The following is a 121,896-nucleotide window of genomic DNA, read 5'->3' as shown; positions in this document are numbered from 1 at the left end:
TTGGCAGACCGACCAGCAAGGAGGAAACTTACGATCACGCTGAGTTAGTTGTATAACATGAAGAACTGAAAGTGGAAAGAATCTCTTGCTGCTGCATAGATTTTATATTTCTTCCTGTAATCTTGACACATGACCTCTTGAAGAGACTCCATGCTCCTTCCTCGTCCTTCCTGGATGGGACCTCAATGTAGCACAGCAGGACCCAAAGAGGAAGACACTTTCTATGACCAGTGCACTGGGCAGTGGGGCTGTCCTTCAACTGCTGCTGCCAAAATCTGGTCTTCTAAAAATCTTCCAGTAGAGACTAAAAGGATATGATTCCTTTAACCCAAGACTGGGTCTTAGGGTTCCAGTCTACCCAGTTGGTTTCTTGTCTTTTGCTGCCTGCCTGGGGTAGCCTGGAAGCCTGTTCAGAACAGCACAATGTGGAGCCCACGATGTCCCATGCCCCTAGGACAATGAGATGAGTGTGTGTGTGTGTGTGTGTGTGTGTGTGTGTGTGTATGCACAATCGCCATGTATTCAGAGGGCAGGACCTCCTGCAACTTAGGAGCTGGGCTTCTGCTATAAGCACTTGAAAAGAATGTGGGTTTTTTTTGTTTTTTGTTTTTTTTAATTTTAAAAGACTCAACAATCTGATACCTGATGTCGTTTTGTTTTTGTTTTACCTGGGCTCACAGTGAAGCTCCAGTGTTCCCTCCCTTCCTCCTGGTTTTCCTACAGAGGTAAGCTTGGAAGAAGGTTAGGGTTCTGTTTCCTTAGGAGTGTATCAGTGCTCATGTGTCTGTTAGGAGCCCTTTCCTTTTATGAGTGTGAAGCAGTGCTGGGGAGCCTGAATCATGATGGTGTCAGTGAATTCTTGAGTGGGCCCTGCTGGCTCCAAAGGATGCCAACCACATTCTGCCAGTAGAGATCATAGACCATTTCTCATCATCTGCTGCTTTGTAGTGGCGTTCCTGACCTATTTCAACCCTCTGGTGTAGATGTTACACTGCTGCCCGTGAGGTCAGTGCTTCCATAAAAGATGGAACCAGTGCTTGAGTGAACACCAATGTTTTCACATGCTCCCCAGGAGGCTCCTCAGTTTGACAGCTAATGGCTGGCGTGGCTCCTTGGTGTTGAAATCTTCCCAGGTGCACCATGAAAAGAGAAGCATCACCCATGGATATGGTGGGAAAGATCCACTCAGGAGGCAAGACAGACATTTTCCTCCATGGGTGTTGGGGGGCTAGCTCAGCTCTGAGCAGAGGACCGTGTTAGTCATTGTCCTTTGAGCAACTCATCTTCCTGAATCAGGTCTGAAACCTCCCCTGAATCCATCTGCAATCTGCAGTAAGATGGCAACTGAAGACCAGCCTGTTGACTTGGCCACATTAAATATGACTAGGTAGGAATTCTCTCCACACATACTCCCAATTTGGTATTTCCCAGAAAATCCTATTTATAGAAGGCATGTTTTTTGTGTTAAACCAAAGAGAAATAAAAAGAACACTCCTAACAGCTCTTGTCTTTATTGATTTTTTTTAATATTGAAAGTGTTATTTTTCTTATGGTTCAGTGAATAATATATTGGACAGAGTAGAAATACTACTGTTAAAATAAGGGACAGTCCCCTTAACCCCCTACCACAGACACATCTCCCTCACTCCTCCTCCCCTTCCTTACCTTCCTCATCCCTACCAGAGGCCCACATGGGTCTGCAGTCCCCATCCCCAATTTTTATTACAAAGTCAGATATACAGAGAGGAAGATCTTCCGCCCAATGTTTCACTCCCCAAGTGATCACAACGACCGGTGCTGCGCCCATCCGAAACCGGGAACCAGGAACCTCTTACAGGTCTCCCACATGGGTGCAGGGTCCCAAGACTTTGGGCTGTTCTCAACTGCTTTCCCAGGCCACAAGCAGGGAGATGGATGGGAAGTGGAGCTGCGGGGATTAGAACCAGCGCCCATATGGGATCCCGGTACGTTCAAGGCGAGGACTTTAGCCGCTAGGCCGCGCCGCAGGGCCCAGAATAAATCTTTAAAAAAATTATGATAAAGGGAAAGCCAACTGTCCAGCAAAAATTTTAAAATATATGTATTTTGTAAGAATTCTGATGAAAAATATGCAGAGACTTGACTGGCATCCTGCTCCCTCACAGTTGCTCCTGCCCAGATGTCCAGTGCCCTCAGATTTCCCCTCATCCTCTGCTGTAATGCTTTCACAGATTCCCAGCAAATGTTTCTGCTTTGTTGACTGGGCCCAACACCTTGGCGCCTCTTTAATGCTTTACACCAGAAGTGCTTTAACTTTGGTACACATGAAAGGCTAAGGAAAGTTTTTAAGCCACAGATTCATTCTTTATTCCTTCCCCAGGGATGGATTTCCCAGCTCAGCACTCGTGTGGGCCAGGTTCTCTGGTGGTTTGTATGCTCATCAATGTGTGAGAAGTGAATTCCTGTCTTTAGTTTCCATTTCCTCAAATATAGACATGTTCCAGATCTGCCTTGCTAAGATTACATCCTGGTTACTGTGGGTTGTAGCTGTTGGGAAACACTTCAGTCACATTTTTTTCCAAAAGTCAGCTTGTGGTCATTTTCATCCATTGATGGTTATACTCCTGGAGAGCGGCTTTATTTTTATATGTTTGGAAGCCCTGTCACTCCCACACATTCCCTACCAGCACTTGTTTCACACAGAAACACTCTATCTGTTGAATCCCCATTAATCCCCACTGAGCAGGTAGCATATAGCTCATTTTAGCCTACAGAATCTGCTTTAGGCCAAGTAACCAGCTGACTCCTCCATTAACCAAGATCTTCACACTCAAGTCCAGCTCCCCTAAAAGGAGCTGACCCATGACACAGCCAACCTGTCCACTTTCCATGCCCAGTGTGGGAGGACTGCTGCTGCTCAGTACTACCATGGACCCTGGAGAAACAGGGTCACAAAGGTGGGAACCTCCCTGGCCTGTGCAGCATTAGGGAAAGATCCCATGCTTATGCTTATCGTAAGGAAGGGCCCCTGCAGTGTAACCTGCACCCTGCTGATAACCAAAGACCCCCTGGTGGGTGCATGGACTGGGGAACTTAAGCTAAACTGAGCTGCTTGATCGGTTTGTTTCCTCCTGTCTGCTGTTCCTCCCTTCCCTCTTGTTCTTTGAACTCCATTCCTGTCCTGACCGGCAGCATAATCCTTTCCTCTTCACCCCAGAGTCCGGCCCTACCTGTTTTTATTGCTCCTCACAATATGCTGTTACACAGGCAAGAAATTTATATGGGAATGGGACAGTTCTCATTGGAATTATTCCAGGTCTCCTGACCCCAGTGCATTTCTTACAGTTCGTGTGTTTTTCTCTTTAAGGCGGCCCCCCCCATTGATTTCTTTTTGTCTATTTTTGCAGCTTATGATAAAAACTCCCCTCTTCCCTACTTTCTCTCCCTCCCCGCTACCATAGACACATTTCTCTTCACCCTTCCTTCCCTCCCTGGCCCTCTCCATTCCTACCAGAGGCCCACAGGGGTCTGCAGTCCCCATCCCTTCACCTCAGTCAGGGTCGTTTAAAAATAATGAACAGGGGCCCGGCGCCCTGGCCTAGCGGCTGAAGTCCTCACCTTGAACGCCCCGGGATCCCATATGGGCGCCAGTTCTAATCCCGGCAGCTCCACTTCCCATCCAGCTCCCTGCTTGTGGCCTGGGAAAGCAGTCGAGGACGGCCCAATGCCTTGGGACCCTGCACCTGCATAAGAAACCCGGAGAGATATTCCTGGTTCCGGCCGTTGCGGTCACTTGGGGAGTGAATCATCGGATGGAAGATCTTCCTCTCTGTCTCTCCTCCTCTCTGTATATCTGACTTTGTAATAAAAATATATAAATCTTAAAAAAAAAAAAAAGAATAGAAGCTTTGTGGCAGGACATGGTAGCCTAATGGCTAAAGTCCTCACCTTGCACATGCCAGGATCCAATATGAGCGCCAGTTCTAATCCTGGCAGACCCACTCCCCATCCATCTCCCTGCTTGTGGCTTGGGAAAGTAGTGGAGGACAGCCCAAAGTCTTAGGACCCTGCACCCGCATGGGAGACCTGGAGGAGGCTCCTGGCTCCTGGCTTCAGATTGGCTCAGCTCTTGTCTTTGACACTACTTGGGGAGTGAACCAGTGGACGAAAGATCTTTCCGTCTCTCCTCGTCTCTGTGTATCTCACTTTCCAATAAAATAAAATAAATCTTGAAAAAAAAAAAAGCAGCAGCAGCTTAGGCTCAGCACTGTAGCCTGGTAGCTAAAGTCTTCCCCTTGCATGCACTGGGGTCCCGTTTGGGTTCTAGTTAGTGTCTCAGCTCCACTTTTCTTCCAGCTCCTGCTTGTAGCCAGGGAAAGCAGTGTAGGACGGTCCAAAGCCTTTGGACCCTGAACCCACATGGGAGACCCAGAAGAAGCTCCTGGCTTCTATCTTCAGATCTGTTCAGCTCTTGCCATTTGGGGTCAGAGTGAATCAATGGACGGAAGCAGCTAAAGTCCTTGCCTGAATGCGCTGGGATCCCATATGGGCACTGGTTCTAATCCTGGCAGCCTCACTTCCCATCCAGCTCCCTGCTTGCAGCCTAGGAAAGCAGTCAAAGGTGGCCCAGGGCCTTGGGACCCAGGGCCACGTGGGAGACCCAGAAGAAGCTCCTGGCTCCTGGCTTCGTATCTGCTCAGCTCTGACCCTGGCAGCCACTGGGGGAGTGAATCAGCAGACAAAAGATCTTTTCTCTCCCATAGTGACATTCTTGGCTTATCAGCAGAGCTAGTGATTCCCAAAGTTAGCTTGTCTGCATCCTTTACAAGCCCCTCACTTTCTGTCTCTTCTATTTTCAGGGCTGCTTGCTGCTCCTGTCTGAAAGATCATCCCTGTTCCTGACTCTCCCCTTCTATCTGACTTTCATATGAGGTTTTGGAGCTTAGTCCTGGGTTCTCATTTACCCTTACACACCCTCCCTAGCTGGTCCATGAGGACAGGTCTAGAGTTTGGATGGACCAGGCCTTCCCCCCATGGCGGGTTCCTCCACCTTGTTGCAGTATTACACGTCAAGTCAGGTCATGATCCTTTCATTGCAAGCATGTGCCATGCATAGAGTCCAGCATCTTATTGTCCAGATAAATTCAACAATTTCTTGGGGAGACCATCTCTGGTCTGAAAGCAGAGCTGACAGAATATCATCCTGTCCAATGAAAAGCCACAACTTAACATCAACAACAATTTACCAAAAAATATGGAACACTTCACGAATTTGCGTGTCATCCTTGCACAGGGGCCATGCTAATCTGTATCGTTCTAATTTTAGTATATGTGCTGCTGAAGCAACCACAGCAGGTGGCAAATTGTAATGCATCCATACTCAGCAATGAACTCTTGGTTAGAAAAATGTGGCCAAATTTCTTTATATATATATATATATATATTTATTATTTTTTTAAAAATTATATTGTTGAGAATCTTTACATAGTTAATTATGGTAAAAAGGTTCAGGGGCTATAGGGAAGTGAGTAAGACTATTATGTCCATATTGTTTCCTTCTTGTATCTGAGGTAAAGGGGGATATTGAGGGAGAAGCCCCACCCAGTTTCCTACCCTCCCCAAGTCCTGGATGTGGGGCATGCTCTGAGATCCTTGCTCAAGTGGTTTTAATAGTTCAAATGTGGCCAAATTTCAAAATAATGACACTTCTAGAAAGAAGCCAGATGAAAAGAGTACATGCTGTATAATTCCATTCATATGAAGTTCTAGGAAATGTACAAACTACAGTCACAACCAACTAGCAGTTGCCTGAAGACCCGATTGGGGGTGGGAGGGCATGGGAGGTAGGAGGCTGCTGGACAAAGGCAAATCTCCTCATCTCTTCATGAGGAGGCTTGGAGTTGGTGGATAGGCTCACTGTCTCAATTGTGATTGTTTTATAGGTGTCTGCCACAAATGTGTGAAGCTTACCAAAGTATATACTGAATATGTGCAAGGCACCAGATATCAGAGCTCAGGATAGCTGGACATTGATTGTTCTCAGTGCCCAGTGTGTGCTGTCTCCTTTCCCAAGGTAGGAGTAAGGGGGACTTGGTGACCACCTGGCGCTCCAGAAAACCTGGGTGTGGGGTCAGGATTAGAAGGGGATCTGTGGATTCCTGGGGTGTTGTGGTCTCCATCTGGTGGCTGAGCTTCCGTGCTGGGGGTCAGGGAGCATGTGGGTCAACCTCAGCACCCTGCTTTGAGCATTGGCACATTTTCCCTGACATTGCAATGTATTCAAAATCATCACCATTCTGCAGTTTTTAATTCCTTTATGTGCATGTCCTCATCATACTGACCTCTTTATACATCACAAATGCAGAAGTATGCCTCAGTTCTCTTCACTAAAGTGAAGTCCACCCCCCATAAACACCAACGTTTCCTTTTTATATTTTACTAACTTCACCTTGATTCTCCCAATGACTAGATCGGTAGACCCACAAGTCAGGTTTACCTAATAACCCTGTTAACACATGTAGTCATTTTTTCTCTATACTCATTAAAGCCATCCATTATACATAAACTGGCTATGTATGCATTTATGCTTGGACCATTCTCCGTCACACCCAGGCCATTAGCTAGGGGTGTGGATTGGAAATAGAGCAGCTAAGACTTGACCATCATCATTTATATAGGATAATAGCACCACAGGTGGAGGCTTAACTGGCTGTGCCACATTGCCAGCCATGCTCTAATTCAATTCTTCTTTTAAACTATATATGCTTAAAAAAAGACTTATTTATTGTTGGAGAGACAAATTTATAGAGAAGGAGAGACAGAAATCTTCCATCTGCTTGTTCACTTCCCAAATGGCTGCAACGGAAGAGCTGAGCTGAGCTGAAGCCAAATGGGTGCAAGTTCCCGAGGCTTTGAGCCATCTTCCACTGGACCCTTTTGTGTGTATTTTTAAATTAACTTAGTCTCTTCAAAAAATTCACTTACTAGAAGCAAAGCTCCAACAGTTGTTTCCCCACAGAGACTCACATCTGATCAACGGAAGTCATGAGAAGCCTCAGTGTCTGGTTTTAGTGTAACAATAAGTCATGTGTCATCCCTCTCCTAGCTCCAAAAAACAGATCAGAGGTTCTATGCTTTACCATTAGCGGAGAGGAAGTGAATTAACTCCAGAACGTAGACTTGCAACCCAGTTTTAGACCTGCCAGTATAAAACCCAGTGCCAGTCAGAACCCCCATGGCCTCTCCCCATGCCAGTACCTATAGACATGAGCCTTTGAATCCTTAGCCAACCAAAAGGAATGCCTCCACCACTCCTCCCCTAGTGCAACAAGACTCCAGCTGCTGGGTCATAGGATGGAAAAGTCAGGGTGAGACTTCACTTTGGAGCTGAGACCTGGGCCTGCCATAGTGTGACCCAGTACCAAGTAAAGCCCCAAGGCCTCTGTTCACATGGAGCCTATACATCTTTGGCATCATGCAGAGCCCTGTGACCTGGTAGGGTAGACTCATTTTACCCCGTGTCACCACTAACTGCACAGAACCTGGTGTGAGCCTGCAAAATGCATAGGGCTCTGTGGTTGTTCGACTCAGGTGCACCCTGGCTTGGTATTAGCCTGGGTGGTGAAGGGACTTTTGCCAATCCTCATAAGCCTTGGGCATGTAGAAGGGCCAAGATCCCAGCAGCTGGGGAACAGGACACACACCTGACCACAGAATTGTGTCTTAGATCTTGGTGCTTGGCAGGTAAAATTTAGTTCTGGATGGTTCCTAATGAACTTGTCCCAAGGCCAGTGCTTGGGAATGGAGCTTTTGGAACCACTGTCCTGCTCAGTGAGACTTCCATCCCAGCAAGCATCACCTGTGGCCTCTGGCCATGAGTACACCTCAGCAGCAGGCACCTGCAACTCAGTCCTGCCCCTTTTCTGTGCTGGTGTTCTTGGTGGGCTGTGGGCTGTGGGCTCCAGGTGAGGTTGGGCATTGTAGTATTCATGGTCACAGGACTGCTTACCACATTCCTCCCTTGACTCTAAGCTGCATGACACAGAGTCACTTTCTATTCATGAGAGAACAAGAGAAGACCTTGCCTAAGAGCCTGGGCTGGTCCCTGTACATTGAGGCCCAGAGCACAGAAGAGTTCCACATTGCTTGGATACAGGCCACCAATTAGAGGTGAGCTGTTTTGGCCTACCCAGCCAGGAAAAGGCTTGTTGGTTGCAGACTGCCTTTGCAGATAACTTGCTCAGTCTCAACACACCAACTGAACTTGGAGCAAAGCTGGAACAGGGGCACCCTCTAGTGCTGGACCAGTGACAATACACCAATATCCATCTTTGGTAAGACTTGCTGCTGAGATAATGGGAGTGTTTGCAGGCTCAGATAAAAACATTAAATGCTCTTCCTTCTCTCTGTAAATCTGCCTTTCCAATAATAATTAATGAATCCTTAAAACATTTATTATATATTTTTACACTTGATCTTAGCCAAAAGGCCGAGAAGCAATTAGAAAGGCAGATTTTGGGCCCGGCTCAGTGGCCTAGCAGCAAAAATCCTCACCTTGAACTCACCGGGGTCCCATATGGGCACCGGTTCTAATCCCGGCAGCTCCAATTTCCATCCCAACTTCCTGCCTGTGGCCTGGGAAGGCAGTCAAGGTTGGCCCCAAGCCTTGGGACCCTGCACCCATGTGGAAGACCTGGAGGAAGAGGCTCCAGGCTCCTGGCTTCAAAACGGCACAGTTGTGGTCACTTGGAGTGAATCATTGGACAGAAGATCTTCCTCTCTGTCTCCTCCTCTCTGTATATCTGACTTTGTGATAAAAATATTTAAAAAAATAAAAGGCAGATTTTTACAGGGAGAAGGAGAGGCAGAGAGAAAAGTCACTCCAAATGACCACAGTGGCCAGAGTGGAGCTGGTCTGAAGCTGGGAGACAGGAGCTTCTTCCTAGACTCCCATGTGAATGCAGGGGCCCAAGGCTTGTCTTTGCTGTTTTCCCAGGCCATAAGCAGAGAGCTGAATAGCAAGTGGACACAAACTACAGCACATGTGGGAAGCTGGCTTGCAGGAGGAGAGTTAGCATACAACACCACCACGCCAGCTCTACCATACATACATTTTAAATAAGATGTTTTTGTTTTAAATTTTATTTTTAAGATTTATTTGTTTTTTTTGGGCCTGGCGGCGTGGCCTAGCGGCTAAAGTCCTCGCCTTGAACGCACCGGGATCCCATATGAGCGCCGGTTCTGATCCCCGCAGCTCCACTTCCCATCCAGCTCCCTGCTTGTGGCCTGGGAAAGCAGTCAAGGACGGCCCAAAGCTTTGGGACCCTGCACCCGCGTGGGAGACCTGGAAAGAGTTCCTGGTTCCCGCCTTTGGATTGCTTCAGCTCTGGACATTTAGCCACTTGGGGAGTGAACCAGTAGACAGAAAATCTTTCTCTCTAGCTCTCTTTCTCTCTGTAAATCTGATATTTGGAATAAAAACAAATACATCTTTTTTTTTTTTTTTAAGATTTATTCAGTTTATTACAAAGTCAGATATACAGAGAGGAGGAGAGACAGAGAGGAAGATCTTCCGTCCGATGTTTCACTCCCCAAGTGAGCCGCAATGGCCAGTGCGCGCCGATCCAAAGCCGGGAACCAGGAACCTCTTCCGGGTCTCCCACGCGGGTGCAGGGTCCCAAAGCTTTGGGCCGTCCTCGACTGCTTTCCCAGGCCACAAACAGGCAACTGAAATGGGAAGTAGGGCAGCCAGGACAGGAACTGGCACCCATATGGTATCCCAGCACAGGTAAGGCGAGGATCTTAGCCACTGGGCTAATGTACCAGACTCCCCCCCTTTTTTTTTCTTTTTGAAAGCATTAAGGCCTCGTCTCGCCTCGCCTCACAGAAAGATCTAACACCGCTCCCAAATGCCTCAGTGCCTGGAGCTGGGCCCATTTAAAGCCAGGTGCCAGGAATTCCCTCCAGGTCTTTCACATGGGTGTAGAGGCCCAAGCAGTTGAACTCTCTTCCCTTCCACTGCTTTTCCCAGACCAGCAGCAGGGCGCCGGCTCAGAAGTGGAGCAGCTTTGAATTGAACCAGTGCCTCTATGGGATGCTGGCATTGCAGGCGACCGCTAAACCAGCTCTGCCACAAGGCTCGTCCCAAAGTTGACAGTTTTAGTCGATTTCACGTGTACAGTTCAGTGGCACTGGTACATTCACCCTGTGTGACCATCGCCTTCATCCATCTAAAGAACTTTGATCTTTCCAAACCCTGTGTCCGCTACGAGCCAAAGCCACCTGTCTTTCGGCCACTCCAGCTGACCATCCTCACTCCCCCCACCCCCAGCGGCTCTCCAGTCACATTCTTTCCCTCGTAGCACCTGCCCAAAGCCCTTCACCGCCTTCGACAAGGGGAGGGCAGGACAAGTCCACACCAGTCAGCTTCTAAATTAGTCTTTTCCCCCGTGGGGTACAGGAGGAGGCGACGAGCCAGCACCGGCCCTCTCAGAATGGTTGAGGAAGACTGCAATTCGCGTGTTCCTGTCCTCCATCTTCACGCCAGGCGTGTCACGCCTGCGCATCAGCGATCGTGCGCCCACGCTAGACGGCACGGGCGAAGACTACATCTCCCGGCAGGCCTTGCGACGCCCTCCAGCTGCACCTCTTTACCGTTCCCCGCGCCTCGTGACGCGCGACTTCCGGCGTGGAGGGGCGGGGCCGTGCGCGCGGCTGAGGCAGCAGCTGAGGCGGCCCGGGAAGCGGCGGGGCTGCCGGCGGGCAGGAGTCGCCATGGAGGCCGTGCCCCGCATGCCCATGATCTGGCTGGACCTCAAAGAGGCCGGCGACTTCCAGTTCCAGCCGGCGGTGAAGAAGGTGAGCAGCGCCCCTCTGTCCTCCCGGCTTTCCTCACCATCCGCCACGTCCGTCCGTCGGTCGTCGGCCCGCGCGTGACGCTCCCCCTCGCGCGTCCATCTCCTCCGCAGGCCGCGCCGCAGGGTCGGTCCTCCGCTGGCCTTGCTCCGCCCCGGGCCTGCCTGCCGCCGCCTGCTCGGCACTGGGGCATCCCCGTCGGCCGCTTCCCGACTTCGGCCCCCGCCGAGGCACCCCTTCCTCCCGAGGGACGCTCGGGCCCGCTCTCCCCGCCAGGCCCCCGGGAGGGTGGGCGCGCCGGTGGGTGTGCGCCCGAGAGTGGACCCTCTGCCGTTGGGAGGGTGTGCCTCACGCCGGGCGAGATTCGGAATGCTCTAGAGCCCGAAGACAGCCACGCCCCATGGGTCGCTTGTTGAGGACGCCAGCATGGCTCTCGGAGGGACACCTGTGGTCGCTTTGCTTGGCGTGGCCTGGGCAGGTGCCCTCGGTGGCTCTGGGAAGGCCCACCTACTTGCGTTCAGGGTCAGCGCCGGCAGGAGGAGGAGGAGGCCGCCGCGGGTGAGGGGCCTTGGGGTCCCGGCACAGCGGCTGTCAGAGCGAGCGCCAGACCCCAGAAGATGGTGGTGCAGGGTGAGACTCGGACCAGCCTGCCAAACAGTCGCATCCTTTCTCTTCGCGGCTTCGGCTGCATTCCTTGGAGTTCCTTCTGCAGCCTCTTTGAGTCAACTGGGAAATTAGACCAGCTCGGCTAACTGTATCCTAAATTGCCAACTTTTGAACTTTTCTGCATCAGCTCTTTCACAGCCTTATGATTTAATGCCCCACTTTTTTTTGTTTTGTTTTTTTTAGTTCAGAGTTCCTGTTTTCTGGCCTTGCTGAGTCAAGTCCGTATCTAAAGTTTCCCTGTGGAAGTTACCTTGACCCAGCCCAGTGCTCCCAGCGCTTACTCAGCCTGACGGGGGGCTGATCCAGGCATCGCCTCTGCGTCCACTGCAGTGTCCCTGCTCGGGTCCTAGTTGGTGGGTCTCTCCCATTGGCTCTGTCCATCGTTAAGGTCCTGGTGAAGCTCTCTCTTTCTCCAAACGTTTTTACTTCTTGTATCTGGGTTAATCTTTTCTGTCTCTGGATTCCTTTGTGCCCTTCACCTTTCCCCAGTGGCAGTTTGGATTTTTTTTTTAAGGTTTTTTTTTTTTTTTTTTTTGGAAAGTCAGACATACAGAGAGGAAGATCTGTCCAACGATTCACTTCCCAAGTGGCTGCAAAGGCCAAAACTGTGCCGATCTGAAGCCAGCAGCCAAGAGCTTCTTCTGGGTCTCCCACGTGGGTACAGGGTCCCAAGACTTTGGGCCGTCCTCGACTGCTTTCCCAGGCCACAAGCAGGGAGCTGGATGGGAAGCGGGGCTGCCAGGATTAGAACCGGCGCCTATATGGAATTCTGGTGCGTGCAAGGCGAGGACCTTAGCCACTAGGCTACTGTGCTCTGCCCAGGTGTGTTGTGTTTTAGCACCCCGCCCCCCTTCTCGCGGCATCATCTGCCTCACAGGATACCCTGGACATGATGGCAGTCAGCAGAGCATTTCTGAAGTAACTGAATCTTGGTTGCAAGGGAATTTAGAGATAGTTGGCCATAGGTGTTTGGAAATCTACATCACATCGTAGTCCAGAAACTTCTAGGAGATGCTTCTGTTTGAACTTAGCCTTTGCTGTTGTGGTCATTCATGGGTAGCTAACAGTTTTGAAAGAGAGAACTTCCATCCACTGGTTTGCTCACTAGATGGCACCATGGCACTAGGAGCTTGGAGCTTCATCCAAGTCTCTCGCATCAGTTGCGGGAGGCCAGAGACTTGGGCCATCTTTGGCTACTTTTCCCAGGCCATTATCTGGAGGTATGTCCAAAGTGGAGCAGTTAGGACACCAGCCAGTGCCATATGGGATGCCAGCGTCACTATGGCGAATTTACACACTCTGCCGTGACACCAGGCCTAAATCAGGGAAGTAGTGTGTGAGCCACGAGGCTTGGGGAGAACCTGGGCCTCTGTGAGGTGGTGTCCAGTACTCCCGAGGAGTCGTCCTACACTGGAGGCGGCTTCAGGAGCCACTGCTGCCTCAGCGCTGCCTGACCCAGACCCCCAGCCAGCCCTGGAGACCCTCCCTGCTCCACCATTGGTGCCTTTGTGCTTTTCAGACCTTGCTCTTAGCTGTGGGCGTGGTCACTGTCATCACTAGGAGCGGAGGGGTGGGATTTAATTGCAGCTAGTTAAGTAGGAATTGGTTTTGCTGACCTGTCAGGCACTTTGTTGAGCCTTGGTAACTCAAAGAAGTAGGAAGCAGTTCTTTTTCTTCAAAGAATTCATAGTCTAGTAGAGGAAATTTAAAAATTAGCGTGATGGGGCTCGGCGGCGTGGCCTGTGGCTGAGGTCCTCGCCTTGATCCCGTGTGGCCGCTGGTTCTAGCCCCGGCAGCTCCACTTCCTCTCTGTCTCTCCTCCTCTCAGTGTATCTGACTTTGTAATAAAAATAAAATAAATCTTTAAAAAAAAATTAGTGTGATGATGTGAATGTAAGCTGTGTGGCAGAATATCAGCTTGAGGAGGGACCATCAGGGAAGACCTGCTGGAGGTGAGTTAGAATGGATGAATGGGAGTTTTCTGGACAGTTACAAGGTTTGTTTGTGAGGGCTGGGCTTTTGATAAGACCTTTCGTGGTGGTATCGATTTGCTCTCATGATAGCCATGGCTGCCATTATGATATAATATGAGCTAGGAGGCAGCAGAACAAGCTGGCGTTGAACTGCCGTGGCCAGCTTGAGGTTAAGGCCCTTAGGCTCAGTGTTGGTGGGGAAGTGCTGCCAGCCCTGTAGCTTACCCTTTTTTTTTTTTTAAGATTTATTTTTATTATAAAAGCAGATATCCAGAGAGAAGGAAAGATAGAAGATCTTTCATCCACTGATTCACTTCCCAAATGGCTACTACACTGGTGCTGAGTGGATCTGAACTGAAGCCAGGGGCTTCTTCCAGGTACCCCATATGGGTGCAGGGTCCCAAGGTTTTGAACCGTCCTCGGCTGCTTCCCCAGGGCATAAGCAGGCAGCTGGAAGGGAAATGGAGCAGCTAGGACACAAACCAGTGCCCACATGGGCTGCTGGCGCTTACAGGTAGAGGACTAGTTGAACCATCATGCGGGGTTGGTGCTGTAATTTCTTCACTGTGGACAGGTCAGAGTGCTAATGTGCTGGAAATTTGGGCTGTTGATGAGTAAGCAGTTCAGCCCTAGGGTTAGGCATGAATGTCCTTTCTTCCTGCTGTCCCCAGTGCCTGCCGTTCAGTAGCTGCACCCGGGCATCAGTGTGGTGTTCACGCTGGTGTTCCATTGTTTTGGAATGTCTGTCATGTGCCAGCCCTGCGAGTGCAGTGGTGACGGAAATCCTGTCTGTCTGACGCTTGATGCTGGTGCTCCGTGTCCTGGTCCAGCCTCAGGTGCAGGTGGACCGTCTAGTTGGTATCCTCCCTGCCCATCAGTTGTCTCCTCTCCCCTTCTCCCAGCTGATCTCTGAATCTTGACTTTCTCATCAGCTCTTGCAGGGAAGCTGGCCTCAGCCAACTTCTCCTGATTCCACTGTCCCACTCTCCACCTTCTCACTCTGGTTCTCTTGCTGTTGCCTCTGGCGGTTGGCCTTGGGGTTCCTGCCTCCTGTTTGTCACTGCTGTCTGGCAGGCTTTCGCATCTCACCCTTGGTTGGCCTGCACCCAAAGGTGCCCACCCCTGTTGCCGCCTCTTGTGCTTTGTCTTCACCTCTGGGTGGTTCCTGTTTTTTTCAGGCTTGTAGAGATTTTTTCCCCCCTTTTGAGAGTTCTGTGAAACAGCCAACTCTTTGGAAAAAGCAGCATATATGCACAAAGCTAAATGAGAGACCTAGAGGCCTAAAAGGCCCCTGCTGCCCAGCGGTGATGGGCAGGGACATTGCCAGATACCTGTGGCAGTTACCTGTCACAGGCTTGGAGTCACTCAGCTGGTGTGTCAGAGCCCCTTGGCCCACGTGTTTTACAGCTGGGCTGTGCTGATGACCTCGAATGCCCATTTCATGCTTCTCTGGTGTAGATCCAGTTCACTCAGGGTCTAGACCTGATTCTGTGCTTTCCTTGGAAAGTGATGCATATTCGGGTGTGGGGGATGAAAGAAGGAATCTAATTCTGGCAGCCTTCGGGGTGTAACTGGAGCCCCCCTCGGTTGTGTTGTTCAGACAGGGCGTTCAGAAGAAACGTGAGAGTCCTCCTCAGACTCTGGGACGACGTTGGTCTTTTCTGTCGTCGAGACTCTTGCTTGGCTTGTGGTTGTCTAAAACATGCTGATGTCGACCAAGGGGCCAGAGATTTTCCTTGGCAACATTTGTTCTTCTGAATAGTTAGTCTCTCTCTCTCTTTTTTTAAAGATTTATTTATTTTTATTGGAAAATCAGATATACAGAGAGGAGGAGAGACAGAGGAAGATCTTTCGTCCAATGATTCACTCCCCAAGTGGCCGCAACTGTTGGAGCTGAGCTAATCTGAAGCCATGATTCAAGAACTTCTTCCGGGTTTCCCACACGGGTGCAGGGTCCTAAGGCTTTGGGCCGTCCTCGACTCCTGTCCCAGGCCACAAGCAGGGAGCTGGATGGGAAATGGAGCTGCTGGGATTAGAACCGGCGACCAGATGGGATCCCGGCATGTGCAAGGCGAGTACTTTAATCATTACACTATTGCGCCGGGCCCAGTCTCTTGCAATTTGGTGACTGAGCATGTATTGTACCAATGGGCAATACTGTGTAGGGGACTCAACTGTGCGCGTGTGTAAAACAGCCTGTGATTGAGTCAGTCAGGAAGTGGGGGGAAAAGAAACATTGTGGTGAACAAAGGTAACACAGATGTGATTCCTTTTATTTCTTTCTTGGTTTAGTGCTTTCATTAATGTTGTGAAAAAAACATAAATGAGAACATGCTAGTACCAGGAGAAGGTGACCAGAGGGACTGTCTCGGGGGTGAGGGTCAGGACATCTGGCTTGGGGTCCCAGCACTGCCTCTGTTTTCCCGTGACGTCGTCTAGCTGTGGATTCTGTGCTTTGTTGCTCAGTGAAAGCACGGTTGTGTTGTGAAACTGGAACAGCTGCTGGGATCTTGCTCGTTTAGATCCCTGAGAGCTGAGTGGCCTTCGGCAGCTGCAGGCAGTGACCTGGCTGAGCTGGTCCTCATCCTGCTCACCTGTTGTGTGGATTGACTCTTGTGGCACCTCACTAGCTAAGAACGAAGTCCCTAATGCAGACCTTGACATACTGGAAATAATATTTTCAGCTGAGCATCCTCTTTCCCTGTTAGGAAAATAGCCCCAGTCCTTCAGACAACTGTGTGATTTAGATGTAACTGTTGACATTAACCCCGTTTTACACAGTACCTGAATTTGAGTCGCAGGTCTGACTCCTGACTGCCAGCACCTCCAGTCCCTTGAAATGCTCTCAGTTAGCATGGGCCTCTTCCCTCAGAAAAAGATCTTGCACGGCTGCAAGGCCCAGCTGTCGAGGTTCTCTGGCCTTCCACCTGTGAGCCATGGTGGCTGTAGGTACACTGGGGTTCTGTCAGTGCCCCTGCCTTTTTTTTTTTTTTTTTTTCTTTTTTTGAAAGGCGAGGTTACAGAGACAGGGTGGATTGTAATCTCCCATCCACTGGTTCACTTCCAGAATAGCTCCAACAGCCTAAACTGGGACAGGAAGAAGCAGCCAGAGCTTCTTCCATGTCGCCCACCTGGGTTGCAGGGACCCTGCCCCTGGGCCATCCTCTGGTGCTTTCCCAGGTGCATTAGCACAGAGCTGGAGCAGAGGTGAAGGTGCTGGGCTGGAACTTGCATGCATGGAATCCCAGCGGTGGCTGAGCCTGCTGCATCACCACTCCGTCTCCATCTGCTGCTTCTTGATCTGCTGCTTCTTGATCTGCTGCTGGGCTGCCTGCTTAGGCTGCAGCAGAGCTGCTGACTTGTGGCCACATTTAAGAGACTGTCCCAGGATCTCTTCCTTCCTCAAGGACTTAACATCAGCCTTCCTGTTTTTTGACTGGGGAGAGGTCAGCAGTTCTAGAGGACTTTTTTTCTGGGTTAAAAAAATAGCTTTATTGCTCTGAGGATTTACTGTGTGGCTAGGGATTTGTCTTTGTCTGATTTTCAGAGTTGCTTATAAGAAGCACATTGCAAAAGTCAAATGGGCTGACCTAATACGTGCTTAGGACACAGACTGTGGGGCCACAATGTCTGGGTTGTAGTTACTGCTCCATCAGTTACTTGCACTGGCAAAGACCCTTACGTCATTGCCTCAGTTTCTCATCTGCAAAGTGGTCATGATCAGGACAGTACCTGCATGTAGGTGGCTCAAGGATTGAGTTACTTTTGGGTGTCCACCACAGTGCCTGGCTGTGAGCTCAGTCCCTTTGTGTAGGGGAAATGAGATACAGATAGAAGGGGACCCGTGGGGTTCATTGGCTGCAGGTGTGGGCAGCCCATCCCTTCACCATTGTGTGAACAACAGGACAAGTGTTGTTAGTATGTCACGTGAAGCCTTGTTACTGGGGCTCAGATGGCCTGCTCAGTCCTTTGCCCTCTGTCCCAGGGGACCTCTAGACTGTCCCTTTGGTCATTTCCTGTAACCTAGGGCTGGGTAGATAACGTAAAACCTTTTACCAATGCGCTCTTATTTAGATAAATTTTTACTTTATAGCTTAGTACATTTTTTTTTTTTGTGTTCCTGGGGTTTCTTTTTTGGGGAGGAAAGGGGAGTGAAGAGGAGTTGAGTGGAACAGAGGGGGACTGTTTAATCAGCAGGTTTGTAGACGGGCTTCAGGGTGTTTGCGAACTCCTTAACATTACTGGGAACTTTTTTTTTTTTAATTATTTATTATTTAACTTCATTAATTACATTGTATTATATGACACAGTTACATAGATACTTGGGTTCTCCCAACCCTCCCCAAACCCTCCCACCATGGTGGATTCCTCCACCTTGTTGCATAACCACAGCTCAAGTTCAGTTGAGATTCCCCCATTGCAAGCGTATACCAAAAATAGAGTCCAGCATCTTATTGTCCAGTCAAGTTCAACGGCTTCTTAGGTATACCCTCTCTGGTCTGAAGACAGAGCCAGCAGAGTATCATCCCAGTCAATTGAAAGCTCCAACATACCATCAGCAAAAATTTACATCATTATGGAATTAATTGACATAGTAATGAGTAACCAATATGTTAAAAGTAAATGCGAGTTCCCAGCCACCTTCTGTGACTACCTTACTGGGAACTTTTTATCTGTACTTTTTGGTTTTAGTTTTACTTGTTTTTATTTGTTGTTTGTATTTGTAGAATCATTTCTTTTTTGAATTTTTAAATTTTATTTTTAATATTATTTACATAGTTGAAGGATGGGGTGGGGAGAATCCAGGTATGGAGAAGGTGGGTGAGACAAATGTTTCAGTTGTTTTTATTCTCATGATCTGCTGACGGTGGGAGGTGGGACTGCCCCTTGCTGTCTAACTGCATCAGCACCTGGGGGAGAGGGGGTAGTCACTTGATGCCGCTTAGAGACTCCAATGTGAGGAAGATTGTCCCAAAGGTGTCAACTTGAGTGTTCTTGATTGTTCTGACACACTGTTGGCTTTGTTGCTCCAGTGTTGAGAAAATCTTTCCAAAGTCTATTCACTGACGAAGTCCACTCAGTGTGCATCCATAGACCCAGTCACTTGCTGCAAAGCTTGACCAGGAGAATTGTCCATCCTATTCTGCTTTCCATCCTCTGACAAGACACTTGCCTGGCTGGCCTGGATGAACTGATTGTCATGTCCCCTGTGTGCATCTGGCCATGCTGTTCCCTGAACAGGCATCAGCAACTGAGGAGGCCCAGTCCTGATACATATCTTGGACCACATATGTTGTAGTTTTCCCTGTGCCTGCAGCTTTAGTCCAGTGTTCTAGTTGGGGAGATGCCAAGAAACCTCTCCTGGGATAACTTTAGACTTGACTCTTGCGTGTGCCATCCAGTGCAGGATCAGGTTTGGTCTGTGGACCAAACACATACCAGTGGATGTAGCTGCCTGGTCAATTGCACCCCATGCTAATCTCTCACATGAACCAATGGGTCTGCAGCCCAGCCCAGCCCGCTACGTGCCGTCTTCACACGCCATCAAGTGTCATGGCCTAGTTGAGGCAATTCCCAGTAACCCCACTAGTTCCACCCCCAGCCTGGGTGTTTGCATGTGCTAATATGTAGTGCAGCCTAGCCTGGTCCAACCCACACAGGATGCTCTCTGTCTGTCTCTCTTTCTCCATCTCCCTTACTCCCTCTCCCTCTTTTTAAGATTTATTTGTTTTTATTGGAAAGGCAGATTTACAGAAGGAAGGAGATACAGAGAGAAAGAGCTTCCATTCACTGGTTTACTCTCCAAAGGACCTCAGTGGCCGGAGCTGAGCTGATCCGAAGCCAGGAACTTCGTGCAGGTCTCCCATGTGGGTGCAGGGTCCTGAGGCTTTGGCTTGTCCTCCACTGCTTTTCCCAGGGAGCTGGAAGGGAAGTAGAGGAGCCTGGACGTTGAACTGGTGCTGATATGGGATCCTAGCACTTGGAAGGATTAGCTCATTGAGCCATTGTGGTGGGCGCTAGGATGACTTCTTTTTAAAAATCATCTTTTTAATTGCATTTAATGTTTTTGGGTTGATTTTTTTTTTGATGGCTTTTATCATACTCTTAAAGGACCTGCAAAAATCTACAGACAGCTGACGAAGGGGGAAAATGCTTTTCATTCACCAGTTAGCTGTTCAGAAATCCTCAAAGCTAATTAGTATTTCCAAATTCTAAGCATCCTGAAAAGTTGAAAGTGCTTACTCAAATCCTCACTGCCTAGGTCTGATGGTTTGTTTTAGCATACTGATAGCTTGCTGTGCCTGCCCCTGCCCCCAGCTTCTCTCTTGAGCCCACGAGTCTTTGGGAAGTAGATTTTAGACATTGTAACACTTCTGCAAGACACATCCTGTAGTTCCTAAGGGTAAGAATATTTGGCTAGGGCCCTGCGGTGTGGCCTAGCGGCTAAAGTCCTCACCTTGAACGCCCCGGGATCCCATATGGGCGCCGGTTCTGATCCCGGCAGCTCCACTTCCCATCCAGCTCCCTGCTTGTGGCCTGGGAAAGCAGTCGAGGACGGCCCAATGCTTTGGGACCCTGCACCCGTGTGGGAGACCTGGAAGAGGTTCCAGGTTCCTGGCTTCGGATCGGCGCGCACCGGCCGTTGTGGTCACTTGGGTAGTGAATCATCGGACGGAAGATCTTCCTCTCTGTCTCTCCTCTTCTCTGTATATCTGACTTTGTAATAAAAATAAATAAATCTTTAAAAAAAAATAAAAAATAAAGCAATCCTTCCCATTCCTTGTGATCACTGGCCTCATATTTGAAAAAAAAAAAGAAAAGAAAAGAATATTTGGCTAGGTAATTGTATTATCACGTATAAGAAAATCTACCACAATTCTCTACTACTATCATTTATGTTTAAATTCACTTATTATCCTCTAAGTGTATTTTAAGACTTTGAAAAATAAACTGAGTTCCAGGACTGACAGTGGATTGGGCTACCACTTGGAATGCTGACATCCCATTCTGGAGTGCCAGTATGAGTCCTGAGTTGGGTATCCAATGCAGCTCCCTGCTAATGCACCACCCATATGGGACACCAAGATGGAGTTATTGGCTCCTGCTTTTCTAGCTTTGGCCTGGCCTTGGCCTGGCTGTTCAGACTGTTTTGGGGTCAATAAATCAGCAGATGGAAGGGTTGTCTCTTTCTTTGTTTTTATGTTTTGTTTTGTTTTTAGATTTATTATTATTGAAAGGCAGAGCGCAAGAGGTTTCATTCACTGACTTGCTCCCCAAATGGCTGCAGTGGTAGAGCTGAGCAAATGTGGAGCCAATGTGGAGCCAGAAGGCAGAAGCTTCTTCCATGTGGGTGCAGGGGCCCAGGGGCTGAGGCCATCCTCTGCTGCTTTCCCAGGCCACAGGCAGAGAGCTGGAAGGGAATTGGAGAGCCAGGACACAAAGCAGGGCCCATATGGTATGCCAGTGCTGCAGGCAGAGGCTTAGCGTGCTCAGCCAGGGTATCAGCTTCTGTCTCACTCACTCTCTCCCTGTTTCTGTTGCTCTGCCTTTCAAATAAATAAATCACTTAAAAAAAACCCCTCAGATTCAATCAGCTCTTACCACATTTAGTTATTTTATCTGTTCAGTTTCAAATAAATGAATTTTTTTAAAAGGCTAAGTCACTGGAGAGATTAGAGATAGAACTGTCTTCTGTTAGCTAATTCACGCTACAAAAGCCTGTAACAACTGCTGCTGGGCTGGGCTGTAGTCAGGAGCCACCAGCTCCTCCTTTGTCTCCCACAGGGGTGACAAACAAGGACCCACACCCTGGAGCCATCATTTCCTGCCTCCCAGGATGCATTAGCAGGAAATAGCTAGACTTGATCTGATACTCCGATAGGGCGCATGTGCCGTAATCAGCAGCTTAACCCACTGTACCACAATGTCTGCAGTCACTTAATTTAGAATAGTCTGCCCACCCTCTCCCTTTTTGAATGACATGGGGTTTTCAAAATTAAAAAACTGTGTTATTTTTCTTTTTTTTTTTAAAGATTTATTCATTTTATTACAGCCAGATATACACAGAGGAGGAGAGACAGAGAGGAAGATCTTCCGTCCGATGATTCACTCCCCAAGTGAGCCGCAACAGGCCAGTGCTGCGCCAATCCGAAGCTGGGAACCTGGAACCTCTTCCGGGTCTCCCATGCACGTGCAGTGTCCCAATGCATTGGGCTGTCCTCAACTGCTTTCCCAAGCCACAAGCAGGGAGCTGGATGGGAAGTGGAGCTGCCGGGATTAGAACTGGCGCCCATATGGGATCCCGGGGCTTTCAAGGTGAGGACTTTAGCCGCTAGGCCACGCCACCGGGCCCAAAACTGTGTTATTTTTCAGATAAAATGCCACATTTTAAATTTTTTTTTAAAAAATTTTATTTTTATTACAGCCAGATTACAGAGAGGAGGAGAGACAGAGAGGAAGATCTTCCATCCGATGATTCACTCCCCAAGTGAGCTGCAACGGCCAGTGCGTGCCAATCCGATGCCGGGAACCAGGAACCTCTTCTGGGTCTCCCACACAGGTGCAGGATCCCAAATCTTTGGGCCGTCCTCGACTGCTTTCCCAAGCCACAAGCAGGGAGCTGGATGGGAAGTGGAGCTGCAGGGATTAGAACCGGCACCCATATGGGATCCCGGGGCGTTCAAGGCGAGGACTTTAGCTGCTAGGCCACGCCGCCGGGCCCCACATTTTGAATTTATTCTGAGTTTCTTCATTTAGTGTTGTCTGCATTTTCTGAAAAGTATACACACCTAATAAGGCCACTCGTTCCTTCTGTTAAGATTCATTTTTGTCAAAAAGGCAGATTTATAGAGAGGAGGAGAGAAAAGTCTTTCGTCCACTGGTCCATAACCCACGTGGCCGCAACGGCCAGAGCTGAGCCCAGGAGCCAGGAGCTGCTTCTGGGTCTCCCACACACATACAGAGTTCCAAGGCATTTGGCCGTTCTCTGCTGCTTTCCCAGTCACAGCAGGGAGCTGGATGGGAAGTGGAGCAATTGGGGCACAAAGCAGCACCCTGTATGGGATCCCAGTGCGTGCAAGGCGAGGATTTAGCTGCTAGGCTTACATGCCGGGGCCTCCCCTCTCGTTCCTTGATGTTTGTTGCAGGTGAGGAGTCACGTGCAGGAGCGCCGTGAGCATGTTGTGACAGAGGCATGTTCAGCGCTTGGGGAGAGCTGAGGCTTAGGTGCAGGGAAGTGGCATTTCAGCTGAGTTACAGAATTAGGGACCACCAGGTGACAGGTCTTGTTTCCTGAGGATAGTAATTCCAAGTAAGTCCTCTTGGCGGGGTGCTCCTGGGAGGAGCCAGAGGATGGCCCTTATCACTATTGGGAGCAGGCTGTGGCGAAGTTAGATTTGGTCCTAAGAAACAAGTACATTGAAGCCTGCGGAGGACGTGGAGGGCAGAGCAGATTGGACAGTTCTCCTGGCCAGCTTTGACAGCTAGCATCTGGGCATGTGGAGAGTAACATGGACTACGTTAGCCAGTGGACCTTGGAAGGATTTCCTCAACCTTAGAGTGATGAAATCACAACATCTCAGAACTATCAGAGCCACCTAAACAGTGCTGTCCAAACATGGTCCACATCAGGGACCCTGGGATGACTTTGGGTGACCATCCCCAGGTACTGATGGCGGTGGGGCTGCTGGGGGCAGCCCTGTTCCTTTCTCTTCCTCTTTCCCCAGATACAGAAAAAAAAAAAAAAAAAATGAAAGATTTGTTCCTAAAGCTTTGAGAAGCTTCTCTGGCATGTTGTTTTAGACTTCTTGCCTGTGGAGCTTGCTTTCCTTCTTTTTTTGTTTGTTTCATTCTCCCTCACTTCTCATGCTCTCACTATGCTGAGATATGAGAGATTTTTAAAAAAAATTTTTAGAAGTTTTATTTTCATTTTTGTTGGAAAGGCAGAGAGAGAGGAGAGACAGAGAAGGTGATCTTCCGTCTACTGATTCACTCCCCCAGGGGCCACAATGGCTAGAGCTGTGCTGATCTGAAGCCAGGAACCAGAGCCTTTTCTGGGTCTCCCACGTGGGTGCAGGTCCCAATGCTTTGGGCCGTCCTCGACTGCTTTCCCAGTCTACAAGCAGGGAGCTGGATGGGAAGCAGGGCTGCCGGGATTAGAACCGGCACCTATATGGGATCCTGGCGTGTGCAAGGCAAGGACTTTAGCCGCTGGGCTACTGTGCTGGACCCAAGATACACATAGTTTGCTTTACTGTCTCCCATAAGATGTAGTTATGTTTCAGAGGACTAGAAGCTGGAAGCAGCATCACAGTTGTTTCAGAAAGACAATTCTGGCTGCTGGTGTAGGGGCAGGTGGTCCAGTGTAGAGGGGTTAGGGCACAGAGAAAGCTTGTGGCCCAGGACTTTGAGGCGGTAGCACCACCAGAAGAGGGTGGTCAGAGTCTGAGTGGGAGAGCCCAGCCGCTCCCTCCCTTCTGTCTGTCCTTTCTCTCTCCTTGTCCATTAAAGAAGACGGAAGGTATCATGGAACCTTCCAGATTCCCACATGGCTGATTCCTTAGCTAAGTGTCACTGGACCTGTGAAAGCATGTCAGCTGAGCTGGGTGGGCCCCTGACAGTGTGGGAGTGAGTAGGGCCTCTGGGCAGAGCAGGCCCTGTCAGCCTTGACCAGCTTTCCTTCTCTCTCTGCCTCGCAAACCCTGCCTGGGTCCTTAGAGTTGATCATCAGAGCCCTTACTGTTGTGGGCTAAGTGGGTCTGGCTTCCCATATTGCTTTACCAAAGTACCAAGCTGTAGGTATTGCAGAGAGAGCTTCTGTTTCCTTAGTCTGTCCAGAAGAACAGAAGACCCCTGGAGGTCCAAGCCTCCAGGCTAGGTGGATTCTCCTTGGTCAAGACAGGCAGCTGTTGTGGTAGAGTGCTGTTGGGGCAGGCATGCCAGCCATACCATGATGTGTGCAGGGGCGCCTCCCCCGCGGGATTCTTCTTGTCACGCATCCCAGGCCTTTCCCCACTGATAGGGCGCTGCAGATCCCGTGTGTGGCGCCCATCCACAACCAGGAGGATGGCTTTAAACTAGTGTCTGATGCCTCTTCCCTGCGTCTGCTGTCAGCTTAGGGTTTGCTTGTGACTCCAGACAGAGGGTCCTTAGGGACTGTCTTAGCATCCTCACTATTGTTAGGATCCCATTTAGAACTGGCAGAATCCTGGACTTTGTGGAGAGGATGCAGGTGTCACCCAGGCTTGCCAGTCCTTTTTTTTTTTTTAAGATTTATTTGAAGGGCTGAATTAGAGAGGGAGAGTGAGAAGTCGTTCATCTGCTGGTTCACTCCGCAAATGGCCACAATGACGGGCTGGCCAGGCTGAAGCCAGGAGCATCTTCCAGGTCACGTATGCGTAAATAGGGGCCCATATATGATGATTCATGTTTGGATCACCTGCTGCTGCCTTCTTAGGAGCTTTTAATTAGGAAGCTGGGCCAGAAGTGGTGTGTCCCTTGTGGGCTGCCAAAGTGCTAGCTCCTCCGCAATCTTCCTGTTTAATTTTGATAGTGGAAAGCTGATCCTGTGGTCAGCATCTTGGTGCTGCTCATTATTGGGATTGAGTTCCTTGGCAGTCAAGGAAATGAGTGGGTGGTTGTAGGTGTGGACTTGATCCTGAGGCCTGGCTCGTGATTGCTCAGGACTTGGGGAGGAATGGGGCTGGTCTTTAATCACTCTCCTCTCTCTCTCTAGTTTGTTCTGAAGAATTATGGAGAGAATCCAGAAGCCTACAATGAGGAGCTGAAGAAGCTGGAGTTGCTCAGACAGGTAGGAGAATAGTGTCTGTATGTCGGCATGAATGGGCTTGGTTTGAGGTTCAAAACCAAAACCTAGAACTGTGGTTTGATCTAAACTTAGCATTTTTTTCCCTTTGCAAAGGCAACATAAGTTAGTAGTAAAAAAAAAAAGTTAAAATACTGAAAAGCTAAATCTTTAGAATTTTTTTCAAAAAATTTTAAAATTTTTTTCTTTGAAAAGCAGAGTTACAGGACCTAGTGTGATGGCTCAATTGGCTAATCCTCCCCTTGCCCATATGGGCACCAGTTCATGTTCTAACTGCTCCACTCCCCATCCAGCTCCCTGCTTGTGGCCTGGGAAAGCATTCGAGTCGGCCCAAAGCCTTGGGACCCTGCACCTGCATGGGAGACCCAGAAGAAGCTCCTGACTGCTGGCTTCAGATTGGTTCAGCTCTGGTCATTGCGGCCACTTGAGGAGTGGATGAGCAGATGAAAGATCTCTGTCTCTGCTTCTCTGTAAATCTGCCTTTCCAGTGAAAATAAATAAATCTTTATTTTTATTTATTTATTTTTAATCTTAAAAAGAAAGCCACAGTTACAGCGAGACAGACGGGGGGACAGAGATGTTCCATCCATTGATTCACTCCCCAGCTGACTGCAGTGGCGGGGGCTGGGCCTGGCTGGAGTCTGTCATGTGGTACTTGGGGTGTCTTTTGCTCTCAGGAGCATTAGCAGGTAGCTGGATCAGAAGTGGAACAGCCAGGACTTGAACAAGCGTTCATATGGGATGCCAGAGTCACAGGCAAACTTAACCCACTGCGCCACAATGTCAGCCCCCTTATCACAAATGTACTTTTGGCACTTCTTGTCCACAAAAGCCACATCCACATGTTCAGCCAACCTTGGGCCAACTATATGATTAAGCCTGTGGAAATTGCATCTTTGCACACAATTGTACAAACCCCCTCCCCTGCTTATTCTCAGTAGAATATAGTATACTTGCATTGTGTATAGTGTAATTGTGTTAGGTATTTAAGGCAGGAGGACATGCATAGGCTATATGTAAATTCTACACCATGTTTTATGTAAGGAACTTTCATCGTGTTGGGATTTGTTATCGATTGGGGTTGTAGAGTCAGTCCCTCATGGATAGTCAAGAGATGACCGAACAAGCAAGTATATAAAACCACTGTAGAACCGTGTAGCACCTATACTAGTGGCAGCCTACTTTACTTAATTTAGTAATGTCCTGTGTATGTGTGTGTGTATCTTTCTGTGCATGAACATGTAACAGTGATATTGTTAATGATCTGTCACCACTGCATGTCACTGTGATTGGGGAACGCAGGGTTGTTTCTGTTTCCCACTGTTGTATGCCGTTATACCCACATCTGTGCGTGTGTGGGATTTGCAGAGTTGGGCTGAAAGGGGGCTGTGGTTCCAGCTTACATACCAGGAGAGTGTACACCCGCTCCTGCTATTCCTTCTCAACCGTGATGGACAGATGAAAAGGGTGCTTACTTTCATTTTTCAGTTATTTGGTTAATAGTAAAGTTGCATATTCACTAATTGGCTTGTTGCATCTCTTTTAGTAATTGTCCATTTTTTGTTGGGATATTGTAACTTCTATTGATTTATAAGACTCAGAATAATGATCTTACATGATGTATCTATTTTCTCAGTTTTGCTTATTGGGTTTTTAGTGCAAACTTTTCACATTTTAACTGTTTTTTTGTTTTTTGTTTTGTTTTGTTTGTTTAACTGTTTATGTCATGCCTGGCTCTTTGAAATGCACAGGCAACTATGATCTGAAAATATGAAATGGGACATTCCAGAAAAGAACAATTCCTAAGCTTTGTTTTTTTTAAAGATCTATTTATTATTTTTTATTAAAAAGTCAGATATACAGAGAGGAGGAGAGACAGAGAGGAAGATCTTCCGTCTGATGATTCACTCCCCAAGTGAGCTGCAACGGCTGGTGCTGCGCCGATCTGAAACCGGGAACCAGGAACCCCTTCTGGGTTTCCCATGCGGGTGCAGGGTCCCAAAGCTTTGGGCCGTCCTTGACTGCTTTCCCAGGCCACAAGCAGGGAGCTGGATGGGAAGTGGAGCTGCTGGGATCAGAACCGGCGCCCATATGGGATCCCGGTGCGTTCAAGGCGAGGACTTTAGCTGCTAGGCCACGCCGCCGGGCCCAGTTCCTAAGTTTTAAACTGCGTGCAGTTCTGAGTAGCGTGATACAATCTCTTTTTTTTTTTTTTTTTTTTTAAGATTTTTTTATTGTTATTGGAAAGCCGATATATAGAGAGGAGGAGAGACAGAGAGGAAGATCTTCTGTTCGATGATTCACTCCCCAAGTGAGCCGCAATGGGCCGGTGCTGTGCCGATCCGAAGCCGGGAACCAGGAACCTCTTCCGGGTTTCCCACACGGGTGCAGGGTCCCAAAGCTTTGGGCCATCCTCGACTGCTTTCCCAGGCCACAAGCAGGGAGCTGGATGGGAAGTGGAGCTGCGGGGATTAGAACCGGCGCCCATATGGGATCCTGGAGTGTTCAAGGCGAGGACTTCAGCCGCTAGGCCACCCGGGCCCGCGTGATACAATCTTACGTCATTCTGTTTGGGGTGTGATCTGTCTGGCTTGTCCATGTGGTACGTGCAGCAGCCTTGCTGTTTGTCACTTAGCAGTCATCTTGGCTATCAAGTTGGCAGTGGCAGTATTGGTATCGTAGAGCTTGTGTTCAAATCCTCTTTGTTTAACTTAATGGTAGCTCCAAAGTACAGGGGCAATGATAGTGGCAACTGATATGCCAAAGTGAAATGTTTGCTCTGCATGAAAAAGAGAAAACACAGAATTATTTGAAGACAGTGTTCATACAACTTTTATTACAGTGCATTGTTACAGTTTTCTGTTATTCATTTTTATAGGGTCTAGTTGATAAATTTAATTTTGTCATAAATATGATGTGTAAGGAAAACCATGGTAAGATCTATAAGGTTCAGTGCTAACAGTACTACCTGCTTGTTAGTGTCTGTAGAGAAAAGCACTCAAGTGATATATGTTGTTCATTCTTTTGTACTTTTTGATGGTATTTCAGTGTATTCTCTTGGTTTTCTGAGTACATAGTCCTGTCATATAGATAGGATAACTTTTCCGTCTTCTTCCCAGTAGCTCTCTTGCTGTTAGGTGCTTTCAGACCACGTTCGTGACCATGAGAATGTCCACCTGTCTTGTTTCTGGGCTCCAGGGTGCCAGCCTTGAGCACAGGCTGGCTGCTGCACGTGTTTGAGCTGATCTCTCTGCGTTTGGGGGATGTGGCGGATGTCACCATAGCCCTCCGAGCAGTCAGTCCTCCCCTCCCAGGGAGCAGGGCTGGGTCTGCATACTCACTCACTCTGCATGCCTATTAATTAATGAGAACTTGTTTGTTTAGATTTATTTATTTTAATTGGTGACACGAATTTACAGAGAGAAGGAGAGGTAGAGAGAAAGGTCTTCCAGTAACTGATTCACTCCCCAAATGAACGCAATGGCCAGAGCTGAGCCGATCTGTAGCCAGGAGCTGGGAGCTTCTTCTGGGTCTCCTATGTGGGTGATGGGTCCCAAGGCTTTGGGCCATCTTCCACGTCTTTTCTACGCCATAAGATGGGCACTGGATAGGAGGTGGAGCAGCTGGGACACGGACCAGCGCCCATATGAGATCCTGTTGCGTGCAAGGGGAGGATTTTAGCCACTAGGCTATCTTGCTGGGCCCAACAAAGTTTTTCTTTATAAGTGCCAATATATGTGCCTTTACCAAGCTTTGAGTTACCGTTTAGCATCTTTTCATTTAATCCTGCAAGCTTCTTTGGAATATTATTTAGGGTCTACTGGTTCATAATTCCTCAGCTTTAAAAAGTATTCATGTTTAAAAGAAAGAGAATATCTATTGTTCTCAGATTCCTCATAACAGCCAGGCTGGGTTAGGCTGGAGCTTGGAGCTCAAGCCAGGTCTCCCCTGTGGGGGCAGGGACCTTACCGCCTGGCCATCTGCTGCTGCCTCCTGGGGTGAAGTTAGCAGGAAGCTGGCATTGGGGTTGGCGTGGAATCCCAAACCTAAGGCACGCCAGCACAGTATTAACACTGTCTTACTGCTAGGCTAAACACTCCTCCGATGCTTCTTTCTTGAATGTCTTCCTTGAATCCTCTTCATTTAAAAAAATTTTATCTTTATTCAATTTTCATTTATGTTATTGTTTATTTATTGTTTTTTCTATAATATACTTTTGTAGGTGAATTCATCCCTCCCACTGCCCTTCCCTCTGCCCATTTTTCTCTCCTGCCATTTTTTTCCTTGTATTATCACATTATAGTCCCTTGGTACAAGCAAGTTACAGGTTTAACTGTCATTTAACTGTATTGTGACATGATAAGTGCAAAGGTATAAAACTTTTTTTAAAAGATTTTATTTATTTTATTACAAAGGCAGATATACAGAGAGGAGGAGAGACAGAGAGGAAGATCTTCCGTCCGATGATTCACTCCCCAAGTGAGCCACAACGGGCCGGTGCACGCCGATCTGAAGCCGGGAACCTGGAACCTCTTCCGGGTCTCCCACACGGGTGCAGTGTCCCAATGCATTGGACCATCCTTGACTGCTTTCCCAGGCCACAAGCAGGGAGCTGGATGGGAAGTGGAGCTGCAGGGATTAGAACCGGTGCCCATATGGGATCCTGGGGTATTCAAGGCGAGGACTTTTGCCGCTAGGCCACGCCACCGGGCCAGGTATAAAACTTAGTATCACATTTTAGAGGTCTATTTAGGAATTTAGTTTCATTGAGAGTGCTACTTTTATTTGGAAGTAGAGGTACACACCTTTCCTTCCCGGTACGCTGGTCTGCTTTGTACACTGTGTGTGCGTGCAGTGTACTTTACATTATTAGTAGAAAATATATCTGTTCTTTTGGGACTAGCTTAGTATAATGGTTTCCAGCTGGGACCATTTTGTTGCAGAATTAAATACATTCTGCTTTATGTCTGAAGAGTATTCTAAAATCATCTTCATAAACAGAATTTTAGGAAAGAGTTTCACAAAAGTTGAAACCTGGTGATCTAAAGGTCACTGCCTGGGTTTGCAAGGATTTTGCATGCCCTATAGTGCACTGCAAGGCGGCCTGGGAGGAGACCGTCAGTGGAGGATACTAGGCCGCTCGGCTGCTGAGAGCCAGTCCTCAGAGGGCTGTGCCCCGCTAGCCTGCAGCGTTCCAGCGTGGACCTGGCTGAGGTGGCGCTGGGGTAGCCACTGTCCTCCTGGGATACATCATTGTTCCCCAAACTTCGGAAATACCAGAGCAAGTTTTTAGGAAAGATATTGGTAATTCAGTAAAAAAATTAGCAAAATTTCCTAGGCTCAGCTAAGTAAGTGAACTGTTGCATTAGTTTTAGCACTAACACTCACTGGTCTGGTTTCTAGCTTCTGAGACGGTGTCAGAATGCAGAGACGTAACACAGTTGAGGTCCCCTTTCACCTTAAGCCAATGATGAGTGCTGGGGTGAAGGAAGGAGGTGCCGTTGGGAAGTTTAGGTCATCCTCTTCTGATTCTGGCCCTTTGGTTTCTTACCTGTGTCTAAGAACGTCATGTTGTCCTAATTGTAGAGGAACTTTTTTTTTTTTTTTTTTTTTTTTTAAGATTTGTTTTATTTGAAAAAGGGAGAGACAAGAGAGGTCTTCCATCCACTGATTCCCTAGATGACCACAACAGCCAGAACTGAGCCCGTCCAAAGCTGGGAGCTAGGAGCTCTGTCAGGGTCTCACACATGGGTGCAGCAGCCCAAGGCCTTAGACCATTGTCTGCTGCTTTCCCAGTCGATAAGCACGGAGCTGATTTGAAGTGGAGCAGCCAGGACTTAAGCTGATGCCGCAGACAGAGAATTAGGATACTGTGCCACTACACCAGTCCCAAATATATTTTTGGCTGTGTGTTGACAGGGCATGAAACTGACAGATGCAGGGGCAGTGTAGGTGGCGAGGTCAGGGCTTCTTTGAGTCTCTCTGACAAGCCTGGGGGGAGACATTCTGTGCCCATGAATGGTGCTGAATGGACTAGGTGATTCTGCTTCAGTGAACGCAGTCCCTGGGTTTGCCCTTCCTGAAAGAGCCGGTACTTGGAGTGCATGGTGCTGGACGATTCGTTAGGCAGGGCAGCTGACCGTGTTGATCAGCCCATGGCAGTTGGCATTGTGGTGAGCAAGGCGAGGGTGTGTGCCGTGCTCCCAGCACAACTCTGCATGGTGCACCTGCTGCCTGTGGTGCCCATTTCCCATCTGAGCAAGGGTTCCATTGATTCGAGCTTTTTTTATTATAACAATTGAAAATGTTCAATATAAAAAATATGTAACATGAAAATTGAACTGCGGGATACATATATGTATCCAGCTTAATTTGGTTTATAATTCTTCTGTGAACTGTCTTTGATCTGTACCTGTTGGGACCTCAGTGTCTAAATGATTTCACACAAATGAGATCAAACCATTCGTGTTCCACACTGTTTTGTGTCTAACAGCACGTTGAGAACATCTCACCATATCTGTAGGGATCCTTGTCTTTAGCTTTCATGGCTACAGAGTCACCTTTGTGGCTCAGCCTGACACAGGTTATTTAAACAATCCTTACTGGAAATGTTGGTGGCATCCAGTCTTGCACCCTGGCAGTAATGATGTAGCTAAGTATCCTTGTGTGCGTTTGTTTTCCTGTAGTCTATTCTCTTTTTAAAGATTTTATTTCAGGGCCTGGCGGTGTGGCCTAGCGGCTAAAGTCCTAGCCTTGAATGCACCGGGATCCCATATGGGCGCCGGTTCTGATCCCGGCAGCTCCACTTCCCATCCAGCTCCCTGCTTGTGGCCTGGGAAAGCAGTCGAGGACGGCCCAATGCATTGGGACACTGCACCCGCGTGGGAGACCCAGAAGAGGTTCCTGGTTACTGGCTTCAGATTGGCACAGCACCAGCCGTTGCGGCTCACTTGGGGAGTGAATCATCGGATGGAAGATCTTCCTCTCTGTCTCTCCTCCTCTCTGTATATCTGACTTTGTAATAAAAATAAAATAAATCTTAAAAAAAAAAAAGATTTTATTTCAAAGGCATACTTAGAGTTAGTGATCTTCCTTCTGTGGACTCACTCTACACATGCCTGTGACAGCCAGGGTTAGGCTAGACTGAAGCCAGAGCTGCTTCTGGGTCCCTCATGTGGATGCGGGGTTTGGGCCATCGTCCGCTACTTTCCGAGGCACATTAGCAGGGTCAGGAGTGGAGTAGTACCCGTGGGATGCCGGTGTCACAGGCAGCCACTGGATGGCTATACTGAGACACTAGTCCCTGAAGACTCTTAATATGAATTTTGAGATGCAGAGCTGTGGGCCAGAGTTAAGTCAGTGCCATTTTTAAAAAAGGTTTATTTATTTTTATTGGAAAGGCAGATTTATAGAGGAGAAAGATCTTCCATCCATTAATTCACTGGTGGCTGGTCTGTGGCTAAAACAGCAAGAGCTGAGCCCATCTAAAGCCAGGACCTTTTTCCTGGTCTCCCTTGCAGATGTAGAGTTCCAAAGATTTGGGCCCTCCTCCACTGCTTTCCCAGGGAGCTGGATGGGACACGGAGCAGCTGGGACACGAACTGGTGCCCATATGGAATCCTGGCACTTGCAAGGGAAGATTAACCAATTGAGCCATCATGCTGGGCACTACATTGGCATTTTTTTTTAAGATTTTATTTTTATTACAAAGTCAGATATACAGAGAGAGGAGGAGAGACAGAAAGGAAGCTCTTCCGTCCGATGATTCACTCCCCAAGTGAGCCGCAATGGGCCGATGCGCGCCGATCCGATGCCGGGAACCAGGAACCTTTTACAGGTCTCCCACGTGGGTGCAGGGTCCCAATGCATTGGGCCGTCCTCGACTGCTTTCCCAGGCCACAAGCAGGGAGCTGGATGGGAAGTGGAGCTGCCGGGATCAGAACCGGCGCCCATATGGGATCCCGGCGTGTTCAAGGCTAGGACTTTAGCCGCTAGGCTACGCTGCCGGGCCCCTACATTGGCATTTTTAAAACATGTTGTAAACTGCCTTCTAGAAATGTGGGAGTGATTCAGTCCATCAGTCCCAACTTAGGGAAGGGGGATGTTGCATAGCTTTAGGTGTAGCCAGGAACTTTTTCGGATCCTTTGGGATGTGTGGTGTCAGCTCTTATACCTGTTGTCTTGCATTTGCGGGTGTGTCTGCCTTCAAGGTCTTATACCCCAAACTATGGCAAGTCTGTCTTTCCCCCAGAATGCTGTCCGTGTCCCACGGGACTTTGAGGGTTGCAGTGTCCTCCGCAAGTACCTGGGTCAGCTCCACTACTTGCACAGTCGGGTTCCCATGGGCTCAGGCCAGGAGGCCTCTGTCCCGGTCACCTGGTGAGTCAGCAGGCAGGGCTGGGGGGTGAGGAGCCCTGAGGACCCCTAGGAGGTGGGGGGTTTCCCCCAGCTCCCCTTCCCCACCAGCCTGTTCCCTTGCCTGGCCTCAGGGCCCTAGGCAGATCCCACTCCCCCTAGATAACGGGCATGCATGTCCGCAGGACCGAGATCTTCTCCGGCAAGTCTGTGGCCCATGAGGACATCAAGTATGAGCAGGCCTGCATTCTCTATAACCTTGGTGAGTGGCCTGACCCCTTCCTCGCCTCTTCCCATGACCATATGGCAGCAGGCTAACCCAGGGACGACAGCTGGGTGTGGAGCCCTTCACTGCATTGCCACAGCCCTATTGCACCTCTGTTGGGTGCAGGGCCCACTGGGAGCCATGTGCCGGGACAGGGCTGAGATTGCCTTTCTTCTTGGACTGGAGTAGCCCTTTTCATACCTTGTGGTGTTGAGCTGCTTCAGGCAGGAGAACAAAGCTGGTCTGCTAGTCAGCCTCGCAGAGCCTGAGTCCTGTGGATATGGCCCTGAAGCTTCAAGCTGGGCCCCTGGGCTCTGGACAGGAGTGACCCCTCAATCCCCAGCCTGCCTGACACTGAGCTGAAGGGCCGGACCAGATCCTGGGGTTCTCCTGTTTGCTTCTGCACCCAGTTCTCTCAGACCTGCTGCTTTCTGGATGCCAGCAGTACCCGCTTTATCTGCTCCTCCACACAGCTCCACGCTCCATAACATTGTGTGCTCTCTTCCCAGGGGCCTTGCACTCTATGCTGGGGGCCATGGATAAGAGAGTGTCCGAGGAGGTGAGGAGAGGACGGGAGAGGACAACAGGGTGTCTCTGCCTCCTGGGTGCTGTGGGCAGGGACCCAGGCTGTCCTCTGCCTCCCTCCTAGGGCATGAAGGTCTCCTGTACCCATTTCCAGTGCGCAGCAGGCGCCTTTGCCTACCTGCGGGAGCACTTCCCTCAGGCCTACAGCGTCGACATGAGCCGCCAGATCCTCACACTCAACGTCAATCTCATGCTGGTGCGAGTGTGCCCTGGTTGGAGCGGAGCTGGATCGAGGGGTTCAGGTGGCCAAGAGTAGGGCTGCTGAGCCTACGTTGCACCAGCAACGTGCAGGCAGCAGTGAGGGACACAACGGGCCTTGGCTTTACAATTCTGATCTTGGGGTTCATCAGATGCAGAGTGGGGGAGGCAGAGCAGATGGGGCAGCTGCAGGTTCCCCCGTTTCACCCCTGTGAAAGGGAGAGGCTTCTGGGTGAACAGGGAATGACAGTGACCTGCTCCTGTCGCTGCCCAGGGCCAGGCGCAGGAATGCCTGCTGGAGAAGTCCATGCTGGACAACAGGAAGAGCTTCCTTGTGGCCCGCATCAGTGCTCAGGTAGGCACGGGCTGAGGGCGAGCCTTTGCTTTGCTCCTGATGCCCGCTGACTGGCCTGCCTCACCCAGGTGGTAGATTACTACAAGGAGGCATGCCGGGCTCTAGAAAACCCTGATACGGCCTCGCTGCTGGGCCGGATCCAGAAGGACTGGAAGAAACTCGTGCAGATGAAGATCTACTACTTTGCAGCTGTGGCTCATGTGAGGGCATGGCCACCCTGGGTCTGGGCAGGGAGGGTGGCTGCAGCATGGGAAAGCCGACCTGACCCCTCTCCTCCCTCTCCCAGCTGCACATGGGCAAGCAGGCCGAGGAGCAGCAGAAGTTTGGGGAGCGGGTGAGTGAGCTGAGACGAGGAGGGAATCCAGGACTGGTGCTGGCCTGGTCAGCGAGATCGTGTAGGATGGGGAGGAGGCTCTCGATGTGTCCCATCCTGGACACCACCCTGCTGTGGGCCAGTGTGTCCTTCTCTCCCTGGGCATCTGAAGCAGTGTGGCAAGCTCCCCACAGAGGCTGGGGCGGTTCTCCCTTGGTGTTGGCTGGGCTTTCTGACAGGAGCTTCTAAGGGGCCAGGCAGGCCGAGGAGCAGGGGTCCAAGAGGGAGGCAGAGAGCAGGCTTTGCCCACTGCTTTCCTCCCTCAGGTCGCGTATTTCCAGAGTGCCCTGGACAAGCTCAATGAAGCCATCAAGTTGGCCAAGGTAAGGCTGAGGAAGACCTGACTGGAGAAGCCACAGGGTCTGGGGCCAAGCCCACTGGTGCTAAGGTCCCGCCCCACCTCTACCCCACAGGGCCAGCCTGACACTGTGCAAGATGCACTTCGCTTCACCATGGATGTCATCGGAGGAAAGTGAGTTTGTGGCTGGGGTGACTTGGGCCTTCTGCCTATATCCTTGAGAAAGTTACTAGAGCTGTGGCCCACATGGGAGGTTGAGTTCTGGATGCCTACTGACCTCCCTCCCACAACCCCAGGTACAATTCTGCAAAGAAGGACAACGACTTCATCTACCATGAGGCTGTTCCAGCTCTGGACACCCTTCAGCCTGTGAAAGGTCTGGGGGCAGCAGAGAGGCCGGAGAGGGACTAAGGCTGCCCTAAGGTCTCTGCGTGAGGCTGAAGGCCAGTTGTTTTTCCTTCGTCTCAGGAGCCCCCTTAGTGAAGCCCTTGCCAGTGAACCCCACAGACCCAGCTGTTACTGGCCCTGACATCTTTGCCAAACTAGTCCCCATGGCTGCCCACGAGGCTTCCTCTCTGTACAGGTGAGTGGGAGGGGCTGGCTCTGTCCTTGGCAGGAGGGAGGTAGGGGGTCAAAATACATGGGCTCCAGCAGCTTCTGTGTCCTTTTGCAGTGAGGAGAAGGCCAAGCTGCTGCGGGAGATGATGGCCAAGATTGAGGACAAGAATGAGGTCCTGGAGTGAGTATGGGACCAGGGGATGAGTAGGGCCCAGTGTCCGCTGGCTAGAGTTGGCAGGGGGGGAGCCCCGTGTTGGGGGCATGCATCCCATCTCCAGTGTCTAGTTGTTCCTGGCATATTGTGTGGGTTCAGGCTTTGGGGAGAGATCGAGATCAGAGGGTGGTGAAGACCAACCACACTCTGCTGAGCTCAGATCTAGCGCTAGTGGATGGGGGAGGGGTGATCCTAGCGTAGCAGAGAGCAGTCATTGAGCTCCTGTCCACTGTTTACTCTAAATGCCCACACTGGGTGGAAACCCTAGCCAGTTCTCCCACATGGTAGGCAGGACAATTGGAGCCATCACCCCCAGCAGGCTTTCCATACCTGGATGTCAGTCTACCAGCGTGTGTCTGGCCCTGTTCTTACACAGCCAGTTCATGGATTCAATGCAGCTGGATCCTGAGACAGTGGACAACCTTGATGCCTACAGTCACATCCCGCCCCAGCTCATGGAAAAGTGTGCAGCTCTCAGTGTGCGGCCTGACACTGTAAAGAACCTCGTTCAGTCCATGCAAGGTGAGTGAGGGACAGAGCAAACAAGTGGAGTGGGGGCACAGCCTTAGCCGCCTGGCCATCCCCTCTCCTGTTCACCGAGGACAGAGGCTGCACCTCTCTAAGCTGTGCTACAGGCCTCTACCCCCAGGGCTCTATAGGCCCCTCACACCTCGTGGGCCCTGCCCCTGTGGCACTCAGTGAGCGCTTAAGTCCTCACTTGACTGGGGCAGTTTGGTCATCGGGGGTCAGGCTTGAGCAGCTGCCTCAGGCTGCCCCTCTATCCCCAGTGCTGTCGGGTGTGTTCACGGACGTGGAGGCCTCCCTGAAGGACATCAAGGATCTGCTGGAGGAGGATGAGCTGCAAGAGCAGAAGTTCCAGGAGGCAGTGGGCCCGGCTGGGGCCAGCCTGGCTGTCTCTAAGGCCGAGCTGGTAGAAGTGAAGCGAGAATGGACCAAGTACATGGAAGTCCATGAGAAGGCCTCCTTCACCAACAGTGAACTGCACCGTGCCATGAATCTGCATGTTGGCAACCTGCGCCTTCTCAGTGGCCCACTCGACCTAGTCCGGGCAGCCTTGCCCTCTCCGGCCCTCACTGCAGGTGAGCACTGCCTTTCCCTGGGGGAGGGGGTCACTCAAGGCTCGGTGTTTCTCTGGCCTCACTGACCTCTGCTGCCCCCAGAGGACAAGGCTGTGCTACAGAACCTGAAGCGCATCCTGGCCAAGGTGCAGGAGATGCGGGAGCAGCGCTTGTCCCTGGAGCAGCAGCTGCGCGAGCTCATCCAGAAGGATGACATCACTGCCTCGCTGGTCACAACGGAGCACTCGGAGATACAGGTGGTGGGGGTGGAGGGTTGCTTGTCTGGTCTCCCTACCTCGTGTGGCAGGGTCCTGAGTGTCTGTTCCTCATCCCTTATCCTCCCTCAGAAATTGTTTGAGGAGCAGCTTAAGAAGTATGACCAGCTGCGGGTGTACCTGGAACAGAACCTGGCTGCCCAGGACAATGTCCTCCGTGCACTGACGGAGGCCAATGTGCAGTATGCAGCAGTGCGGCGAGTGCTCAGTGAGCTGGACCAAAAGTTAGTGCCTGCCCTAGGCTGTTGCTGCCAGTCCCTCCCTGCTAGCGCAGCTTACACCAGCCCCTCTGCCTGCCAGGTGGAACTCCACACTTCAGACTCTGGTAGCCTCGTATGAAGCCTATGAAGACCTGATGAAGAAGTCTCAGGAGGGCAAGGACTTCTATGCAGACCTGGAGAGCAAGGTGGCTGCCCTGCTGGAACGGGCACGCACAACCTGCCAGGCCCGTGAGGCTGCCCGCCAGCAACTCCTGGACAGGTAGGGGTGGCCCTCAGGCTGTTCAGCTCCTGCCCAGCGGGGGCTGGGCTCCCCTCACTCCTTGTCTGTTCCTCAGGGAGCTGAAGAAGAAGCCACCACCACGGCCCACGGCACCCAAACCACTGCTACCCCGCAGGGAGGAGGGTGAGGCAGTGGAGACAGGAGATGCCCCAGAGGAACTGCGCAGTCTGCCCCCCGACATGGTGGCCGGCGCACGGCCACCAGACACTTTTCTGGGAGCTGCTGCCCCATTTCACTTTGCTCCCAGCCCTTTCCCCAATGCCACAGGCCCAGGACCCCATTACTTCCCAGGCCCCTTACCCCCTGGCACCTACTCAGGTCCCACCCAGCTGATGCAGCCCAGGACTACAGGACCTCCTACAGTGCCTATAGCACCAGGGCCTGCCCTTTACCCAGCCCCTGCCTATACAGCAGAGCTGGGTGTGGTGCCCCAGTCCTCTCCCCAGCATGGTGTGGTGAGCAGTCCCTACGTTGCAGGTCTGCCCTCGGCCCCACCACCCCAATTCTCAGGCCCTGAGTTGGCCATGGGAGTTCGGCCAGCCACTACTACTGTGGATAGTGTCCAGGCACCTATCCCCAGCCACACCACACCCCGGTCAAACCCTACTCCTGCCCCCCCTTCTCAGCCCTGTTTCCCAGTGCCACCACCCTACCCCTACCCTGTGGGGGCCCAGCAGGCCCTTACAGCACCCCCAGCCCACCCCTTTCCCCCCAGGATCCCCACAGGGTTTCCTGCACCGCGGATGGGACCCCAGCCCCATCCTTCACGATCAGCATTTGGCCCTCAGCCTGCCCAGCAGCCCCTTCCACTCCAGCACCCGCCCCTCTTCCCATCCCAGGTCCCAAGACTCCAGCCTCCACAGGCCCCTTACCCTTTTGTCCCCCAGCCTGGTGTCCTGGGGCAGCCACCACCCCCCTTGCATCCCCAGCTCTACCCAGGTCCTGCCCAAGAGCCTGTGACCCCCCACTCACGGGCTCTGCCTTTTCCTAGCCCCGGGCCCCCTCAGACTCCCCATCCCCCCCTGGCCTATGGTCCCAGCCCTTCACCCAGGCAGCTAGGCCCCCAGGCCACCCCTCTCTCTATCCGAGGCCCTTCTCCTGCTGGCCAGCCCAGCCCTGCTCCCCACCTGGTGCCTTCACCTGCCCCGTCACCAGGGCCTGGTCCAGGACCCTCTCGGCCCCCAGCAGCAGAACCGCCCCCCTGCCTGCGCCGAGGCACCGCTGCTGCAGACCTGCTCTCCTCTAGCCCAGAGAGCCAGCATGGTGGTCCACAGCCTCCTGGGGGCGGGCAGCCTTTGCTGCAGCCCACCAAGGTGGATGCTGCTGAGGGCCGTCGGCCTCAGGCCCTACGACTTATCGAGCGGGACCCCTATGAGCATCCCGAGAAGCTGCGGCGCTTGCAGCAGGAGCTGGAGGCCTTTCGGAGTCAGCTGGGGGATGCAGGCACTTTAGATGCCACCTGGAGGGAGCTGCAGGAAGCACAGGAACAGGACGCCCGAGGCCGTTCCATAGCCATTGCCCGCTGCTATTCACTCAAGAACCGGCACCAGGATGTCATGCCCTATGATAGCAACCGTGTGGTGCTGCGCTCCGGCAAGGACGACTACATCAATGCCAGCTGTGTGGAAGGGCTCTCGCCATACTGTCCACCCTTAATAGCCACTCAGGCCCCACTACCTGGTACAGCTGCTGACTTCTGGCTTATGGTGCATGAGCAGAAAGTGTCTGTCATCGTCATGCTGGTGTCGGAAGCCGAGATGGAGAAGGTGGGGAGAAACTGGTCAGGTGCACCAGGGTAGAGGATTCCTGGAAAACCAGCTCTAACCGCTGTTTCTGTCTGGTCCTCAGCAAAAGGTGGCACGCTACTTCCCCACAGAAAGGGGCCAGCCCATGGTGCATGGCGCCCTGAGCCTGGCACTGAGCAGCGTCCGCACCACTGAGACCCACGTGGAACGTGTCTTGAGCCTACAGTTCCGGGACCAAAGCCTCAAGCGTTCTCTAGTGCATCTCCACTTCCCCACTTGGCCTGAGCTGTGAGTCCCCCTTGCCCTGATCTCTTGGTGGGGAGGGGGTGAGAGTCGCTGGTCAGATCTGGCTCACAGACCCTACCCCACCTGCAGAGGCTTACCTGACAGCCCCAGCAACCTGCTGCGCTTCATCCAGGAGGTGCACGCACATTACCTGCATCAGCGGCCCCTGCACACGCCCATCATTGTGCACTGCAGGTAGGGGGGCAGGCAGCAGCCTGTGGGCTCCTCCTCTGGGCTGCTGGCCCGGCCTTATACCTGCTTCTTGCCTCAGCTCTGGCGTGGGCCGCACAGGGGCCTTTGCACTGCTCTACGCAGCTGTGCAGGAGGTGGAGGCCGGGAGCAGCATCCCTGAGCTGCCCCAGCTGGTGCGGCGCATGAGGCAGCAGAGGAAGCACATGCTGCAGGAGAAGGTGAGCTTCTATGCAATGGGCTGGGCCAAGAGCCCCTGTCCACCCAGATGACCAGGCCCATGCCTCTCTGCAGCTGCACCTTCGGTTCTGCCACGAAGCCGTGGTGAGGCACGTGGAACAGGTCTTGCAGCGCCATGGAGTGCCTCCTCCCTGTAAACCTGCAGCCAGCACAAGCCTCAACCACAAGGTGAGGAAGGGTCTCAGGGGCCACTGCAGCGTGGCTTGTGACTCTCTCTCATGGCCTCTGTCTCCTCAGAATCCCTTTCCTCAGGATTCCCAGGATCTGGTCCTCGGTGGAGATGTGCCCATCAGCTCCATCCAGGCCACCATCGCCAAGCTCAGCATCCGGCCTTCTGGGGAGTCCTCGGCCGCCAGCCTGCCAGGTCCTGTAGAGCCCCCAGGCCTGCCCCCAGCCAGTCTCCCAGAGCCCACCCCAGTCCCTTCCTCCTCACCACCCCCCCTCTCTTCACCCCTGCCTGAGACCCCCCAGCCTGAGGAAGAGCAGCCTGTGCCTGAAGCCCCCAGCTCGGGGCCCCCTTCCTCCTCTCTGGAGCTGCTGGCCTCTCTCACCCCAGAGGCCTTCTCCTTGGACAGCTCCCTGCGGGGAAAGCAGCGGATGAGCAAGCAGAACTTTCTGCAGGCCCATAACGGGCAGGGCCTGCGGGCTGCCCGGCCCACTGATGATCCCCTCAGCCTTCTGGATCCCCTCTGGACACTCAACAAGACCTGACCAGGCTTTGCCTGGGTGGTATACACTACATCTCACATACCCACCTGCCCCCATCCAGCCAGGCCTCTCTGGGTGGTGGCACAGCCTCTTACTCCCATTCCTACTGCCTCCATCCTTCCCTGGCCCAGCCTGTGCACTTGCAGTGCAGACATGGGTCAGGTTCTACTCAGTTCTTTGCTACTGAAATAAACCAACCAGCCTGTTATGTGGCCGGTGTCTGAATCTGCTGCCTTGGGGAGGTGCCTCAGCTTGAGCTCTGCTGAACACTTAAGCTTCAGTGGCAGTGGAGGCACCTTGCTCTAAGCCCTGCAAAATGGTTAACTAGGGACCACGCCCCCGCTCAACCAAGCCACCACAAGTTGCCCTTTCTGGGGCAGCTGCAAGAAATCTGGGCACAGGAAACCATGCAGAAATTCTTCCAGGGGATAATATAAGTGGTCCACAAGGTCTCTGGCAGATATGATTAAAAAACTTTATTACAGTCAAGAAGCAGCTGCCAGAGGATACCCAACCCCTCCCCTAGTCTCGATCCAGTGCATTGGCCTACAGAGTTCTCCAGCCCATGCCTGGACAATGAGGCCTCAATCCAGCTTCTCCAGCACAGACGGCACATAGACCAGGCTGAGTTCACTGCCGAAGTTGCAGACAATGGCAGCATTGTCCAGCACCAGGATCTGGCGGGCAGGCTGGGCCTCACTGTTCTTTCCCAGGTAGACTGTCTGTAACAGGTCCCCGTAGTTTAGGTCCCAAAAAGAGACACAGCCCTGGCCACCGGTCACCAGCAGGTTGTCTGAGATGACACCCAAGCTTGCACCACAGCCCAGATCCTGGAAGCAAAGACGCAACACAACAGGCTCAGTGTCGGCCTTCCTCCAGCACTGACCCTGCAGGCCAAGCCCCTAGGTTCCCACCTGCTGAATGGAGTAGAGCTTGATGCCAGTGCTGCGGTCCCAGATGCTGATAAGGTCATCTAGCCCACTGCTGATGACGCAAGACGTCGTGCAGGTGAGAGAGGTGACATCCCCACGATGAGCAAACATGTGGCTGACCCGGCTGCCAGTTAGCACATCCCACAGGCAGATGGCCCCATCTTGCCCTCCACTCGCCAGCACCATGGTCTAGGAAAAGCAGCCAAGGGTCCCACGTCACAAGCAGAACTTGTCAGCAAGGTAGAGTGGAGACCACCAATCTCCAAAGAGGCAGGAAACAAGGACCCTGGCCTTAGGACACCTCCCACAGGCCTCTCACCTGGTCAATGTACACGGTTGTGATAGCCCCAGAGTGACCCTGCAGGGTGAAGAGGCAGCACGAATCCTCCAGACGGAACACCTGAATAGGAATGAATGTTGGGCTGGGAAATGCCTTGCTCCCAGCCCTCTGCAAGCTGTTCCTTACCCCACCCCTTCACCCAGGCTGTACTCACTCTCAGTGTGTGGTCCTGGCTCCCAGTCACCAACCGCCCTGCCGCAGCTTTCAGAGCAGTAATGGGTTTTTGGTGAGCACAGGGCACTGTGTGGGTCAGGTGACAAGTCACTGTGTCACTGCTGCTGTACATAGGAGAGGATGGGGAACTGCCCCGTCCAGGGGTCCCTGAGAATGACAGGCTCAATGAAGGATCTTGTACCAGGCACCCAGCAGGCACGCCCCACCCCCTCCCCACACCTCTGACCTCTGAACTGCAGGGGGCTGAGGGAAGTGTGAGTCTCCAAAGAGAAGAAATCCAGGGAACCGTTGAGCCGAGCGGCTACAATCCTGGAAGAGAAGAGCAGCTGGCAGGGTGGCTCCCCTTGTAGCTGTGGACTTGAGACAGGAGGTGGAAGGGGAAGTGGCCAAGCGAAGTGTAAGGGCTCTGGCTGCAGGTCTGACTCCAAACTCCTGGGTCTCAGTTTATCTGAGGGGTGGGAGTAATGGTTTCCAACTCCCAGGGATACTGGGAGGGCCCAGTGAGGACAGCAGAGGAGCCCTCCCTAGTCAGCAGCTCCTCAGGGACCGGCCCAGAAAAGCAGCTTTGACCTAAGCCTGCCTTACTCCATTCCCTTTGGTTTAGCTTGACTGAATTCTGGGTACAGGCCAACAGACCAAGACGGACTTGTTTGCCTATAATGTCTACAGGTCCTGTGGCAACCCTGGGGGAGCAGCAGGAGATGGAACACCAGGTGAGGGCAGGTTGATATGTCTGGGCTTTCCCTAAAGCTAAAAGGAAAGACACAGCGAGGAAGGTGTACAGTCAGTACAGAGGGACTCCCAAGCTCGGCCTGAGCAGCTCTGCTGGACAGTAACAAAGGCAGCAGTCACTGGGAGAAACAGCTAAGGATGGCCACGGCACCAGGAGAGAGAAGGTTCTGGCTCTAGTCAAGAGTGGTACAAGACTGGCATTGTGGCACAGCAAGTTAAGCTGCCACCTACAATCCTGGCATCCCATATCAGAATACTGGCTCAAGTCCCAGCTGCTCTGCTTCTGATCCAGCTCCCAGCTAATGCACCTGGTCAGGCAGTGCAACATGGCCCAAGGACTGGGAGGTATTCCAAGTTCCTAATCATTAGAACCTTTCAGGGGAGTGAATCAGTGGGTGTAAGAGCTCTGTGTCCTCTCATTCTGTCTTTCCAATAAATCTTAAAACAGCCAGAAGGTGGTGCCATCAATAGGAAAAACAGCACGGGTCAGGCAGCTCACTTGCCATGGTGACAACAATGTGGCTCATCATTCAGATATGGAAGCTGAACGAGGCCCTGCCTGCGGAGAATGTGTAGAGTCCCAGGAACACTCACAGCCAGGGGCAAGCACAAAAGCAGCAAAGCAGCGGCCACAGACAGTCTTAAGAAACAATAAAACTCCCTGGAGAATGCCACTGACACACCCAGGCAGGTCACTGAGTAAAAAAAATGAGAAGGGTGAGAAAGACAATGTCTCCCTGCTAGGGGCCTACCACAAACACATGACCCCAAACTCATTTGGGTGTCATCGTGCCCCTCTAGGTGACCCCGTACTCACAGATAGGGCTGGGCAGAGGAAGGAGGACAAGTCAGTGGAGGGGAGCCAAGACCAGACAGCCTCAGACAGGCCTGCCGGGGGCGGAGACAGGGAACCCCACCCTCACCTTTTGTCCAGGAAGACGAGGGCTGTGATGCCCGAGGAGACTTCCTCGCTGCTGCAGCACAGCACCCCCTCGATGGCGTCCCACACCTGCAAACCCAGAGGCTGTGAGCACCTGCCACCCAGGAAAGCCCATGGTCCCATGGGAGGGGTCCTTCTGCCCACCTCTAGGCGGCCACTGCTGCGCCCCACCACGATGAGGCTGCCCTGCAGCTCCAAGCTCCAGATGGACCCGTCTGTGCTGGGGCCCCAGGCGAAAGGGGAGCCCTTCTCAAGAGAGAGCCCCTCATCCTCAGGGGCTGGGGGCAGGACAGGCCCTGGTGAGGGTGGCCGTGGGGCCGGTGTGTGGACAGCTGCCAACTCCTCTTCCTGGTACACCCGCTGTACCAGGCGACTAAAGTCATAGCCGGGACAGTCTCGAGCACGGTTGCACCCCACTCGGTGCCGGGGTTCCGGCTGAGTGGGCTCTGAGGACAGCGGCCGTGCTGAGAAGTTGGTATCGATTAAGCAGGTGAGGTCTGGTTGATCCCCAAAGAGGGAAGATGCTGGAGGGCCCCGGGGCCGGTGTCGCAAGGGAGGGCTGTCCCCAGACTCCTCTGGGCCAGCCTTCCCACTGTCCGAGAGCCGTTCCCAGTTCTCCTGGGCCTCAAGCACACTGCCAACACCACTGTCCCGTCGCTGCCTATGAGGAAGGTGGAGTGAGGGATGGGGACCGAGAGCCAGGACCCATGAGAAGAGCCCAGAAAGAGTGGGAGTGGGGATGGCCACACCTACCCCAGGCGCGGGATGCGTGTGAGGCAGTCCCCAGTCTGTGCGTCCCACACACACACACGGCCAGCCAGGCAGCAGCTCACGAGCAGCATGCCGTCGCTGGCCAGGCACTCAATGTCCTGTAAGAGTCACAAGTTAATGTGGGCAGGGCCCCAGGGCTGCCAGCTGCTATCCCTCCCACCACATTTGCGCTCACCATGAGGTGGCCCCGCAGCACCAGTGGAACGATCTCTGTCTCGGGCGGTGCATAGCCATAGTCGTCACAGGGCAGCTCCCCACGCCGCCGCCGCCCAGACCCACCGCCAGGCTGCCCATAATTGCGTGGGCACAACACGCGGTAGAGGCAGAGCAGCAGCAACACAAGGACAATGCCCGCTGCCAGACCCAGCGCCGCCACCCTATGGGTAAGTGGGGTGTGTGAGGGGTAGCCCCAGGTCCCGACTCCCACTCCCCACCCCCAGCCAAGTCTTACTTGTATAGTGTGACGTCTCCGTGCATCTGCGCCTCACCTGGGCCCCTGGGTCCAGCCTCCCAGTGCCCAGCAGGCACTGGCCCAGGCCGGGGCCAGGCACTCTGGCCATCCTGAGGGTGCCGCCCTTCCAAGGCCTCCCTGGGGTTCAGGTGGAGCGTGACGGGGATGACAGGCAGCAGGCTGATGTACCTAGGTACCAGCAGGTGCCACCTTACTGGTATACCCCACAAGCCCAATACCCTCCCTCCCCAGGGAGGCCTCCAGATCTGAGGGCGGGGACACAGCAAGTCCCTCCCCAGCTCAAGTAACAGGCCTAGCTATTGGTTCACCAGTTCCTATCTTAGAAACCTGTGAACTCTAATTGAAATGAAATGCAGAATCCACACCCTTGGCTGTCCCACAGGAGAAGGCTATGTTTTGGGGAGCAGGAGTAGAGACAGTGGCAACTAACAGGGCTCGGCTCACCTCTTGGCCAGTGTGATGTTGTAGTAGCTGAAGAGCGTGGGCCAGTGGCGGAAGGACAGCTTCCTCCAGAGTTCCTCATCCTCAGGCCCCCAGGTTACCTCTGGGACAGGGCCGTCAGGCACACCCTCTGGGGAACCCCCAGGCTCAGGCTGCTCACCTGGCAGCGTCTGGTTTTCAGGAAGCTTCGGGGCATCGGGTGCGAAGATGGAGAAGGCAGGGTCCGGGTGGCTGGCAGGTAGCACACCACTAGGCACTGGCACGGGAGCCAGGGCACCCTCACCCAGTGGGCTCTGTTCTGTCACTTGGGCAGCGAGGTAGGTGCGCAGCCCAGCCGGGTCTGTGTACACCAGTATGCCAATCCAGACAACAGTACCTGCCTTCAGGGGACACTGTGTCTCAGTAGCTTGAAGCAGGCAGCACAGGGCCCTCCGAGGTCAAGGACCCTAAGCTGTCCTCTCCCTTCCAAGCCCTCCCACGACCACATGCCGGCATATGCTACAGCAGCAGTGACTGGTTCCCTTTTCCATGGTCACAGGTTGGATTTCCTGACCAGAAAAAACACTGGAGAATTCTCAGGTATGACACAGAACTTCCTCGACCCTCCTGCCACCTCAGCTGGGGCCCGAAGGCTGCTGCCCATCCCTGAGGTCAGGGAGTGGGGCAGGGGAAGAGAGGGAGGGAGCTGCCAGACCTGCCCAGAAGGCTCAGCCTTTCTAATTTCCCAGGAAGTGGCACTGCTGCCTAATGTTCACTCTGCTTGGCGTCCTGGGGCCTACAGCAGCCAGCAAACCCCAACCCAGTGCACCCTGTCCAACAGCTCCTGCCCTGGCTCACTCTGGGCAGACAGCAATGCCTCCGCCTGAGGATCCCTCAGATGAACGTGGATCCTCAAGGACCACCATCATCTGGGCAGGGAGAGCATGATGGGCAGTTTCCCAAAGCCAGCCATCAGCACCTAAAAGCAAGCATGGCAACCAGTGGGCCAGTGTGGGGCATGGGCCGGGTACCATGATCAGGCGCTGTGCCAGGCGGGTGCGGGCCAGGAAGTAGATGACACGCAGCCTCTTGGGGAGCCGCAGGTTCCGGAATGAAGAAGGTTGCAGTGTAATGGTGTGGGGTGTGGACGGCCGCACAGCCAGTGGCCGCTCATAACGTACTGGACGCCCCAGTGGCTTGGCTGGGGGCAAACAGGCCTCTGGGGGCAGCCGCTTGTTCAGGTCTGCAAGCTGTTGACAGCACAGTGGTCAGGGTCCAGGTCTATTGTCCAGAGGCTATGGGCATGGGAACTCTGCCCCTGCCCAAGGTCTTCAGGGCTCAGGAGGAGAGTGGCAAGGCAGGGCTCAGGCCAGGCCTACCTCCATGCGGCGAATGTCAATAGACAGGACAGTGGTGAAGAAAAGCATCTGCAGGAAGAAGTCAGACACCAGGCCCACAACAGCGAAGAGGCAGAACTCCTGGAATGACAGCACGCAGGGGTGGAGGGGCCAGAATCTGCAGGCAGGGCACAGGAGACAAGCCCCTAGCACAGTGGGGGCAGCGCCAGCAGGGCAACCCATGCCCACCAGAGGGCAGTAGAGACACACACCACCACCAGAGGGCAGTGTGTGTACACACACACACACACACACACACACACACCCCACCCCACCCCCCCTTCAATGTTTTGTTTTGTTAATGGTCCTTTTCCCCCAAATCCCCACCTACTGACTCTAGCATCAATCCTATACTACACCTAGCCAGTGTCAAGGTCTGATCTTGAGGCCCTGAGCTACGTTTGCCAGCCACGACACAGTGAAGCTAGGGTGAGGGAGCAGGGGGATTCACTCTGAACTGAGCCTCTGTCACTAGAGGAGATCTCCATTTTCCTCCCCCATGCCTCTGTGTGAGACGGCTGGCACATCACCAGCCTCAACTCAAGTCTAAGCTAGGAAGACAGGGTGTGGCACACATAGGCACTGTGGTCATGTCAGCTAACACCCCACTCCTGCACCACCTGCAGGTGCCACTTTCTTCAGGAGGAAAGCCTGGCACCTTTTGGCTCTCTCTGTTCCTGCCCAATCCCCAGCAGCCCTGGGGAAAGCCCATTCTTCCCCTCCTGGCTTCCCAACTCAGCTCAGGTCTGTCTCTCCTCTCCTTCCTTGGTGAGGGTCCACCCTTCCACGGGTCAGCAGGCCAGGCCATGGGACAGGGCCTCGGAGGAAGACAAGAAGGGACTAGTTCAGGGGTCTCACAGTGTTGCTGCCTGGGCAGTCTTCAGCCGCACAGCCTGTCATTGGCTTTTACTAGGAACACAGAACCTCCTGCCAAGTGGCTGAACAGACCAACAGGCAGGAGAGAGTAAATAGCAGGGATTCAAGGCAAAGCCTGCCTGGCGAAGAGCTCTACTCCAGAGCCCAGGATGCAATGCAAGCAGCTTGCACTCAAAGAGGTCCCGTCTCATGGACCAAGAGGAGTGCACCTGCCTAGGTTGCATAGCAACCTCTGAGCAGCAGGCCTTGGGGCCTCACCTGGATGGCAGGCACTAGGGTGAAGTAGCCTATGAGGATGATGCACAGCTCTGTCGCCATGTTCTTCATAATGGACCAGCTCTCGCTGCTTAGGCCTGTGGGATGACACCAGAGCACAGAGCGGCACATGACCTCCCTCTGAAAAGAGGGTGCTCGTCTGAAGGGTAGAGGAGTGTGCAGGCCCAGCACTCTGAGGCAGCAGTCTACCATGAAGTGCCCCAGACCATGCCCAATGCCAAGCTGCTCGCCCCACTTGGGAGGCCTGGTGAGTACAAGACGGGGCTCTAATCAGGAGAAGAGGGAGAAACAGAACAGGAAGGAATAAGGTAGGAAGAGAAACAACAAGGCACTGATTCGCTTGAAGGCCATCTCCAAACATGAGCCCTGAAGCAGTCCACTTTGCCTTCTTGCTGACCCATGAGCCAGGACCGAGGACGGGTCCATGACCCCATGGTCATGTTTCATGCTGCCAGGGCCTGGTGACTACTGCATGGACACTGGAGGCCAGAGCAAAGCAAGCTTCCTCATGGGTCCCAATACAACAAGGGGAGGCCCTCTCCACCTCAGTGCCCCTGGTCCTCTCCTATCTTACCTTGGGCAATCCGCAGTTTCACCTCAAGGTCCACCGGCGTGGAGACCACTGACTTGGTGAGCACCAACACGTTCTCTAACCCAATCACCACCACAAGGTAGGGGAAAATTTCCCTAGACAGAAGGGCAAGGACAGTGCTGTGGTAGGTGCCCAGCACAGGGCTGGGGTCCCCAGTCTTGAGCTCACGGTAGGTTATGGAGTTCCAAGTTTCCAGGTGCTAAGCAACTCCCATCCATGCCTCCTCTCCCACCCTCATCCAGTAGACCCTGTCTATACAGCTCTCAGCTTCAGGCAGGCTCCCAGGTCAAGGGGCCAGCAACCCAGCACAGAGGAGGCCCTGAGGGAGGGTTCCGCTACCACTCCAGACAGTACCACCCTCCCTAGGCCCTTCCTAAGCCAGATGCTATGGGCTTGGCTGAAGTGACTGTGGCCATGGCCCCATGTCGTAGTTCTAACCCAAGCCATCCTAACTCAGTGAAAGTAGGTTGGACCCAGCCTAGCACCCTGTACACCTATGCTGTGAAGCTGTGGTGCAGAACAACAACTTTCCTAAAGCAAACCTTACACATTGCCTGAGCCCTTGGTCTCACACAGCTCCACCAGAACATGGGCTCCACCTTGCCGGATCTCCCAGCGGGGCCCAAGTGAGGGCAGACCCTGAGTGGGGGGGGGGTGCAGGGAGTGAGTAATGTCTCCCACCACCAGGTTTGAGAGGAAGTGGCGGTTCTAGGAGTAAAGTTCTAAGACAAAGGTGCTTTTCCCACAACAAGCCTGGCAAGCCAAGGAGGGGGGGCAGGTCCATCTGTTAGGAAGAGGGGAGCAGAGAGCCAGCGAGACTGAAGTCAGACAGCAAACACAGAGACCTCCCAGATGGGGATTCAGAGAGGAGTAGCAGAAGTGACAATCTGCCTGCACCTCTCATCTTACTCCAATATGACCTATTTTAGTATTCTCTGAAGATTTATTTATTTATGTGAGCTGCAGAATGACAAAAAGTTGAAACAGCTATCCCATCCCATGGTTCACTTCCCAAATGGCCACAAAGCCAGGGCTGAGTCAGGCCAAAGCTAGAGCATGGAATGAAAACTGGGTCTCCCATACAAGTCCTTTGGCAGCTCAAAGGACTTGTATCACTTAATGTCATAGTGTGGACCTGAGATGACAGCAAGCACCCACATCAGGAAGGACTAAGTGCCCAGCTGTGCCAGGCTCTCTGGCCTGAGGACCTCCTGGGGACCTACCCGCCATTGAGGGTGGGCGTCAGGCCGAAGAGTGTGCAGAGCCCCACAGACATGAGCAGCGAGCTGAGCACTGTGACCACGGCAGCCAGGGCTAGTCCCCATTTGGACTTGACCATGTCGATCTTGCCTGGAGGACAGAGAGAGTACATCAGGGCGACAGCTTCCCCAACCCCCAACTCACAGCACCCAGGGTCATGTGTCCTGTCAGCAGAGACCAGGGAAGCTCCTGGTTTAATGCTTCCCAGTCTCATGGACAAAGAACATCCTCTAAGAACCTGGACCCAGGGGAGGTCCTTTTCCAAGAATTCAGAGGACCCACCTGAGCCCCTTGCACTCAATGGGGGTTAAAGTCCTGGCTCTGGGAACCCCCAGGTTCATCTCTGTGCAAGTTGCCTCCAGAGGCAGGGAAGGGGGTGGTGTGAGATCGCCCATTTGGCTGGAGAAAGCCCCCACCCCCTGCCATGGACCTACGTGTGGAGAAGTAGATGTAGGCAAACAAAATGATGTAGGTGGTCACGAGGGGGATGAGCTCGGCGACCCCGATCTCCTCCTTGAAGTGCACGTGCACCAGGCTCTCAGCCCGAAGGCTACAGTTGGGGCTCGGGTGCAGAAGCATGAGGCGGGCACGCAGGCTGCCCAGGAACCTGGTCATGAAGCAGGAAGGGGTACATAAAATATCCCTCTTGGCCCAGGGACACTGGCAACCCCCAGAAAGGGGCCCATCAGGCCTCCTGTGCTGGGCCTCTGAATTTCTCTCATTTCCAGGGGCTTTGGAAAAATGACAAAGCTGGAAAGGTTGTCTCCAAAGCTTCCCCTTCTCCCCTCATCCCTCACCAGGCTGACTGGAGGCACTACTGGGGGCCCCTGCAGCTGTGGCAATGCTCCTTTGGGACGCCTAGGCCACAACCCTCTTCCAGACTTGAGAGACACTGACATTTCTGGTCCTACTTTCATCTGCTACCTCTTCTTTCCTAAGATCTTTTCTTCCAATTATTTGAAAGGAAGTTGGAGAGGGGGGACAGGGAGGGGGCTGACTTTCCATTCTCTGGTTCACTCTCCAAATGCTGGCAATGGTCAAGGCTAGGCCAGGCTGAGCCAGAAATCAGGGGTCTCTTCCAGATCTACCATATGGGTGCAGGGGCCCAAGGATCTGGGCCATTTCTGCTGATTCCCCAGGTATATTAGCAGGGAGCTGCATCAGGAGTGAACAAGTCAGAACTCAAACCGGCTCCCACACTGGATGCTAGCTCTGCAAGCAGCAGCTTAACACAATACACCACAGTGCTGGCTCCACCTTTTTTAAAAAAAGATTTATTTGCAATGCAGAACAACAGAGAAGGAAATAACAGAGGTAGGAAGGGGTAGATAGAGGGAGATCTTCCACCTGCTGGCTTACTCCTCAAATGCCTGCAATAGCCAAGACTGACCCAGACTGAAGCTTGCAGCCCAGAGCTTCATCTGGGTCTCTCACATGAGTGGCAAGGGCCCAAATACTTGGGCCATCTGCACTGCCTTGCTAGGCACACTGGCAGAGAGTTGGATTGAAAGCAGAGTAGCCAGAAGTTAAACTGCTACTCTTTGAGATGCTAACACTGCATCTGGCAGCTTAACCAGATGAGCCACAACACTAGTCCCACCCCTTATTCCTAACCATCTGACTGGCCACCCACCTGTGAGTACAGACAATACCCCGTCATCTAAGCTAAGGACAGAAACACTTCAATAGGAGACCTAAACATTGCCCAGGTTCCCAGGGAACATTCTGAACACAGCTTCCTGTCACCCCACAACCCTAGGCAGGGCCCTCACTTGGCATGGTAGTGCTGGAAGACCAGAGTAATGGTGTATGAGACCATCCTCTTCCGGGTGTAGAGGCTCACCCCGCTGTACTTCCCAGGAACACCAAACAGCAAGTCTAGGGACAGAAACAGCAGGTACTGACAAAGAAATCAACAGAGGATGCTTTCCCTCCAGCCCCTCAGGAAACAAGAAAGAACCTCTCATTAGGGGGAGTGCCCCCAAGCCAGAGCTGGCACCCCTTATAGGAACCCATGAGGGGCTACCTTTTTTTTTTTTTTTTTTTTTTTTAATTACAAAGTCAGATATACTGAGAGGAAGAGAGATAGAGAGGAAGTGGAGCTGCCGGGATTAGAACCAGCGGCCATATGGGATCAAGGCGAGGACCTTAGCCACTAGGCCACGCTGCCGAGCCCGGGGCTACCTTTGAGTGTGGCCGAAGTCTGCAGGGTTTTGGGCTCATGCTGGTGGATGGTCCTGATGATGTCCGGATCAGCATGGAAGCGTTCCCGATCATTTTGCCAGAAATTGCCGGGGGACAGCAGCAGGCACCCATGCTCAGGGAGCAGGTTTCGGAGCTTCCTGAGGCCTGGCAGCAAGTCAGTCACCTGCAAGCACACCTCCTCCAGGCTCCTGGGCCCAGAGCTGTGCAGGAGACAGGATAAGGCACCTGCTATGTCTGCCAGCTCAGGGTAGGCCCACTGCACTTCAGGGTCAACCCCTGTCACCACTAGGTTCCTAAATGTCCTTTATCTGCTTCCTGGTGTCACCAAAGAGCCTGACAATGAGGACAGCAGAGGAAAATATCTCCAGGAGGTTAACAACAAAACTACACATCTCCGGTCTTCAAAATGTACCTGGAATCCCAAAGCCCATCACCTCCAAGAAAAGACAAGCATGGGGATTATGGCCGCATGACTGCCCCACTCACTATAACAATCCAGCCAAGCTGGTGGGCCAGTGGGATAAGCAGAAAGTTAGGGGCTTCATCTAGTGTACCAGCATGCTTGTCAAAGCTGTCGTCTCACTAAAACAAACAGCTGCGAGAGCCTGAGAGGCTGGCACACTCAAGAGACTTGCTGATAAGCAGGGGCCTGGCTCTGAAGACATCCCCAGGCAGGGTTTGCTTCTTGTCACCAGAGCCACCTCTACATGCCCATCTCCTAACCCACAGGCAGGAAGCCACAAGAGTTCCACATCAGCTCCAGGGATATCTGTTCTGCGCTGAAGCTCAAGACTCCCTTTGGGCCACGGGCATATCTACAGCGGAAATGCACCTGGGGGGGTGGGGCGGGTCACAAGACACCCAGAAATGTAAGGCTAGCTGAGCTTCCCTCTTCCTTGCTTTATTTCTGCAGATCTGGCTCAGGGAACTTACACCAAGGACTGTAACTCTCACTTCCACTCTGAATGGTATTCGGGGGGACCAGGACAGGAATGAGTACCTGTCTCTCAGCACGTGGTTCCGGATCTCTTCTACCAGTTGGAATGCCCGGGACAGGGGTGAGCGGAACACATCGACTGCCAGGAGGTTCTTGTGCCAGGGAGATACTGAGGACTTGACAAATATCTGCTGAATGTACGCCACTGGGGCACCCACATACTGTGGAAGAAACAGAGCAGGGGGCCGAAAAGTCAGCTCAGAGCAGGAGGGAGAAGCACAGGGCATTGAGCATCTCCTATGGGCAAAGCACTGTGGGACCAGAAGTAAGTCAACAGCCCTCGTTCTCCTGTATCAGGTTTTCCGGGAGCAGTCCACGGCTACTCCATCATCATCATCACCTATGGCTGCTTTCACACTAGCTTGTGAAAGAAGCCATCTACCCCATAAAACATATAACAGTGACCATCTGCCCTCCGGGGGATTTGTCTCCTGCCCACATGACAGACCCTTAGCTCCCACAAGGATGCAGCCTGTCTTACTGCGCCTGGTTTTGCCTGCTGCAGCAAGGCTGTTCTGTGTGAAACTCGGAAGACCCCCACCCCCAACCCACTGAAGTCCCGGCTCTCCAAGTGTACAGCCTTAGAATGCTGTTGGTTTTCTGGATTTCAACTTCCTTGTTATGGGGAAAAGTGTACGATGCCATTCACCTGCAGCACTGAAGTGTCCATGTGTGCCACCCTCACAGACAGTGTATGCAGAGCCAAAGGCTGACCAGAAACACCAGCACCCAACAGGCAGGCCTGTTAGTCCCCAGCCAGCCCAAGGGAAGCAGAGGCACAGAGCCTTTCAAGACTCAAACCCAGGATCCCCTCCACACAGGGCACTCTTATTTCAATGGAACCTGCTGACCACCCCTGAAGGCACAGCAGTGACCACAGGGTTCACCTGCAGTGCTGTGTGTGGCAAAGCTTGCCTGAACTGTGTGCTGGGTCAACTGAATGGAGCCACAGGACAGGGGAAAGGTGGATGGGAGGATATCTGAGGAGTAAGGCACACTGCAAACACAGCCAGCCTGGTCAGGAGTCCTGGCAGGAAGAACAGAAATCACAGGCGCATGAGGCAAGTTAGGTGGCAAGCCAGACAAGCTGTGTGGAGTCTTATCCAGTCAACCAAGAAAGGCCCATGTTGTTGAGGTGCAGGAGTGCCTGAGGAAAGCATCAGCTGGAAACAGACCTGGCTGAGGGATGCAGGTCCACAGGTCTGCACAGCATGGCACACATGTGGATCAAGGGATAGCCACTGAGCATATAACAATACCAAATTCCAAGTTTTCACTAGGCAGGAGCCAAGACATCAACCAGGCACAACAAGCTGTCTCCTGGGCCACTGGACACAAAGGAACAATTTGAAGCAACCACCTGTGCCCTTACGTAGCTTAAGTGAATGATGTGTCTAATGTGGGCCCTGGGGACAGATGTCCATCTAGCCCTCAGCCAGGCCGTCAGGAGGTACAGAGGCACTCTCATGGATCTGTCCACTACAGGTTCCAGCCTGGGCAACTCTTCCACTCAACACAGTGCACACACCTGAGCTGGACAGGAGCCTCTCCCAGAGGGTCATCTCTGACATCTGAGACACGACACTCTCATGAAAACCTTCAGTCACAGGCTGACTGCACTTACCATCTCCTCTGACCACTGCCCTTCCAGGACTTTCCACGCCCACCCTCAGGCCCCCTGAATCCCCAGACCCCTTAGGACCATTTCCATGGTGGGACAGCTCCCTGGCTGTGATTCCACCTCCAGCCTCCTTCCTACACAAGTGTCTTCTCCCCAGCTGGAGCATGCAGGCCACTATTTCAATAATGTGCAAACTGATGCCAAAACCAGTATTGTCACCCAAGCATCCTACTCCCTGAATCCATTTGGATTTCTGCTTGGAAGTGAATATATGATTATCACCATAATCCTACTGAGGGGAGGAGCCCCAACCCTTTCATGTTTCCATAGGAATCTGCTACCTCTCAAACACCCACCAACCCTGGTAAAACCCAGAGCTCACTTGCCTTTGCTCCAAGCCAGGAAACCTTATCAGATAAATCCACCCCGAAGTAGACTTCTGCCCAGCCTTGCTCCCCAGCCTTGGCAGGGCCTCCCTCTGTGGCCAGACCAGATGATCTCTGCCAACTTCCAGCTAAATCGTCAAAGCAGGAAAACCACATCTTTCTAGCTCTTTCAAATATCAGTCCAGCAGTTCAAAATAATTCTACTGACTCCTCATCTATGCATGAGCCCTCTTTTGGGCATCCGAATTCTTGTATGGTGCTAAGCGAACAGGCATTGGCCTGGGCCCTGTCTTTGTTCTCAGAGGATGACTACAAGTCTAATAGTTATTTGGGAGGTTCAGGAAGCAGGGAAGGGACACCTACAGGTAAGGCGAGGTAGTCAAAGGATATGGTCCTGAGCAAGCGCCCTCCTGAACCTCCTGAATTGAACCAAGTTACCCCACGAGAAGGATAAGCAGTGAGGCATCCTGCTGGGAGGCATGCGTTCTCCAGCCCTTGAACCTGTGTCCTGAGACCTCTGGCCCATGAGGTGCAGCTGCCAACAGGCAGCAGGCAGACACTAACAGGGTAATGGGGACACAGTCCCACACTCCAATGCAGGGTCCTCTCACTACCCATACTTGAGTCCCAGACAGCAAATGTAAAAGCAGAGGAGACCTTGGAAGAGAAAGGAAACCCAGGGGCAAGCAGAATCCAATGCCCACACTAGCAGGGAAGCACTGGCAGGGAGTCTTCCCACAGGCCCTAGGACCTGCATCTCCTGCAGGCTGAATCTGGTGCTCTATTCTGATAATCAGCAAAGAGTGAAAGGGATGGATATGGTGTTGGTAATGAGTTTACAACAGATCAGGACTCTTCCTGACGGGCCCTTCAGCCAAAGAGCCGAGGTGCTTGGGCCCACAGACTGAGGGACCTGCTGATGGCCAGCCGTGTCACCAAATGCAAAGCAAACCCTTACTGCGCTGAGCGGTAAGCTGACTGCAGCCTCCGCCGCTCCCTCACCACAGCCTTGGGGGACCCTAAGCTTAATGATTAACACAGGAAACCTCAGCCTCAGAGATGATGATGATGATAATAATAATAATAATACTGTAGCTAAGGTCATGCAGCTAACAGGCAGCACAGCTAGGATTAAAGCTTGGGTTCCCAAGCCCATTTTTCCTCTACAACCAACCTGTTGGCACAGTCGCAAACTGTGAATTCCATGGAGAGAATGGCGAAGCAGGACAAGCCCCTGCCATGTGGGAGAGAAGCTCTGAGTCTGGTGTTCTTGGCCATCACTGCTGTCGCAAGGCCCCTCCAGGGCTTCAGACTCAGGCAGCCAGGATAAACCTTGCAATGCTGGTCTTCAAGTCCAGGACAGAACTAGCCTGGCTACTTCTGTGGATCTGGCAGGCAGGGATTGGTCTAAGGTTAGGGTTTTGAGCTGTGCCAGGGCTGCAGGCTCTTGGCTTTACATTTAGAGCCACCTGGAGCTCCAGGTTAGCACATCCCCGAGCTTCCTTCAGCATGACAGAGGACTCCTGTCACTCAGGGGCTCCTGACTCTTGTGCTGCAGCACTGACAGGCAAGGCAGCGTGTGGAAGACGGGACTCTGGAGACTCAGCTGGCTCAGAGTCCAGCTCCACCGCCCCCTGGATGGCAGCTCCAGGCCTCAGCCCTTCCCAGACTGAGGAGACAGGACTAAAACCCCAGGCTTCAACAGATGACTGTGAGGACCGATCGAACCAACCAGCGTATATGAAGCACCTAGCAGAGTATCTGGCTGAAAACATGCTGGCAGCCTTCTCCAGGACCTCGGCAAACTGAAAACTGGACTTGGCGATCCACGCACAGCCCTCTTCGTCTCCAAGTTTCTCCAAGCTCAGTCTGAAGCTTCCATCACTACTTTCACCGTTGTATCAAGCTCCCACTGTTTACAAAGCTGAAATCTACATTGCTCAAACCAGATTCATCTCGGTCCTTCTCACCTTGTCACAACCGTACTCCAAGAAAAACTGCAAACTCACCGCCTCCCAAGTAAGTCATTCTGTTTTTTTTTCTTGAGCATCTACTGTGGATAAAACACCAGCCATGTAAATGTCAATGAACTGCGACTCCAGCAGGATGGTAGCGCAGAGGAGATGCAGGGCCCAGGTCTAAGAAGAGGGGATGTTCCTGGAGACAGTGACACAAGGGGCACATGCCTGGAGCACCAGCAGGGATCCTCAGTGTCCCTCCTCTCCATGCTGGAGGGCCAGACCTCCTCAGGGACAACAGGTCACAGGTACCGCATTGAGTCCTTCAGGAAGACACGAAAAGGCCCAACTGCAGGATGCAGCTCTCAACCCACATGGAAGGACCTCAGCTAAGGGGAGGAGGAGGACTATGGGACAAGAGAGCCAAGATTTCTAATATACAGAAAAATCCACAATTCACTGAAAAGGAATCAAAACAATTCAACCCACGCTTGACAAAGGCAGACAGGCAAAGACAACATGCACTTCCAAAAGAAGATCATTATCATTAATCTGGGAAATGCAAACTAAAATCACAATGAGATGTTAAATACATCTATTAGAATGTCTTTTAAAAAAACAATTAATACCAAAAACTTTACAGCACAAATAAACCTTTATGTGTAAAAATCTTAAATACCATTTACAAGCCCAGAATGACACTTCCCCTGTGTAGTGTTCCTTCTAAAAAAACCCAAGTCCAAGGGTAACTTTGGATTTCCTTAGTTTTCTCCTCCTTTCCCAGGATCCCACCTGACACCACATATGTAGCGTCTCATGAGGCTCCCCTGGACTTGTGACTGCTGCTCAGACTTCATTTACTATTTGATGTTTCACTCAAGCTAAAATGGCACCAATGGTTTGGTAGAGGAAGACCTCAGAGGGCAAGCGCCCCCCCACTTCACGCATTAGGGGCACATGTAATCCACGTGACTGGCTGCTCCTAACATTAACCTTGGTCACCCAAGGACATGTCAGGCTTCTCCCCTCCCTGTACTATGTTCTGGAAGGAAGTCACCAGGAAAAACCCACACCTCAGGAGTAGAACTTATGCTCCTCCTCCTGGAAAGAGAAGTATCCACATAAATTGTTCAGATTTCTTTGGTCCAAGAATTATTGTCCCTCATTTCCTTATTCAGTGAATCAGTGTAACTCATGAATCTTTATTTTATATTCTGAGTTATAATTCAATATTACTTTGCTTTGTTGCAAAAACTGTCCAACCAATGGCCACTGGTAGCTCTTTCAACTGGTTCCTATTTTTTAGCGCATATATTTATATATTTATATATTTATTTATTTTAAACTTTAAACACCTTTGTCTTGCCTTCCCAGTGAGGGTGAGCTTCCTTCTGTGAGGACATCATCCTGTCAGGCACACGAGGGACACTGGTCAGAGGGAAGAATGGAGGAGGGGAGGGAGTCTGGGTTTCCTGGTGTGGACAGTACATCCTGAGGTATGCCACCCCAGACTCTCCTGTTTTTTCCTTTAGAAACTTTGGTCCCCATCCCAAACCTGTGGCCAAGGGCAGGTGCTCTGTTGCTGTCTTTATCACCTGGCTGACGATGGGAGAGCAAAGTTACCAAACTACAAGGCTGAACCTATCATTTTATTTTTAAAGATTTATTTACAGGAGGTAAATAAACACCACCGGCATGGGAGCCTAGTGGTTAAAGTCCTCACCTTTCATGTGTGCTGGGATCCCATATGGCACCGGTTTTAATTCTGGCAGCCCCACTTCCTTTCCAGCTCCCTCCTGTGGCCTGGGAAAGCAGTGAAGGACAGGCCAAAGCCTTGGGACACTGCACCTGCGTAGGAGACTGGGAAGAAGCTCCTGGCTCCGGGCTTCAGATTAGCTCGGTTCCGGCCATTGTGGCTACTTGGGGAGTAAACCAGAAAATGGAAGATCTTCTTCTCTGTCTCTCCTCCTCTCTGTATAACTGGCTTCCCATTAAAAATAAATAAAACTTAAAAAAAAAAAAAAGATTTACAGGGCTGGTGCAATAGCTCAGCTGGCTAATCCTCCACATGCCAGCGCTGGCATCACATTCACGTCCTGTATACTCCACTTCCCTTCCACTCCCTGCTTGTGGACTGGGATAGTAGGAAAGGACAGCCCAAAGTCTTAGGACCTGCACCTGCCTGGGAAACACCTTCTGTACCATCAGGCCCACTCAACTACAATAGCAAGGAGACATCCATGGCCTACCTTGCTAGGATCTAGGAGCCATCACGTGGTCAAACTGCTTTAAGAGATTAATGAAGTTTTGAACCTAGAAGGTTCCATAGTGAGCTAGTGGTTGAGCTGGGACATGACAGCAAGCATCACGGAGAGCCAGGGCTGTGTACTTCCCACCAATAACAGAGGTAGCTGCAATACATCCTCTCTTAGCAACAGCACAGGCAAGCTCTTATCAAGTTACAGATTTACAGAAAGATCTTCCACCCACTGGTTCACTCCCTAAGTGGCCACGACAGCCGGAGCTGAGCCAATCCAAAGCCAGGAGCCTAAAGTTTCTTCCAGGTCTCCCACATGGGTGCAAGGCCCAAGGACTTTGTGTTGTCCTCTACTGCTTTCCCAGATCACAAGTAGGGGAGCTGTTTGGGAAGTAGAGCAGCCAGGATATGAACCAACATCCATATGGGATCCTGGAGCATGCAAGGCAAGGATTTAACAGCCAGGCCATAACAAGTGACATTATCCCATAGAGGAAAGGTGAGGCGGGAGGGGAGCACTTGGCTTCTCCTCCTCAATCACAGGCCCAGCAGGTCTGATGCACTCCACCCACCACGAGCCTGTCCGAGTTCCAGACATGGAGTACAGAGTCAGGTAGGTTAGTTCCTGCACCTGAACCCCTCATCTGCAAGGAGACTATTGACTCCGCATTTGTGTCAGTGCTCAGCCTGGAGATTCATCTGGGAAGCATGGTCCATGAGAAGTGGAGGGCTGGGGTTAAACCGAGAGCTCTGATCCAGGGTTGATCCCCTGCCACCTGACATCTGAGGCATTTCATGCTGGGCCTCGGCTTTCTTACTTGTGGAAAACTCTAAAACCTCTACTTTTTAACCGAAGCTGTAAGACCTAACAAACCTGAAACAATTATTTGCATAAGACACATGCTAGTGTTGGGGCTCTGATGTCAGAACACCCTATAGTTGCTTAGCTGTTCTCGTGCCCGCTCAGGGGTGAGGAGGAATGGCTGTAAGGGGCGGGGGTGGCTGTGAGAAGCGATGGCTAGTCACACCTGGCTCTTCATATGGTGTGACCAGCCCAGGGGTGACCCAGGTGCAGCTGGTCACGGCCAGGTCAACTGCAGACCCCAGGTTTTCTAGGACAGTCACTTCTGCATCACTTGGTGCCTTCTTACAATAAAAGTTAACTCATTCAACATGCAACTCAAGATTTCTGGTACCTCTGTAAAGCAGTTTAAGCACATAAAGTTACAGCTGGGGCTTAAGGGGGCTCAGCCTCATTCACAGAAGGCCTTGGCTGTACCTGCCCAGCCTTGGGCTCTCCTCAGCAGTGGGCCAGCACGTACCCAGTCTGGCTGCTCGGCAGCCTCTGCGTGTCTGTGGTCAGAGTCCGCGAGTGGGGGTGAGTAGTCCTTCACAGGGGTGGAGAATTCCACAGGTCCTGTGCCCGGCAGGGGCAGCTTCAGCAGTGGGCAGCTAGAATCGGCAGAAAGAAGAGCAGTCAGGACACAGGGTGAGGTGCAGTGACAACCACAATCACAGGCTCTCTGCTGGGACAACTGCACAAATGCACAAAACTTCACTACCATGAAATGTCAGGGGGTGAAACCCCAAAGTCACCCAGATGAGTTTCCCAGCTTATTTTGATCACATAATTGAATGTTTTTAGAAAGTTAACACAGGCAAAATGCTAAAAGCAAACAAAAAACCTTGTCAAATGAGGCATAACATAATGATGAAAAATTGGGGAAAACTATAAAAACTGAGGATTTCAATTCAGACAACTGAGCAATCATTCTGTATAAAGGGACAGACTATGAAAACTATGTAACACGTAAGGATGTGCTCTACATTAGACTAAACTGAAGTTAATGGACCCACTTGGTGCTTCAAAAATGTGGCAAATGGATACACAAAATGTGCATTTTGTTCCAGTTCTCATTCTTTAAAAATTGTTTGAAAGGGCAGGTGTTGTGGCATAGCAAGTTAAACTGCTGTTTGAGACATCACATCCCGGAGCACAGGTTCAAGTGCTGGCCTCTCACCTTCTGCTCCAGCTCCCTCTAACATCCCTGGGAAAGCTGCTGCCAATGCCTCAGTACGTGGCCCCTATCACACACATGGGAAACCCAGACGGAGTTAGGACTCCTGACTTCAAACTGGCCCAGCCCTGGCTGCTGCAGCCATTTGGTGAATGAACCACTGAAAGGAAGATCTGTCTTTCTATCTCCTTTTCAAATAAAAATAAAAATCTTAATGAAAATTTTCTAAGTTGCTAAATAACTTGTAAATAAACAAACTTTAAGTGCACAGTGCCACGATGAGTGTATGTGCACACACCTGTGTAAACACTACCTGCGTGAGGCTAAAGAATCCCAACCAGCAGCTCACACAACACCTCCAGACATAACCGCCATCTGAACCTTTGTTAGCTCTGCCCATTTTTCAATATCACATAAGCCCTAAGTGGGCTCTACTTATGTACTCTGCAACGAGTTTCTCCCATTCAAATGGTATCTGCTAGATTCACTCAGAAAGGTTCATGCAGCCAATCCCTTTTTCACTGATATGTACTATTCCACTGAAGGAGTCCATTATAGTGTGTCTGACTACTCACTGTCAAGGAACACTGGCTGCTTCCAGTTGTGCTATCAAGTACATGTGATCATGTTTTACACATGGCTTTTGGTGGTCCCGAGTGCTCGTTTCTACTGGCCATGTTCTTAGCTCAGCTTCTGTCATGGCAGATATGCATAACTAGGTTGATGTTCCCAGTTTTCTAAGACAGCTGTACAAATCCACATTCTCACCACCACCAGTGACAGAATCCCAGCTCCCTGCTACCTCTCCATGTTGTCAGTACAGTTACTTTTAACCACTTGTTTCCTGACAAGAAATGATATTGAAATTTTTTTCCTGTGTTCATCACTCACTTAAATAGAGCCTCTTTTCTAAGATGCATCTTCTTTTGATATTTTTTAAAGATGTTATAAGAGGTTGGCACTGTGGCATAGCAGAAACAGCCACAACAATGGCATACCATATGGGGAACGGTTAAGAGTCTGGCTGCTCCACTTCCAATCCAGCTCCCTGTTAACACACCAGGAAAGCAGTGAAAGATGGCCCAAGTGCTTAGGCCCCTCCACTAAGTGGGAGAGCCACGAAGTTCCTGGCTGCAGACCAGCCCAGCTCCAGCCGTTGCAGCCATTTGGGAAGTGAACCAGCAGGTGGAAGGTCTCTAATATATAACTCTGCCTTTCAAATAAGTAAATCTTCAAATTATGTTTTAAACACAATTATTTAAAGCTTTATAAAAATCAATCTTTGAAATCACTTTTTTATTTGAACAATGAGTGACTGAGTGGGGAAGGGGAGAAAAATCCTCCTAGCACTGGTTCACTCTGGAAGAAGTGGAAGATCAGCGTGCTACGCCACTACACCAGCCCCAATTTCCTCCTTTTAACAGGATTTAATCTATTTCACTTACTATGATTACTGATTATGACAATTAACTGGAAAAACAGGACAAACCTTGTCTAACTACATACTGCTTTCTTTTTATTTTTAAGATTTTATTTATCTTACCGGAAAGGTGGATATACAGAGAGGAGGGGGGACAGAGAGAAAGATCTTCCGTCTGATGGTTCACTCCCTAAGTGGCTGCAAGGCTACTCTCAAACACCAGCAGGACAAAGCAGTCACCCTTCAGGAGGCCTAACACCGTCTCAGTGACTCCAACTTCCTCTCCAAATTAAAATCCACTCTCTGTCCCTTACCACAAGCAGCAGCTGTGAAATCACAAGTGACACTTTACTCTGACCTGCACACAGGAGGTCAGCTAGCCTGGCACCGACACTCTTTTCCATGGGACAGCCACCACTTTCCAGGGCAGGACACAGACAACAGCACCTTCTGCCATGAGGTGGCACCGCTGGGCCAGATCTCCCAGTGGCCTAACCTCTAGGAAATGTAAACAGATATCTCTTACACAGTGCCTATTTGCTACAAGTTTCATCAGATTTCCCAGAGGAAAGAACAGCTGTTGCATCCACAGGCCATGTCCAAGGTTCAGCATCAAGGTCATCTGAAATCACACCCTTGGCTCCCGGCTGCTAAAATCCACAGTCAGAACAGCTCGGACAGAAAGCTGAGTATCCTCCATGGTATTCAAGAGGAGCGCGACTCCCCACCACCACATGAACTCACTCGCTCCCTGGATGCTTCTGCCTGATGCAGATGGGAGAATTCCTGAGTGTCACAGTCACCATCCGTTGAGGACCCACACAGCTGGCACTCAGTGAAGATCAGTTTCCATTCCTTTCCACACAACTCCCTGTCAGAACTCAGGCAGCTGCTATCCACATCCTATGTCCTCTGTCCAGGAATCTGCCTTGTCCCACCCGGCTACACCTAGAACCATCTAGAAAAGTGGTAAGAACCACGTTTCCCTTCTTTTCCACATCATATTAGATACTGTTGCCTCTGTGGAGGAAGAAAAACAACAGTCTCTTTAAAAAATCATTTATCTGACAACCAACTGTTAGTCTTCAACATGAGAACAGAAACAACTCAGGGAAAAAAGTTGGTCTCTTCAACAAATGTTGGGACAACTAGGTAACAGCCTACAGAAGTAAGAAACAAGGCTCCCCCACCTTTCATGACATACAAAGATCAAATAAAGATAAAGAATCTAAATCTACACCCAGAAACCATCAAACCATTAGAAGAGAACATAGAAAGCACTCTACAAGATACAGGTGCAGGCAAAGACTTCCTAGAAAAGTTATCAAAAGCACAGTCAAGGCCAAAATAAACATGGAACTACAAAGAAGCTTCTATACAGAAAAAGGAAACAGTCAACAAAGTGAAGAAGTAACCAACAGAATGAGAAAACCTTTACACACTACACAGCAGAGAGGAGGCTAATATCCAGGATATTCAAAAAGCTCCAGAAACACAACAAAACAAAACCACCAGTCAAAAAATGGGTGAAAGCCTTGTATCTGCTGGGATACCATATGGGCCCCGGTTCATATCCCAACTGCTCCACTTCCCTTCCAGCTCCCTGCTTGTGACCTGGGAAAGCAGTCGAGGACGACCAAAAGCCTTGGGACCCTGAGCCCATGCGGGAGACCTGGAACAAGTTCCTAGCTCCTGGCTTCAGATTGGCTCAGCTCTGGCCACTGGTGGTCACTTTGGGAGTGAGCCAGTAGACAGAAGATCTTTCTGTCTCTCCTTCTTGCTGTAAATCTGACTTTCCAATAAAAATAAATCTTAAAAAAAATGGGTGAAGGAAATGAGCAGATATTTGTCAAAGGTACAAATTCAAATGGCTAACAGACATGAAAAAATGTTCAGGTTTGCTAGCAATAAAGGAAATACAAATAAAAATCACACTGAGGTTCCACTTAACCCCAATGAAAATGCCCTACAGAAAAGTACTAACAACACCTGATGGCAAACATGTGGGGAAACATGTAGCCTAACCTACTGCTGGTGGACTGGTACGGCCACTATGGATGTCAGTATGGAGAGTACACAGGCAACGGAAAATTCACCTACCATATGACCCAGCAATCCCAATGCTGGGACTATATCCAAAAGAACTGATACATACATATAAGAAAGCGACCTGCATCCCTATATCAATGTAGCACAATCAACAGCAAAAAACATGGAAACCATCTAGATGCCCATTTAAAGAGAATCAGATAAATAAACTGTGATATATACACGCTATGACATACTACTCAGCCATTAAAAAGAATGAAATTCTACCATTCGCAGCCAAGTGGTCCCAACTACAGACCATTATGCTCAGTGAAATAAGCCAGTCGTAGAAGGATAAATATCTTATGTTCTCTCTGATATAAGACAACTTCCATCCAAAACACAAAACAAAAGATACACAGGTTGCTAAGTATACACTTGTAATCTCACAAATGAGGAATGTAATAAAGTTGAGAGTAGCAGAAATTGAAGATCAATAGTATGCACCTCTACTACTGAATAAAAATAGGCCCCCAATGAAACTGCTAAACATATCCAGACAACAAAATACCAAACTCTCCAACACTGTTTACACCTACAATGTCATGACCCATGAAAAAGGCAAAATGCTGGAACTCAGACTACAGCTGAAGTACTGTATTACTATAAAACACAGGGGACAACGGGGAGGGGAGAAGAGGTAGCCCTATACCTGCAAAACTGTAAAACAGACTACAAGAAATAAAAATATATGTAAAATTTTAGAACTATTTTTAAAAATTATTTATTTGGGATCTAGTGCAGTGGCTAATCTTTTACCTCCAAGCACCAGGATCCCATGTGGGTGCCAGTTTGTATCCTGGAAGCTCCACTTCCCATCCAGCTCCCTGCTTGTGGCCTGGGAAAGCAGTTGAGGATGGCCCAGAGCCTTGGAATCCTGCACCTGCGTAAGAGACCCGGAAGAGGCTCCTGGCTTCAGATCAGCTCAGCTCCAGCTGTTGCAGCCACTTAGGGAGTGAACCAGTGGCCAGAAGATCTTTGTATCTCCTTCTCCATGAAAATCTGCCTTTCCAGTAAATAATAAAATAAGTAAGTAATTTATTTTCAAAGGCAGAGTCACTGAGAGGGAGCACAAGAGATCTTGCATTGGATCACTCCCCAAATGGTCAAATGAACCTGGAACTCCACTGCAGTTTTCCAGATGAGTAGAATCAGTCCAAGCACTCAGGTCATCTTCTGCTGCTTTCCCATGTACATTACCTTGGAGTTGGTTTGTAAGTGTAGCATTTGGGACTCAAATTGGCATTCACATGGTATGCTGGTATGCTCTACCACAATGCCACTAACCCCAACAATTACTTCAACATAACCACCTCAGTCGAAGGCAATAAAATAATAATGACCATGAGAACTACCACACAATGCTGCTACAAAAATAATTTTTAAAATGTTTTTGGTTGACAGATGTGACAGAACTTTTAAGAAATTATCAAAACAGACATAACCTAGTATTTCTTAGCATGTGGTCCCTAGGCACAAAAAGGGAACATATTATAGAGGCAAATTTTTGAGCCCACCCTGGACCTAGTAAACTCTGGAGTGAGGCCCAGCAACCTGTATTCATATGCTCCAGGAGTCTGATGTGAGAACTACTGCCTTACTACATAGACCAGAAAGAGATACAGATATTAACACAGTGAAAAAAAAATCAGCAAAATTAGCATCTCAGAATGCTCTTACCATCATATATAGGATATAGCTGTTAAGTACTCTATCTTGCGCAACATAATAAAATTTAAATATTAATATATGATATATATTAAATATTAATATAATGTAAACATATTGAGCCACAAGGTGACAAAGTTATAGGCACAGGCACCTGATTTTAAAACATTTCTTCACCTATTAGTCGTGCAAACCAGGCAAGTCTCTTAAGTCGCCCTTTCTTCTGGACCACTTCCTACAGTTACTGTGAGAATCAGAGACATTTAATTACACGCCTGAAGCACTCAGCAGGCGACTGTTGATCATTAAAGAACCCGGGATCATCAACAACCCAGCTGAACCACTCTCTCCCCAGTCAGCCCAGAAAACACTTGTAAACACCTAGACAGACAACACATCTAGGACCTGGGATGGATTTTTTTCAGAGAAAATGCTAGTAAGATGGGCTCTTTTTTTCTTGTATTTTTGAGCCTAACAAGTCATCAAAAAACAATCTTATATCAAGCCCTTCCTTGTCTGCCAGTGTGCCCTATGAAAGGCATGAACCAAGGACGGCTATGGCTTTCACAACAGTCCTTGGCAACAAAGCAGGCCCTGAGCAGTAACAGAAGGTCAGAAAGAGGCTCCATGTGAGCAAGAAAATAACCAGAGAACAAAAAAATAAGTCTCTGGGGCAAGCTTGCACGAGGGCATCCAAGGAACTGTTCAGATGGACTTCGTGTTTCCACACTGTAAGGGCCATTATGCTTTTAACCAGGTGCCAAAACGAAACTGTCACCATTCAGAAGTAAAATTAAAAGATCATAATTTTCCCCCAGACCCCAAGATCGCCCCTTCCCAATCCCATTCATAGCAAGATGCTGGCGGCAGGTGGGGCCTGGGCCCACTCTGTTCTCCCTCTCCGTGTACTCACCAGGAGGGGGCAGCCTCTGGAGCTCAGGCAGGCCCGGGGGCAGCTCATCGCATGTACTATCAAACACCGTGTGGTGAACTATCAAAACCATTTGAGCAAGACCCTCGGAGCATGCTCCGCATCAGGGACCTGGGATAGGTGGGAGACTGGGTGGGGCTTCTCCCTTTATCTCCCCCTCTACCCCAGATACAGGAAAAAAACAATGTGGAAATAATAGTCTTACCCACTTTCCTATAGCCCTTGAACATTTTTGCCCTAATTAACTATGTAAAGATTGTCAAAAACAAAGAAAAAAAATGGGGAAAAAAAAAAGATCATAATTTTCACTTCTGTTGCTGATTCTGGGAAGTATCTGATATGATTTCAATTAGTGCCAGTGATATGAACAAGTCTGGTCAATCACTGAAGTAAAGCCAGCCCACACACGTTTAGTTTATTGGCTAAATACCTCAGAGCTCAATGTACCCAAGATCCTACTGCATGAAACACACACAGAGCCTAAGGCCCTACTATCCCAAGACTCTAGCCCGTGCTATCTGGGGCAACCCAGAAACATACCAACAGGCTACGATGCAGAGCCCTGTGAAGACGATGATGGGGATGGGGTAGGATGCACAGAGCAGTCCATGGTTATAGAAGGCCCGAGATATCTCCTCACGCAGCCTTTCAGTCAAGGTCATCCTCAGCTGAAGTCACCTTGCTGCCATCCCGGAAAGTGACCATGGATCAGCCAGGCACCCGCTGGACGGCACTGACAATGGACACCATCTGAAGTTACCTGGCAGAATGGAAAAAAGAGTCGATTAACAAAGAGGACTTGGCTCCCCACAAAGGGTTACTACACAGAGGAGGTGGCTGTATGGGCAAGGACTGGTCTGGAGATACCACTCATACACACACACACTCTCTCTTTCTCTCTCTCTCTGACTCTCTCTCTCCTGGTCATCTCTCAAGTGCCTGTGGGCTGCTCTCCAACCAATCTAACCACAGAAAACAAACAGGTGCCCCTCCAGCTCTGGTAAGAAGTTCTCCGCCTCTTTCATTTTAGGCATTTCTCAAGGGCCACTCCCAGCAAGTACTTTACTCACACAGGAACAGGAAAGCAGGCCCAAGTAACAAACAGATCCCAGGAGCTGCTTTTTGACAATCAAGTGTTCTGAACACGTTCTCTACCTCCCTGAGCACAACCAAGACTGAGAAGAAGCCTTGGGGAAAACCTTTACATGCCCTCCAGCCCACCCCTATCGGGTCAAGACTCCTTCACAGTGATTCAATGAGAAACAATGTTCAGTGGGGTTAGCTCTCAACTACAACAAAAAAAGCTTGGGCATCTGACATAAAAGGCACAGAGCGGAAGTCCCTCACAGCAGTATCAGATGATAGTTGTCTGCTCCTGTGACTGTGTGGCAAAGGCCCCTCAAGTCCCTGTATGCCCTGCAGCTGTCCCCTTTTCTGAGGAACAGCAGGCCACTATGGCTCCACAGTGCTTGGCATGGGTGGACTGTCAGTCAGTGCTCCCCAAACTGACCCAAGACACAACAGCTGGGCCTCAATTTCTGCACACACAAAGCAAGACTAGGATCCTGGGTGTGTTTATTTACCCTCATAACACTCCTGGCTCCATAATTCCTAGGCTGTTTTGGCCCCAGTTCCTTTTGAAGACTGGCTTACCTACTTTTCTTTCCAGTCTCTAAGCCACCCTCTACTCACCTTATAAACCCTCTGATAGTTTTTATGTTGGCCAAATTTTTGTTGCTTGCAAACAAAGAATCTTAAACCAAGAAAACTAGAATATAAAATTCCAACCAGAGGCCCACCAGGGATCTAGATTTGTCTTCCTTACTGAATTCTCCAGTGGAATCCAAATTTAAATCCACTCCTCCCATTCCATGTTTCTATCTTCTTTGGTCGGGATTAGAGGGAACCTGCCCAGACATGTGCCTCGGATTAAGCTACAAAATGTCAAGAAATGAGAGGCAAAAGAAGTAGTCAGCCCCCCTCCTGCCACCTTCCTAGAAGCACAACGTCAAGTGCACACACCACTTTCAGCCCAGGGACCTTGCAAGGATACACAGAGAACCCTCTGTGGTTCATCCAACAGACAATGGATAGAGGCGGCAGCAGCAGGAACAGGTGCTGTGGCCAGAGGTGCACAACAGCTCACAAAAATGTCACCATTCACCAAGCTCACCCAAAACACTACAGCTCAAAGAAGCTGCAATGACTGGACTCACTCAACTAGCACATCCTAGGAAGTCTTCAGAAAGTTCTGGAAAAGCCTTTAATGCTCCCCCAAAACAGCTCCTATAGGCAGTTCTGATTCTATCAATTCCAATCAGCTTCTTAACCCTCTCCTAAATGCATATTTGTAACAAGAGAAAGGATCATCTTTGTAATCAAGCTCTTATGCTTAGAACAAATCATACACTGCAAAACATGCTCTTTATGCTAATTCTTAATCTTCACAGCACATGGCTTACACCTAGCTGAACCTAGGAGACGTTACTCACCTCTGTTCCGCAATCTAACATTCAACATAGAGCTCTCTCAAAGCAAAACGCACCTAACGTGAACCCAAAACCTGTTTTTCTCACATTGCCCCACACTTGCAGGTTGCTTCACATCGAAATCTACAGTTCTGCTTCTAATATTTAAAGAGACACAGCCTTGTCTGGGAATAATGATTACACCACATCACATTTAAAAAGTAACTCTACTGCAGAAGACCCCCTTCTACAAGCAAAAACAAAGGAGCTGTATTGTTACGCCAGAACTGGGAACTAAGACAGAATAGCACTGACAGTCTTCAGAGAAGACAGAACCTGGATCAAGTCAGACCCACTGGATCAAAAGATGAAAGGTAGGAAGGGGTGGATTTCAACAAGGCAGGTTCATTTTACCTTGTCATGCACTTGCTAATGGTGCCCAAGACACTGAACTCGGGGCCCGCGCGATAGCATAATGGTTAAGGTCCTCGCCTTGAACATGCCGGGATCCCACATGGGCACCGGTTCTAATCCCGGCAGCTCCACTTCCCATCCAGCTCCCTGCTTGTGGCCTGGGAAAGCAGTCAAGGACGGCCCAAGTCTTGGGACCCTGCACCTGCGTGGGAGACCTGGAAGTTCCTGGCTCCTGGCTCCAGATCAGCGCAGCACCGGCCGTTGCAGTCACTTGGGGAGTGAATCATTGACGGAAGATCTTCCCCTGTCTCTCCTCCTCTATATATTATATGTGAATTTTCAACAAAAATAAATAAATCTTTAAAAAATTATTTTAATTTCTATTGCCGAGGCAGATTTACAGAGAGAAGGAAATACAGAGAGAAAAGTCTTTCATCTGCTGGTTCATTCCCCAAATACCCATAACAGTCAGAGCTGTGACAATCCGAGCCAGGAGCCAGGCGTGTCTTCTGGGTCTCACACATGGGTGCAAGGTCACAGGCTTTGTGCCATCCTCTACTGCTTTCCCAGACCACAAGCAGGGAGCTGGATGGGAAGTAGAGCAGCTGGGACACGAACTGGCACCCATGGGATCCCAGAGTTGCAGGGAGAGTTAGTCGATTGAGCCATTATGCCAGGCCTGGAAAAAAAAATTTTTTTTAAAGATTTATTTACTTGGGGCCAGGCAGCGTGGCCTAGCGGCTAAAGTCCTCGCCTTGGAAGCCCCGGGATCCCATATGGGCGCCGGTTCTGATCCCGGCAGCTCCACTTCCCATCCAGCTCCCTGCTTGTGGCCTGGGAAAGCAGTCGAGGACGGCCCAATGCTTTGGGACCCTGTACCTGTGTGGGAGACCTGGAGGAGGTTCCTGGCTCTTGGCTCTGGATCGACACAGCACCAGCCGTTGTGCTCACTTGGGAAGTGAATCATCGGACAGAAGATCTTCCTCTCTGTCTCTCTTCCTCTCTGTATATCTGACTTTGTAATAAAAATAAATCTTTAAAAAAAAAAAAAAAGAAGTGAAGCAGCCAAGACTTGAACCAGTGCCCACATGGGATGCCAGCATCACAATTTATGCCACCAGCTCTACCCACTACGCCACAATGCTGTCTCCATGCCTGGGATTTTACATGTAAACTACCACGTCATCCAGAAAGCAGGAAGACATTTCTTTCTCGCTTCCATAATTTCTCCAAACTTTTTCCCTACTGCTGAGTTTTCTTCTTTTAGATTTACTGGACAGGAGTGCCAGAGGGACAGACAGAAAAAAAGATTTTCCAGTAGTAAGCTACACTATGGCACTCCTCAAAGGCTTTGGTGTACTGCCTAGTGTTGGATACAAACACTAGGGAACTTCAAAGTAAGATTTATAAAATTATGCATGGATTTCATGCATAAGTGTACTACAGTAAACTTAGCTGTCAATTTCATTTTCCAGGAACTTTTGATGTGTATATGTTGGCTGAAGATGGCCTAGGAGTTCATAGTCGATCGAGTCCATTCCTCTCTGTAATTTTACTGACAGTCTCCAATTCCCCAGCGCCCTTCTCCTAGTCTTCCAGGTTTTACAACTGCTCTGCTGAGCATCAAACACATCTGTGACTGCCTCCAGGGCAGAGCCGCACCAGAAAAAACAAGAACAAAAAGCAAGAATTTCCTCCATGCTCCTGGGACCACAATCCCTATAAACAGAACCCTCTCTTACCCAGCAGCCTTTGTCACTGCTGTTTCTATCACTGCAGAACCGCAGAGGGCCAGGACAGGAGAAAACAGAAGCAAGCAGACAATAAGTAAGAGACTTCTTCCTTCACCTCCCACACTCTACACCCACAAGGATCCTTTTTTTATGCTCTTCAGACTAAAAAGTGAGGGCTTCTCTTGGACCTTTGTACAGAATTGTAGGTTCAGGAAAGCCTTGGAGTCTAGGTTAGAAGACAGAGTACAGAGCAAACAAACAAACAGGAAACTCACGATCAGTCCCACCATTCAAGCTCTAATCTTCCATAATCTACCTACCACCATCCATCTTTCCGGAACAGACTGCTGACCCTTGTCCTCTTTCTAGGTATAGCAGTTGTACTTTGTCAGACACAGGGTAGAGTATACTTTTATTCCATCTCTTTTTTTTAAAGATTTATTTTATTTTTATTGCAAAGTCAGGTATACAGAGAGAAGGAGAGACACAGAAAGATGTTTTGTCCGATGATTCACTCCCCAAGTGACGACAAAGGCCGGTGCTGTGCTGATCCAGAGCCAAGAGCCCGGATACTCTTCCGGGTCTCCCACGCAGGTGCAGGGTCCCAAGGCCCTGGGCCGTCTTCAACTGCTTTCCCAGGCCACAAGCAGGGAGCTGGATGGGAAGTGGAGCTGCCGGGATTAGAACCGGCGCCCATATGGGATCCCGGGGCTTCCAAGGCAAGGACTTTAGCCGCTAGGCCACGCCGCCGGGCCCTCTATCATTTTTTTTAAAGATTTATTTATTTTATTACAAAGTCAGATATAAAGAGAGGAGGAGAGACAGAGAGGAAGATCTTCCGTCCGATGATTCACTTCCCAAGTGAGCCACAACGGCCGGTGCGTGCCGATCTGATGCCGGGAACCAGGAATCTCTTCCAGGTCTCCCACACAGGTGCAGGGTCCCAAAGCCTTGGGGCATCCTCGACTGCTTTCCCAGGCAACAAGCAGGGAGCTGGATGGGAAGTGGAGCTGCTGAGATTAGAACCGGCGCCCATATGGGATCCCGGGCGTTCAAGGCGAGGATTTTAGCCGCTAGGCCACGCCGCTGGGCCCAGAATTCTATCATTTTTTTTTTTTTAAGATTTATTTTATTTTTATTACAAAGTCAGATATACTGAGAGGAGGAGAGATAGAGAGAGGAAGTGGAGCTGAAGGGACCAGAACCAGCCACCATATGGGATCAAGGCGAGGACCTTAGCCACCAGGCCATGCCGCCAAGCCCAATTCTATCATTTTTTAAAAGATTTATTATATTTATTTTTTCAAAAGATTTATTTTTATTGCAGAGTCAGATATATAGAGAGGAGGAGAGACAAAGAGGAAGATCTTCCATCTGTGGATTCACTCCCCAAGCGGCCACAAAAGCCAGAACTGAGCTGATCCGAAGCCAGGAGCCTGAAGCTTCATCCAGGTCCCCCAGGCGAGTGCAGGGTCCCAAAGCTCTGGGCTGTCTTCAACTGCTTTCCCAGGCCACAAGCAGGGAGCTGGATGGAAAGGGGCCACAGGGATTAGAACTGGTGCCTAAATGGGATCCCAGCACATGTGAGGGCATTAGCCACTAGGTTATCGTAACGGGCCTGAATTCTATCATTTAAAATAAAAATCTTCATAAATTTCAGGATTCATTTCCCATTAGGAAAACTTTCCCTACAATGGCTGTTGGCATCTTTCTGCTGATCACAATCATTCACTGTGAGAAGCAGAACCTTATGGTATCTAACAAATTTTCTACCTCCCCCAAAAAAGTTTACTTCAACAATTAAAAAAGACTTGTGGCAAAAAAGACACAGAAGGAGAGCCTGGCACGATGGCTCAGTTGGCTAATCCTCAACCTGTAATATGCAATGTGGCCATAATCAGGCTCAAAATTCTGAACTAGTGATTGTTCTGATCATTAATCTTACTAAACACAGATGTGTATATTTTACCACAATGATGAAATGCCACATTGTGCAGCCACTAAAAACAGAGGCATCATGGCCAGTGTGATGTGTAAGAGGGTATAGCATCACCTACAGCACCAGCATCCCACACGGATGCCACTGCAAGTCCCAGCTCCTGCACTTTTTAGTCCAGCTCCCAGCGAACATGCCTGGGAAGACGGCCCAAGCGCTTGGGTCCCTGCTTCCACTTGGGAGACCTAGGAAAACCTCCTGGCTCCTAGCTTTGCCCTGGCCTGACTCCAGCTACTGTGCCCATTTTGGGGAGTGACCCAAAGGATGGAAAATCTCAATCTGTTTTTCCCTCTCTATAACTCTTTAAATAAATAAATCTTCTTTTAAAGTGAAGGTATTTGAGATTTGCTTTTTAAATGATTGCAAAAGAATCAGTCTGTAAAATAATGATACTGTTAAATCCATACACACATACTCATACACACACACAAACCTTCTTACAAAAATTACACTTTTGTATAGGTTAGTTACCAAATATTTTAGCTCCATCACAACTGCCCAACTCTGACACTGTAGCAGGAAGTTGACACAGGCTTCCCAGGGGCAGTGTAAGCTGGTGCACAGCAGTGCCCACTCCCCCTCAAGGCAATGTAACATGCTAACAGTAGGATGGAAATACTGAGTTGTACAGGGACAGTCACAACAACCAACCACTGCAGTGACAAGGGGTCACCATTTATTAAGTGCTTACCTTGTACCAGACAGACTTAAAAGACTCTACATGTATTATCTCATGTCATCTAAACAACCCAGGTCAAAAGAGGAACAAAGTTAAAAAAAAAAATTTTGTAGCTGAGGAGACAGAACCACTGAGTCATTCAGGAAGTTACCAAAAAAATAAAATCATGTGGTCAGTGCCATGGTGTAAGTAGGCTAAGCTCCTGCAGGTACTCAAGTGGAAGAACCGGAAGAAGGTCCTGGCTTCAGACTGGCCAGCTCCAGACATAGTGGCTATTTGGGGAAGTGAACCAGGGGATGGAAGATCTCTGTCAATCTCTCTCTCTCTCTGTCTTCCCATTAAAAAGAAAACTTTAAATGAAAAAAAAAAAAAAAGAAAAGAAAAAAGAAATAAAAACCAAAAATAAAACATAAAATAAAACTTCAAAAAAATCTTGATAAGGACCAAGCATGGTAGCCTAGTGGCTAAAATCCTTGCTTTGCATGTGCCACCAGGATTCCATACAGGTGTTGGTTCATGTCTCAGCTGCTCCACTTCCCATCCAGCTTCCTGCCTGTGACCTGGGAAAGCAGCAGAGGATGATCCAAGGCCTTGGAACCCTGCACCTGCATGGGAGACCCAGGGAAAGCTCCTGGCTCCTGGCTTCAGATCAGCTCAGCTCCAACCATTGCAGCCACTTTGGGAGTAAAGCAGTGGATGAAGGATCTTTCTCTCCATCTCTCCTCTCTTTAAATCTGCCTTTCCAAAAAAAAAAAAAAAGAATCATTAAAAAAAAAAATAACCAATTTACAAAGGCCACATACTCATCAATGCAGCCAGCACCTCTGTCTCTGGCTGGTAACTAAACAAATGCACTTGGTCACCCAACAATTCCACCAATAAAGCTCTGGTTAAATAACAGCACATCCTAACGACGGAAAATTATACAGGTGTAAAAGACAACCAGAAAGCTCTCCTGTGTGGATAATTACCAGAAACGAACATTCAGCAACAAAAGTAAGGGAATACAGAGTGCTATTTTTGCATTAAAGAAAAAATTTTCAGGGCTAGTTCTGTGGTGTAGCATGTAAAACCACTATGTGCAATGCCAATATCCTACATGGTTCAAGTTCTGGCTGTTCCACTTCCCATCCAGCTCCCTGCCAACGTAGCTGGGAAAGTAACACAAGTCCTTGAGCGCCTGCACCCATGTCAGGGATTTAGAAGTTCCTGGCTTCAGACCAGCCCAATTCTGGCCACGCTGTCTATTTGGGCAGTGAGCCAGAGGATGTTAGATCTCTTTATCTGTGCCTTTCAAATGAAAAAGCCGCCTTGACAGAAGAATGGAAAGAAGGTATATAGAGAGAAAGAAAACAAAACATAAAGAACTCTCTGTGTATTTATATATGCCTGCACAGAACATCCCAGAACAGACACATAAGAACGGGAACACCGGCTGCACAGAACATCCCAGAACAGACACATAAGAACCGGAACACCGGCTGCCTCTGGGGAGAGGATCTGGTGGCCACAGGAGGGGAGGAAGGAAGGTGAACATTGTATCTCCTGAACACTGGGTCAGGTAAGTGAATTCTTGTACTGAAAAGCTAAAATTAAAAAATAACAAGCAAAGCTTTCCTGGGGAAGCAGCTGCTCTTTTCTCCAGCTTCTGGAACTATTTCCACCATGCTCTATGTTCAACACCACCCTGGCCTCCCCTGACTGACCACGTTCAGGGTCAGCAGGAGGTCAAGCCAAATCACCTTGTGTTCCCTAGAAGACTCAACACCTTCTTTGGTGCCAAGCGGAAAGTCACTGTGAGCCTGTCCACTGTGCTAAACTAGTCCACTGGTATAAACAATTCCATCTCTTTAGAGAAAAGTTGTTGTTTTTTGTTTTTTTAAAACTGTTTTGCAAAATGGGCCAGTACTCAGAGCAGGAAACGGCTTCTCTAAGCATCAAAATTAGCCAAACAAGCTAAAAGATAGCGGACTGTTAATAGCACAAAAAAAAAAAAAAAAACCACCCTCAGTAAACAAATGAAAGCTGATTTCAGAGAATTTTAAACCTGGAAACATTCACATTTGAGAAGCTGATTACTGCCACAGGGATGGCACAGCTACACCTAGATTGAATGAAGATGTAATTATGTTGGGCCCGGCGGCGTGGCCTAGCGGCTAAAGTCCTCGCCTTGAAAGCCCCGGGATCCCATATGGGCGCCGGTTCTAATCCCGGCAGCTCCACTTCCCATCCAGCTCCCTGCTTGTGGCCTGGGAAAGCAGTTGAGGACGGCCCAATGCATTGGGACACTGCACCCGCGTGGGAGACCGGAAGAGGTTCCAGGTTCCCGGCTTCAGATCAGCGCGCATTGGCCCGTTGCGGCTCACTTGGGGAGTGAATCATCGGACGGAAGATCTTCCTCTCTGTCTCTCCTCCTCTGTGTATATCTGGCTGTAATAAAATGAATAAATCAAAAAAAAAAAAAGATGTAATTATGTTAACTGTCACAAACAGCCACAGACAAAATGTCAACATTCGTCACATAGCGACAAATACATCAAGATTTCTTCCTGGGTCCTGGCACTGTGGCTCAGTACAAGTCTGGCATCCCATATGAGGAATAAAACCTTGGGAGGAACTTTACGTTCACACTCAGCAATCCCTATGCCTTGAAAAAGAGGGAGGGGAAAGGAGAAGCCACGGGAGAAGCTGCACCTCATTCCCTCAGACGCCCCAGTCTGAATACAGACTGCTCCACTCTCAGCTTTTTCCTGAGCCTGTCATGTATATTCTCTCCATTAAACTATATTGCCTCGCTTTCCCCAGCCTGCAGGGTTGGGCACTCCCAGGGTCTGTCTGGGTCAAATCTGATGGATGCCCTAACTCATTAAACCTTGCTCGGTTCGTTCTTGCATGAAGAACCAAGTCCACTAATTTCTGCTAACAGTTCCATTTTAACACAGAACATGAAGAGCAGTTTGTAAAGGGAAGTGTGCCAAAGAGGACAGCCAAATGATGAGACTCACCGTGGATCTTGTCCCTGGGGATCCCCTCTAGCACTCTCCTTGGCATGCCAACTACAGGCCTCACTGGTCCTTTCAACAATTTCTCTCCCACCCCTGCAGCCCCTTCATATCTACCTACCACCAAAGGACCTCTTGTCCCTCTACCTCCCACTCTGTTCACTGCTGGACCCAGGCCCCAGGCCTTTCACCCTCCTGAAGGTGAAAGGTGCCAAGGGCTCAAAAACCTAACAGATAAGCTACCTGGCATTAACCCGCAAACATCTGGCCAAATCTAAAATGTTTCATTGCTCTCTTTTCATCTATTGCTGGAACTAAGTAACATCTTTTAGGTAAGAGGACAACAATGGTTTTTGATATACACTCTGGGACCACATAATTCTTTCAAGCACTCATAATTACTTCTGGGGACCAGCACAAAAGCCTAGTACCTAAATCTTCACCTTGCATCCACTGGTATCCCATGTGGGTACCAGTTCATATCCTGGCAGCCCCGCTTCCCATCCAGCTCCCTGCTTGTGACCTAGGAAAGCAGCACAGGATGGCCCTACACCTTAGGACCCTGCACCCACATGGGAGATGTGGGAGAAGCTCCTGGTTCCCGGCTCCTGGCTTCTGATCGACACAGCTCTGGCTGTTGCGGCCACTTTGGTAGTTAACCAGTGGACAGAAGATCTTTCTCTGTCCCTTCCTCTCTCTGTATACCTCCCTTTCCAATAAGGATAAATAAATATAAAGAAAATTCATGTAAAAAAACAAACAAAAAAATTACTTCTCAAATTGAAATATATCTTCCTAAGATTTAGTAGGATGGAGTTCCAAGCTCTTGGCTTCAGCCTGGCACAGCCCTGATCATCTGGAGGGGTGAACCAGCAAATGGAAAATCTTTGCTACCCTTTCAAAGTAATAATAAATAAAGGAACGGGTAGCTTCCTGACACAGGGGGTTAAATCACCCTTTCACAACCAGCATCCCACATAAGCACTAATTCAAATCCTGGCTGTTCCACTTCTTCTGATCCAGTTCCCTGCCACTGTGCCTAGGAAAACACTGGAAAACAGCCCAAGTACTTGGGCTCTTGCACCCACATGGACGACCCAGATAGAATTCCAAGCTCCTAACTTTGGTCTGGCACAGCCCTGCCCATAGAAGGCATCTGGGGAGCAAACCAGTGGATGGAAGATCAATCTCTGTTGTTCTGCCTTCCAAACAAATAAAACAAATCTTAGAAAAAAGAGGGCCCGGCGGCGTGACCTAGCGGCTAAAGTCCTCGCCTTGGAAGCCCCGGGATCCCATATGGGCGCCGGTTCTGATCCCGGCAGCTCCACTTCCCATCCAGCTCCCTGCTTGTGGCCTGGGAAAGCAGTCGAGGATGGCCCAATGCACTGGGACCCTGCACCCGCGTGGGAGACCTGGAAGACGTTCCAGGTTCCTGGCTTCGGATCGGCGCGCACCAGCCATTGCGGCTCACTTGGTAAGTGAAACATCGGACGGAAGATCTTCCTCTCTGTCTTTCCTCCTCTCTGTATATCTGACTTTGTAATGAACTGAATAAATCTTTAAAAAAAAAAAAAAAAAAAAAAGAAAAGAAAGAAAAAAAAAAAAAAGAGAGAGACCATCATCTGGGAGTGAGTATCGTAACACAATGGGGGTTAAGCTGCCACTTGAGACACTTACTTCCCATATCAGAATGCCTGGAGCCAGGAGCCAGGAGCCAGCAGCTTCCACCAGTTCTCCCACGCGGGTACAGGATCCCAAAACTTTGGGCCATCCTCAACTGCTCTCCTAAGCCAGAGGCAGGGAGCTAGATAGGGAGTGGAACTGCTGGGATTAGAACCCCTGGGACTAGAACCAGTGCTATATGGGATCCCGACACGTTGAAGACAAGAACTTTAGCCGCTAGGCCACGGGCCTAAAAATAAAAAACAAATCTTAAAAGAAAAAAAAAGTCCAGAAGTAAATCTTCACTTAAGACCAACTGTTCTGACAAATTATACTGAAAAACTAAGAAATCCTACTTAACGTGAAATTCAATACTTTACACAATTAACTGAAAATGAGATAAAAGAAAAAAAGAGCTAAAACTACACAGTCCTTAGAAGAACTCATAAACAAAAACCTTCATGATGGTGAATTTGGCAAGGATTTCTTGAATATGACATCAAAAGTACAAGCAACAAAACATAAAACAAATTCATAAAATGGATTTCATAAAAAGAAAAACTTCTGCACATCAGTAGACATTATCACAAGTGAAACAACAACCAATGGGATAAAACATCTGCAATGTCTTATCTAACAAGGATTCTATCTGGAATATAAAGAACTCCAACAACTGAACAATTCACAACAAACTAATTCACAAATGAGCAGAAGACTTGAATAGACACTTCCCTAAGGGTAAAAAAAATGGTTAATGCATCTGAAAACATGCTAATACCATGAATCATCAGGAAAATGAAATTAAAGTCATGAAATACTACTTGATACCCACAACAAAACAAAAAAACTGAAACAATAACATATTCCTGTAAAAACGAAGTGGCACTTTTGTGCATTATTGTTGAAAATGTGAAATGGTGGGCCCTGCACGACAGCCTAATGGTTAAAGTCCTCGCCTTGCATTTGCCAGGATCTCATACGGGTGCCAGATCATATCTTGGTTGCTCTACTTCTCATCCAGTTCCCTGTTTGTGGCCTCACAAAGCAATAGTGGACGACCCAAAGACTGGAGATCTGCATCCACATGGGAGACTCAGAAGCAGCTCCTGCTTTCAGATCGCTAATTTGGGCAGTGAACCAGCAGATGGAAGATCTTTCTCTCTGTCTCACCTTCTCTCCAATCTGCCTTTCCAATAAAAATAAGTAAATATTTGGCCCAGTGCGATACCCAAGTAAATAAAGTCCTCGCCTTGCATGCGCCAAGATCCTATATGGGCACTGGTTCATGTTCCAGCTGCTCTACTTCCCATCCAGCTCCCTGCTTGTGGCCTGGGAAAGCAGTAGAGGACGGCCCAAAGCCCTGGGACTCTGCACCTGCATGGGAGACCCAAAGGAGACTCCTGCTCAGCTCCACCTTTTGTGGCCACTTGGGGAGTGAATCAGCAGATGGAAGATCTTTGTCTCTTGCCTCTCTGTATGTCTGACTTTCCAATAAAAAGTAAATATTAAAAAAAGAATGAAACTCATATATTTTACAATTTGGATGGGAAACAGAAATGGAAAACAATTTGTTAAGTGAAATAAATCAGACACAAAGAAACAAATACGAATCCTCTTCTAGGAGGTCTTCCTTGAGTCTTGGCAAATTTATATAAAGTAGAAGACAGAGTGCTGGGGGCTGAAGCGACAATGAAGGGTTATTTAATGAGCAGACCCCTGGAAGGGACAGTGATGACTGTGGCAAACATTGTGACTGTATTTAATATCATTGAATGGTACACTTAAAATGGCTAAAATAGGTTTCATGCACATTCTTCCACAATTTAAAAAAAATCACCAAATAATTGGGGGAAATGGTATATCATAAGTGGAGGATACAGACGAAATGAGTGTCCCTGTGTTAATGAGCAAATACGAGATAATTTAGCGATTGGTACACAAAGGCTCACACACTCTTAAATACACATTTAAATTTTACCATAACAGTCATTAACAAACAAGGGAGTAATTTTTAAATTTCTCTTAAAATATTTATTTATTTATTTGTTTATTTGAAAGAACTACAGAGAGAGAGGGAAAGACACAAAGATCTTCCATCCACTGATTCACTCCTTTGAAGGCTGTAACAGCCAGAGCTGCGCCAGGTCAAAGCCAAGTGTTTAATCCGGGCTTTGGGTGGCAGAGGTCCAAACACTCAGGCCACACTCTGCTGCTTCTCCAAGGCCTTTAGCAGGGACATGGATTCAAGGTGGGCCAGCTGGTGCCACAGCAGAGGAAGGAGAACAGAACAAACTTCACAGCAATTTTCTGGGTGACTGGAGACCGTAAGGTCGACTATGTCAGCCAATGGACCTTGGAAAGATTTCCTCATCTTTGGATCTGCAAGACCGACAGCAAGTCAAAACTATCGAAACCACCTGAATAGAACCCTTAGAACAACCAGAACATGCTCCACATCAGGGACCCTGGGATGACACTGGGTGGCCGTCCCCCATCCCCAGGTACTGATGCAGTTGGGAGGCCTGGTATGGCTCTCCCCTAATTCTCCACCTTCCCCTAGATAGAGGAAGAAAAAGAAAATCTGGAAACAATGGTCTCACCCACTTTCCCCTAACCCTTGATTCTTCCCACCCTAACCAACTATGTAAATATCATCAAAAATAATTTTTTTTAAAAGTGGACCATTTGGGGCTTGGCAGCGTGGCCTAGTGGCTAAGGTGCTCGCCTTGATCCCATATGGCCGCTGGTTCTAATCCCAGCAGGTCCACTTCCTCTCTATCTCTCCTCCTCTCAGTATATCTGACTTCGAAATAAAAATAAAATAAATCTTAAAAAAAAAAAAAGTGGACCATTTGGAATACAAACTGTCACTCACATGGGATGCCAGTGTCACAGGTTGCAGCTTAACCCATTACTCCACAGCATCAGCCTCAAACAAGTCTTTTTAAATGTGTAAGGCTTATCACAAAATTGATTGTCTTAAAAATTTAGCAAGAATGAGTACAGAGAAAAAAAGTTTTAAAAAATGAGTACAGAAAAGGCTAGACTCAGGAATACAACAGTACAAAAAAATTAAAATGGGGAGGTGGCTGGCATTGTGGCACAGGCAGTAAAGCTGCTGCCTGCAATGCCAGCATCCCATAGGGTGTTGGCTTGTGTCTAGTTGCTCCATTTTTAATCCAGCTCCCTATTAACAACATGGAGAAAGTAACAGAAGATGACCCAAGTGCTTGGGCTTCTGTCACCCACAGGGGAGACTTACAGGAAGTTCCTGGCTCCTGACTTTGGTCTGGTCCAGCTCCAGCCACTGCAGCCATCTAGGGGGTGAACCAGAGGATGAAAGATTTGTCTTTCCCCCTCTCTTTTCAAATAAATATGTTTCTTTAAAAAAAAAAAAAAGAGGACACAAAGAATAAGGAACAAAACGTGGCTACAAAAACATAACCACAATAGATTTTACCTTTTTTTAAAGATTTACTCATTTTATTACAGCCAGATATACACAGAGGAGGAGAGACAGAGAGGAAGATCTTCCGTCCGATGATTCACTCACCAAGTGAGCCACAACGGGCCGATGCGCGCTGATCCGAAGCCAGGAACCTGGAACCTCTTCCGGGTCTCTCACACGCGGGTGCAGGGTCCCAATGCATTGGGCCGTCCTCAACTGCTTTCCCAGGCCACAAGCAGGGAGCTGGATGGGAAGTGGAGCTGCCGGGACTAGAACCGGCGCCCATATGGGATCCCAGGGCTTCCAAGGCGAGGACTTTAGCCGCTAGGCCACGCCGCCGGGCCCCACAATAAATTTTAGAAGAGGAAGAAAATGTTACCAATTTTATGCCAGGAGTCAATGCACTGGCTGAACTGGCTAATCCTCCACCTCCAAGTGCAGGCATCCTACATGGGCGCCAGTTTGTGTCCCAGCTGCTTCACTTCCCATCCAGCTCCCTGCTTGTGACCTGGGAGGGCAGCAACAGAGAATGGCACAAAGCCTTGGGATCCTGTACCCACATAGCAGACTCAGAAAAATCTGGCTTTTGCTCAGCTCACCTCTGGCCATTGCAGCCATATGGAGAGTGAACCAGCAGATGGAAGATCTGTCTCTCCTTCTCTCTATAAAGCTTCCCTGCCTTTCCAATGAAAATAAATGTTAAAAATTTTATGGGCTTGGTGTGGTAGCCTAGTGGATAAAGTTCTCACCTTGCATGCACCAGGATCCCATATAGGCAATGGTTCATATCCCGGCTGCTCCACTTCCCTTCCAGCTCTCTGACTGTGGCCTGAGAAAGCAATCAAGGAAGACCCAAAGCCTTGGGGTCCTTCACCCACATGAGAGACCCAGAAGAAGCTCCTGGATTTTTATCGGGTCAGCTCCTTTACAGCCACTTGGGGAGCGAACCAGCGGATGGAAGTTCTTTCTCTGTCTCTCCTCTCTGTAAAGCTGACTTTCCAATAAAAATAAATAAATCTTTGGGCCCGGCGGCGTGGCCTAGCGGCTAATGTCCTCTCCTTGAAAGCACCGGGATCCCATATGGGCGCCGGTTCTGATCCCGGCAGCTCCACTTTCCATCCAGCTCCCTGCTTGTGGCCTGGGAAAGCAGTCGAGGATGGCCCAATGCATTGGGACCCTGCACACGTGTGGGAGACCCGGAAGAGGTTCCAGGTTCCTGGCTTTGGATCGGCGCGCACCGGCCCGTTGTGGCTCACTTGGGGAGTGAATCATCGGACGGAAGATCTTCCTCTCTGTCTCTCCTCCTCTGTGTATATCTGGCTGTAATAAAATGAATAAATCTTAAAAAAAAAAAATCTATAAAAAAAATAAATAAATCTTTAAAAAAACTATGCTAAAATTTGAGAAAATGAACAGACTACGCAATCATTAAAAACCGCACTTTAAACCAGAAGCAAGGGGCTCGGCGGTGTGGCCTAGTGGCTAAGGTCCTCGCCTTGATCCCATATGGCCACTGGTTCTAATCCCGGCAGCTCCACTTCCTCTCTATCTCTCCTCCTCTCAGTATATCTGACTTTGTAATAAAAATAAAATAAATCTTTAAAAAAAAAAAAAACAGAAGCAAGATTACCACAAAAAGAGCAAGCCAGAGATACCTGGACATAAACTCACTCTGAGTTCCACCATGGCCAAAGGAAAAGAGCAAACATCACTGACAGTTCAAAGGACCTAAGCAGCTCAGCCAGACTAGGCCCTGGCTGGAAGGAAATGTCTCAGCCTCAAAGGCTCCTTGCATACTTCTTACAAAAGCCATCAGGCAAGCCGGTGTGGCCACACAGAGTGGTCTGAGTGTCAGCATTTCTGTTTCCTCACCATCTGGAGGAACAAGAGGAGATGCTGCTCCTCTGCTGCAGGTGCACTGTGGCGTCTTCAGCACAGCTTCCAGCAAGTTCCCCATCACTGCTAAGCTCAGGATGGTTTGGGGGAAGTCAAGATTATCCTGCCTGATAAGACACAGCAAATGTAACAGTTTCCACTGCCTGTTAAAAGTAGGTCTTCCCCCCACCAAAAAAAATCTGAAAGGCAGAGTGACAGATTTAGGACACACACACACGGAGAAGAGAGAGAGAATATGAATATATGAGAATGAATCTATCTTCCATCTACTGGTTCAAAGGCCTAGAACAGCCAGAGTTGGACAAGCCACAGCCAGGAGCCCAAAACTATCTAGGCCTCCGACGTGGGTGGCATGGACCCAAATACTTGGGCCATCACCCACTACTTTCCAGGCACATGAGCAGGGAGCTAGCCCAGAAGTGAAGACCCAGAACTCAAACTAGCAATCCAATTCCTGCTAGCATCCACCACCACCATGCGTCCACATCCAGCCCTCCAGTCACTGTCACCTCTGTGGTTAGAGGGCAGGGGGGGTTACACCTGCACACCACTGTCAAATGTAGCCAGGGATTAGGCCTGAACGGAGGGCCCTGATCACAATGTGGATCTGTAGGAAGGGTCAGGAGAGTGGCAAGCTGCTGACCCTAACTGGAACCCTTCCACATGACAGCAATTTTCTGAGAGGTGAAACTCAAGTCCTTGGCCAAATGCTACAAATCTCATTTCACAAAGCTCCTCAAAGGAAAAAACTTACTTGGAAACATAAAAATAAACCAGATTTTGTTTTTTTAAAAAATGTTGAAGGGTAGGCATTTGGCCCAGCAGCTAAGGCCGGCTGGGACACCAGCCTCCTATATCGGAGTGCCTGGGTCCAAGTGCTGGCTACTCCTGATCCCAGCACCCTGGAAGTGAGCAGCTCAAGCAGCTGGATCCCTGTCACCATGTGGAGACTTGCACTGAGTTCCAGGCTTCAGACTGGCCATTTGAGCATCTGAGGAGTGACTCGGAGGGCAGAAGCTCTTTTTTGGGGGACGATGTTACTGTCGAGTACTTTTTCACATGAAAAGATATTCATTGTATAATGCAGAAAATAGATACAAAACCATATGATCCCACTGCACAAAAAGTGAATGAGACGCCTGCCCTGCCATGGTTACAGAAAGGGTTACAGACAATTTCATTTTTGTGTATGTTTTTAGCTTGAATACTAAGTTTTCTTTCACACAGAAGACTTGTATTAATAATCAAGCAAACTCAAATATGGGACCGCAGGAAAAAATGGAAATAGCACTGTAATTGAGAATACAATGTTGATTATGCCATCATCCAAAAGTAAGAAGAAAATTGGCCATAAACAAAAGTCAATTATGGACTTGGCAAAGCTGTCCTATAAAACTGACTGACGTTAATGGGACTCAGCAGGAAACGTGCTATAAGCACTGGCACCATGCTCCGGCTTAAGTGCATTTACATGGAGTGCCCCAAGTCTCATCACCAGGCCAGCAGCAGCTGTTGCTCCTGGAAATTTGTTTAAAATTCAGATTTCGGGGGCCCGGCAGCATAGCCTAACGGCTAAAGTCCTCGCCTTGAACGTGCTGGGATCCCATATGGGTGCCGGTTCTAATCCCAGCAGCTCCACTTCCCACCCAGCTCCCTGCTTGTGGCCTGGGAAAGCAGTCGAGGACGGCCCAATGCATTGGGACCCTGCACCCGTGTGGGAGACCTGGAAGAGGTTCCAGGTTCCTGGCTTCGGACTGGCGCAGCACTGGCCGTTGTGTTCACTTGGGAAGTGATTCATCAGACGGAAGATCTTCCTCTCTGTCTCTCCTCCTCTCTGTATATCTGACTATATAATAAAAATAAATAAATCTTTAAAAAAAATTTCAGATTTCGGGACACAACTCTGACCCACACCATCAGTGTCTAGCAGTGGGGTTAAAACAAACCATCCAGGTGCTTTTGATTCATGCTGAAGTTTGAGAACCACTGATGCAAAGTAAAAGCATCTATCCAGGTAGGATTAAATCCCATCCTGTTATTCTAATTCAAACTCCTGAACAAACACTGAAATAAGCTGGAAGATGATACAGATAGTTTTTAATTAAATAGAATTTTGGAACTGCCGATTTTGAGACAAGGTACCAACAACTATAGTGGAATACAATGAAAAAAAGTAGTGCACAAAAATGACAAGGAATCAATGTATTCCCAATTTCAATATTTAAAATACTAGAAAATACTCAAAGTTAAGGAATGACATATACACAACCATTTATTTTTTTAAGATTTTTTTTTAAAGATTTATTGTTATTGGAAAGCTGGATATAGAGAGAGGAGGAGAGACAGAGAGGAAGATCTTCCATCCGATGATTCACTCCCCAAGTGAGCCACAACGGGCCGGTGCATGCCCATCCGATGCCGGGACCTGGAACCTCTTCCAGGTCTCCCACACGGGTGCAGGGTCCCAAAGCTGTGGGCCGTCCTCGACTGCTTTCCCAGGCCACAAGCAGGGAGCTGGATGGGAAGTGGAGCTGCTGGGATTAGAACCGGCGCCCATATGGGATCCCGGTGCTTTCAAGGAGAGGACATTAGCCGCTAGGCCACGCCGCCGGGCCCAAGATTTATTTTTTAATTGGAAAGTCAGATATACAGAGGAGGAGAGAGAAAGAAGATCCGTCTGATGATTCACTCCCCAATTGGCCACAATGGTTGGAACTGAGCTGGTCCGAAGCCAGGAGTCAGAAGTTTCTTCCAGCTCTCCCACCTAGGTGCAGGGTCCCAAGGCTTTGGGCCGTGCTCTACTGCTTTCCCAGGCCACAGGCAGGGAGCTGGATGGAAAGCAGGGCACCAGGATTAGAACCAGTGCCCATACGGGATCCCTGCTCATTCAAGGCGAGGACTTTAGCCACTAGACTACCACGTCCGGTCCATATGCAACCATTTAACTATCATGTTTATGATCTGGCCTCCAGTTAACATGTTTAAAATAGAACAAATCCAGCAAGGGACACTGTGGCCTTGTGCCACAGTTGGTTAACATAACCACTGTCACACCTGGCTCCTACTGCTCTAGCTTGGATGCACTCCCTATGGGAAATAGAAGTACCTGGGAAGACAAAAGTAATGGCTCAGGTGCCTGGGCCCCTCCCACCCACGTGGGCGACCTAAATGAATTTCCAGCCACCTGGCTTTAGCCTTGCTCAGCCCTGACTGTTGTGGACATCTGGGAGTATACCAGCAAATGGACTCTGTCTCCACCCTCCTGTTAGTCATTCCCTCTCTGTCATACTGCCTTTCAAACACTAAATATGCGCTCTTTATTTTTGTTAAAGATTCACGAACAAATGTTTAACTTCCAGGATTGTCTAAGGGGCGATACAGTAATCACAGCTTCAAATTTAAGGTTGGTGTAGGCCTGGCGCAATAGCCTTGCATGTGCTGGGATCCCGCATGGGCACCAGTTCATATCCTGGCTACTCCACTTCCCATCCAGCTCCCTGCTTGTGGCCTGGGAAAGCAGTCGGGGACAGCCCAAACCCTTGGGACCCTGCACCTGCATAGGAGACCCATCAGAATCTACTGGCTCTTGGTTTTAAATCGGCTCAGCTCCAGCTGTGGGGCCACTTGGGGGGTTAGCCAGGAGATAAAGATCTGTCTCTCCTTCTCTCTGTAAATCTGCCTTACCAATAAAAAAAATCATTATACATATATATAAACAAAATTGGTGCTATATTTGACATAGGCTATTCAAATAACAGATCCTTTCACATTATGATTGCAATTTTATGAACAATTCTTAAGTGACTATTAATATGAAATACTATTCTTCCTGATTACATGTAACTACAACAAACTTGACTTTTTGAACAAAAGGGCACACTCCAACAATCTGAGTATTTTAGGCTCAGAAAATTCTGAGTAGTGAAACAATAGTTCTCCAATACTTTAACCATCCAATCCCAACAGCAAAGAGTTGGATATACACTCTCAACACGCTTACTTATACATCACTTACATATATACACTATTGTGATGACGCACATATAAAACACATAATGAAAAAGTTTAAAAGGCTAAGATCAGTTTCAGTACTTTTTCCTCAGACATTAACAAGCATCCCCAAGTCTTCTGCACACACTCCCTCAGGTCTTCACTGCAAAGCTCATCTACAACCTTCTGCAACCCTGCAAGCATCTTCCTCCAGCAGTGACCCCGACCTGCAGTCTGAGACCCAGGCTGCCTCCATCACCCACCACCTGCATCAGCTCTCCTTGGTGTGCCAATGAAGCAACAAAAGGATGGGTCAGCAGGTCCCAGAGTCACATACAGAATAGACCTCTGCGGTCAGACCAACAAGCACAGAAGCTGTGGTGACCCAGGGTCAGCCAGATAACGTCTCTAAATCGCCAAGCCCACTCTAGCCCTGAATATGATCCACAGGTGTCTGTGATTGCCTCACCTTCCAAATAAACCACACACACACGGCAACAGGAGCAAACCCTTTACCTGATTCTTAGGCAAACAACAGAGGCTGTGTGGAAGGGCTTTACCTAGGAGCCTCACTCCCAACCGTCGACCCTGGCTGGCCAGGTCGGGAAACGCAGCAGGTTGCAGGTCACAGCCATAGCCTTACAAGTGACCCTAACAGCTGGGATTTACAAAGTGCTTCTGAGCAAAGAGAGTGGACTCACAGGCATGAAGTAGCGCTGCTATTACTCCCTGACCCAGGGCTCTGACAGAAGTTGACAAAAAAAGTGGGTAGGAGGACTACAGCAACATCATCTCACCTGCTAAGCATGAGGATTAAGTGAAATAAGCTAACGCTAGAGCACCCAGGCCAGCACAGCACCCGACAGTACAAACTCAGTAATTATCACCCAGAATTATTATTTCGGACAGCAGAAATCACCAGGACCCTGCTTCTTCAGCCAACCCGGGAAGGCAGCAAGTTGTAAATGGACACAGCTCAGGCCCACCTGGCCAAAAGGGTTTCATCCGCCAGTATGGGGGGGTGAGGGAGGAGGACCCTGGGAGCTCACCTGCCTGGTGACACTTGATGACATGAGCTACACCCAAGTACACGCGGACAGAGGCCCACAGGCAGCGGTCTTTCCCAACTGGAGAGCTGACATGCTCACATAGTAAAGGCAAGCTACAACAGTATTTCTCATCATAAACCAGGTGTAAATATCGACCCTCCTCCTGACTAAATTAACTTGGATGCATGTAGGGGTCCGTGAAGACGATGAAGCACATCGCAGCAGAGACAAGACCGCCAATGCCAGGCCAGTCCCTAAGACAGGAAAACCAATTCTTCCAACTCTAACCCATGGCCAGAAGAAGGAAGGTGGAGATCACCGAGTGTTTTTCCACAGCAGCCTCCCAGGGGGGAATGCTGCAAACATGTTGGAGATCTGAACCCCAACTGGCCTGAGCACCCATGACAGACCACACACTCTTCAAGAGGCACCACTGAGGGGGGACTGAGCACTAAGCAGCTGTCCCAGACGTCCACTCGCCAGCAGTGGCCCTCAGCACAGCACAGTTAGGGGCGCAGGACCCACAGACTCCAGGCCAAAGCAAACACGCACAACCAACGTCACCCAGGAAAACCTCTTCTCTGTTCCCTTGGGCCATGATGGCCAAAGCCCAGCAGCCGGCTCTGTCACTGCCCCCCAAGTCAGGATGGGGAGGCAGGAGTGCCAAGCACCCGCAACCCTGACCCCCAGAGCTCACCGCTCCTGCAGCCCAGCCATCTGCACAACCTCCCAGCGGCTCAGCTCTGACACCAGCACCACAGAACGCACTGAGAATCCCACGGCCGCCCGAGTCACTACACCCTCCTAGAAGTAAACAGAAGCCACCATAGTGAGCAAAAAAGAAAAAAAGTAAGAACAAAAATAAAAAAGCTTGGGTCGCTGCCGCAGCCCCCCGACCCCCCATCCCCCAACATACCCCGAGGAAAGCAGCACCGCGCCTCACACCTGCCCACATGGACACGGGTGGACAGCACGCTCTCCACAGCACTGCACACCCACAGCACGTTCTAGAACCCACAGCTGTTGGGGCCGGCCGGTCCCTAAGGCGCGAGTCCCCCCACCCCTCTCCCCCCGACACACACACACGCCCCGTTTGGGCGGCGACCCCTGAGGACCGGGAGGACGACGGGGTCGGGGCGAGGCGGTGGGCACAGCCGAGCGACGGCGCGCGGGCACGGGGGCGGACAGGCCCCCGGCGAGGCCGCGGGCTCCCGGGCCGGCCGTGCCGCACGGCTGCTGGACAGCGCCCACGCCCGCGCGCCCCGAACGCCCGCGGCCCCTACCCGGAACTCGGCGGTCCGCGCGGCCGGAGGCCTCCGCCGGGGCCCGCGGGGACGCGCGTCGCGGTACCTGTGGCGGCCGCGGCTCCCGGGCGGCGACGGCGTCAGGGCGCGGCGTGCGCCCTCGGGGCCCGCGGTCCAGCGAGCAGCGCTCTCCCTGTCCCTCCCCGCCGCCCGGCGCCCGCGCAGCCCGCTGCCCCTTCACCTCTCACCTCCTACCTTTCCCCTCTCGCCCTGCCTCCTTCTCCACACGCGCTCCCGGCGGCGACGTGCGCAGGCGCAGTCGAGCCCCGCCCGCGGCTCCCGCACGCCCTCCGGCGGCCACGGGGCGCACCGCTGGAGATGCCGGCTGCACTGCCTAGTCTCCGCAGAGCAGAGGCGGCCGAGTGTGCTGGACGGGACTGGACCGTGCTGAGCCAAGCCCTCCCCGCCGACCCCTTCCCTTGGCATCGCTGCAGACCGCGGGCAGGCCGGTGCCCGGAGCAGAAGGGCGGGCTGCGCGCGCACGGCCAAGCCTTATCCAAACCCTGCCTGTTGTGGCTCCATCCTAAGCCCTTGCTTAAGATAGGGGATAAAACCAACCGTTCAGCACTTCAGGTGCGTTGCTTAGTTTCTCACGCTTACCTAAAACATCTTTCCTTTTAATTCAGCGCCGACCATCCCATGAGAGCCAGCAGATGAAAGTTCTTTCTCCCTGTAACTCTGCCTTTCAAATAAATCTTTTTTTTTCCTAAAAAAGGAAATGATGTAAATTCTCACTACCTGACCTTCTACCCAGGGCCCATTCATCTCAGCTAACCCTCAGAACAACCTTGAAAAGCACAAGCTGTGCGGACTTTGACAGAAGTCTTGGGGGCAGTTGTGCTGCAGCCTGTGAGACCCCTGCTTCAGTCCCCCGTGTGCCATAGCGCTTACCCCTTGGTTCCTCTGCCTACCTTCCAGCTTCTTGCTAACGAGCCAGGCAGCCTGGGGGGAACAGCGCAGGCACCTGGGTTCCCGCCACTCAGCCACTCCTGGGGAAGATCTGGGTGCAGTTCCGGGCTTCACCTGGTCCAGCTCTGGCCGAGTATTTGCAGAGTGAACCAGTGGTTGGGAAATCTCCCCCCCCCCCCCCCCACCTTTCTCTTCCCTGCCTTTCAAATAAATAAATCTTATCAGAAGAAAAATCTCAAATTGAAAGCAAAAATAATAATCCTTCCTCTAGAGAGATTATGCCCAAGGATACGGAGAAACTGCCCTGGGTCAGGGTCTGCGCAGGTGACTACACAGACCGCCCCCAGCTGCCTCAGCGTCAGTCACACACGTGGATCTGTTTTTGGAATAGCTTGCCATGAATTAGGCATCGGTGACGGCAGCTGGCGATGTGGTCAAGTAGAAAAATCCGCATTGAAAGGCCTTTCTGCATTCTGACAGGAGCTGGAAGCATTAACCTCAGGAACCAAGATGCAACACTTTTCACAAAACATTTATTAGAGGGCCCGGCGGCGTGGCCTAGTGGCTAAAGTCCTCACCTTGTAAACCCCGGGATCCCATATGGGCGCCGGTTCTAATCCCGGCAGCCTAGCTTCCCATCCAGCTCCCTGCATGTGGCATGGGAAAGCAGTTGAGGACGGCCCAAAGCTTTGGGACCCTGCACCCGCGTGGGAGACCCGGAGGAGGTTCCTGGTTCCGGGCATCGGATCAGCGCGCACCGGCCGTCGCGGCTCACTTGGTGAGTGAATCATCGGACGGAAGATCCTCCTCTCTGTCTCTCCTTCTCTCTGTATATCTGACTTTGTAACAAAATAAATAAATCTTTAAAAAAAAAAACATTTATTAGAAACGTAAGTCACAGAGAAAGACAGAGACCAAGTTCTTTCCATCTGCTAGCTCACTCCCCAAATGCCTGCAACACACTACACCAGGAGACAGGAACTCCAGCCAGCTCTCACTGCTGAAGCGGCATCTGCTTCCTCCCAGGTGCGCTGGAAGGAACCCTGCTCAGAGCAGGCGTAATGACCCGGCACAACGGCTCAGTGGCTAAATCTTTGCCTTACATACATGTCGGGATCCTATATAGGTGTCAGAAGTGGCACTTGCTCCACTTCCCATCCAGCTCCCTGCTTGTGGCCTGAGAAAGCAATAGAGGATGGCCCAAAGCTTTGGGACACTGCTCCTATGTGGGAAACTTGGGTGGCAGGGCAGGGGTGGGGGACAGGTAAAAGCTCCTGGCTCCTGGCTTCAGATCAGCTTAGCTCCAGCTGTTGCAGCCACTTGGGGAATGTACGAGCAGACAGAAAACCTTTCTCTCCATCTCCTCTCTGTAAATCTGCCTTTCCAATAAAAAAAAAAAATTCTTAAACAAAAAAAAGCAGCAGGGGTAAAACTTGAACCCCCAGGCACTACAATACAGGATGCAGACATAGTGAATCAACCCACTGTGCCAGAATACCTGCCTCCAACTTGAAACATGACCTTGATAATTTTTTTAAAGCCTTATTGGGCCCAGCGCAGCAGCCTGGTGGCTAAATCCTCACCTTGCATGCACTAGAATCTCCTATGAGCGGTGGTTCGTGTCCCAGCTCCTCCACTTCCCATCCAGCTCCAGACTTATGGCCTGGGAAAGCAGTTGAGAACGGCCAAAAGCCTCGGAACCCTACACGCGCATGGGAGACCCAGAAGAAGCTCCTGGCTCCTGGCTCCTAATCAGCTCAGCTCTGGCTCTTGCGGTCACTTGGGGATTCCAGCAGATAGAACATCTCTCTATTTCCTTCTCTGTAGATCTGCTTTCCAGTAAAAATAAATCTTTAGAAAAAATATTATTTATTTATATATTTGAAAATCACAAATACAGAGAAACTCTTCCATCTGCTTGTTCACTCCCCAACGGCTACAAGACAGGGCTGGGCCAGGTTGACTCCAGAAGCTGTATCTAGATTTCTAACCTGGATGCAGGGGCCCAAGCACTTGGGCCATGTTTTGCTGCTTAGCAGGGAACTAGATCAGAAGTGGGGCAGTCAGGATTTGAACCAGTTCTCATCTGGGAAGCTGGTGCAGCAGATGCGGGGGGAACAGAAGTTTAACATGCTATATGACCACATTCACTGAGGCTTTTTTTTTTACCTACCAAGCTCCTCCCATGTCAGACACCAAGGATATAATAAGTTAATTCCTGCAATAAAGAACCTGTCTTAACATAAACCTCTAAACAAATTTTACAGGCAGCCTAAGGGTTATTAAGTTGCTGGGTTCCTGCCAGAGGCAGGCTCTGCTATATACTCTCATTATAGTCCTATCTCATATCAGGCTCCTGATGGTCCTTAGGGGCAGATAAGATAAACCCCAGTTTAAGGATGTGACAGCTGTGGCATCCAGAGCTTTAGCAATGGCTGCCAAGACATGCTGGTACAGCCACCACCGAAAGCACCCAAAGCCACCAAGCTTCCAAATGGCCCAAGGGCAAGAGGAGCAACAATCCCCCAGAGCATGGTCCCTGGGCAGCACCTTGTTGGTTGTTGTTTGCAGCAGCGGCTGATGCTGGAATCATGTCCAAGGCCTACTTTCTTGTCTTCACTTTCTGATCCCCCAAACCCTACAAACCCCTTATCTTAGGCACCACAGCCTCTCCATCCTATAGATGAGGCAACAGGCCTAGAGAGGTTAAACACCTCGAGTAAAGTCATCCCTGTTGGTTCCACTGCTCCTTTCCCTGTAAGTGGATCCCGAGTGCGCACACTCACACACACACACACACACACACACACACACTGCACCCATTGACAAGTGGCTGGGTGTCTCCTCACAGGGAGAGTGCACTATAGCCATGTGTCTTACACAGTCAGTAGAGTGTACGTGAGCATGATCCACACCAGCTTAAACAGAAGCCTGTAAGATTCACTGCTGAGCCCAGCGTGGTGGCCTAGCAGCTAAAGCCCTCACCTTGAAAACACTGGGAACCCATATGCATGCTAGTTCTAATCCCGGCAACCGTGCTTCCCATGAAGCTCCCTGCTTGTGGCCTGGGAAAGCAGTCGAGGACAGCCCAAAGCCTTGGGACCCTGCACGTGCATGGGAGACTTGGAAGAGGCTCCAGGCTCCTGGCTTTGGACTGGCTCATCTCTGGCTGTTGTGGCCACTTGGGGAGTAAACCAGCGGATGGAAGATCTTTCTCTTTGTCTTTAAAATATGAATTAAACAATTGATAAAGATGCTCCTTGATATACTACACAACAGTGTTAGTCCTTCATTTTACTTTTTTTTTTAAAGATTTATTTTATTATTATTGGAAAGTCAGATATACAGAGAAGAGGAGAGACAAAGAGGAAGATCTTCTGTTCACTGATTCACTTCCCAATTGGCCGCAATAGCTGGAGCTGAGCCGATCAATCTGTAGCCAGCAGTCTGGAGCCTCTTCCTCCAGGTCTCCCACGTGGGTGCAGGGTCCCAAGGCTTTGGGCCGTCCTCAACTGCTTTCCCAAGGCACAAGCAGAGAGCTGGAAAAGCAGTACTGCCAGGATTAGAACCAGTGCCCATATGGGATTAAAGAACGTGCAAGGCGAGGACTCTAGCCATTAGGCTACCACGCCGGGCCCTTCACCTTTTTTTAAAGATTTATTTATTTTTATTGAAAAGGCAGATATACAGAGAGCAGACACAGAAAGATCTTCTGTCCGATGATTCACTCCCCAAGCAGCTGCAATGGCTGGAGCTAAGCCAATCCGAAGCCAGGAGCCTCTTCCAGGTCACCCCACGCAGGTGCAGGGTCCTAAAGCATTGGGCCGTCCTCGACTGCTTTCTCAGGCCACAAGGAAGGAGCTGGATGGGGAGCAGGGCCACCGGGATTAGAACCGGCACCCATATGGGATCCTGGCACGTTCAAGGCAAGGACCTTAACCACTACGCTATCGCACCGGGCCCCCTTTACTTTAAAGTCAAGTTCATTGTGGTATAATTGACATACAAAGTCTTGCACCCACCTTCGGAGAATACCTCTGGTGGCCACTCTGGGCAGCTGAGTGGGTAAGCTGTCCTCCACGGGCTGCTAGGGTGAGAGCGCACTTCCTGTGGTCTTCCTGGAGTGAAGCACCTGACCCTGGCTGAGGCCCCATCTTGCACGAACACTCCTTTCCCTTCTCACCGAGACACTGCACTCTTCTGCCTTATGTAGGGCCTCACATGACCAAGGATTTGGCGAGATGAAGGTCAAAACCAAGAGATAATCCAACAGTGGGCCTGTGGCCCACTGGTGAAAATGCTGGTTAGGATGTCTGAATCCCGCATCCTACCAGGGTCCCCGGGTTCAACTCCCAGCTCTGGATCTGCACCCACCTTCCTGGGTGTAGAACAGTGAAGGTTCACATGACTGGCTTCCTGCCACCCATGGGTCCGACCAGGGGAGTCCCTGGATCCCTGTTTTGTCCTGCCCAGGAGGCCATCTTGGGCGTCTGAGGAATGAATCAGCTTTCTCTGTCTCTCAAATTTAAAAAATTAGAAGAAAGAGAGTGGCAGAGAAACAGACAATCGATGGGGAGGTCTTGGTATGGGAATTCACTTTATTCCAGTCATGATTACACTAACTGCCACGCTGGGTGGACACCTGCCCCCAGGCCTGTCTCCTGGACGGCACATTCATGTGCACTCTGGCTTTATGAGACAAATCGCCAAAAACAGGCAGCCAGGGACAAAGAGCATTTACAAGAAAGGCTGCAAAGGTTCCTTTCATTGGGATTCAACATGTAGCCTCCCTTCCAGAACAGGCCGAATCAGGGACCCCCATGGGGCTTTCTACTCAGGGCACAGGGGAGCAGAGGCACATGCTGGCCGCACCCAGCAACGTGGCCAGGTCCCTGTGGAGCTGACAGCCCAGCCTGAAATATCAGCATGAAGGTGTAAAGACCCGTTCCCGCTTGGACGCGCCACCTTCCACCTCTCTGAGCAGTCAAGGGCACACCAACTACTTGTCAAGCAAGTCACAGCACTGCCGGAGACATTCCTTTGGCGAAAAATAACACGTTCTTATCCTGGATCTTGTACTGGTAGGTGAGGCTCCTCTCCTGCCGCGCTGTGGACCGTGACGCCTGCCTCCTCAGGATCCTGAGCTACAGAGACGGAAGAGAATGAGAGAGTGGCAGCCACCCCACGCACCTGCGTCCTGGGAATCCCACCCTGCACTCGCTGACCGTGGCCTTCGACTGTGGCTTCTGGGATCACAGTGGGACACGCCATGCAGCGATGGGGCTGCTTCTTAAGATGCAGTTTATGGTCAGCCAACCAGAAACAAAAGTGACCCTTGTGTGTCAAAAGTCACAATTGCTCAATACAAAAAATATGATATGGAAAAAAGTGCTCCTGAGAAAAACCACTTAAACATTTCCACCTACTTCCCTTTGCTATTCTGAGTGGGATGACACCGGTTGACTAACCCTGCATACTAATGCAGTTAGGGTGCTGGGGCAACTCTCTCCTTCTCTTCCCACTTCCTCAGATAAAGGAAAAAAAGAAAATTGGAAACAATAGTCTCATTCACCTCTTATTCCTCGACCCTTCCCACCCTAATCAGTAGTCCACATAGGCAAGCATCCTTCTCAACTGTGTAATCACCATCAAATTTTTTTTGAAATTAAATTTTTTTTTTAAGATTTATTCGTTTTATTACAGCCAGATATACACAGAGGAGGAGAGACAGAGAGGAAGATCTTCCGTCCGATGATTCACTCCCCAAGTGAGCTGCAACAGGCCGGTGCGCGCCGATCCGATGTCAGGAACCAGGAACCTCTTCAGGGCCTCCCACACGGGTGCAGGGTCCCAATGCATTGGGCCGTCCTCGACTGCTTTCCCAGGCCACAAGCAGGGAGCTGGATGGGAAGTGGAGCTGCCGGGACTAGAACCGGCACCCATATGGGATCCCGGGGCATTCAAGGTGAGGACTTTAGCCGCTAGGCCACGCCACCGGGCCCGAAATTAAAATTTTTTTAAAAGGGGTCCAGCATAACAGCTTAGTGACTAGAGTCCTTGCCTTGCACCCATATGGGCGCTGGTTCCAATCCCAGCAGCCCCACTTCCCATCCAGTTCCCTGTTTGTGGCCTGGGAAAGCCTTAGGACCCTGCACCCGTATGGGAGAACCAGAAGAGGCTCTGGACTCCTGGCTTTGGACTGGTGCAGGTCTGGCCATTGTGGCTGCTTGGGGAGTGAATCATCAGACAGAAGATCTTTCTCTCTCTCTCTCCTCCTCTCTGTATATCTGACTTTCCAATAAAAATAAATAAATCTTAAAAAAAAAAAAAATGATGGTAACCAGTGCTGGTGTTATAGCCCAGGGGGCTAGGCTGCCACCTGCAAAGTAGGACCTGTATGGGAGAGCTAGTTTGAGCCCTGGCTGTTCCAGTTCTGATCCGCCTCCTTACTAACGCATCTGGGAAAGATGCCAGAGGCAGCTGGGGAGCTCAGGCCACTGCCAACATGAGAGGCCGGGGAGAAGCTCCTGCCTTCTGGCTTTGAGCTGTCCCAACTCGGGCTGCTGCGGCCATTTTGAAAGTAAATCAGCAGACAGAAGATCCTCTGTGTGACTTTTCCCTTTCTCCCTCTCCCTCTGCTTTTCAAATCAACCAATCAATCTTGAAAGAAAAAGGTAACCGGGCAGCTGTGGGGCAGGCACAGCAGTGTCAGAGGACACAGAGCCACACAGGCCCTGTCCCAGGGGTGGGAGCACCCTTCCTTCCTAGGGCAGACCTCTCAGCTGCTGCCCAAGTGCCCTAAACACTCCAGAAGAGGCAGCAACACAAGTCCACGGCCACATCCCTTGCCCAGGGCTGACCTGAACTTGCCGAGGTTGCAGAAGGCTGCAGCAGGCTGCAGAGGACTTACGCTGTCATTCACAGCCTGGGCCCTGGGTCCCACTTCAGAAAGCTGGCTGCCCTTTAGGGTTCGCTCTCCTTAATCCCGCAGGCCTGATGCTCCCGTCCCTGAGGTCTGAACTCAGGCAGGGCAGCTGTGGCCCAGTGAGCCCCCGGCCTGGCCCATTACCTGCCCATGCACGTCCCTGCAGAAGCCAGTGGCCAGGCCCTCGGCCCGCAGGATGAGGTGGCTCTGATGACTGAGCCCATTCAGCAGGATGTCATTGTCCTCATCCTCCACGTCTCTGCTCTCGTGCACGAGGGCCACCATGTTTCCCTACAAAACAAGGTGGAAACCTATTCCTGACTGGAAGGACACCAGGGAGCCTGAGACCCTCATACACCCCCCGTACCTCCTCTCACAGACCACCCTCCTGCCTCTGCACACTCAGCCCTCCTGCAGGAAGGACCCCCGCCCACAGGAATCCCACCCTTCTACTAGACACGTCCAGCCTGTATTTCTGGTCTAGTCACCTAAACCCAAGCTGACTCCCTTGCCTTGAATTTCTGAATGTTGTGAAAAATGCCACTGTTGCCCCAGGCACCAGTTCATCCAGTTAGTGGGTCCTGAGCACTGACTGTGTACCAGGTCATACAGCAGGGACGAGGCACGAGAGGTGGGGATTCTGAGGCAGACAGAACTGACCAAGAGGATGGGAGGCAGCCAGCCATCAGGCTGCTCTGACTACATGTCCCTTATCCTTCACCTTGACAGGGCCCTCCAAGCCTTCATTTCCTGTCCTTTTCATCCTTTCCACATCACCCTGGTTCCTGGTGCAGGATGGTAGCCATGTCAGCCTCAACAGTCGTCTGAACAGAACTTCTGGCAGCAGTCTGTCCGGGAGGTGCTCAGCACACACTGCTTAAACCCAGGCCCCTGCAGCATCTCCCTGCACTGCGCTGTCTTCTTGGCCTGACCACACCAGGCCTACATCAGGCAGTGCTTCTGACCACACCTTCCCCTGCAGCTGAGTGGCAACCACAGGGGGCTGTGCTAGCAGTCACAAGCCCTGTCTTGTTCACATCCTGCAGTCAGGCACCTGTGACACAGGTACCACAGCCATTCTTGCCTCACTGGTTGGTCTCTTGTAATTATTAAAATCTGTCATGGCAAAGCCTTCATTTTGGCCTCATAATTTGGTAAGAAAGATTCTACCTGATGTCTTTGCCTCATACTGCACTTCACAATTTTATTTATTTCAAAAAAAAATTGTTTTTAAGATTTATTTATTTTTGTTGGAAAGGCAAATTTACAGAGAGGAGGAAAGACAAAGAGAGAGGCTTCCATCTACTGATTCACTCCCCAAATGGCCCCAACAACCAGAGCTGAGCTGATCCAATGCCAGGAGCCAAAAGGTTCTTCCAGGTCTCCTACCTGGGTGCTGGAACCCAAGCACTTGGGTCATTTTCTGCTGCTCTCCAAGGCCACAAGCAGGGAGCTGGATGGGAAGTGGAGCAGCTGGGACATAAACCAGTACCCATATGGGATGCTGGGGCTTATAGGTGAAGGATTAGCCAGTTGAGCCATCATGCTAGCCCCTCATAATTCATGTTTAAAGCAGATCATAACTGTCATTTCAACTGACTCCAGCATATACTCTGGGGCACTGGTACAGTGGCGAAAGCTAACTTTTCACCTATAGTGTTGGGATCCCATATGGACTCCACTTCAGATCCAGCTCCCTGGTTATGGCCTGGAAAAGCAGCAGAAAATGGAACCAAGGCCTCAGGCCCCTACATCCATATAAGAGACCTAGAAGAAGCCCCTGGCTCCTGGCTTCAGAACAGCTTGGCTCTGCTGATATATGGCTATCTAGGAAGTGAACCAGTGGGTGAAGACTTCTCTCTTTCTCCTCTCTCTCAGTCTCTCAAACAAAAATAAAGAAATCTTGAAAGAACAAAAAATACACTCAGAGATGACAATGTCTTTAGCCAGGATACACTGGCAATGTGTGGCAGAGGTGGGCCTGTGGCAACATCACATGGGAGCAGTCCCACTGGACACAGTGCCAACTGTCCTTTTAATTTTGAGAGATTTATTGGTCAGCAATAGCAACTAAGCAGGAGCAGTGAGGGTAGACCAAGAGGTTTCTTGGCCCGCCAGGGTGAAGCCAATACTCCAAGCAAATAAACCAAGCCATCACTACACAAGCCTGAGCCTTTCTGAGCTTGGGAGGTCACAGGTGACAGCGGAGAGCGGCTCTCACCTTCAGGTCCCCGCACACGGTCGCTCTGCAGTAGTGGACAAAGTCCAGCACGGCCACCGCACCCACACCCAGGCTCAGCAACACACTGAGGTCGTCCACCAGCAACACCGGGCACCGCCACACAGCCTTCCCACTATCTGTGGGTGTCAGGGCCTCCTTCACAAACGTGTACAATGGTTTCAGGTCCCCAGCATTGGCCTCCCTAGAGACAAAGGACAAAAGTCATCAGACCTCACTCTTCTCTACAAATGTGGACACGGGACCAGCGGCAGGGCTAGAGGAGGTCAAGAACCATGGCACTGTTTTGGCACCAGGGATCTCAATCTGAAAGAGAAACGGCATGCAGGCGCGAGCCGAGTCAGGTTCACTTTGGTTCAAACGTTGCCTGAAGCCTCCTAAGTGCACAGTACTGTGTTAGAAATTGCAGGACACAGGGACCTGCATCATGGCACGGTAGCTTAAGCTGCCGCCTGCAATGTCAGTGTCCAATGTGGACAACAGTTCAAAACCCAGTCACTGTACTTCCAATCCAGCTCCCTGCTAATATGCCTGGGAAATCAACAGAGGATGGCCCAAGTGCTTGGGTCCCTACGCTCACTTGGGAAACCCAGAGGAAGCTCTTTCCCCTTGTCTATTAACTCTGTTCCTCAAACAAATTAAAATAAATTAAAACAAACAAACAAAAAGAAAAAAACTGGAGGACACAGAATAAACATCTCTGTGGCCTTAAGAGACACTGAGCCTGGAGCCCAGGAGCTGAGGGTATTTTGAAGGTCAGATTGGGCAAGCAGGAGAAGCCTGCATTTACTGCCCTGATGGGGTGGAGCACAAAATACACTAAACACACACACTACCAGATAATAAACATTTAGACTTGCAGGTCACATGGTCTCTGTCTGAACTCTTCACGTTACTTTATTGCAAAACAGGCAGGGACAGCACACCAGTAAAGGAACATAGCTGTGCTCCAATACTACATCATTTCTGGATCCAGGACACTGGCCCACAGCCCCTAGTTTGCTGATCCTGCATCCAGCCAAGAACAGAGCAAAGGCATGTGCTGAGGAATTTAAGCCAGGGCTGGAGATCAAAGCATCTCGTTCTACTGTACTGCCAGGGAACGACACTTCCTACTGCTCTGGGGACAAAGCTCGGCCCACAGCCAGGACCAAGCGCCTTCCCACAAGGCTGTAGCACCAGCAGAAGTGTCACACAGCAGCCCTGGTGTCTGGGCATACCTGCCAGCTGGGCACTTTCGGGCTGTGCCCCTGGCCGGCTGACTGACCTGAGGAACTGCAGTGGGTGTGGATCTTCCTGAGCCTGAAAGAAGATGTCCACCGAGGACCGGAGACCCTCAAGGAACACCAGCTGCCCTCGCTCCCGTGCCGCGGTCAGGCTGACGCCCTGAGCGGGATGGAGAGGGGAGGAAGTGACCACGCTGGCCGAGGAGCCCACCCCCAACCCGACCCCAGTCACCCATCCACGCCTCCCTCAGGCCTGTGCCTCCACCAGCACGCTCCTGCCCCACAATCCTCTGCTCTTCTTACGTGCACCTCCATTTACTACTCCCATTAAAAAAAAAAAAAAGTTGGAGGCCATTACCCAATGTTGTTTTTCAACTTGTAGCAGTGATGTGAATTTTCATTTTGAATGGTATGTACTTATAAAATTAAGCATACTGAAGAACAATAAAAGGCAAACAATAATGTGATGATTGGAGTGCTCCAAGTCTAGAAAATGCCAGATCATTCCCCATTCCAGGTGCTAATCTAGTTTAACAACAAGAAATGGTCCTTTCTCATCTTCCACCAGCAGGTGAGGAGAATAAAAAGAAAAGAACTGCGCCCAGTGCAGTAGCTTAGTGGCTAAAGTCCTCAACTTGCTCACATGGGCACTGGTTCTAATCCTGGCAGCCCTGCTTCCCATCCAGCTCCCTGCTTGTGGCCTGGGAAAGCAGTCAAGGACGGCCCAAGTCTTGGGACCCTGCATCTGTGTGGGAAACCCGGAAGAGGCTTCGGGTTCCCGGCTTCGGATTGGCACAGGTCCGGCCACTGCAGCCACTTGGGGAGTGAATCAATCAAACGAGGGTCCTGACCCTCATTGCTGCCCGTGTTCCACAGGAGACTGCTCGGGGAGAGGCACTCCCACTCTAGCACCTCACTCCCCAGGGCTTGTGTATGCCATTCCCGCTGTAATGACAGTGCAAAAGGAAAAGCAAACAGCAAAAGCCCCTCTATGAATGGAAGCAGATGGCTTCCTCGGCTGGAACACAGATGCCAGAGCTGCAGCAGCGCTTCAGATGCCCCAGAAGTGATGTGCTCCTGCCCAGACTCTGCTCCCGGGTCCTCGCCCTCACTTCCAGCACTTGTCCCTCCTCTGCCAAGAATGGCTGAGACCAAGGTCACCCTTCTCTGGCATCCTCTCTTCCCTCCTTCCTTCCAGTAGAGAGGAGGCAGTGAATTGGCCCACATTTCAAGGTCAATGCTGATGGGTGGCCTGGTTCTCTCCCTAACCATGATCTAACAATAATAATTACAAGCAGAAGCAAAACCCACCGCTGCCTGTTTCTCTTCAGCTCCCGCTTGCAAGCTGTAAACAGGTCATAGGTCACAGGTCACAGTCCAGGCTAGGTCAGGTGCTTCCCCCCAACCTTCTGCCCATCTTAATCTCATCAGCCCACATCACGATAAGATCAAGGTCACCCAACAAAAGTGCTTGTCCCCACAACTGGGTCTCACACCCCAGACTTATGGAGGCGCACTGGGAAGCCCCCAATCTGGCAGTGGACTAAACCATGATCTCCAACTCGGGCCTGAGACTGAAGTTGCTGTTGAGAAGAAAACCTTCACAAGCGGAGAATCAGGAGAAGGGGACAGTGAACTGACGCCCACCAGCCATGAACTCTTCAGGATCCCAAGATCTGCTAAATTCCCCACCCCCACAGGAAGGCCCGGGGCGCTCCGCACAGAGGTTGAACCTGCTTACCAGCTTCTGTCCCACGACATTATAGTGACTGAAGGACTGGAGGAGCGCCACAAAGCAGACTTTACAGTTAGCTAGAAAACAGAAACACACTGTTCACACGTTTAGAACAAAAAGCCAAGATGTGGATCTGCAACCTAACAACTCTAAAATCTAAAACGGACTTTTTCTGCTATGTATCAGTTCTGCCTCCTTGCATCCACTGGTTGACTTCCTATTTCTATTTCCGGGAAGAAACTGCAGTGGCCATGTTCCTCAAGCAGCTGGGGCCCAGTGTCAATGGCGTTGAGCACCCATAGCCCTCAAGGACCGGAGGCCGGGAGATGGCTAACAGGCCTCACAGAGAGCACCACTGCACACGGTGGGAAAGGGAAGGCGGCCGCGTGGTCCATGGGCACCTGGCGCTCTCAGGAGGGGATGGTGGGAAGTGGACGGGCTAGTCAGCTGTTGCCTAATCACACAGCCCGTGGCCACACCAACACTGAAGTCTTGACTAGCGGGCCAGGCCCTCTTCTCATCGCTTCCTGCTCCAGTCTTTGGTCTGTCTGTTACCTCTACTGAATCAGCAAGTCTGTTACCTCTGAGGTAGAAGGAGAGAAAGTGATGCACAAGGAAGCTGCCATCGGTCTTGGCGTCACAGAGCAGAGTCAGTGTCCCCTAAAAAGCAAAAACACACCAAGATGAGGCGGCCTGGAAAGAGGGTAACCCAGGGCAGAAAGCATCACTGGGACACCCCTCCATCTCCACAGCTGGAGAACATATCTTCCCACGACATACAGAACGAGTCGAGATCACAAAATAACAACCCAAAAATGACTAGGGACCACTATGAAGCATGAAGCAACCCCACCTCCACTTTCCCATGGCAAAACCACAGAATAAAACTCCCTTTCTTCCTCGCCCCTCACCTCACCACAGTGATTCAAAGGTCCCCAGACCCAGGTGTGAAATGAAGGAGCTTTTTACATATCAGACATCAGTGAGAATCACAGGCCGCTGGCCTGGAGGGCCCTCCCAAACAAGGTCTTCTGGCCACAGTTCCTTCCTGCTTTGCCACTGCGATGCCAACCCTGCCTTGTACGGTCGGGGACAGGGGAGAAAGGCTACGTTCACAAAGATCTCCCGGACTCTCTGCTTGAGGCCACGCCATGGTGTGCTGAGTCCTGGAGAGATTGTTAATGGCAACAGCTACCTGGCTGGCTCTGGCCAATTCTCTGGCACCCAGGCTGGTTGATTTTTTTCCCCCCCTTTCTAACTTATCAACAAAATACACAAGACCAAGTTGTCAGACTCAGGAGGTTCCTCTCCTCGAGCTATCACTTCCTGGCCAGAGCTGAGCTGTGTAAGCACTGGGTAAATGCGGCCAGCAGGGTACGCAGGGCCACCTGGAGACATGGCCGGGCAGCACCTGCTGGGCCGCTGAGATTCACCACGAAAAGCGTTAGCGGAAGACTTAGCAGGCGACCCTGTGGGTATCCAAAGGAGGAGCTTATTTCGTGAGCAACACAAGATTATGGAGGAAGGTCGAGATGCGTGCAAATGAAGATCGAGGAGTCCGGGAATGCAAAAGGGTGAAGACCCGACTGCCCGGGGTGGCGGTACAGAAGGAACACAGACGGGGCGGCAGCCCGGGGGCTCCGGGAGCCCAGGAAGCTGGTCCCGTGAAGATCGCTGAGACGCCCCCATCTTTTCAAGCCTGTTCAGGGCGCCGGGGACCCTCACCCTCGTGAGCACGTACAGGGTTTCCCGCACAAGGGGCAAGCTGGGCAGAGGGTGGGCCAAAGACTCCTGGAACTTGAAAGGATGGCGCGGCCTGTTAGAAAATGCAAGTCCCACGAACCCACCCTCCCGCGGGCCATAGTCTCCACGCCAAGCCCAGGCGGGCCTCCACAAACTACAACTCCCAGATATCCCGTGGCAGGAAGCGAGCGTGCCTGTGCCGCCGGGTCGCGCGCGTATCCCGGATGCACCTCTGCACCACGCTCCCCCGCGTCCCGCACGACCTCTAACCTGCTCCGGCCTGTCAGGGGCGGTGTCGAGGAGGTTATTAAGTTCCGGGAACATTCCCGAGCTCCGGGGAAGAAGTCGAGGTGCGGCGGGGACGACGGAAGCCGGGGAGCCACGAGCGAGGGAGTGCGCATGTGCCCTCCTCTGCAGCAGCCAATCAGGCGGGCACCGCGGACAGGACTCTCCCCACGCATGCGCACCTCGTCTGGGGAGGCGGGCCAGGAGGAGGGCATCCAGGCCATTGGCGGCCTTGCAGACAGACGTGCTCAGCTTCCTTTGTCCTCGCCCAAAGCAGGAAACAAGTGGAAACGCGGAACTCACTGTTAGGAAGTTCGTAAAAGCTCAAGGGAGTTGAGCAGCGGGCCTCGTGCCTCTGGCTTCCCTGCAGTGTACTGGGTCCCGCGCTGCAGCCGGGGACGCCGCGCGCTCCTGCACCTCCCCCGGCGCCCAGCCTCCCCCAGGTCTGCGCTCCCGTGTACCTGAGTTCCCCAACTCTGCATGTTTTGTTTTTTTCCTCACATAAACGTAAACTTGCAGGCCCGGCGCAGAAGACACTTCGCATGCAGTAGGTTTTAGTCCAGAATCCTAATTAGCTCGGCTCCAGCCGCAGCCAATGGGAAAGTGGAAGACATTTCTGTTGTCTTGTACTTCTGTGCAGCTTGTTTTACCAATAAACAAAGGCCTCGTGACTTAACTACGTATACAACTTTACTGTACTACAATGCCATAGGCTTGGAAGCTACTACTTTTTCTGATGTTTAAGTTTAAACAGAAACCACTCAGACTGCATCCTCCCCCTCTTTCTCTCCTAGGAAGGAAAGAAGAACGATCATCAATGGCAAGCGACAGTCGCAGGAAGCGACACCGGATGCCGGCTTCACGCTCAGGGGAGGACGCTACGTCTCCTCCTCGTGGTTTACGGTGCTCTACACGATCAGAGAAACTTCTCTAGTCACAGACTATAGAAATGATCCCTGAAAGTATAGTCTTGCCGTTGCCGTCGCAGGCTCCGCCACGCCTGCCCCCAACACTCACCTCTCAGTGACGGTGAGATGCCCCTTTTAAAAAATTTGTATTTCTATTTTGTGAAAGGTTAGGTCGTTTTATTTTCAGCTAAATGTTATACAGTATATCGACCCGGTGACGGGACACAGATCAAAAACGCTGCTTTTACTGACCAGTATTTTGGAATCTTTCCGAGCAGCGCTGCTTCATTAACATACGCCCGCCTGCAGCCCCGCCCACACGCGCCAGGCCCCGCCCACAGAGCCAGGCTCCCGCCTTGGCAGGTCTGCCATTCAGCAAGTCGCTCAATTCCCAATGCCATTCCACCCTGGCAGCAACTGAAGGAGTACTGTTTAGTCCCCCGTTCTTACAGATGCTTGGTATGGCGTCTAAGGGAGTCACAGGGTTCCAGTGGGTGTTTTTTGGGGGAGCAGTAGGGGTACCTGGTTGGTGCAGGGAGTTAAGCCGCTACCTGCAACACTGGCATTGGTTAAGGGTTCCTGCTGGAATCCGTGAGTGGATGTGGGGGACACGAAGGTGTGAAGAGTATTGTTCCATTACAGGCGGGGCTGCAAGGAATTTCCTGCTGCATAGCAGGGCACTGCGGGTATCTCTACGACCCTGGGTGAGCAGCAAGGCCATGAGACGCTCCTCCGGAGGTCCGAGAACCTCCTCTTCCCCCGGCCCTGGATAAGTGTCTACTGCCCGGCCCAGACAGTAAGTCACTGTCGTCGTCCTTGCTACAGGAGGTCAGCACAGACCAAGATGGAGCGGTTCCAAACCAGGCCCTGTGCACACGTACTCAGGAACTGCACGGAATCCGACAGAACAGCCCCGGGAAAAGCTCACGTCAGGCTGCCACGGGGGCGAAGAGAACCCAGGTGTGCCGGGAGGCCGGCCATCCTTGGCTTGTCCTGTTGACCCTCACAGCGCAGGAGTGGTCTGGGCCAGTGTCAGTGCCAGCGGGGAGGGGGCCTTGAAGGACGCCTGCCTAGAGGGACGCGCAACGGGACCCTGAAAACTGACCCCAGCCCACCTGGGGTTGAGGCACGCCTGGCCTACACCCCTCGCTGCCCAGAGAGGCCAGGAAGCTCTGCTCCGGCCCTGCCCCGCCTGGCACAGCGCAGGGTCACACACCCGGGGCGGAGGGTGAGCGGAGGAGGCTCGCGGGGTCCGCGCAGCCACCACGGGCGACGCCATCTGGGAAGGCAGAGTCTGGCGAGGCCACGGCCGGCGAGACCCGGGGCAGGACCTGGTGGGCTCTGGCCACGGCGCCATCCCCCGGCCGTCCCCGGAGCCGAGGAGAGGAGTCGCAGGCCTCGGCCGATAGTGACGCCATGGAGCGCGCAGCCCCGACCGCCGGACAAACACGGAACATGTGGGAGCTGGGCGGGGCTACGGCGTGCGGGGCGGGACTGCGGAGTCCAGGGGCGGGACTACGGATGCCGAAGCGGGACCTAGGCTGAGGGCGGGGCTACGGCTGCCGGGGGCGGGGTCACAGTGACAGAGGCGGGGCTACAACTGGGGGCGGGACTCCGTCGGCCAGGGGCGGGCCGAGTTTGCGGCGGCTGGGGGCGGGAACTAGGGGCGGGGCTACGGCGTTTGGGGCGGGACTGCGGTATAGGAGGGCGGGGCCAAAGCCGGGGGCGGGTTTACGCGGCTGGGGCGGGACAGAGGGCGGGGCTACGGCTATTGTGGGCGGGGCTGTGGAGGCCAGGTCCGGGACCTCCTGCCTCTGATGCACCGGTAGAGGTCAAGCAATAAGCTCCAGAGTGGAGAACCTGTAGCATTCGTTCGTTCACTCACTCATTCATTTTTAAAAAATATCCTGGTCTGAACCTCTAGCGCCCACGATGCGCCTGTGGAGGAAGGAGGTTCTTGCTCCCTCCCCTAAGGCCCGGCAGTTTCCCCCACCCTAATCCAGCAAAAAGGAGGTGCCCCATAGGGCCTCTTGCTGCAGTCTCCTGCTCCTGTCGCAGGACTGTCAGAATCCCGTGTGGACTTCACGAGCTCAGAGCTGAGACACGCTCAGAGGGGTGAAGCTAGGTACTCAGCCCCAGTCAGAGCAGCACCCAATGGAAACGCAGGCTGCCTGACGCCAAAGCCGGGGCGCGACTGCCACCCCCAGCTGCCCTGAAGAGCTCGGACTGCTGTCCTCTGATGCCAAACACCAGCAGGACACAGGGGCTGGCCCTATGGCTTAGCACATAAATCCACTGCGTGCAGTTCCCACACGCCATAGGGTTGCCAGTTCAAGCCCAACCTGCTCCACTTACGAACCAGCTCTCTGCTAATGTACCTGGGAAAGTAGCGAGGATGGCCCAAGGCCTTAGGATCCTGCACTCACCTGGGAGGCCAGGAAGAAGCTCCAGGCTCCTGGCTTCCAGCCCCAAATATTGTGGCCATTTGCGGAGTGAACCAGCAGATGGAAGATCTGTCTTTTCCCTGGGGTAGGAGAGGGAGCTCACGAAGTGCCAGGAACAGAAAGGCAGGCAGGCAGATGGGTGAAGGTTTGTTCTTTCCCTGTGTCTGGTCCCAGGTGCCCCCTGAGCACTTGTCTGAGACCAGCAGAGCTGAGCACTGGCGCTGGGGCACACCAGCAACCATCTGCCGCAGCAGTTTCCGTAGCCTCTCAGTGAACCCAGAGAGTTTGCAGACAGCTTGGGAAAGGGGGACAAAAAATAAACTTAGCTGGATGCAGGTGTTTCCTGTGTGTCCACCAGAGGGCAGCAGATACTAGCTAAAGCGCCAGGATTGCTGCATGTGTGGAACAGAGAACTGCCTGGCCAAGCCTCTGCAGCTCACACACCTTCCACAAGGTCAAGGTGTACCTCACCGGCCCTGAGCTCCCCTCCAGCTGCCTTCCCAGGAAGCCTCCTGGCGGCGGGCTTTCGTGCTCCCTCCCCAGTCCTCACTGGACTGACTGGCTCTTCGGTTTTCCTCTGCTGCTCTCTCGTTCCAGCTCTAAGGCCCCAGACACAGCCATACTGAGCGCTTCAGGACTGGCCCTCACGTGTCCGCAGGGCTCTGCTCCACTCCTTGGACGGGACCCAGAGCTGTGTCACCAGGAGGCCTTCCAGGGGCGCCATGGGGGCAGAAGTCACCATACACCTTTCAGCGTGCAGTGACATCCCCTGGGCTGTGAGGGGTGGGGGGACCTCACTTGATGTCACAGTACCCACCTCCGGGAAGCTTTCATTGGGACCACTGAGCAAGGTATGGGATGACCTGACACTGACTCTTCCCGAACTCTCTGGGAAACCAGTGGGCCTCACTGCATCCTGAAGCTTCCATCCCTGTTCCAAGTTCTCCCTCTGCCCAGTCCTCTTCCTCCCTCTTCCTTTCTCCTACAGGGGCACCTGTAGCAGACTGGACCAGCTTTCCATTAGCTTCTGGAAAGGCCCAGGGTCCACCACAGTAGCATTGATGGCCTGTCCCCTCCCCCTCTACCACATTGGAGGAACCAGGGCACATGGGACTCACACCTAGAAAGAGAGGTGGGTGTACAAAGTTGGTCAGAGCTGACCTCCGGCGAGCGGGGTGGCAGGGTGCTGGGTGCTGTCCACCAGAGGGCAGTCTTGGGTGCCGTGCTGGTGAGGAGATAGGCTCATGTGGTCCACCACAGCTATGCAGGGCACCCGTCCCAGCTGCATCCAATCATGGAGCAATGCAGGAGCCAGGTAGGGGCTGAGCCAGGCCTGATGGTGGGGATAGACAAAGGAGAAATGTTGGACAAGTATCCAGGCTGAGACTGGAATGGGGTGGAGGATGGGGGTTGAAAGGAGGAGGGGCAGACAGGTTCACAGCCACATCCTGGGAGCCTCTGTGGACACGGAGGTGGGGTGCCTACGTGGGAACCTGGCCGCAGATGCGGGCGTGCCTGACAGCCTCACGTGGGAACCTAGCACCCAGCTGGTGTCTGGGTCAGAGACCAGGGGTTCCATCCATGCTCTGGCCTCACCTGCATCTGCATGACCCTGGGTAGGTTAGGGCCTCCTGGGGCCTCGCTTTCCCCATGTGGCAATCCCCACGAAGGCTGGAGTATGTGGCTGTCTGCCTTCCTCTGGCCTGTGGTTCCAGTGGGATAGCCTGAGCTGGTGGTAGCTCCAGCCTTGGGGACCGGGGTTGGAGGGTAAGGGTGGGACACCTGCGGGCCCTGGACGACCCCCGGCTCCCTGAGCTCCTCAATGCACACCAGGCTCCGAGAACTCAGGGCTACAGAAACTGCTGTCACAGATGGTGCTGCTGTGCCCCAGCTCCAGTGCTCAGCTCTGATGGGCTCAGATAGGCCTCTGCAGGTTTCCTACGCAACCTTTTGTCCCTGCCTCTGGGGTTTCTCACACTGGCCAAAGGGAGCACAGCTCTGGGAAGAAAAGGCCCTTGTACAAGCGCCCAGTCCTAATCCACTGCGCGCGGACCGGCAGCGGAAAGCTGGGCCCCTCTGATGCCCAGCCAGCCACCCCGTGTCCCACATTCCGCTGCCAGCCCCGTCTGCCCTGGGCCAAGCAACCACACATCCCAGGGCTGTTGCCATTTGGACCTTTGGGGATGAAGAGGTTGCACTGAGAGCCATGGGTGGGGTTTGGTTGTGTTCTGGGTGCCTTCGGCCAATGGGAGTAGGATGAGGTGGGGGTCCAGCTGAGCTCCTATATGGCCCGGTCTATGGTCCTGCCTCCCTTCCCTGGAAACCCCGGCTATTTCTCTGAGCCATAAGGGAAACTGGAACTTTGTGGTCCCAGGGGGGTCTCCCTTGGCTCACCCGTCCCTTTAGGGGGCAGGGGGAGCCTCATCTCACAGAGGAGACTGATGGGCTTTGAAGAGATGGGTGGTGTGACCCTGACCCAGGGGCTTCCCCTTCCAAGTGGTGGAGGTCAAAAACCTGCAGACAGGTGAATGGAGCTATGGTGCCAGTGTGGTTGTCCAGAGAGCCACCATCTCTGTGGCTCTGACCTGGCCTGGGGTGGGAGTTGCAGGAGAGGGCAGCACCTTTCACTAGAAGCAGCTGTCTGGATAGCAGCTGGGAGTGGCCACACTGAAAGTGACCTGATACCCTCCAAGGTACCTCCAAGGTGCAGGTACCTTGGGGGGCAACCAGACTTTAAGAATTCAGAGGACAGGGCCCGGCGGCGTGGCCTAGCGGCTAAAGTCCTCGCCTTGAACGCCCCAGGATCCCATATGGGCACCGGTTCTAATCCCGGCAGCTCCACTTCCCATCCAGCTCCCTGCTTGTGGCCTGGGAAAGTAGTCGAGGACGGCCCAAGGCTTTGGGACCCTGCACCTGCGTGGGAGACCTGGAAGAGGTTCCTGGTTCCCGGCTTTGGATCGGCACACACCAGCCCGTTGCGGCTCACTTGGGGAGTGAATCATCGGACGGAAGATCTTCCTCTCTGTCTCTCCTCTCTGTATATCTGACTTTGTAATCAAATAAATCTTAAAAAAAAAAAAAAAAGAATTCAGAGGACAGAGTGGGTACTGGTTGTACTTGATGAAGTTAGGAATGAATAAAATCAGTGCTTTACAAGTCATTGTCTTAAACTGACAAAAATATGAAAATTCAGCCATGCAGTAAAATGTAGAGGAAACGAAAATGTGCGCTTGGGTGACTCTGGACTCTGCTGGCCGACACTGGCCCTGCCCGCCTTGGGGGTCTTGCCCTGCCGCTGTCTGTCCGATGAGGTTTTCCACAGCATCGGAAGGCTAGGTGTATCCCAAGTCTGGGGACAAGGTGGTGGCCGTACAGGAAGCAGGAGGTGCAGGGAGCAGAGTCAGGGGACAGAGAGGGGACTGTACATCACAATAGCTGAGTTGCAAATGATGCTGGGGACAGAGTGGGGAGGGAGGGAGCCACAAGGTTCTGACCTTCAGAGGGGGTGAGCTATGAACCTCAGATACCTGTGGCTCTTCCCGCAGTATGGCCTGTGGGATGGGAGACACTTGTTGACTGAGCGGCTGGGCAATGGCCTGGTCTCTGAGCTCCAAGGCGGACCACACATGCGTCAGAAGTGCCACTCTGGTTCCAGGTGTCAGACCTGGCCCTATGTACACAGGTCCCCCACACAAGCTCCACGGGGAGGCCCTCTGGTCATCAGGGCACCCTCAGGATGTGGGGCTGCGTCTGCTCACTCTCTTAGAACCCCACTCTCCTCTTCCTTCTGCCCCATCCCCCTGCCCACTCCTCTCTCTCCAGTGCTTCCTGGACCTGCTCATGTCAGAGTCATCAGAGATGTCTGTGTTGCTAAACCTGAGGTCAGGCCTGATCCTTCAAGGTCACCTGTCCCTGCCCAATGCTTGGTGTGTGCTCCTGGCCTCTCTTATACCTGCTCCCGTCTATTTGTTCCCCCTGCCTTATGGCTGCCTATGGAGGAGACGAACCAGAATCAGCAGAAAGGGGTGGGCCCCCGTGGGAGGTCAGGAAGGCCTTCTCACTGGAGGAAGACCCTCCTGTGGCTGGGCTTGCCAGCCTGAAATTCTGCAGAGGGGATTTCAGCTGCAAAGAGAGGGCCGGGCCCCAGCTAGGGGGCCTGAGTCTCTTGGGGTCTCCCTGGGGATAGGCGGACTCCCCTGTCCCTGACATCAAACGTTGGAAACACTGCCATTTCCCTGGCCCCACATAGCCAGGCAGCCTCGTCTACATCCCGGCCTGCGAGCCCAGACAGCTGCCCCTGCCTGGCAAGGATCTTGCCCCTCCTGCTTTTCTGCAGGTTTGCTGTGCGTGATGTCCTGAAGTACCTGGCCACCTGGAGCCAGAGTCCTTCTGGTGCCTGGGGCCTCTGGCAGGGCCTGGGAGGCCATGGGAGCCGGAGGAAGGTCCTGTTTTCCTGTGGGAACTTGTTGGGGCTGCCAGCAGTGTGGGGGCAGGGGGAGAACAGGGCTGCAGGTCCCCTCCTTGTCTGGGGGTTGCTCCTGGCAACACTGCTCTCTCGCGGCTCTCCGCGGCCTCGGGCAGGGACCCAGACGGCCGCAGGGGCTCTGTGTCTCCCGTCTGCATGACAAGACTGAAAGCTCTGCCCTGGCTGGCCTGCTCGAGAGGCAAAGCAGTCGCCAGAGTAAAGACAAGCGAAGCAGAGAGGGGCCCCAATTAGAGCGGCAAGCGGTTCCCACCACAGGCCCTGGCCGCCCCTCAAAGCAAGTGCGAAGAAGAAGGCGGGCAGGCGGGCGGGCTGCAGCAGCTGTGTGAGTAATAGGGTTGGAGGCAGGGGTGGCTGCCCGCCTTGCCTGGGCTCAGGAAGTCCAGGGGTGAGGGGCAGCCAGAGGGCCCAAGGCCAGCTCCCTTTCTCCTGCAGGGAAGGGCTGAGGGAGTGGGAGCCCCCAGGCAGGGAGGGCCCTGGGTCTGCCCCACAGCCCCACACAGAGGGTGTCACAGGGAACTAGAGATGGGCTTGCTCTGTAGCTGCCAGCTCCCACCATACTACATTCTAGAGAAACCTCAGCCTCTCTCTTGCTTGCAGCCAAGGATTAAAGCAAGAAACTTCCCTGTGCTCCGGGAGATGTGTTAAATTAAAAACAAACAAACATACAAAAAACATATTTCTAGCAGCAATAAACACTAGGGAGAATGCAGGGAGGTCTGGGGTGGGGGTTAGGGGAGAACAGAACATGAGTATTGGGGTGTTTTTAACTTCAAGTACTAAGAAACCCTGGGGCCAACACTGTGGTATAGTGGATAAAGTCATTGTCTGCAATGCCGACAACCAATAGAATGCTAGTTCAAGTCTCAATTGCTCCCCTGCCCATTCAGCTCTCTGCTCTGTGGCGAGGAGAGTAGCAGAGCATGGCCTAAATCCTTGGGAGGAGGGAACATCTCTGTCTCCTTCTGTGAATCTGCCTTTCTTCTCTTTTTTTTCTTTCCTGTTTTTTTTTAAGATTTTATTTTTTTTTTTTATTGCAAAGTCAGATATACAGAGAGGAGGAGAGACAGAGAGGAAGATCTTCTGTCCGATGATTCACTCCCCAAGTGAGCGCAATGGCCAGTGCTGTGCCGATCCGGAGCCAGGAACCAGGAACTTCTTCCAGGTCTCCCACACAGGTACAGGGGCCCGAGGCTTTGGGCCATCCTCGACTGCTTTCCCAGGCCACAAGCAGGGAGCTGGATGGGAAGTGGAGCTGCTGGGATTAGAACCAGCACCCATATGGGATCCTGGAGTGTTCAAGGCAAGGACTTTAGCCACTAGCCCACTGTGCCGGGCCCTTTTCTTTCTTTTTCTAAGACTTATTTATTTGTACTGGAAAGTCAGATTTACAGAGAGAAGAAGAGACACAGAGAAAGATTCCTCCGCTGATTCACTCCACAAGAGGTCGCAATAGCCATAGCTGAGCCAATTCCAAGCCAGGAGCCTCTTCCGGGTCTCCCACGCGGTGCAGGGTCCCAAAGCATTGGGCCGTCCTCGACTGCTTTCCCAGGCCACAAGCAGGGAGCTGGATGGGAAGTGGAGCTGCCGGGATTAGAACCGGCGCCCATATGGGATCCCGGTGTGTTCAAGGCGAGGACTTCAGCCGCTAGGCCACAGTGCCGGGCCCAAAAATTCAGCATAATTAAAACATAAAAATAAAATTAATCACAATTAAACAACGTTACAAACCCGGCTCCTCTGGGACATCAGGCTCATTTCAAATGTTCAACAGCCATAGGGAGCAAGTGTCTACCCACTGGACAGCACTGATACAAGAGTCACAAGTCACAGAAAAAAAATCTTTCAGAGTTGTTTTACAGACACTATTAAATGAATTAAAAAGGGCCTGGCAGCATGGCCTAATGGCGTGACCTAACAGCATGACCCATTGGCTAAGGTCCTCACCTTGAACGTTGGATGGGTGCCAGGATTAGAACCGGCGCCCATATGGGATCCCGGCGCGTGCGAGGCGAGGACTTTAACCACTATGCTATCGTGCCGGGCCCCATATACTTTCAAATAAATAAATTGGTAACAAAAAAAAAAAAATGTAAAGCAGAAAACGTTCCAAAATGCATTGTGGTGATAGTTATGTAACTGTGAGTATTATGTAGGATTTTCAAAAAATTCATAGAAAATTCATATTGATTTCTGTTTATTCATTGCAAAGACAGGAAGACATAGAAAGATGCAGAGAAACCTTCAGTCTCCTGGTTCACTCCTCTCCAGCCTCATGCCTGCTGGGCCAAACCAAAGCCGGAAGCACAAAAACTCGATTCAATTCTCCCATGTGGGTGGTGGGGACTCAGTTACTTGGACATCACCTACCTCCTCCTAAATTGTACGCGCAGGAAGCTGCAATACAAACCCAGGCATTGCGAAAGGGGATGCAGGTGTCCCGTGTTGGCTTCTTAACCAAAGAGGTGCCAAATAATTGCCTTGGAGAGCTCATTTGATTACAAGTATACAATATTCCAAATGTACAATAGAGATGATCAATAAACAGCCAAGAAGTTGTTGATTTTTGTTCTTGAATCTTGGCTCCTGGCTTTGGTCTGTCCCCCAGTGCTGGCCTGGCCCAGCCCTGGGCATTGTAGCCATTGGAGAATGAGTGAGCAGATAAAAATTCACTCTTTTCTCTCTGATTTTGCCTTCCAAATAAATTAAAATATTTAACAAGAAAAAGTCTGAGGTCTAGATTCTCACGGCTCCAGGGCATTCTAGTGCTGAGAAGCAGGCCTCAGGGAAGACTTGAGAGGTAAGAAAGTGGGTTGTAAAAGTTAAGGTGTTGGGGGCCTGAGTGATAGCATAGTGATTAAAGTCCTTACCTTGCATGCACCGAGATCCCACACTGTCTTCTAATCCCGGCAGCTCCACTTCCCATCCAGCTCCCTGCTTGTGGCGTGTGAAAGCAGTTGAGGATGGCCCATAAACCTTGGGACCCTGCACCCGTGTAGGAGATCTGGAAGAGCTCCTGGCTTGAGATTGGCTCAGCTCCAGCCGTTGCGGTCACTTGGGGAGTGAACCATCAGACGGAAGATCTTCTTCTCTGTCTCTCCTCCTCTCTGTATATCCGCCTTTCTAATAAAAATAAATGCATCTTTTTAAAAAAAAAGTCAAGGTGTTGCAATGGATTGCATTGTCTCCCCAAAAAAGATATGCTGGACTCCTGACCCCCAACACCTGTGAATGTAACCTTATCCAAAGGCCATGTGAGAACCAGGCCAAACAGATGGAGCCACACTCAGAACCTGGAGTGATGTCACTTCCAGCCAAAGAAGGCCGAGGGTTGTTGTCATCTACCAGAGGCTCACAGCAAGCAAGCAGGGACTCTTCCAGGTGCTGTCCCTAGCATGCCTGGCCCTGCCAACACCCTGCTTTCACCCATGTGGCTTGCAGAACTGTGAAGCTTGAGCTCCTGCGGTTTTAAGCCACATAGCCTGCGGTGATGTGCTAGGGCGGCCCTGGGTGTGGTGTCCCCAACCCCGCACAGGCACCTCCCCTACGAGGAATGGGTCCATTCCAATTACAAGGCTCCCTGCTTCCTTCCACAATGCCTCTGTTTCCCACATTTTCTGTCCTTCCTTTACAGAGGAGGATGTGTGCGTGGGGGTTGGGAAGGCAGGTGGCAGAGAATGGCCTACTCATTGTCAGCTGAAAGCATCTGGGTGATAGGGTGATGTGGGAATGTTCTTAAGAGGCAGTCCTTGGGGATAGGGGTAGGGGGGCTGGCAGCAGAGCTGGGGAGAGGTGTGTGTGTGTTTTGGGGAAGACACAAGTCAGCCCTATGGATCGCAGTCATTCAGAAAACACGGACGGGAATGAGGATGGTGTAGGGACAAATCTACTTGACCCAATTCCACTACTTCACCTCCTTCCTTGGGTCAGAGGCCCTTGGTGACACCTGGCTCTCTCCCACAGGCCTGCACTGCCTCCTCCTCCCAGCTGATCTTGGTTTGCCCCTGCCTCCTGCACTCACTGCTGATGTGGGGCAGAGCCTAGGGCTTTTGTCTGAAACCTAGCACAACACTAACAGGGCCCTGTGGCTGGCTGGGAGGGATTTAGAACTTAGCAAGTGCTTTTACACACGGATCCTCCTAAGGGGCACCTCCCAATCTGTGCTGTCAGAGGCTTGACCCACAAGCCCCCTATACCCGACAGTCTAGGAAGTCCAAATGGAACCGAGCAGATCTCCCCAGAGCAGATATGAGACTTGGGTAGGAGACCACGCTAGGCAAGCCAATATGCAGCCACAGTCATAGCAGACAGCAGGCTCAGTTTGCCTGGGACAAACACAGAGGACTTCTCTATTAGTCAATAGAAGACCCTGTCAATAGGACCAGCTCTTCCAGAAGGGTGACCCAAAGCTGGGCAAACATCCAAACTGCACCAAAGAACTACCAAACCCCTGAAGGCACCCTACACTGACATCCCAGAGAGGACAGGCATCTAGATGGCAGAGTGAGCATGCTGGTGCCACAAGGGTCTGTGCAAGCAGAGGCACCTGGGAGGAGCTCTGTTCCTCCCAGTCCTGCAGGGCTGGGTGTGGCAAGTAGGAGCACAGGTGTACCAGAAGTAGGGCCCAGCCAAACCACCGGCTATTGGGGACTTTGACTATTTGCTCCAGGGTTAGGGAGGAATAGAATCCAGCCTTTAGCTCCTGAGTAGTCTGGTGGGTCTCTAGTTTGGGCTCAGTAGAATAGAAAGTCAGCAGCTTCAAACAGGATAAATGCAGTCCCAGGGCCTTCAGGCACCTGATGGAAGGAGATAAAAACCCTCTCTAGAGGTTGGCACTGTGGCACAGTGTGTTAAGCCACCACTTGGAGCTCTAGTTCTGTTTCCTGATCCAGTTCTGCTAACGCCTTTGGGAAAGCAGCAGAATATGGCCCAAGTACTTGGGCTCCTGCCCCCCACCCACCACGTGGGAGACCCAGGAGACTCCAAGCTCCTGGCTTCAGTTTGCTCTAGTCTTGCGCATTGGTGGCCATGTGGAGAGTGAACCAGTGGATGGAAGAGCTCCCTCTGTGTCATTCCCTTTTTCTGTTGTTCTTTTCAAATAAATGAAAGTTAAAAAAAAAAATCTCTAAAGGAAAAAATTATACTATACCTCAAAATATTTTAATACAATAAAACTTCCCAAACGTAAGTAGACCATTTCTAACTTGAAAACTTAGAGTACTCCAAAGTCTGAAAAACTTTTGAAAGATGACATGATGTCACTAGTGAAAAACTCCACACCTGAATTCACCTGGCAAGTCAGTCAAAACACAGGTGCACGAGAAATATGGGCTAAAATTACCTCAGGCTGTGAGTCCAAGGTGTATGAATTTTGTGTTGAGACCATCCTCAAGATACCTCTCTATGTATATGCAAATATTCCAGAATCCCAAAATGGCCCAAACATTTCCAGTCCCAGGCATTTCTGATGAGGGATACTTAGCCCCTATACCAAGTTCAGCAGAAAATAAAAGACGGGCCTGATGCAGTGGCCTAGTGGCTAAAGTCCTCACCTTGAATGCTCCAGGATCCCATATGGGTGCCGGTTCTAATCCCATCAAGCTCTCTGCTTGTGGCCTGGGAAAGCAGTAGAGGATGGCCCAAAGCTTTGGGACCCTGCACCCACGTGGGAGACGTGGAGGAGGTTCCTGGTTCCTGGCTTCGGATGGGTGCAGCACCAGCCGTTGTGGTCACTTGGGGAGTGACTCATTGGACAGAAGATCTTCCTCTCTGTCTCTCCTCCTCTTTGTATATCTGACTTCACAATAAAAATTAAATCTTTTTAAAAAGAAAGAAAAAAACAGAAGACAATGGAGCACTTGAGAATATAACTGACAGACAACCAGCTGCAGTCAGAGAGCCAACACCCAGCGACTCCATCCTGGAATTACTGAAGACCGAGCAAATACAAAATATCGACAAAACTCTCCCCAGGTTGGCACATTTGGCTGCCTGAATGCTGCCCTATCTGTGGCCCAGTCCCCACACCTTGCCTAGACTGCCTCCAGCATACCTTCACCAATGCCCTGCTTCAACCCTGGCCTCAGAGCCAAGCAAAAGTCCTTGGCAATTTGTCCTTTAACACCTCTGCACACAATCTCTCCTACAGAGCAATATTTTCCTACGTGTTCTACCTCTGCCTCCACTGCCCTCTTCCCTCTGTTCATCCTGGAAAACCCATCCTCATCTTTCAACATCCAGATTTAGGGTGAGCATTTGGCATAGTGCTGAAGATGCAGCTAGATGTCCTCTGCAGGCCCCAGTGGACTGCCATGTTCCCCATGTGTATCTGGGCATGCTGTCCACTGCACAGCCTTAGCAACAGAGGAGGCCCAGTTCTGATACACACACTCCATGGTCAGACCACAGATCCTGTGATGTCCCCTATGACTGGAGTTCTGAGTCCAGTAGTTCAGTTCAGGGGGGTCCCCAAAAAACACTATCTGAGGTAACCCCAGACATAACTCTTGTGTATGCTAGGTGGTGCAGGGTCTGGCTCAGTCCATCACCCACATCAGCCTACACACAGGCTGGGTCAGTTTTGTCCCCAGCCCCATCTCATATGCAAACCAGTGGATGCTGTGGCCCAGCCCAACCCTGCCTACCACACACTCAGGTATCATATACACCAGTGGGAACTGCAGCCCAGGCAGAGTGACTCCCAATAACCCCTACCAAGCCCACTCCCAGTTCTGGTTCCTGCACATGCTGGTATGTACAGCAGACTGGTCCAGTCTGTCCTGCATCCCATTGTTTTTGTACACACCAATGGGTGTTGCAGCCTAGCTCAGTTCAACCAACACTACTATCCAGCTCACACTTATGCTGTCTAGCCAGGTCCACCCCCAGTCCTGGTTCTCATGCTCACCCGCAGGAGCTACAGCCCACCAGAGAAGTGCCCATAGTTTCCCCAACAGGTCTATTCCCAGCCCCGGATCCTGCACTTTCCAGGTGGCTCTGCAGTTTAGCTTGACAGGACTTGCCCCTGTCCCAGCACTTGCCAGCTGATGCTGTAGTAAGACCCAACCAGTCTACCCTTAAATCTGGTCCATGCATGCACCAGTGGATA

The 121,896-nt window shown here is 51.1% G+C and overlaps 3 protein-coding genes, 1 non-coding gene and 1 pseudogene across 13 annotated transcripts; 1 reads left to right on the top strand and 4 right to left on the bottom strand.

Moving 5' to 3' along the window:
* Positions 1-5,227: 5,227 nt before the first annotated feature.
* On the bottom strand, positions 5,228-5,325 carry LOC118760335 (U6 spliceosomal RNA; annotated as a pseudogene).
* A 5,279-nt stretch (positions 5,326-10,604) lies between these two features.
* Positions 10,605-41,571, top strand: PTPN23 (protein tyrosine phosphatase non-receptor type 23). Of its 3 annotated transcripts, none has more exons than XM_058678518.1 (25): positions 10,605-10,836; positions 25,207-25,281; positions 33,548-33,675; positions 33,837-33,913; positions 34,426-34,475; positions 34,566-34,697; positions 34,974-35,054; positions 35,123-35,254; positions 35,341-35,388; positions 35,694-35,750; positions 35,841-35,899; positions 36,022-36,101; positions 36,194-36,308; positions 36,399-36,464; positions 36,874-37,019; positions 37,286-37,597; positions 37,679-37,833; positions 37,924-38,075; positions 38,152-38,331; positions 38,408-40,118; positions 40,201-40,385; positions 40,473-40,577; positions 40,654-40,792; positions 40,866-40,979; positions 41,064-41,571. In XM_058678518.1, the coding sequence occupies exons 1-25, from the start codon at positions 10,753-10,755 to the stop codon at positions 41,520-41,522; spliced, it is 4,842 nt and encodes a 1,613-aa protein (XP_058534501.1). In that variant the 5' UTR covers positions 10,605-10,752; the 3' UTR covers positions 41,523-41,571. The 3 variants fall into 3 exon arrangements, with proteins under 3 accessions (XP_058534501.1, XP_004581480.2, XP_058534502.1); XM_004581423.4 differs by having other exon boundaries at positions 10,606-10,836; positions 41,049-41,571; XM_058678519.1 differs by lacking the exon at positions 10,605-10,836 and adding an exon at positions 13,370-13,451 and having other exon boundaries at positions 41,049-41,571.
* A 398-nt stretch (positions 41,572-41,969) lies between these two features.
* Positions 41,970-96,842, bottom strand: SCAP (SREBF chaperone). 5 transcript variants are annotated; one of them, XM_058678758.1, is made up of 23 exons: positions 96,823-96,842; positions 68,791-69,010; positions 61,448-61,577; positions 53,907-54,064; positions 52,886-53,106; positions 52,474-52,579; positions 51,136-51,308; positions 50,665-50,791; positions 49,424-49,536; positions 48,832-48,926; positions 47,680-47,778; positions 47,332-47,550; positions 46,325-46,701; positions 45,860-46,048; positions 45,584-45,785; positions 45,391-45,506; positions 44,782-45,298; positions 44,621-44,706; positions 43,192-43,274; positions 42,946-43,112; positions 42,771-42,851; positions 42,434-42,640; positions 41,970-42,349 (listed from the first exon to the last, which is right to left on the bottom strand). In XM_058678758.1, the coding sequence occupies exons 2-23, from the start codon at positions 68,910-68,912 to the stop codon at positions 42,104-42,106; spliced, it is 3,834 nt and encodes a 1,277-aa protein (XP_058534741.1). In that variant the 5' UTR covers positions 68,913-69,010; positions 96,823-96,842; the 3' UTR covers positions 41,970-42,103. The 5 variants fall into 5 exon arrangements, with proteins under 5 accessions (XP_058534741.1, XP_058534739.1, XP_058534738.1 ...); XM_058678756.1 differs by lacking the exon at positions 96,823-96,842 and adding an exon at positions 92,080-92,128; XM_058678755.1 differs by lacking the exon at positions 96,823-96,842 and adding an exon at positions 91,938-92,071.
* Positions 96,843-97,380: 538 nt separating this feature from the next.
* On the bottom strand, positions 97,381-107,008 carry ELP6 (elongator acetyltransferase complex subunit 6). Of its 4 annotated transcripts, XM_004581426.4 has the most exons (7): positions 106,939-107,002; positions 105,507-105,585; positions 104,932-105,002; positions 103,232-103,350; positions 101,947-102,148; positions 99,870-100,016; positions 97,381-97,944 (listed from the first exon to the last, which is right to left on the bottom strand). In XM_004581426.4, exons 1-7 carry the CDS (start codon positions 106,990-106,992, stop codon positions 97,816-97,818), a joined length of 801 nt encoding a protein of 266 aa, XP_004581483.2. In that variant the 5' UTR covers positions 106,993-107,002; the 3' UTR covers positions 97,381-97,815. The 4 variants fall into 4 exon arrangements, with proteins under 4 accessions (XP_004581483.2, XP_058534746.1, XP_058534748.1 ...); XM_058678763.1 differs by lacking the exon at positions 104,932-105,002 and having other exon boundaries at positions 106,939-107,008; XM_058678765.1 differs by lacking the exons at positions 104,932-105,002; positions 106,939-107,002 and adding an exon at positions 106,667-106,757.
* A 701-nt stretch (positions 107,009-107,709) lies between these two features.
* Positions 107,710-107,925, bottom strand: LOC118760325 (small nucleolar RNA U3). Its single transcript, XR_004996717.2, has one exon. It is a non-coding gene; the product is annotated as a small nucleolar RNA U3 (small nucleolar RNA).
* Between the last annotated feature and the right edge of the window lie 13,971 nt (positions 107,926-121,896).

This window comes from Ochotona princeps, chromosome 21 (genome assembly GCF_030435755.1).
Source record: "Ochotona princeps isolate mOchPri1 chromosome 21, mOchPri1.hap1, whole genome shotgun sequence".
Taxonomy (NCBI): domain Eukaryota; kingdom Metazoa; phylum Chordata; class Mammalia; order Lagomorpha; family Ochotonidae; genus Ochotona; species Ochotona princeps.
This window is presented reverse-complemented; position numbering and strand designations above follow the sequence as displayed.

Bases quoted from the DNA above. Each gene is read 5' to 3' on its own strand.
- SCAP (XM_058678758.1), bottom strand. From the start codon at position 68,912: ATGACCTTGACTGAAAGGCTGCGTGAGGAGATATCTCGGGCCTTCTAT. The intron at 43,113-43,191 runs GTCAGAGGTGTG...TGTCATTCTCAG, and splicing joins CAGCCCCCTGCAGTTCAGAG to GGACCCCTGGACGGGGCAGT. The intron at 42,641-42,770 runs GTGAGAGGCCTG...TGCTTTTCCTAG, and splicing joins CAACCGTGTACATTGACCAG to ACCATGGTGCTGGCGAGTGG.
- ELP6 (XM_004581426.4), bottom strand. From the start codon at position 106,992: ATGTTCCCGGAACTTAATAACCTCCTCGACACCGCCCCTGACAGGCCG. The intron at 103,351-104,931 runs GTAAGCAGGTTC...CATCCCGCTCAG, and splicing joins ATGTCGTGGGACAGAAGCTG to GGCGTCAGCCTGACCGCGGC. The intron at 97,945-99,869 runs GTAATGGGCCAG...CCGTCTCTGTAG, and splicing joins GCAGGGACGTGCATGGGCAG to CTCAGGATCCTGAGGAGGCA.
- PTPN23 (XM_004581423.4), top strand. From the start codon at position 10,753: ATGGAGGCCGTGCCCCGCATGCCCATGATCTGGCTGGACCTCAAAGAG. The intron at 35,055-35,122 runs GTAGGCACGGGC...TGCCTCACCCAG, and splicing joins TGGCCCGCATCAGTGCTCAG to GTGGTAGATTACTACAAGGA. The intron at 35,900-36,021 runs GTGAGTTTGTGG...CCACAACCCCAG, and splicing joins ATGGATGTCATCGGAGGAAA to GTACAATTCTGCAAAGAAGG.